We start from the raw sequence: 105,361 nt of genomic DNA on the forward strand, positions 1-105,361 counted from the left end.
TAGGGAAGGCATGAATACCGGGAGGTGAAAACACGGGCCGTGTTAGAAGTTGTCCAGCACACCCCAATACGAACCCCGTGCTCTCATCTCACAAAACTCACCCGTGTTTCCCAAGGGGGAAGAAAACTGCTTTATTACCCATGTCTTACATTTGCTCATTAATTCACTCATTCAAAAAATATTTTATTTCTGCTGTGAGCTAGTTTGTGTTGTAAGGGCTAAGGATAGAGCAGTGAGCCAAAGAGACAAAGCCCCTCCCTCGTGGAGCAGACATTCTAGTAGGGAGATAAACAAATGATAAACAACCACACACATAGCACACATTGTGCGACAGAGGGCGATGAGTTATAGCAGGCGAGGGGCATGATGGGTGTCAGTGGAGGTGAGGATGCAGGATCTTATGTAGGATGTCCTGAGAAGGTCTGTCTAAAAGCTCAGCTCTGAGCAGAGACATGAAGGATGTGAGGAAGCCAGCACGAGGCTATTTAAAAGAAGAGGGGTCCTGGGCTGAGGGGACGCCACGTGCAAAGGTAGCTGATGTGTTCAAGGGACACAAGAAGTTCTGTGTGATGGGAGCAGTGTGAGCAAAGGAGAAAACGCCTGGAGCTGAGGTCAGAAAGGAAACCAGGAGCCAGATCTTCTACAGCCTTGTAGGTCATGAAAAGGGCTTTGACTTCTATGCTAAGATGGGCACCACTGCAGAATTTCCCCCTTAAAATGAGCTACTTTACATCCAGGGGAAAAAGAAAAGAAAAAAAGCTCCTTTCTTTATAATTTCAAGATACCATTTTCAGTTCCCTCTTACAAAGAAGTATAATTTGCATTATAATATAGCTACACATCTGAAATATGTATACTTAATGGATCTCACATTTTCTAATTACTTACTTTAAAAGATAATATCTGAAAGCTTTGGGTGTTTGAGACGACTTTTATCTCCAGATAAGGAAAGAGAAATCAAACAAAACCATTTCTGGGAAACTGAGGTCCATTTCTTGCCTAAAGTCACACAACTTCAAAGAGTCTAGGCTAGAATCCAGCTCCAGGTAGACACCATTAATTTCATAAAGCCAGATGTCACCTGTCAGATCCCTGCCTGAGAGCCTAAAAGGGCGTGTTGTAAAGCAGGTGCCTAGGATCATAAAACGAGCTGATGTCTATGAATGGCCTAAATCCCAGTGAAGTAGTTACTAAAAAGCAGCCTGGTGACTGACTGGATACAATAAGGGCTAGAAGAAGTCTTGTTGATACTAGCACATTATCCAAACTTCCTGATGTCTGACCCAGGACTTTGGTAAAGGACATTTTCTCAACACTGCCTTCACTGCATACCCAGCCCCAGGTTTCTCATATGACTGTGTAACCTAGAAGTTACCTTCAGACACCTTGGAGGGTCTGTAGTCAGTAAACTTAGATAAGCAGATGAAAATTTACTTACTTGTATCAGGAAAGGAGAGGTCAGCACAGGGGCAGTTAGGAGAGGCTGGGTTAGGGAACAGATTATTTAACAAAGGGAAGCACATATAAGAGAAGGTAAAGAAATATTCCACTCGCAAATCGCAGTACCTGTGGATGAGAGACGTGGACAGGAGGGTGAGATGGCCTGGTTTGCCCTCTACCTCCTGAGCCTTCTCTGGGCTACGGCTGGGACTAGTACCCAGTCCCGGAGTTCATGCTGTGAGTATGTTTTTCCAAGGAGGTCAGGGAAGCAGTTGCCCTGGGGAGGGGCTGTGACCTCTGACACTGAGCTCTGCTGATGAGAAAGTGGTTGAAAATAGCAATCACTATAGGAATTCCAAAATGGGTAAGTCCGAGTGTGATTGTGTGCTGTTCATCTTTCCTGACTTAATAGCATAAATTATTTGAGAGGCAAGTCTATACGTTTTTGATTAAGAGAGATGGGGCCAGGTGCAGTGGCTCACACCTGTAATCCCAGCACTTTGGGAGACTGAGGCAGGAGGATTGCTTGAGCCCAAGAGTTCAAGACCAGCCTGGGCAACATGGTGAGACTCAATCTCTACAAAAAAAAAAAAAATCTTAAAAAAAATTAGCTGGGCATAGTGGCATGCACTTGTGGTCCCAGCTACTCAGAAAGCTGAGGTAGGAGAATCGCTTAAGCCAAGGAGATTGAGGCTGCAGTGAGCTATGATCACACCACTGCACTCCAGCCTAGATGACACAGCAACACCTTGTCTCAAAAAATAAATAAATAAAAATAACAGAGATGAAAGTACTACTGCAGGAATAACGGTTGATGGTACAAAGACAGACATTCAGTGGTTATTGTGACCAGACACCACTACATACTAGTAAGAGATTTTGGTACTCACTAAGGATAAATTATATCCCAAATCTTTAATATTCTTCATGAAAGAGTGAGGAAAAAAATGAATGCAAGGAAATCAGTGATTTCCAGGAAAGTGATAGAAACTATGAGAAATGTCATGAGCCATATTGCTTGAAGTTACTAAATTTAAAAATCACTTTCTTAAGGATATGGATTATCTGAGAAGATGTAGAAACTAATTGTCCTCAAAAGTAAAATCTCACCATTTTCTCCATTTCTCTTTAGTCACTTAGGATACCAGTGCTAACCAAGTGTTCTCCTAAAAGGCACCAAAGATGGCCAGGCAAGGTGGCTCACGCCTGTAATCCCAGCACTTTGGGAGGCCAAGAAGGGTGGATTACTTGAGGTCAGAAGTTCGAGACCATCCTGGTCAACATGGTGAAACCCTGTCTCTACTAAAAATACAAAAATTAGTCAGGCATGATGGTGCGCACCTGTAATCCCAGCTACTCGGGAAGCTGAGGCAGGAGAAACACTTGAATCTGGGAGGTGGAGGTTGCAGTGAGCTGAGATCATACCATTGCACTCTAGCCTGGGCGACAAGAGAGAAACTGTCTAAAAAAAAAAAAAGCATCAAAGACACAGGAATAACGCTTTCGGGAAGGAATGAGGGTTAGAAGGTAAGTAAATGGCTTTCCTCTTCTCAGCGGTTCCCTCAGCCCAGGAGCCCTTGGTCAATGGCATACAAGTACTTATGGAGAACTCGGTGAATTCATCAGCCTACCCAAACCCCAGCATCTTAATTGCCATGAATCTGGCTGGAGCCTACAATTTGAAGGCCCAGAAACTCCTGACTTACCAGCTCATGTCCAGCGACACCAACGGTGAGACATCCGAGCCGCTCGCACTCTCCCTGAATCTCACACATCACACACCACCTCCAGATCCCAACTCAGTGTCCTTCCCACCCCACTGCAGCCTCTGATTGTACATAAACCACCCAAACACCTTTCCCTACATACCTGGAAGGTACCTGGAAAGAAACACATGTGAAGTCAGAGCATTCATGGAGGAGGTCAGTAAAGCAGAGAGAGCTCTGGACTAGACGTCGAAAGAGCAGCCTTCCAGTTCCAGCTCTGCCACTTCATAACTCTGGGATCCGAGACAAGTCACTGGATATTGCTCAGCCTCACCTTCCAGATGATTCTAATAGCAATAACCCTACTACTGCTAATAGCAATGATAATAATGATAAAATCTCTGTTCTGCCTTTCTCCCAGGAGCTGTGTGGAGGCTCAAGGTAGATAAAGTTTAAATTATTTTGTAACTGCAAATTTCTGTGTATAAATCTAGATGAGTATTTTGCTGCTTTTCTAATCAAACACCAGGGATTCTCAAATAGCAAATACTAGAGTCATCAAGTTACACAGAGGCCACTATATTAAATATTCCCTTATGTATTCTTCCATATTTTTTTTTTGGAAAGACAGATCCAAAAACTGCTTGTATTATTAAAAAGTCAAAATGCTCTGGATAAAAAGTAGAGCCCTCATCCCTGGCTCCTGGAGAGCTGTCCCCTGAGGATGCCTCGGTATAACTGTTGTGTTCTCTTCTCTGCAGATCTAACCATTGGGCAGCTTGGCCTCACCATCATGGCCCTCACCTCCTCCTGCCGAGACCCTGGGGATAAAGTATCCATTCTACAAAGACAAATGGAGAATTGGGCACCTTCCAGTAAGACCTCACTGGAAGGGAGAAGAGAGTCAGGCATATGTTTTTTCCCAAGAATTTTAAACCCAGAAAGGAAAAGGGTGGGGGTGAAGAGAAAGGAAAGTTAGGGAAGAGACACAATGTATCCTTCACTCTGGTCCTTCTGATAATCACACAATAGAAAGATTCATTTCCAATCCAAAATGAACTAGAAAAGGTCATGATCCCAAGGACACAAGCTTGTCGAGTCATCACCTGTCTGAAGACAGAGTCATCCCTTTTATTCTTTGCAGATGCCTGATGACATTCTTTTGATAAACACTGTAGTTGCTCTTTGCCTATGCTGTGTCTCTCTTTAGGGGCAGGTTTTCTAGCAATTTGCTTTTCAAAGGCTTAGCTTTTCCCTCTTTGCAAATGTCCTCATCGTGTTGAGTGTGAGTCTGATGAAAGTTCTCTGTCCCCTTCGGAGGCCCCAGTGCTGAAGCATCAGCCTTCTATGGGCCCAGTCTAGCGATCTTGGCACTGTGCCAGAAGAACTCTGAGGCGACCTTGCTGATAGCCGTCCGCTTTGCCAAGACCCTGCTGGCCAACTCCTCTCCCTTCAGTGTAGGTGAGTAGGTCACCAGTACCCTGAGCTGGGAACATCAGAGGCATTGTGCACTGAATGATGGAGCTGGCACAGGGAAGTGGGAAAGGAGAGCATTCCATGGAGGAGGAGCTAAGGACGTGAATGTGCCTGTGGATGCGAGATACTTACCAGAAGTTTGTTGGGCAGGTGAATTGAGGAGTACATGAAGGAAGGCGAGGGAACATTATGTAGAAACAAGGACACTAGATAATACTTGATATGTCTGGCAGCTACAGAATCTCCGCTGGAAACAATAGTCATGTCATTCAAGTCAGAAGTTCTTCCCAAATTAAATACTAATGTCTTGCTTCACTTCTCCTCTGCATCCTCTCTTGAATCACTACTGATGCTCTCACACTCTATTCTTTTCGATGTTTCTCCTCATTACATCCAAATATCCTCTCTCCATTAAACAGCTACTCTCGGAACCCTAACTCATGATGTTTCCCTTCATGGAAACTCAGGGACCACCTTGCGTCTTTCTTCTGCAAGCATATGGCTGCTTGTGAGTGGACTCTTTTCCCTCTACGACATCATGTCCTCTTTCTGTCCCCTTCTATGGATAATGATCCTTTTCTGTGGGGGCCACTGTCACAGCCCACATTCATGGTACCTCTTCTCCTCTGCCAACTCTCTAAGCAATAGTATTGTCTCAGGTTTTCACTCCCTTACAAGCACCCCATCAGCAGCCTCTCTTGTTTCAGTTCCTGTCAGACAAACAGGTGAACCATTGCTCAAGGATCCTCCCTGGGGGTCAAGAACAGACTGGTCTCCCTTTCACATCCGGGACCTCACACATTTCTGGGGCATCTCTGCCTCCAAAAGTATGGACTTATTTCCTTCTGGTTGTCAATAACACTATCACCCTTAATGAAGTTACGCAACTTCCAAATGGAGATTAAGATGAGGAGGGGAAGATCAATGAAATAAAAGATGATATCTGGCAAGTCTTTTATTTCTTCCAGTCTTGCCATCCCAGAACTTGCTCATTTGTTCCACATGTTTATTGCATGCAAACAAGAAAAAGTCCCTTTGTGGGGTGCTTTGGTGGATGCAAAATTCCCACCATCTAAGAGTTCACAGAGCACAGTAACAAAAAATAAAAATAAAAGAGAGCATCAAGATTGTAAAACAGATACATAAACAACAAATGCTAAAGGAATTTAAAACAGAGACTGCATCTGTCTTTTCTGGCACAAGAGCTGTATGATTGAACGTACTGCCTGTCTATATTAATTATAAGCATGAGCTGTTGAGTTGTATGGATCTGGGTTAAGATCTTGGCCCTGCACTTACTGACTGTGTGGCCTTGGGCAATTAATTTTTCTGAGCCTCTATTTTTTGTCTCTTAAAGGGAGATGATTACAGGTACTATTTCACAGGTTGTTCTGAGGAGCAAATAAAATCATGGAGCCAGAACACAATAAGCACACAATAAATGCTAGCTGTTCATATTGCTGTGATGGTGACTATGGTGATCTTATCCCCTCTGTCATTCACAGACACAGGAGCAATGGCAACGTTGGCTCTGACCTGCATGTACAACAAGATCCCTGTAGGTTCAGAGGAAGGTTACAGAGCCCTGTTTGGTCAGGTACTAAAGGCTATTGTGGAGAATATCAGCATGAAGATCAAAGATAATGGCATCATTGGAGACCTCTACAGTACTGGCCTCGCCATGCAGGTAAACACATGCTGGATGTTCTTGGTTGGGTTCCTGCCAATAAGCCTGGATTGCAGAATCAAGAGGCCAGGCTTCTACCAACATCTCTGTGAAAATCCAGCTAGTATGACCTGAGATATATTATTTGTGGTGCCTGGGCCTCAGTTTCTCTACCGGTAAAATGCAGGTAAGCGTTAATGCCTCCCTACCTCTTATGTAAAGTGTGAAAACAAATCTATATGAACTCATTTCTCTTCCTTGGGAAAAAAAAATGAAACAAATAAATCAAGAACTATATTAATTTATTGTTAGTAATGATCAGTTTTTTGTAATAATTATAGACTATTGCAATTTTGATGTATAAATACTAAGAATATTAAAGCACGTCCTCTAAAAATATAGAATTTTCTGATGCAGTCTTACCAGCCAAGTGTTCTTTTTCCGTGTTTTTTTATTCTTTTTATTTTTATTTTCTTTTTATTTTATTTTATTTTTTTGAGAAGGAGTCTCGCACTGTCACCCAGGCTGGAGTACAGTGGCACGATCTCGGCTCATTGCAAGCTCTGCCTCCTGGGTTCATGCCATTCTCCTGCCTCAGCCTCCTGAGTAGCTGGGACTACAGGTGCGCGCCACCACGCCTGGCTAATTTTTTGTATTTTTAGTAGAGACAGGGTTTCACCGTGTTAACCAGGATGGTCTCGATCTCCTGACCTCATGATCCACCCGCCTCGGCCTCCCAAAGTGCTGGGATTACAGGTGTGAGCCACCGCACCTGGCCCAGTGTTTTACCTTGTTCTAAAAATAGCAAGTTTATACTCAAAATGATTAAGGAAAATAACCTAACATTGACCCAGCCTCACAAAAACCCATAGTAAATGGTAAAGCAGATCTATCTGGCAGCCAAGTCCATACTCAATTCTATGCTTTAACAGCATACATTCCCAGGCTTGGATTCTGTAAGATGTTCTTGGTGTTAATAGTTCCAAATCCAACAACCCACCCTACCCTAGTTGATTAGGGCAGCAGCCTCTACAGAAGACAGATGCACCAATAGTAGTGGGCAGAAGTAACCAACTAGAATCAAAAACTAGCAGCCATCTGTGGCTGAATCCTCTAATTCCAACCAAGAACTCTGAGCTCCAATGTCTCAAAATGTCCTGTGGGAATTAGTAGGACCAGGGACTCTTCACCTCAGAAAGCCCAGGAAAGGGAGAATCGTGGCATGATGATGCCAGCCCTAAACCTAACATAGTTGTGGACTATCAGAAAGAAATTGTCTCCTAGGGAAAACAACAGAGACTAGTATTGAGATTTCATACATTAAAAATTAGAAAAGGATATAAGCAGCCTAAGAATTGGTTCATGTTAAACGTAAGAGCAAAAACAAAATTTGCACTTCAGTGGACCACGTATAGAAGTGACTAATAAAAATAAAGCTCACTTATATGTCATGGTCAAGGAGACTTTGTCATAGAACAAAACCCTGTTTTCTCCATGGCTGAATTTTACAAGAGCATTTCCAGTGCTCTGGTCTAGAAGCTTTTTGGAAAGAAAAAGGCAGTCTGGAAGAGATATAAAAGATGGTTTGGGGATTTGTGTGTGTGTGTGTGTGTGTGTGTGTGTGTGTGTGTGTGACTCAGTAAAAATAACCTTGCTTCAATTTAGCACCATACGGGAAACTGTTTACTTTTGCTAACTTGGTTTGTGAATTCTGTTTGGATTTCATCACCTGCTAAGTACACTCTGATAAGCTGGACCTGGGAATTAAAGCTTTTCTTATCAAAAGGCAGGACTGTGTATATATCCAAATACCACAAGCCATGAGGATTTCTTGTCAGAATATATAATCTCTCCCTACCCTTTTTACTGTCTCTATCTGGAGTTTACTTAGGCATCCAGAAATCTGGAATCAATAGGTGTCTAATATATAACATTTTCCTAATCTAAAATTTTTTTTTTTTTTTTGAGACAGAGTCTCGCTCTGTCGCCCGGGCTGGAGTGCAGTGGCCGGATCTCAGCTCACTGCAAGCTCCGCCTCCCGGGTTTACGCCATTCTCCTGCCTCAGCCTCCCGAGTAGCTGGGACTACAGGCGCCCGCCACCTCGCCCGGCTAGTTCTTTGTATTTTTTAGTGGAGACGGGGTTTCACCGCATTAGCCGGGATGGTCTCGATCTCCTGACCTCGTGATCCGCCCGTCTCGGCCTCCCAAAGTGCTGGGATTACAGGCTTGAGCCACCGCGCCCGGCCTAAAATATTCTGATATAGAAAATCAAAGGCCTCTGGAGCTATCACAGTTTAGGTTTGACTCCCAGACCTGCCACCATCTCAGACAAATATTGAATTTCCCCAAACTTTATTTTCCCCATAATAACAAGGTTGTAATTAGGTTAAACAAAATGTGGTATGAAAAAAAATGCATGCATAATATCATGCTTAACAATTGTTCTAGATCTGTCTCAGCAGAGCAGTGATGCTAGTAAACTTCCTTTCAGCCTTTGTTCACCTTCTTCCTAGATGTCAGTACACTTCCAGTGGCCCAGGCCACGCTCATCCCTACCCAAAGATGCTCATGAGGCATTTCTTCTGTCCAGAGTTTCTCCTCTTTCTTCCATGAATATCCTATTGTTTTCAAGCTTCCTCTGATAGGCACTTATCTTGAAAAGGGATCTGATAGGACAGGTGTGATGGCTCACGCCTGTAATTCCAGCAATTTGGGAGGCCAAGGCAGGTGGATCACTTGGGGTTAGGAGTTCAAGACCAGCCTGGCCAATATGGTGAAACCCCATCTCTACTAAAAATACAAAAATTAGCCAGGTGTGGTGGCGGTCATCTATAATCCCAGCTGCTCAGGGGGCTGAGGAAGGAGAATCACTTGAACCCAGGAGACGGAGGTTGCAGTCAGCCAAGATTGCATCAATGCACTCCAGCCTGGGCGTTGCAGCGAGACTCCATCTCAAAAAAAAAAAAAAGAAGAAGAAAGAAAAGAGAACTGATAAACTTCTCAATGGAAAGTTATTAATGACGTCTAACCACTTAATGTGTTATCCTCTCTAGAGTATTGGCATTGGTGATGTGTAATCCCAATGAATATATCTTGCTTAGTGAAATTTGGGAGGTGCATATGACAAGTGGACGAGATATTGTTGCACCCACCTGATGGTCCTTAAACCAACTGCCTTGTAAAGTGGCCTCTGTCCAGAGCCATAGTTCATGGATGCTGAGGTACACAGTGATGGTCGTCCCTATCACAACTGCCCAGTTGTGCATGCTGACCCTAGCTGAGACAGCCACTCCTGTCTCTCTTCTCCCATTTCCTATTCCAAACTTCAGGTGAACCAGTCATCAACAATCTCAGCCTATTAACATGCTCTGGTGGCCATAATCAGCACTGTAAAGGAAGGGAGGTGGAAATTACAGCTTCCACATCACACATCATGAAATGCTTTTATACATTAGCCCCTTGGAACCTCAAATGACTCCCCCAACAATAGACAGAAGTTATTATTTCTATTTTATTCATGCGATAGATAATGCAGCAAAATAGGCAAATGGCTGAATGGCTTGGTGTATTACTCAAGACTCATTTTGCAAGTAGCAGAAATCCAAATCCTTTCAGCTCAAGAAAAAAAAAAAAGAGGATTTACTATTCACATATACTGGGAAGTCTAGGGTTGAATTAGGTGGTTTCAGGAATAACCAGAATAAAGGGCTGAAATCATGATATTAGGGGCCACTCTTTTTTCATCGTCCAGCCCTGATTTTCCTCATTCTTTCCTGCTTCAGGGCTTCTTCAAAGTGGCTGAGAAAGATGGTCACTAGCAGCTTACTGGTTACTTGCATGGTTCCAGTTGAATAATCTTAGCAGAGGGAAAAAAAAAATCATTCGGTCTCCCAATGTCTGTAGGTCAGGGAATGACTCTGATTAGTATGTGTGTCCACCAATCACTGTCATCAAGGGGATGGTGCACCACCATCAGCCCAGCCCTGGTCATGAGTCTGTCCTGGGCCAGGGTTGTGGAGCCTCTGACAGTCCTGACACAAGCACAAAGTGAGGGAAAAGTCCACCAAAGAGGGTGCATGACAACATAAAACAAGGGGTCTACTCCATTTATGTGGCTAGATTGTCCTAGACTAAAGCTCCCTCTGGAGCCCAGCTCTCACCCTCACTCTACGTTCAAGAATCGTTCATAAATATGACTGGCTAATAGTGTTCCCTGGATCTGATCATTGAACAGTTCTGTGTCTGCTGTCTGACAGACACTGTGCTAAGTGGTGGGGACATAGCATTGAAGACAAATGTGTTCCAAACCTTTCATGGCACCGCCTTTGCATTCCGGGTGACTACGTGATCACAATCATTCGTGATCAAGTTTATCTATTAAGACATGTAAGAGCCAACTCTCAGCTATGCCTAATTCCTCTCTCTCTTTCTCTCTTTCTCTCTTCCTTCCCAGGCTCTCTCTGTAACACCTCAGCCACCTGAAAAGGAATGGGACTGCAAGAAGACTATGGATATGATACTCGATGAGATTAAGCAGGGGAAATTCCACAACCCCATGTCCATTGCTCAAATCCTCCCTTCCCTGAAAGGAAAGACATACCTAGATGTGCCCCAGGTCACTTGTAGCCCTGGTAAGACATCCACCCCTTCTTATGTCATAAAGCAGCAACTTATGCCAGAAATTACATGTGGATCAATGTTAAGTGGCATATAGGCTTGTAACATCCATTATTCCCATGTGGACAGAGCACATCTGACTCCCAGTCCTTGAGAGTGTGTGCTAGCACACAGACATACCTTCTTGCACTCAGAACTCTGCCCCATATCTACTTCATTCGGCATATATTTATGCAGCTCCTACTACGTGCAAAGCATTTTGTGGGATACTAGAGGTAGGGGAAGCTCCATGGTCCCAAATATCAAATAACATAGAGCTTCATTTATTCCTTTGACACATGTACCATCAAATGCTATGCATATCTTATCATATCTGCCTTTCGCAAAGTCAGAAGACAGATGTGTAAACAAAAACTACAATATTTGGGACAACCAAGTAAGTATGAAATAGAAGTTAAAGCCCCATGCAGTGCAAATGCAAACAAGAAAAATCATGACCAGTTATTGATTTTGTTTGGGCGGCTTCGGAGAAGAACAGAATTCATATTTACATCGAGCCTTAAAGATCTAAATATGAAAGCTCAATGCAAGCAACACACCAATGAGATGGAGTGGAAACCTAGCATGCCACCTTTTAATTAAAAATATCTTTATTTTATCCAATTATGCATACAATTGAAAGACACTTAAAATTCAAACATTACAGAAATATACATTTAGAAAGTAGAGGTCTTGCATAAAAACTTACCACTCCAGAGATTACTAGTGTTTGGTGTGGATTCCTTGAACTCGTTTTTTTTTTTAATAAAATGCTAACATAAAGCATCATTCCTCTTGCATTACATGAACTTCCTAAGACAAGAAGAGATTAATAAATTTCTTGTCTATCTCAATGCAGAACGTGGAGACAAAATCAAGCAAACTGATTCCAATCCTACCAAACACTACCACACTCACTCAACCCCTTAGGCTGCTTCCCAGTGATGTCCCAGCCTTAGCAAGGTGGCCATGGAGTTTTTGCCGGAACTCTATGCTAGTGGTCCAACTACTTTGTTAAATGGTGTGAAACTCACCACTTTCTTGAAATGTCTTCTGGGATGAGTTGCCAATAACAGAGATTTTAAATCTATAATACAAACCCCATAACCTTTGACAAATGTGGCCTCTTTGCCCTTCACAGATCATGAGGTACAACCAACTCTACTCAGCCAACCTGGCCCTGGCCCCACCTCCGCATCTAACATCACTGTCATATACACCATAAATAACCAGCTGAGGGGGGTTGAGCTGCTCTTCAACAAGACCATCAACGTGAGTGTGAAAAGTGGGTCAGTGTTGCTTGTTGTCCTAGAAGAAGCACAGCGCAAAAATCCTATGTTCAAGTGAGTGTTACAAGTGTCATTCATCATTCTCTCCAGGCCTCATCTGAATTCCCATTTATTCTCCATCCTCTGTTTTCTTAATTTTTTTTCCTTTTGATAACAGATTTTTATTTAATAGCCCCTTGAGCAGCTTACAATCTAATAAATAGGTAAGGCTCTCATGAAAACTTAAATCATACAAGTCAATGTATGATGAAATTTTAAAAACAAAAATTCAGAGGAGATTTGAAAGTCCGTTGCAGAGTAGAACAGGCGAAAGAGACTTTGTAGCTTTGAACCACAAAGGATAGGTACTACTTAGGAAGATGTGGGAAGAGGTAAGTCTAGGAAAAGAAATGGCCAGAACAGGCCGGGCTCAGTGGCTCACGCCTGTAATCCCAGCACTTTGGGAGGCCAAGTTGTGAGAATCACCTTAGGTCGGGAGTTCAAGACCAGCCTGACCAACATGGTGAAACCCCATCTCCACTAAAAACACAAAATTAGCCGGGAGTGGTGGCGCATGCCTGTAATCCCGGCTACTCAGGAGGCTGAGGCAGGAGAATAACTTGAACCTGGGAGGCAGAGGTTGCGGTGAGCCAAGATCATGCCATTGCACTCCAGCCTGGGCAACAAGAGCGAAACTCTGTCACAAAAGAAAAAAAGAAAGGAAAGCAAGAGAAGGGGAGGGGAGGGGAGGGGAGGGGAGGCCAAACAAAGCATTTGTGATAAGACTGAGCAAGGAATTTGGGGCCAATCAATAGGCCAGGTGGACACACCAGGTTGGGTGACAGTGTAAAAGTCTTGAAATACCAGGTTCAGGAGATTGGACTTTGTTTAGCAAGTTTTTGAGTAAGAAAATCCACTTTGTAAAATGTTGCTTAGGTTGTGAGAATAGGAGACAAGGCTGAAACGTAGGACATGACTCCAATAAGGGAGCTGTGAAGTGATGATGACTTCCTCTAGGATACATAGACCCACACCAAGGCTCTGTGAGTGATGGGACATAGAGGTCAAGAGAAAGAAGCTTCAAAAGTATTGATTAAAGGGTCAAGAAGAAAGAGTATCTTTCAAAGAAAGGGATTAAATTTTTTAGATATGTTTAATGATGGGCATTTGAAATAGGAACATTAGAAGGCTTTTCGAGGTATAGTCCAGGCACAGTGGCTCACACCTGTAATTACAGCACTTTGAGAGGCTGAGGCAGGTGGATCACTTGAGGTTAGGAGTTCAAGACCAGCCTGGCCAACATGGTGAAGCTCTGTCTCTACTAAAAATACAAAAATTAGCCAGGCATGGTGGTGTGTGCCTGTGGTCCCAGCTACCCAGGAGGCTGAGATGGAAAAATTGCTTGAGACTGGTAGGTGGAGATTGCAGTGAGCCAAGATCGTGCCACTGCACTCCAGCCTGGGAGATAGAGTGAGACTCTGTCTCAAAAAAAAAAACAAAAAAAGAAAGGAAGGAAAGAAGGAAAGAAGGAAGGAAAGAAGGAAAGAAGGAAGGAAGGAAAGAACGAAGGAAGGAAGGAAGGAAGGGAGGAGGGAGGGAGGGTAGAAAAAGGAAGGAAGGAAGAAAGGAAGGAAGGAAGGAAAGAAGGAGAAAGAAAGGCTTTTGGAGGTATAGAGGAAGTACTAGGAAAAAACGTCAGGACGGGAAAAAAATTGGACAGGCATCTCTTAGAGGTGATGACCAAAGTCAAGAATCCATGTAGTGGGTAGCAGATACATGCACCCAGCAAAACCGTAAGACATATTTAGTTATTCTCATTTTACAGATAGAACCCTTAGGCCCAAAGAAGTTAGCAATATTCCTAAGATCACATAACACGTAACTAATAGAGTTGACAGCAGAACCCAGGTTGGACTGAATCTGATGCTCATGTTCTTTCCACGCCCCTGTCAGGGTAGGGGAAAATACAGAAATAAATCACAGAGGAGAAAATTAACTTTTAGGGAATATTTATAGTTTTCAAAAAGAGGAAGCAGTAAAGAAACATGGAAAAGTCTAAGCTATAGGAGAGGAGGAAAAATGCCAAGTCATGGAAAGGAAAAAAGCAGATATTTTCAAAGAAAAGATGATCCAAATTCTTCAGGAAGATATCAAGAAGGAATACTGACAAAGGCTAAGGAATTGACAACTGCGTGATACCACGTGGGGGTCTATTCCACCTGGCTCTGTTGAGCACATTGTGTCTGCTGCTTACTGCATGATTCCACAACTCCCCTAACTTCCAGTAGACAGGTCAAGATAAAAATTGCACTACAAAACTTTTTTTTTTTTTTTTTTGAGATGGAGTTTTGCTCTTGTCACCCAGGCTGGAGTGCAACGGCGCAATCTCGGCTCACTGCAACCTTCACCTCCTGGGTTCAAGTGATTCTCCTGCCTCAGCCTCCTGAGTAGCTGAGTAGCCACCACGCTCTGCTAATTTTTGTATTTTTAGTAGAGCTGGGGTTTCAGCATGTTGGCCAGGCTGGTCTTGAACTCCTGACCTCAGGTGATCCACCCACCTCAGCCTCCCAAAGTGCTGGGATTACTGGCATGAGCCACTGTGTCTGGCCCAAAAATATTTAATTTTAAAACCCTCTGAATATACTGTACTTTACTTCTCTGAGCTTAGCTTTAATTTTGCCTAATTTTTCTTTTTCTGATTATAAATGTAATAAATACACATAGCAGAAATTTTGAGGGAAAAAGCATAAAAAAGAAAAATCATCTACAGTCCACACACAATATCACAGCTGTTAATATTTTTTATAACTTTTATAGGTGTTTTTTTCCATGCATATTACAAATAGATGTGATCCATCATATACATGGGACAGAGAGATATTTCATGTAAAATTTGTATCTCATATTTTCACTTAACATTATTGCATAAGTAGTTTCCTGTGTTACTGAAAATTATTGACAAATATTTTCATGGCTTCCAAATATTTAATCTTGGATATTCATTCCATGACTAATATAATTATTTACTCATTTGGGGGAATTTACATTTTTTAAATTTGATCATTAATAGGTGTTTTCAAAATCCATTAATTTTCATTTCATTTTATTCTAAGTGAAGTAATTTCACATTCATTAGTCATTTGCATGTTTGCTTTTTTAAAATTTATTTATTTATTTTGAGATCAGGTTATGACACTGGCTAATTTTTGTATTTTTGTTAGAGATGGGGTTTCACCATATTGCCAAGGCTAGTCTCGAACTTCTGGGCTCAAGCAATCTGCCCTCCTCAGTCTCTCAAAGTGCTGGGATTACAGGCATGAGCCACCGCACGTGGCCCATTTTCTTTTGTTTTTACTTAACTTTTATTTTAAGTTTTGGTTACATTTGCAGGTTCGCTACATAGGTAAACTGTGTCATGGGGGTTTATTGTACAGATTATTTTACCACGCAGGTATTAATTCTACTACCCGTTAGTTATTTCTCCTGATCCTCTCCCTCCTCCCAACCTACACCCTCTGATAGGCCCCAGTATGTGTTGTTCACCTCTGTGTATTCATGTGTTCTCATCATTTTGCTCCCACTTATAAGTAAGAACATGCAGTATTTGGTTTTGTGTTCCTGTGTTAGTTTGCTAAGGATAAATGGCCTCCATCCATGTTCATTGCAGCACGATTCACAATAGCAAAGAAATGGAATCAACCTAAATGCCCATCAATAGTAAGCTGGTTAAAGCATTTTCTCATTTGATATAATCTGATCACTTTATCAGGTAAAATCATGCTCAAAAGAGAATATCATTTAATGTCATTTAATGTCTGAAGCATTTATCTGAAGCATTTACAGTGTCTCTATCCTGGCGGGAGGATTGCTTGAGCCCAGGATTTCGAGGCTGCCATGAGCTAGGATCTCACCACTAGCCTGGGTAACAAAGTGACACCTTGTCTCTAAAAACTTAATTAACTAATTAATTAACTGAATATCTCCATCCCTTCATCTTACCCCTTATTCCCTGACCTAAAGTGAGATGTTAATCATAGACAATTTTATTTTTAGATTTGAAACCACTATGACATCTTGGGGCCTTGTCATCTCTTCTATCAATAATATCGCTGAAAATGTGAATCACAAGACATACTGGCAGTTCCTTAGTGGCATAACACCTTTGAATGAAGGTGAGGGAAGAAAAGGCATAGATGTTATCTTCCATAGTTTGAAGGCTACATTCCTTCATTATTTTTCATTTAATTTATTCATTCATTCATTTTATCGATTGATAATTATGAGATCATATGTGTATACACAATAATTCTATAGACAGTGATTGCTTATATGTATACAAATATCTATTTTACATATATATAATCATTAGAGAAAGAGATTAATTCTGTAGGCAGTGGTAATACCTTTTACAGAGAAGGAAAGTAAGTCTTAAGAGACATTAAAGGGTCTTGTACAAGGCATGCATCTAGAACGTAAAAGTGGATAATCAAACCCGGGTTTCCAAACTCTTTGTAACTCTATTGTACAAATGTGCTTTGCACAATAGTTTCACTCAAAATTCATGCTTCACCTTCTTTTATACAAAAATCTCCAAAGAGAGGCATGCCTGCGTGTGGATGTTGGTGCATGTTTCCCCTGAAAAAATTAGGAGAAAGGGGGAAGAATAAAACTCAGACTTCAGCCAAACCTTAACATTGGTTAAAGCTTTTGCACACATATTGAAATATTCTCCAGTTTAAAGAGCACTGGTGTATGGTTTTTGTCTAAGTATGATGTTACCTAGTTAACCTGATGTTAACTGTCACTATGCAGAGTCATATAAAGCCAAACAAAGTTACAGTAGAGCCAAGGTCATAGGTTGGTAAAGATGCTTCATTATCCAATATTACAGTGGGGGAGGTGTTTTTCTTAGAGTCTATCGTGTATTTAACAAATCTTGCCAGTCAGAATTTGTGGAATTGCAGCAAAGCACATAATAAAGATCTCGGAGTCACAGAGGACTTGGTTAGAAGCTCCTTCTCTTATTTAATAGCTGCATTACATTAGTAGTAAATCTGCGAGCCAGTTTGCACAGCTTTAAAATGGAAATTGCACTAATCATTTATTGGGTTATTGTGAGGATTGGAAATAATATACTTAGAATGATTAAGTACAGTGTTTTACATGGCATGTATTCAAAAATGTTAATCATCATTATTATTAGTTTTCCCATCACCTTCATCTCAAGAAATGTCTGGATCAAAATATCCCATATACCCCATAAATGTACACACCTATTATGTACCCACAAAAATTAAAAAATTTGTAAATACCCAAAATTTTTTTTTTAAAAAAGAAAGTAATTGCCCTAGGAACTTAAATCAGGCATATTATCATGTCTACCAATTACTTTTCTTCCCTGGGAGAAAGAATGGTAAAGTCCTCTGAGAAACAGAAAGATGCGGGCCTGAAACTGTCATTCTTTCTGTTGCCCGGCTACCTGAAAGGTAACAGATATTGCCATCGTCTATCTTTCCTGTCCTGAAAGACAAATATTCTCAACCCACTGCTCTTTCTTATGTCTTACAAAAACTTTAAAAATGAACCTGAGGTTCTCCCTTGAATGCCCTAATTTTGGCCCAAATAAGCCATTTTAGCAATAACCACCATTTATTGCACAATTACTCTGTGTCAGGTACTGTTTTAGGCACCCAGCAGTCATTATTTCTAATTCTGAAAATAACTCTTCAGAGTAAATATTATTAACAAAATCTTGTACGTGAGGAAAAAGAGGCTCGTGCATCTTAAAGGGTATACCCAAAGACTTACTCCGTGAAATGGTGACCAGAGACTGGAAACAAGAACACCCTAAATCTCAATTTCATGTTCTCTCCATAATCAAACTGCCTATTTCTCTCTAGGATGATTTTACTCCTTTAAAAAATTTACTGGGTTCACTGCATCTAGCTCACTGCATCCCTTGGGGGATGGAGATGGTTACATGCACCACAGTCACCTCATATTATTCTATGCTTATTTCCAGGGGTTGCTGACTACATACCCTTCAACTATGAGCACATCACAGCCAATTTCACGCAGTACTAAGGAAGAGGTGGGTTCAGCTTCTATCAAACATCTTCAAAGGATGGGTGAAATTTTTTCCAGTTCATTTTAAATCTATGCAAAAAAGTGAATGCCTGTGATGCTACCATATTCCTGGAAAACCACAATGTAGAATAAAAATGCAAAGTTCACTAGAGTCTCAACATCTATGACTCATGAAAATAAAATTTTCAGCTTCTCAACACAATGCCTGCCAATCATCGTTTAAACCTAAGGTGATGGGAAAAGGGAGAGTTGCTGATATTTTTGGATATCATTCTGATTTCTAGATTAATTAAATAGCACACTCCCTATTTCTACAAATGGTATATTTCTTAATGTCATATTTTCATATTATACCAAGTACTCCTTTTCAAATTGCCTAACATAAACATGCCCACGTATGTACATACATGTGTACATGAAATGGCCAAACATTTCAACATATAAAACTCCATCAACATATAAAACTCCATCAACATATAAAACTCCCAGATGGCTCAAAAACTTGGTAATTGATTTTATGTCTTAACTCTTTCCTTCCATTTCCAATATTTTTGGTTAAATTCATATTTAAAATATATACTTAGATCATTTACATACATAATGTATAAATTAACTTATATTCAATATATTATACATAATTTAATATATTACATTTTATATGATTATATATAACTGAATATATTTTATGATTATATATAATTTATCATATTATATATTTTATATGATAAATAGATATAGATCTTTGAAAAAATTTAAGCGTTCAAAGATAAACATAACTCCAATCTCTGCCGGTAGGAGTCAACACTGGTACAAACTTTCTAGAGAATAATATAAAAATTTGTATCGGCCAGGCGCGGTGGCTCAAGCCTGTAATCCCAGCACTTTGGGAGGCCGAGACGGGCAGATCACGAGGTCAGGAGATCGAGACCATCCTGGCTAACACGGTGAAACCCCGTCTCTACTAAAAATACAAAAAACTAGCCAGGCGAGGTGGCGGGCACCTGTAGTCCCAGCTACTCTGGAGGCTGAGGCAGGAGAATGGCGTAAACCTGGGAGGCGGAGCTTGCAGTGAGCTGAGATCTGGCCACTGCTCTCCAGCCCGGGCGACAGAGCAAGACTCCGTCTCAAGACATTTCTCAAAAGAAGACATTCATACAGCCAACAGACACATGAAAAAATGCTCATCATCACTCGCCATCAGAGAGACGCAAATCAAAACCACAATGAGATACCATCTCACACCAGTTAGAATGGCAATCATTAAAAAGTCAGGAAACAACAGGTGCTGGAGAGGATGTGGAGAAACAGGGACACTTTTACACTGTTGGTGGGATTGTAAACTAGTTCAACCATTATGGAAAACAGTATGGCGATTCCTCAAGGATCTAGAACTAGATGTACCATATGACCCAGCCATCCCACTACTGGGTATATACCCAAAGGATTATAAATCATGCTGCTATAAAGACAGATGCACACGCATGTTTATTGCAGCACTATTCACAATAGCAAAGACTTGGAATCAACCCAAATGTCCATCTGTGACAGACTGGATTAACAAAATGTGGCACATATACACCATGGAATATTATGCAGCCATAAAAAAGGATGAGTTTGCGTCCTTTGTAGGGACATGGATGCAGCTGGAAACCATCATTCTTAGCAAACTATCACAAGAACAGAAAACCAAACACCGCATGTTCTCACTCATAGGTGGGAACTGAACAATGACATCACTTGGACTCGGGAAGGGGAACATCACACATTGGGGCCTATCATGGGGAGGGGGAGGGGGGAGGGATTGCATTGGGAGTTATACATGATATAAATGACGAATTGATGGGTGCTGACGAGTTGATGGGTGCAGCACACCAACATGGCACAAGTATACATATGTAACAAACCTGCACGTTATGCACATGTACCCTAGAACTTAAAGTATAATAAAAAAAAAAAAGTAAAAAAAAAAAAAATTTGTATCAAAAGACCTAAAATGACTGGGCATAGTGGCTCATGTCTGTAATCCCAGCACTTTGGGAGGCCAAGGAAGGTGGATCACCTGAGGTCAGGAGTTCGAGACCATCCTGGCCACGGCAAAACCCATCTCTACTAAAAATACAAAAATTAGCTCAGTGTGGTGGCACGTGCCTGTAATTCCACTTACTTGGGAGGCTGAGGGAGGAGAACCATTTGAACCCAGGAGGCAGAGGTTAAATGAACCGAGATCACACCATTGCACTCCAGCCTGGGGAACAAGAACAAAACTCCATCTCCAAAAAAAAAAACAAAAACAGGCCTAAAATATACTCACCTTCAGCCAAAAAAAAGCCCAATTCTGAAATTTATACACATATATATGTATATATATAGTATATATATGTGTGTGTGTATATATGTATATGTGTGTGTATATATAGAGATTCTTGTATATTTATGTGTCCTCATATATATATATGAGGACACATAAATATACAAGAATCAAAAGGTCAGCTGTAACTATTATAAACCAGAGCTTAGGTGTACAGCCACAATACACTTCCTAAAACTGAATCCCAGAATCAGATAGACTGAACTGCCCAGGCACAAGCCTCCTATCTGGGCATCTCAGAGCAAGTACCTGCTCTCTGGTAACAGTCTGGCTCCTAGGAGAAGAAGGTGTGGGCCACATAGGCCCAGATCCTAATTTCAAACTTATCTATTAGGTAAATCTCTCTATCCCAGAAAAAGGCCAAGACTGTCACTGTAATAGAAGGAAATCTCAGGGGTGGTGAGTAAAGTGCTCTCTCATAACATAACATAATGTTTATAATATGGAAAAAATAGAACAATCTAGATGTCCAACGATAGGACAATAGACAAACTCTGGTGCATCCATATGATGGGATACTTAAAAGTTACTAAAATTCATGTTGAAGATAAATTCTTGCCGACATGAAAAGACGTTCATGATGAACATGAATGAAGTGAGTGAATGAAGTGAAGGAAAACAACTCCAAGTGAATGAAGGCAAGTACACGACCACATTATAATATTATCCATGCTGGAGTGTTTCAGTGGTGATCTCTGTGTGGTAGAATTATTGGTGATTGGGTTTTTTTGTTTGCCTCTCTGTTTTCTAAGTTTTAGCCATTCAACAAACAATAATTGAGCAACTGGAAAATGGAAAAAAAAAACATTATTTTATACAAAGATTATTTTTGCTTGTTTAACAATAAATTGGGCAACCAAAGAGATTTCTCTGTGTCTGTGTGTGTGTGTGTGTGTGTGTGTGTGTGTGTGTGTGTGTGTAGAGTTTGCTCTAATAATAGAAATTGAAGAAACAAGGCTAGGAAGGAAACAGAGAGAAATCACAGATTTGTTTCATATAATGAAAACCTTGTTTTAGCTACCTATCTAGGACTTAATTGTGTGTGTGTTCATCTATATTGGCAGAGCTAGAGACAGGGAAATGGGTTCGAAAGTTGTAATTCTGTTTTGAACTAGTGCTTTATTTATTTGTTTGTTTATTTTTGAGATAGAGTCTTTTTTTTTTTTTTTTTTTTTTTTTTGAGACGGAGTCTTGCTCTGTCACCCACGCTGGAGTGCAGTGGCCGGGTATCAGCTCACTGCAACCTCCGCCTCCCAGGTTCACGCCATTCTCCTGCCTCAGCCTCCCGAGTAGCTGGGACTACAGGCGCCCGCCACCTCGCCTGGCTAATTTTTTGTATTTTTAGTAGAGACGGGGTTTCACCGTGTTAGCCAGGATGGTCTCGATCTCCTGACCTCGTGATCCGCCCGTCTCGGCCTCCCAAAGTGCTGGGATTACAGGCTTGAGCCACCGCGCCCGGCCGAGATAGAGTCTTGTTTCATCGCCCAAGCTGGAGTACAATGATGCGATCTTGGTTCACTGCAACCTCTGTCTTCCAGGTTCAAACAATTCTGCCTCAGCCTCTCAAGCAGCTGGGATTACAGGCGCCCACCACCACGCCAGGCTGATTTTTGTATTTTTAGTAGAGACGGGGTTTCACCATGTCAGCTAGGCTGGTCTTGAACTCCTGATCTCAGGTGATCCACCCACCTTGGCCTCCCAAAGTGCTGGGATTACAAGCATGAGCCACCACACCCAGCCAAGGAAATGCTTTAAAATGTACTTATATTGGCACACACTATAAAAATGAAGGTAGTTGTCATAAGTAATTTACTTAAAGTGAGAACATACAGCAAAAGAATATCATCTTAAGTACTTTGGGGCAGGAAGTTAAGAACCTTGGGGCAGGAAGTCACATAACTTCTGTTTATAAAACACACCTCCAACCTGGGCAACATAGGGAAACCCAATCTCTACAAAAAATAAAAATAAAAATAAATTAGCCAGTCATGCTGGAACATGCCATGGCACATGCCGGCTACTTGAGACGCTGAGGTGAGAGAATTGCTTGATACTTGAGCCCAGGAGGTCAAGGTTGCAGTGAGCCATGATCACGCCACTGCACTTCAGCCTGGGCTGCAGAGCCAGCTCCTGTCTAAAAATATGTATCTTTTAAAATATATAGTGTAAATGTATATGTATAAAATATACCATTATATATACTTATATATATATAACATATAATAATAGGTATATATACCTACTATTTAAAAATATATGATAGGTATTATATATAGGTTTATGTATAATAAATACACCTATTATATATAAATCTATATAAATATATAATATCTATATAATACACAATATTATAGTTATGTATTATATATTATATACTAATATATTTATGTGAGATATATGATATATAAATGTATCATACATACAATATATATTATGTATTTATATATCATATATGATATATATGCTTGTATATCATATATGTATCTTATACATATATGATAAGCTTATATATCATATATATGAGTGTACATATATAAAAATACCCATTTTCCAAGACTTATTTCCATTTCTTAATATGTTTCCAATACATTTTCCAGCTTGTTTCCATTTGTCATTATCTCACAAATTAAGGATTTCTACTCTTTCCTTGTTCATTTGGGGATGACTACACAGTTTAAGGATTTTTTTCCAAGCATTGCTTCTCTTGTTTCTCTTGCCCATAATTCCCATGTTATAGTCATTTAGCACCAGTAAATTATCTAAGAAGAAACAGTCAGTTGGGTGACTTATTAAGATACAGTACCTGATTTCTTTTAAAAAGGTGGTAACAATGAAACAGAATACCCCGAAACAAAGCCACAGCCTACAACCAACTGACCTTTGACAAAGTCAACAGAATAAACAATGGGGAAGGATATCCTACTCAATAAATATTACTGCCATACGCAGAAGAATAAAACGGGATCCCTACCTCTCACCATATACAAAAATTAACTCAAAATGGATTAAAGACTTAAATGTAAGACTTCAAACTGTAAGAATCCTAAAAGAAACTCAAGGAAATACCCTTCTAGACGTTGGCCTAGGCAAATAATTTATGACTAAGCCCTCAAAAGCAAATGCAACAAAAACAAAAACTGACAATTGAGACCTAATTAGACTAAAACTCTTCTGTTCAGCAAAACAAATTACCGTCTGGCCATAGTGGCTCATGCCAGTAATCCCAGCACTTTGGGAGGGTGAGGTGGGCAGATCACTTCAGGTCAGGAGTTCGAGACCAGCCTGGGCAACACGGTGAAACGCCATATCTACTAAAAATACAAATATTAGCCGGGCATGGTGGTGGGCACCTATAATCCCAGGTATTTGGGAGGCTGACGCAGGAGAATCGCTTGAACCTGGGAGGCAGAGGTTGCAGAGAGCCGAGATCGCGCCACTGCACTCCAGCCTGCACAACAAAAGGAGACTCTGTCTCAAAAAAAAAAATAAAAATAAAAATAAAAACAACCAAGAAAAAAAAAAAGAAGTTACCAACAGAGTAAACAGACAACCTGCAGAATGGGAGAAAATATTTGCAAACTGTGAATCCAGCAAAGAACTAACATCCAGAATCTATAAGGAACTTAAATAAACAAGAAAAAAAAATCCCATTAAAAAGTAGGCAAAGTACATGAACAGAGACTTCTCAAAAGAAAACATACAAGCAGCCAACGAACATATGAAAAAATATTCTACATCATTAATCATCAGAGAAATGCACATCAAAATCACAATGAGAGGCCATATCACGCAAGTCAGAATGGGTATTATTAAATGATCAATAAATAACAGATGTTGGCAAGGTTGAGGAGAAAAGGAGATGCTTATACGCTGCTGGTGGAAATGCAAATTAGTTCAGCTCCTATGAAAAGCAGTTTGGAGATTTCTCGAAGAACTAAAAATAGAATTACCATTCAACCCAGAAATCTCATTACTGCATATATACCCAAAGGAAAACAAATTCTCTGCCAAAAAGACACCTGCACTCATATGTTGATCACAACACTATTCACAATAGCAAAGACATGGAATCAACCCAGGTGCCCATAACAGTGGATTGGACAAAAAAAAGTTACATATAGGTCATGGAATACTACATAGCCATAAAAAAAAAAAAAAACGAAATCATGTCCTTTGTAGCAGCATGGATGCAGCTGGAGGCTGCAATCCTAAATGAATTAATGCAGAAACAGAAAACCAAATATTGAATGTTCTTGCTTATAAGTGGGAGCTAAGGCTGAGGGGAGTGGCTCACACCTGTAATCCCAGCATGTTGGGAGGCCAAGTTGGGAAGATTGCTTGAGCCCAAGAGTTTGTAGACCAGCTGGGGTAACATAACGAAATGCTGTCTCTATGAAAAATGTAAACATTAGCCGGGCATAGTAGCACATGTGTATAATGACAGCTACTTGGGAGGGTAAGGTGGGAGGATCACTTGGGCCAGAGAGGTTGAAGCTGCAGTGAGCAATGATCACACCACTGAACTCCAGTCTGGGTGACAGAGCAAGACCCCATCTCAAAAAACCATAAAGTAAGTGGAAGCGAAACGTTGAGTACACATGGACACAGAGATGGAAACAATAAACACTGGAGATGAGACGGGAAGGAGCAGGGCAAGGGTTGAAAAACGACCTATCAGGTACTATGTTCACTACTTGAGTGATAGGATCATTAGAAGCCCAAACCACAGCATCACACAATATACCTATGTAACAAACCTGCACGTGTAACCCCTGAATCTAAAATAAAAAAATAAATTAAAAAAAAAAAAAAACCACGATGGATGCGGCCGGGCGCGGTGGCTCACGCCTGTAATCCCAGCACTTTGGGAGGCCAAGGCGGGAAGATCACGAGGTCAGGAGATCAAGACCATCCTGGCTAACACGGTGAAACCCCGTCTCTACTAAAAATACAAAAAAATCAGCCGGGCGCGGGGACGGGCGCCTGTAGTCCCAGCTACTCGGGAGGCTGAGGCAGGAGAACGGCGTGAACACGGGAGGCGGAGCTTGCGGTGAGCAGAGATTGCGCCGCTGCACTCCAGCCTGGGCGGCAGAGCGAGACTCCGTCTCAAAAAAAAAAAGGATGGATGCACATAGATTTGGAAGACGAAGTAAATACATTTATTAAACACTGTAGTGTTTAATTTCACTTGGAAATGTAATGTTTACTTCAATTTTTATGAGGGGAGCTTTATGGAAAAATGCATTTGTGTTTATTATGCACTCTGTTTTATGTTGGGTAGTAGTAAACTCTCACAGGAATTAATGAGAAGAAATTTGTAATATGATAACTATTTTTCTTCATATTATTTCATATGATTATAATTAGAGGGAATTGTTACACTTTAATTCATTCTTCTCTATTACACTCAATACGTTAAGATAGCTTATTATAAGCAGTATGCATATCTCAGAGAATACAATTTATATTTTGAAGTTAGAATGCAAATTCTAACTTCAAAAAGTCAATTAAATTTTTAAAATAGAACGACACAAAATTATTGAAGATACCAAACACAGTACTGAATATGCATAGAAAGTACCTATCAGGAAGAAACCTAACATTACCTCTGAGGTTCTTCTGATCATTATTTTACTGCTTCTACTCACATTTTTCTCATAGTCTCATAAGCAAGGTTCATTTTTGCTTAACAATATATCTTCACCACCTAGCACAGCACCTGGAATAAAAATTTATATTGAATTAATTAATTATTTTAGTTCAGAAAAGATAAGTTACCTTTGGAAAACATAGTCTACAGATACAGTGTGAGAAGAAATCTGATCTTGGAATCAAAAGATTTTGAGTTATCACTCCTGTATTCGCTTGTAAACAAGCTGAGTGACCCGGACAAGTCTCTAATGAACTCAAAGATCAGTTTCTTTACCTATACAGAGATTTGGCATAGAATCATCTCTAAAATTCTCTTAATTTTTGGAAAAGTCTTAAGAATTGTATTCTCTGAGATATGTAACAAGCTCTCTATCCTAATGTATTGACTGTACTAGAGAAGAATGAATTAAAGTGTAACAATTCCCTCTAATTATAATCATTTATGTGTGCTCATTATTGCATAATGCGATTGCCAAAGCACACATTTGGTTGGGGTTTCAGTGGCTATAATAAGCACTTTGTGACCTCTACTGGACACACAGGGTAAAGTCTTGTATGAGTCCAGGAGTTCGTAGACCAGCTGGGGCAACATAATGAAACACTGTCTCTACGAAAAATGTAAATATTAGCCCGGCCTAGTAGCACAGGTCTATAATGACAGCTACTTGGGAGGGTAAAGTGGGGAAGGGTCGATTACGCATGACTATTTTGTGAAGATGCAAAAAAGAAAGAAGGGAAGATTGCTAGCAAATACGTTCCCTCCATTTAGGGATTGTATACAATTGTACTTGCCTTTAATTAGATGTGTGAATAACCTATAACAAGTATGTGGTTGAAGTACACTATTGAGGAACTGGAGCTAAATATCGGACACCTCCAGTCCCTTCAAACTGAGATCCTACAACTCTTTGAAATAGCAAAAGCCTCAACTTGGTCAGAAGTGCAAACGGTTCTGAGATTAAAACGAAAAAAAGAAAAGAGAGGAATGAGAATTCTAGCCAAGAAAATAAAAATAGAGAGTGTGGAACTTAACAAAATAGTTCTAAATTTTATCTTGAAGAACAAACATGTTAAACATAGCCAGTATGTTTTTTATAGATTGCAAAAACAAAGAACTTGATGGAACAGATATAAAAATGTGTAATAAAGTGACAATGACTAAAACAATGTAGGACCAGTCTCAGAACATGGGAATGGAAGAAAATGTCAAAAGGAACTCCCAAAAGCTGTAAGAATTTAGTACATTATAAAGTCACATATTAAGGCTGGATCCGGTGGCTCACGCCTGTAATCCTAGCACTTTGGGAGGTTGAGGCAGGTGAACTATTTGAGGTCAGAAGTTCAAGACCAGCCTGGCCAAGGTGGTGAAACCCCATCTCTACTAAAACTACAAAAATTAGCCAGGCGTGGTGGCACCCACCTATAATCCCAGCCACTTGGTAGGCTGAGGCAGGAGAATCGCTTGAACCCGGGAGGCAGAGGCTGCAGTGAGCAGAGATCACTGCACTCCAGTCTAGGGAAAAGAGCAAGATTCTGTCTCAAAAAAATAAAAAATAAAAATAAATAGGCCAAGAGCGGTGGCTCACGCCTGTAATCCCAGGACTTTGGGAGGCCGAGGCGGGCAGATCACGATGTCAGGAGATCGAGACCATCCTGGCTAACACGGTGAAACCCCATCTCTACTAAAAATACAAAAAATTACTGGGCATGGTGGCGGGCACCTGTAGTCTCAGTTACTCGGGAGGCTGAGGCAGGAGAATGGCGTGAACCTGGAAGACGGAGCTTGCAGTGAGCCGAGATCGCTCCACTGCACTCCAGCCTGGGTGACAGAACGAGACTCTGCCTCAATAAATAAATAAATAAATAATAAATAAATAAAGTCACATATTAAATGAGAATTTTCAGCTTTGAGAAAGAATTATGTTATATCCCTATCTCTGGCCTTTATAAGCAGTATTAATATATTTTGACTTATCAAAGTAAGTCAAATATATTCATATTTGACTTATTTCTTTTCTTTTTTTTTTTTTTTTGAGACGGGTCTTACTATGTTGCCCAAGCTGGAGTGCAGTGGCACAATCACAGCTCACTGCAGCCTCAGCCTCCTGGGCTCAAGCAGTCCTCTTACCTCAGCCTCTCAAGTAACAGGAGGACAGGCGTGAGCCACCACGTCTGGCCAATATTTTATTTGTGTAGAGATGGGTTCTTGCTGTTTTGCCCAAGTGAGTCTTGGACTCCTGGGCTAGGCAATATTCTCATCTCAGCCTCCCAAAGTGTTGGGATTACAGGCATGAGCCACTGCACCTGGCTGGAAGTCAAAATGCTTAAGACAGTTACTGACAGGTTTTTAGTGCATAAAAATTATAAATAGCCCTACTTCAAAAACAATCAAGATATACTGAAAACTGAAAAAAAAATTAAAACATACAACGAGGCCGGGCGCGTTGGCTCCAGCCTGTAATCCCAGCACTTTGGGAGGCTGAGACGGGCGGATCACGAGGTCAGGAGATCGAGACCATCCTGGCTAACACGGTGAAACCCCCGTCTCTACTAAAAAAAAAAAAAAAAAAACGAAAAACTAGCCAGGCGAGGTGGAGGGCGCCTGTAGTCCCAGCTACTCGGGAGGCTGAGGCAGGAGAACGGCGTAAACCCAGGAGGCGGAGCTTGCAGTGAGCCGAGATCCAGCCACAGAACTCTAGCCTGGGCGACAGAGTGAGACTCCGTCTCAAAAAAAAAAAAAAAAAAAACATACAACCAGCTGGGCACAGTGGCTCATGCCTGTAATCCCAACACTTTGGGAGGCCAAGGCCAGCGGATTACCTGAGGTCAGGGGTTCAAGACCAGCATGGCCTACATGGTGAAGACCCCTCTCTACTAAAAATACAAAAATTGGCCGGGCATGGTGGTGCGCACCTGTAATCCCAGCTACTCAGGAAGCTAAGGCAGAAGAATAGCTTGAACCGGGGAGACAGAGTTCGCAGTGAGCTGAAATCACCCCACTGCACTCCAGCCTGGATGACAAGAGTGAAACTCTGTCTCAAAAAATAAATAAATAAAAATAAAACATATACAACCTAATAGGAGGTACTATACTTAATACACAAGCAATTTTGAATTGATAAGAAAAAAAGCAAAAGAATTTTAAAAATAGACAAAGTATACAAGCAAATCACACATACAGAAAACAGATAGACAAAAATATGTGAAATCAAGGACATGAGAAAAAGTGTGACATCACTTATCATTAAGGAAATGCAAACTAACCTATAACCAGTATGTAGGTTATATTAAGTAAAACTCGGAGAACGCCATCAGAAATCAACTTTAGTTTACGACTGGTTATCCAAATCAACTCTGTGAGGCTGGGTTGGGTTTGATTTTGTGTGTGTGTGTTTTGTTTGTCTGGTTTTTGTATATTCTCATTACTCTCTAATTTAAAACATAAAAATTAAAAAGTTGTGTTGTCACTTCTAATCACAGAAAACATTCTCACTTCAGTACCTAAAATGTCTAATACTATGTAACAATCACAACTCTGAATTCCATTTAAAAGAAAAGTGACTCTCCTCCCCCAGCTCAGCCCTGCTTCAGATAGAGAGATAATAGCAAAAACAAAATGGGGAGCATGGGGTGAACCTGTTTCCTCATCTTGCACTTTTACTAATCAATAAGATCTTTCCTATCCCCAATCTGTCACTATTGATGATGTCTCTGAGATGGTGGCACCTGGGTGAGCTGAATAGGATCCCTCAAAAAGTATATCATCTTGAAGACCTAACCCCGAGCATTTCAGAATGTAACCTTATTTGGAGACAGTATCTTTACAGAGGTAATCAAGTTAACATGAGGTCATTAGGATGGACTCTAATCCAATTTGCTGAAATTTGCATTCACCCAGACGTATACAGAAGAAAGATGATGTGAGGAGATGTAGGATGAAGACAGTCATCTCCACGCTAAAGAGAGGCCTGGAAAAGATCCTTTCTCACAGCCCTTAGAAGCAACAAGCAACCCTGCAGACACCTTGATTTCAGACTTCCAGCCTCCAGAACAGTAAAGCAATAAGCTTCTGTTGTTTAAGCCACCCAGTGTGTGGCACTTTGTTTTGTGTTTGTTTGTGTGTTTGTTTGTTAGAGACAGGGTCTCACTATTTGCCCAGGCTGTTATTAAAGTCCTAGGCTCAAGCAATTCTCCCACCTCAGCCTTCCAAAGTGCTGGCTTACAGGTGTGAGCCACTATGTCCAGCCTGTGGTACTTTGTCATGGCAGCTCTAGGAAACTAGTACAGCACTCAACAGTACTTTCCTTCTTAAAGAAGAATTCATAAAGCACTCATGAGAGAAAGAGGGTGCTTTAATAGTGATATCCAGTATCTAAACAAACAAAATGCCACACACTGGGTGGCTTAAACAACAGAAGCTTATCGCCTCACTGTTCTGGAGGCTAGAAGTCTGAAGTCAAGGTGTCTGCAGGATTGCTTGTTGTTTCTTCTTTTTTGTTTGTTTGTTTGTTTGTTTGAGACGGAGTCTCGCTGTGTCGCCCAGGCTGGAGTTCAGTGGTGCGATCTCGGCTCACTGCAAGCTCCGCCTCCCAGGTTCACGCCATTCTCCTGCCTCAGCCTCCGAGTAGCTGGGACTACAGGCGCCCGCCACCACGCCCGGCTAATTTTTTTTGTATTTTTAGTAGAGACGGGGTTTCACCATGTTAGCCAGGATGATCTCGATCTCCTGACCTCGTGATCCACCTGCCTCAGCCTCCCAAAGTGCTGGGATTACAGGCTTGAGCCACCGCGCCCGGCCTGCTTGTTGTTTCTAAGGGCTGTGAGGAAGGATCTTTTCCAGGACCTCTCTTTGACATTTTGAAGTGCTAGGGGTCAGGACTTCAAGATATCAAATGTTTCACATGCACAAACACACACACATGCACATGCGCGCACGCACACACACACACACACACACCCCTGCTGAGGATCTCTCATCTGCCATTCCCTTGATGCAGGCAAATTCATCTCTGCTAAGTTGTTGGCTGGTTGCACATGATTCTTCCCTCAGGCCCAGGACATCCATCATCACACCTACTCCACCTTCTTTCTCCCTGTCTTTGATGCAGTTCTGTTGGACAGGATGTAAGAAACCCTACCTTGGCACTCTACACTGGAGTCCACACCTAGTCAACAGGACATGCACACCTTTGCCCCACCATCAATGGAAATGTGGCTACTTCCCAACTGCAACTCTCTACTTTTGATGCCACAGGCAGCTTCTACCAGCCTCCAAACATACCATTTTCTCAAGCCAGTGTCAAACCCCAATGCCCAGTGCCCCTCAAACTGCAGAAGAATTATATTAAACTCTCTGAATGATGTAGAAATGTCTTTCACTGGGCTTGACAGAGCACCCCTCAACCCTTGCCATTGAATAGAGGAAGGCATGAAAGTCACGGTACACCAACAACTCTATTGACGAAATCTTTATTATAATCTCCAGTCTCCACTTCCTGTCTTGGCTTTTCTAGTGTTTTTTACAGGCTGGCAGAGAATGGGCAGCTAAAAATAGCAAAGCCAGTTCCTACCACCTGCTGCATAAACTCTGCCTAAGAGGCCCAGCACCTCACTTTGAAATGTGGAGATTACCTTGTGGTCCCAAGCAAAACTGAGGCAGAAACAATCGCATTTTAACATCCTGTTATAAATGTAACATTGAGTGGTGTTTTTCACCTTTCATATTGACAAAGCTCTAGAAAAATTATAATATCCTTCTTTAGCAAGGGTGTTGATCAAGAAAGCACTCTGATAAGCTGTTCATGGAGGCCAATTTTGCACAACTATATAAAGTCAAAAGATTTAAAATGAACATTCCCTTTGATCCACAAATTTCTCTTTTTGAAAGTGCCCAAAAGAAATACAAAATAACAAAAATGTACAAGGCTGTTTACTGCAGCATGGCCTATAACAACAGATTTGTAAATAATTTAACTGAGCAACAATAATTATTCATTATGATGAACACATTCATAGAAATACTTTAATATAACCAGTGAATACTGAGACAGAAAACAAGAAGACTAATTGGCATTGTTCTTTCTTCTTAGTCAAACAATTAAGGAGTTGAGGCATTCTTTGCACCTGTTGATTTAATAGATGAGAACAGCTGAAATAGCTTTCTTGTAAAACTTCAGTAACTCTTCCAGTTGAGACTGAATTTATTTTACCTTGAAACCTCTGGAATAAGTGTAGACAAATTAATTTTGCTCATGGCACTATGGTAGATGCTCAAGAGATGTTTGTTGAATGAATAGTCACCTAGAAGCCTAGAAGCCCACTTTGACTTGTCCCACCTTTCTGAACCAAACCATTGTATTTCTTAAATGCATTTAATTGATGTCTCATGCCCCTCTAAAATGTATAAAGCCAAGCTACACCTCTACCACCTTGGGCACATGTTCTCAGGTCATGGTTGCTCATATTTGGCTCAGAATAAATCTCTTCCAATATCTTACAGTGTTTCACTCTTTTCATCGACAATATTGTTCATTCACTGAGATCTCTGGAATCCCAGACTGTGCTCAAATTCTGATGGTACTGTTTTCCTGTTGTATGACCCAGAACAAGTTAAATTATTTCACCTTCAGGATGGAATCTACAAAATAAGTATAATGACTTATCTCATAGATTCGTTGGCACGACTAACGAATGAGGTACTCAATGACACACTGCAATTGCCCTATAAATGTTAAACCAGTGCCAAATCTGGTATTCTCCTAATGTCTTTGAGGGGTCCCCTAGAAAAAGGTCTCAAAGGCTGTGAATCCTAAGGGACCACCTTGCTAAGCAACCGGCAGGCATTGACAGTTGTATTCCGCAGAAAAAATAAATAAATAAAACAAAAGACTCCCCGCTCCGCCGCCCTCTTCTGGGGAAAAACTGGGGATTGGAAGGAGAACCCTAGAGGGCCAACACGGTAGCTGGGCGTGGCTGGGCGGACAGCGCCTTTGACCGGCGGAACTCAACCTCCGGCGGAACTCAACCTCCGACGGAACTCAACCTCAGTCGCTCGAGTTTCTTCCGCTTCCGTCGGGACTCTGCGGAGTGGACCGGAGTGAACACAACTTCCGGCCACACTGAGCGGTGTCCTGAGCTGATTCCAGCTAGGCACTAGAGTGCCGCTGCCTACCAGGGTGGACGAGAGCGCTGTAGTCGCTGTGGGGACCTCCGCGCCGCCGGACGTCCGTGACTATGTGGAGGCTACTGGCTCGCGCTAGTGCGCCGCTCCTGCGGGTTCCCTTGTCAGGTCAGAAGTCCCTTTTGGTTCCTAAAGACTTTACCCCTCTTCCTCCCCCACCCTCCAGTGCTTTTTCTCCCTAACCCAAAAGGCGGCTCTGCATATGCTTGGTGAAGCACTGGTTAGGGACTACGCTGTCCCACCGCCGACCTCCACCGTAGGGGTTCGTGCAAGAGGGTCACAACTGCGTCTGGGAGTCGGCGCCCAGAGACCCCGGCTGGCCTTCTGCGGAGCCTGAGCCTCTGAGTACGTTTAGTGGAACCCGCATCCCAACCTCTAGACTGCCGGCGCAAGTACTTTTGGGCCGGCTTGGTGGCTCACGCCTTTAATCCCAGCACTTTGGGAGGCGAGGCGGGCGGATCACTTGCGGTCAGGAGTTTGAAACCAGCCAGGCCAACATGGTGAAACCCCGTCTCTACTAAAAATACAAAAAAATTAGCTGGGCGTGGTGGCAGGCGCCTGTAATCCCAGCTACTCCGGAGTCTGAGGCAGGAGAATCTCTTGAACCCGGGAGGCGGAGGTTGCAGTGAGCCGAGATCGCGCCACTGCACTGGGACCTGGGCGACAGAGCAAGACTCCGTCTCAAAAAAATAAAATAAATAAGAATAAGTAGTAGTACCTTTGGCCCAGGTTGTATCGGGGTCCTGGCCTTGTTACCTTCGTCGTTTAACTTGGTTTGTCTTTGTAGATTCTTGGGCACCCCTCCCCGCCAGTGCTGGCCTAAAGACACTGCTCCCAGTACCAAGTTTTGAAGGTGAGAGCTTGTCTTTCTGCTGTTTGTAAATCTTTTCTCTGATGGAAACCAGGAGAGGGTGGGAGATGACATAGGAGTGTTCTTGTGTTTCCTGTCCCCGTTCACTCTTTCAATAAATATGTTTTTAGAGCGTACTGTCTTGCCAACCAATATTCTGAGCACTAGAAATAAAGAACAAAGGAAACCAAAAAAGTTCCCTGCTCTGGCCGGGCGCGGTGGCTCAAGCCTGTAATCCCAGCACTTTGGGAGGCCGAGGCGGGCGGATCACGAGGTCAGGAGATCGAGACCATCCTGGCTAACACGGTGAAACCCCGTCTCTACTAAAAAATACAAAAAACTAGCCGGGCGAGGTGGTGGGCGCCTGTAGTCCCAGCTACTCGGGAGGCTGAGGCAGGAGAATGGCGTGAACCCAGGAGGCGGAGCTTGCAGTGAGCTGAGATCTGGCCAGTGCACTCCAGCTTGGGTGACAGAGCGAGACTCCGTCTCAAAAAAAAAAAAAAAAAAAGTTCCCTGCTCTTAGGGAGCAGCGTCTAATGAGATAGCTCCCCTAACCCCTGTCACTGGTGTGTGGCCCATGGTCCACTCAGCCAGTAGTCAATTGGCCTGAAATCTGGATTTTTGCATGGCACAGTGGTTCATGCCTGTAATCCCAGCACTTTAGGAGGCAGAGGCGGGTTGATCACTCCAGGCCAGGAGTTGGAGACCATTCTGCCAACCTGGCGAAACCCTGTCTCTACTAAAAATACCAAAAATTAGCTGGTAGTGCACACCTGTAATCCCAGCTTCTCAGGAGGCCAGTCCTCTCCAGTCTGGGCAACAGAGTGAGACTTTGTCTCAAAAGAAAAAAAAAAAATTCTGGACTTTTGATGTTCTCTCCAAATAAGGTTACATATATGCAGTCATCTAACGATATGTGAAAAAGCTCTGTTAAATTTAAGATAAGCCACAATATTGTAAAACTAGTTTACTTTTTTAAAAAGAAATATACTGGAACCCTCAAAAAAATGAATAGAGTCTGTACATCTGAGGATCTTCTGTACAAAACTGTTCAACCACTATATGTTTGGAAAGTACATTTGACTTGTAGGTGAAAGAAAGCATTACTAAGTTTCTCTGTAGCTGCATATAGAAGCTGAGGGGCAGCTTCTGAAACTCTGATAGTAATAATTTGATATTTCCTCAAACTCTTCTGTTTTGTATTTGTCTCCATTATAAAGCCATACTTGGTTCACTGTATACATTTTTTAAAATAATTTATTTGTTAATTTTTTTCCCCAAATAGTCAAGTAAGGATGATAAAGATGTCACATGTCTGGCCTGAAGTTTTGTCCACCCACCCAAACCAGGCACACTAACCTGTGCAGGTCTCAGCATGAAAAGTCCCTGCATATATGAGAGAAAGAGCATTGATCAAAGGATTCCTGGGTTGTAAGTTTCTCAACAAGAATATGGCAGAGCTAGAGAACGTAGATATTTTTATGTACAATATAGTATTCTTCCACTACTCCCATTAACATCCAGAGAGGCAGGGAAGTATGTGTATATATTTTTGTGACGTGCTGTGTAGCTTTGCTGTTGAACTGGATGGTATAAACCAAATTATAAAATGTTTCTAGCCCTTGGGTTCCTCTTCTATAAAATGGAGATTAAAAATACTACATGCCTAACGTCCTGTTTGTTTATCTGGGTAATAGTGATGTGTGTTCATGTGTTCACCTTCTGGTAATTCACTGAGCTGTATGTATATTTTCACTTTGGCCCTTTGATATATCTGTGTTAAACTTTGACAAGTTAAAAATTTTTTAAAAAGGGAGCCCTAAAAGAATATCAAGGCTATACAGTTGTCTTAAAGATTAAGTGAACTAGTGATTTCCAAAAAAATCCCTGTTACAGTGTTAAGCACAGAGTTGGTGATTAATAAATGCATTTGGATTCAGAGGACAAAACTTTGCTATCTTTAAAGTTTTAGAAACATTTGCATTAGCCACTGTCATAGCCAGAAGATTCCATTGTCACTAAAAGCATTTGCAAAAATGCAATATACCTTAACAATTAATGTTCAGTGGTAACTTTTAAGACTTTCAGGCTGGATACGGTGGCTCACACTTGTAATCCCAACACTTTGGGAGGTAAAGGCAGGAAAATCACTTGAGGCCAGGAGTTTGAAACCAACCTAGGCAACATAGTGAGACCCTGTCTCTACCAAAAAATGAAGAAGAAAGAAATTAAGACTTTCTCCTGTTACAAATCTTTCTAGGAAGAAAATAGATCTTTTGAGATGTGTAGTTTTACTTTATCCTGGTTGTCTGTGCTCCTTTTAGATGTTTCCATTCCTGAAAAACCCAAGCTTAGATTTATTGAAAGGGCACCACTTGTGCCAAAAGTAAGAAGAGAGCCTAAAAATTTGCGTGACATACGGGGACCTTCCACTGAAGCTACGGAGTTCACAGAAGGCAAATTTGCAATCTTGGTGAGTGAATTCAGCATCAAGCAGCAATGGGATGGAAGCTAGGGAATAACAAAATCTCATACTCCTTGGGATAATTTAGTCTCTTCCTTTACAGTTTGTATTAGAACTGCCACCTGTACCTCTTTAAACTGATACGTACAGAGGCTACTGAGTACCCAGTAAACATTTGGGTTATACATTTTTTTTTAAATGGAGACTGAAAATAATGTAAAAGCAGAAGGAAGAAGCTAGCTAATTTGCCCCATAATCAGATCATGAGATCTTTTCAAGCCCTGGTAAAATAAAACCATCCACAATTTAGGATGTGGAAAACAGCTGTTTCCTTACTTGTTGAGTAGCTTCCATGAAGACTGATGTCAGCAGCTACACAGATGGGTGTGCGCTAGGATTTATTTTCCACCAGGCAGCCAGAGTGATATTCTAAAGTCCCCTTCCTGCAGCCTAATCACCCCCACTGACCTCTCAGAACCTCATGCCCACTCTCCCCATTCCTCACCGTACTCCATCCACACTGGCTTCTGTTCCACTTGCCATGCCCTCTGCTGTGCCAGGGCGTTCATATAAGCCTTTCTTATGCCTGGCACACTCCTCTCTTTTCCCTTGGCTAGTTGTTCTTTTTATTCTGGCCTTAGCTTTAGATGTCACATCTTCAAAGAAGCCTTCCCTGGCTCTCCACTGAAATGGGTCCCCCTTCGCAGTCTTTATTACTGTGTACCCTAGGCTTTTCCTCCATGGGACTTACTAAAACTAAAGTTTTATTTTCAATTGTATCATTGAAGCCACAGTTACTAGAAGAGACAAAATAATAGAGCCCATAAGAGATATCAAAGTCCGCATGTGTTTCTAATTCTCCCATTCACTTTTAGGCATTGGGTGGTGGCTACCTGCATTGGGGCCACTTTGAAATGATGCGCCTGACAATCAACCGCGCTATGGACCCCAAGAACATGTTTGCCATATGGCGAGTACCAGCCCCTTTCAAGCCCATCACTCGCAAAGGTGTTGGGCACCGCATGGGGGGAGGCAAAGGTGCCATTGACCACTACGTGACACCTGTGAAGGCTGGCCGCCTTGTAGTAGAGATGGGTGGGCGCTGTGAATTCAAAGAAGTGCAAGGTTTCCTTGACCAGGTTGCCCACAAGTTGCCCTTCGCAGCAAAGGCTGTGAGCCGCGAGACTCTAGAGAAGATGCGAAAAGATCAAGAGGAAAGAGAACGTAACAACCAAAACCCCTGGACATTTGAGCGAATAGCCACTGCCAACATGCTGGGCATACGGAAAGTACTGAGCCCGTATGACTTGACCCACAAGGGGAAATACTGGGGCAAGTTCTTCATGCCCAAACGTGTGTAGTGACTGTAGGAGATAACTGTATGTAGGCTATTGAAAGAAGGATTCTGCATTTCTATTCCCCTCAGCCGACCCACTAAAGTCTTTGGGTAGCTCTTAAACCATAACTAAGGAGCAGCATGAGAGTAGATGATTTCTGAAAAACAATGTTATTTGTTGATTTAAAAAGAAAACTGTATTATATTTTTATTAAATAACATTTGAACATCACTTCAGGATATAAATTCTCATTGGTCATTCTTAATCCCTTAAAAGATTAAGAAATAGGCCTGAATGACTGTGAAGAGTTCTTGGTTCTCCTGGGGTGTAAGATGAACATGAAGGCTGAAAGAAATGTTTGCATTCCCCCATCTACGATGCAAGTCTCACTTAAATGTTTATACTGCCTTTTATATGTACACACTTCAGGAGCCAGTTTCTGTGATATTTTATTACTAGGTGTAAAACACATTTTTAGAGTAAGAAAAACAACAACACTTTGTAGATCAATTGATTCAGCGTTTATTGATGCCCAGTTACCCAGCTTCTCACAATCTTGGAAGGGGGATGTTGGACAATATGCAAGGAACATACCCTTTGCCTTTTAGCAAAAGGAACCAATAACAAAAGTTAGAACTGTGTGGCCTTTTCTAGGTCTGAAATTCTCCAAAGAGGGAGGGTGTTTGGCTCTATGTTTGTGCCCCTGCAGAGTCTAGTACAGTGCTATGTGCCATGCAACACGTAAATTCTTACAGCTAGTGAATGAGGGCCCCCTGGGACTCAGATCCTCACAGCTCCAGCTCCCTGTTTGCCCAGATTAACGTTTTCCAGACCTAACCAGCTGCAGTGTTCTATCCCCTATTCAAATTAAAGGAAGCACAAATTAATAGAAATATTAAACCATTGGCTTTTGAAGGTGGGTAGAAAACAGCACTGACCAAAATATTTTTTAATCCCACTTTCTTAAAAAATAAGGTATCAAATAATTTACTTTCAAAAGTACAAACTTAGCAGTTGTGTGCTCCTCACCGTTATATACTGTGATTTTTTAAATGAATTTTTGTTACATAATCACTAAGTTATCTGCACTAGAATTCATATTCACATAGCTGGTTTTAAAGCTGAACACAACTGAACCTTGAATGGAATTGGGGACAGTATTTAGAATAGTTTTTCTTTATTTTTTTTTTTGAGACGGAATTTCGCTCTTGTTGCCCAGGCTGGAGTGCAGTGGCGCTCGGCTCAGTGCAACCTCTGCCTCCTGCATTCATGTAGTTCTCATGCCTCAGCCTCCCAAGTAGCTGGGATTACAGGTGCAAGCCACCATGCCTGGCTAATTTTGTATTTTTAGTAGATATGTTGGTAAGGCTGGTCTCGAACTCCTGACCTCAGGTGAGCTACCTGCCTCGGCCTCCCAAAGTGCTGGGATTGCAGGCATGAGCCACCATGCCCGGCGTATAACAGTTTCTTACACATAAATTACTGGCCAGCAGTTTCAGCTAGCAACACAAATCAGGTGAGGTGAAGTGAGCGATAACCTCATTTCACCTTTCTCACCTACACCTTTATCTGTTATTCTTTGTTATGGTTCACAAAGTGTTATACTGATGTGTGAGTTCAGTCATACTATAAACCTGTTTCTTTTATTTTGTGGGCCTGTATTTCGTTACTGAACCACAGTCCTGGGGCCAGCCATCTTCTCCACAGATTAAGAGGCTGTTGCTAGAACCCCACCATGACCACCCACAGAAAAAGCACTTTAAAGTTTATGTTGTGGTAATGGGGAGAAAGGTTGGTCGCATTTTTGCATGAGTCGATCAGCCTATTCCCAAGCAGCTTTACACAGCCTCTGATAGTAACAAACCGTGTTCTCATTGGTACCTTAAAGAGTTTAGGAGTCAAACCCAAAGATTTGTCCCCGACTGAAATAAGAGCTTAATTATAAGTAATTAAGTCAGCAGATATTTGAGTACCTGTAAGCAGCAGGCACTGTCCTAAAAAGTGGGAACACAGCAGTGAGCAAGATAGGCATGTGCTTATCCTTAAACTTCACTTTTAAGACTACTACTAGAGCCTGAAAGAGGAAACAGATGTAGAGTGGTCAAAGGTGAGACCTAGAGGAGCTTGAAGAACAGAAGTGCCCAGACTTGACCAACTCACAGCAGTTCAAGTAAGATCCTGTTGAGTCAGGTGTGCTACGATAGCTGCCCCTTCACAGCCATACTGCACATGCAGACTGTAAGTTTCACTTCCTAAAGAGGCACCCACTCCGCTTTCTTCTCTACCCTGCAGTCCTCCTTTAAGCCATCTGCCTAATCAGCTATGTATCTGTACTCCCTGTCCCTGTCCTCCACCCAATTCTGTATAAGTTTGTTCTTCTTTGCATAATTCTTAATAAGTAGTTGATTGGTGCCCTGTTTCATAAGAAGTTTCATAATGGAAAGAGGAGAAGCTGATGAGGAGTCTGCGTGGAGAAGTGATGGTACCACAGAAGTGGAAGGAGGATTAGAAATGCCAGTCGATCAATCTGAGGGCTGTGGGAGATAATAGAAAAATGGAGGAAAAAAAAATCATAGATTATATAGCATGGTGTTCGTGGCTGGGATCACCAAATCCCTCTTACCCGGGGTAAGGGACTATATACACAAGGCTGTGTTAACTTTCACTAACCTTGAAAGGGAAGAAATTTAATTTGAATTACTGTGTCTTCCAAAAAGTTGAAGATACACCTAATTAAGAATGAATTCTTGTTCCTTTTGTCACTTCCAGATACCAAGGCTCAAACTGTTTAGCAGGAATCAATATCCTTGACCTGTACAAAGTATTCTGCCACACCAGGTTATAGGACAGATTGCTGCCTTCTGTCCCCCCATCTCCTCCCACAGACTACCTGCTAACAGCTCATTCTTCACTCACTTTTCTGTCTCTGAAACATCCCTTTCCTTAGTTTTCTCTAACCTTTATTAGCACCGAATCCCACCCAGATTAAGGCCCCCAGAGTGCCCCCAAGGCGCAAAGGTTTCAAGTAAGTGAAAAAAGGCCTGGCTGTCCCCACAGATGGCTCACCTTTTTCAGGCAAATATGCTCCCAATGGTGGAAGCTAAGATGATCGCAAGGATAATACAGCAGATCATGATCATGATCTTCTTCTGCTTATCCAAACAAGGAAAGAAAGAACACATGAGAAACATCACCGCAAAAAGTATTCTGCAGGGAGGCAAGTGCATGTGGACACGGAAGAGGGTACGAAGGAAGAGAGCAACAGAAGGAAAAAGGAGATGGATCTGGCTTCTAGGACCCAGAATGCCAACAGAAATGTTATTTTTGGGAAGACATTCAAAAGTTAGATCAAAAGGATTCCCAGAGGATGTCTGGTGTGGTCATTCCGCCTTCTAGATAACATGACAGATCTCCCCCATTTTCTCCTACAGCCAGACACTCCCAAGGACTGAACCAGATTCTTTTGGGGGGAACACCTCAAATCTGAAACACATAGTTACACTGCATTCTGTGAGAGTTAAACCATATTCAAAAATTGCGCTTTTGAATCATCTGATCCAGCACATGGCTTAAAAAGATGTGACCTGCATTCTAAAACCCGAATAAAAATCACCACATGGTGGCACCAGATCAGTGTTTCTGCATGGAGACAGAGCCAGAACTGTTTCACAATCAATACAAAGTCATTTTTATTTTTAAATTAGCAATAAAATAATCAAGTTTACATTTAAAAAATACAAATAACAACAAAAACCTTCACATGTCGTATTCCAAACTGTAAGCCCCAGGCCTCAATGTAAGAGGAGAGCAAAGGCCTTTAGTGATTTTGTCTCTTGTTGCTGGAGCCCATCCACTGTCTGACATCATAGCCATGGGCAAGAGGACATCCCCTTGGCTCTGTCTGAGTGCTGGCTTGTGACCAGCAGTAAGTAGCCTTTGTAAAGGAAGCTAACGGACAGTGCCTGGATTAAGGGTGCTCACCCTATCCTAGAAAGCATTAAAGTCAAAGCTGAAAATATACATGGTACCCAAAATCAAGAAGACTGCCAGAGAACAGGAGGGGATCTAAGGGATTTACCACTGGGTTAGCACAGACACTACACTAGAAGATTTCCTGGCAACTGCTGCTGTTGCTTCCATGATAAGAATTGAGTGAGATAAAGAACCTGCCAAACTCATTAACCCAGTAGCAGGAAGAGCTACTGTGTAGCCTGTGGTGTTCCCCAACTGACTCAGCCCTCCAGATGAGACATCCTGTAGGCCACATGAATATCAAATTACTGAGGGATGCTCTCAGGACAAGCCTAGCATAGGTAGCAGGTGGGGAAGGGTGTCAAAAAAAATTATACTTTCTGTCTGCTAAGCAGAAGAACTTAATTGGGATCAATTTAGCTCACTCCAGAGTTCTCATTTTTTTCTCCCAGTATTCATCCAGAAAACAAGTTTCTTGATGATAGGGGAAGATCACATTTCCATAGTGATTCATTTGCAGGTAAGCAAATGTCCTTTACCCAATTTTTATCCTGGCTCAAAGTTGGCTTTCTTTTTTTTTTTTGAGGTCATAATAGCTTCCATTTTTATTTCCTACTTCCTGACACACACATATGTGTACATACATCTCATACACAATTAGAATACATCTGGAACACATGAGTGAATACACCAGTGTCATGAAATATTTCCAGAGCTTAGGATTCTAGCACCTTGTCCCTTGCCCAATTTAAAATCCCTGATTATATGTGGCCCCAAGGCAATAGTTTCACAAAGCATTGCTTTCTAACAATGAACAGCCAGTTTCTAAGACTCAGACATGGAAACATATTCCATATCCTCAGCCTTTTGCAAAGCGTAACTTCAGATGACTGTATCATCCTGGTCCCTCCTTGAGTAAATATGAGAGATTACAACACAGAGAAAAATCAATGTTGCCCCCCAAGTTGAACAACTAAGAGCTTAATTTAAGGCTGAATTTCAAGCAAGTCAGCTCTTCAGACTAAAATGACATCTGCCAGTCCCCCATGTTTTCAGGACATAGGGACAACAAACAGGATTGGCATCCTGCCAGGTAGAAGACTCAGATCCAAGCCTTATTGTTGCCAAACTTAGAAGAATCCTTCTGCTTTGTTAAAGATACTCCCCTAAAAAAAAACATTGCAGTTTCTAGGAGAATACTCCACGAGGTAGAAAAATACAGCACCTTGGGAGGGTCTCACAAGAGCTTTCCCAGGTGCAAGGCATAATCTGACACACCACAGGGAGGAAGGAAGCTGGGTAGTTCACACAGTCCAGAAGAAAAGGTACTTGAGAGCTGGTGGGGCAGGAAGAGGCTCTGAGGAGAACTCAGGGTCGCATCAGGTAGATCACATTCCCCCAGGGCTAGATTGTTAGCTGAGTCAGGTCCAAGGGTGGTCGCAAGGAAACAAAGGAACGGGTTGCACTCGCTCTGCCATTCAGACTCCATTCTCATCTGAAGACAAGGGTGGCCACACCAGGCTGGAGTGAAATCAGTTTCTAGGAGGCAGGGAAAGGAGGAGCTGATCAATACACACAAAGAAGGCAAAGGGCAACAGAAGGAGTCAGCCACAAACCTAGAAGGTGGGGAGGAAAGACTAGCAATCACTATGAAATACACAAACCCAGGACAGAACCTGGAGTTAAATAGCCTACCGTACAAAGGACAAAAAGCCCTACTATGAGAGGGGAAAAAAAGAGAAAAGCCTCTAGGCCTTTTATAAGCCTTCTCACAGGCTGTCCACACCCATGAAGACGTGGTGGGAAGGGACAGTCCCTGGTGAAAACACCTGCTCTGCAGGTCCCACAGCAGCACCACCAGAAAGACAGGCTGCAGGAGCTGCTTTCGGGTTCTCGATCTTCATGAACTCCCTGCTGCCTTTCTTTTAGAAAGCAGAAGGGCACAATGAAAAGCACATGGATAAAGTTCAGGGGTCGTATTATGGTGGCTCCACCTTATGAGCTATGTAGCCTTGGGCAAGTTCCTTAACTTCATTGCTCTTTCCCCGTCTGTAAAATGAGGATACTATGAACTTAGAGCAAGCAGCTGGCGCATTACTAGGAAATATAAACACACCATCTACCCTCCTGTTCAGAGACCTCTCTCCCTTGGGTGACATGGAGGAAAAGGGGAGTCCAGACCTAGGCAACACATCCGTTTTGACTTTATTAGGGAACATGGAATAAACTACAAAAAAAAAGCGGCTTCACAACTGCTCAGCCATTTAGCAGGTTAAAGATATGTTAGTCAACCAAAAACAACATATTAATTAGTCTGCTCCTCTTTGAGGAGTTACGTCCTGAAAAATGGTTCATACACCTTCTGAAGTCCTGGAATTAGGAATAGAAAGGGGCACCACGAATTTGCATATCACCTTTCATCCAAGGATATGGAAAAACCACAACTATTCTATCTTTTTTAAAATTTCAACATCTATTTCAACCAGATTGTTCAGAGCCAAAACAAAATTTAAACTTCACATGCAAAAAAGTCAAGGGCTAGACTCCAGGTGCCAGAAAAAAGGGGGAAAAAAAAATCAACAAACCACCTGTCTATGAGAGGTTGTTCATCTCACTGTTGCTTATCTTTCGAGATGAAGTTGAATGCTCAATGCTATAATAAGCTGACTTTTAGATCCTCTGGTCACACGGAAGGAAGGAGGAATAAGAAGAGACACACTGAAACAAATATAAAAGGAAAGCACAGCTCTGGGCACTGGCAGGGTATTATGTGCCAAGTCTTCAAAATGTTTATACCTCTTATATCAGTAATCCAACTTATATGAGTTGATAATAAAGAGAACATTTAAACGAGAAAAATATTAAATAAGGTCACACTGTTAGCTATAGCAAAATAACATAAACCTCCAACATTGTGAAAATGTTCAATATTTGAGAGTATGACCACAATCTCATATTGGAAATTAGATTTACAAAGAGATTTTAATGCTGTGGAGTGATGCTTATAATTTTGCAACTGGGTAAAAAACTATGGATAATATAGTCTGAACTATGTAAAACTATGTCTCAGTGTGTGAACATGCTACAAGGTTATCAGCAATAATATTAAAAGTTCATTAGTGGGCCAGGCGCGGTGGCTCAAGCCTGTAATCCTAGCACTTTGGGAGGCCAAGACGGGTGGATCACAAGGTCAGGAGATCGAGACCATCCTGGCTAACACAGTGAAACCCCATCTCTACTAAAAAATACAAAAAACTAGCCAGGCGTGGTGCTGAGTCCCAGCTACTCGGGAGGCTGCGGCAGGAGAATGGCGTGAATCCGGGAGGCGGAGCTTGCAGTGAGCTGAGATCCGGCCACTGCACTCCAGCCTGGGGGACAGAGCGAGACTCCGTCTCAAAAAAAAAAAAAAAAAAAAAGTTCATTAGTTTTATATTTTCTGTATTGTATAGTTTTTTTTTTTTTTTTTAACAATACATGCTATATTATATTCAGAAAAATATTTTTTTTTTTTTTTTTTTTTTTTTTGAGACAGAGTCTGGCTCTGTCGCCCAGGCTGGAGTGCAGTGGCCGGATCTCAGCTCACTGCAAGCTCTGCCTCCCGGGTTTACGCCATTCTCCTGCCTCAGCCTCCCGAGTAGCTGGGACTACAGGCGCTCGCCACCTCGCCCGGCTAGTTTTTTGTATTTTTTTTAGTAGAGACGGGGTTTCACCATGTTAGCCAGGATGGCCTCGATCTCCTGACCTTGTGATCCGCCCGTCTCGGCCTCCCAAAGTGCTGGGATTACAGGCTTGAGCCACCGCGCCCGGCCCAGAAAAATATTTTAAAAGTCACTGGCTGGGTGCAGTGGCTCATGCCTGTAATCCCAGCACTTTGGGAGGCCAAGGCAGGTGGATCACTTGAGTCCAGGAGTTCAAGACCAGCCTGGGTGACATGACAAAACCCTGTCTCTACAAAAAATATAAAAGTTATCCTGGCGTGTTGGTGTACACCTATAGTCCCAGCTACACAGAAGGCTGATGCAGAAGGAACACTTGAGCCTGGGAGGCAGAGGTTGCAGTGAGCTGAGATCACGTCACTGTGCTCCAGCCTGGGCAACAGAGCAAGACAGCATCTCAAAAAAAAAAAAAAAAAAAAATTTTTGTTTTAAAGTCACAAAAGTCTTAATAGTCCTAATAACCAGATTGATATGCTCACTACTATTAAACGTGATGCAGGCCAGGCGTGGTGGCTCACGCCTGTAATCCCAGCACTTTGGGAGGCTGAGGCAGGTGAATCACCTGGGGTCAGGAGTTTGAGACCAGCACGGCCAACATGGTGAAACCTTGTCTCTACTAAAAATACAAAAATTAGCCGGGCATGGTGGCAGGCGCCTGTAATCCCAGCTACTTGGGACGCTGAGGCAGGAGAATCGCTTGAACCCAGGAGGCGGAGTTTGCAGAGCTGAGATTGCACCATTGCACTCCAGCCTGGGGCATAAGAATGAGACTTCGTCTCAAAAAACAAACAAAAAACAACAACAACCAAAAAAAGGTGATTCAGGCTGGACGCAGTGGCTCACGCCTGTAGTCCCAGCACTTCCCAAGGCTGAGGCGGGCGAATCACCTGAGGTCAGGAGTTCAAGGCCATTCTGGCCAACATGGCAAAACCCCACCTCTACTAATAATACAAAAATTAGCCGGGCACAGTGGCATGTGCCTGTAGTCCCAACTACTCAGGAGGCTGAGGCAGGAGAATCGCTTGAATCCAGGAGGCGGAGGCTGCAGTGAGCTGAGATCATGCCACTGCACTCCAGCCTGAGACAGAATGAGACTCTGTCTCAAAAAAACAGTGATTCAGTGGTAAGTCTATCATTTTTAACAAATTTTCAAGAAAATTAATAGTCTAAATTTTACCATCACTATCCTCTAAGGGTCTCTAGGCTTTACAGATAAGTGGCTACCTTATTTTACAAAGAGAAGCTAGGTCCACTATTAGCTGTGTGAACTTGGCCCTGTTATTCAACATTCTCTTTGACTGAGTTTCTTTCTCTGTAAAATGTGCATAATACTGTATCTGTCTCAAAAGATGTTGTAAGAATTCAATGATATATGTGTAAGGTGTTTAGTACATTGTCTGGGACAACGCAACACTCAAAAGTATGTTAACTGTCATCATTTAAGACCCAGTCAGCAACAGAGAAAACTCTGCAGATCCAAATCCCAATTCAGAGCCTCCTTTATATTGAAAAGGATACAGAAAGTAAAGCCCAACATCCATGAAAATCAGTAAGAATTCAGAAGACAGACTCCAGATCCAAGACAGAGATGTACCCAACTTAGAAGCGTGCTTCTTGAGTAAGGGGAGTCACATGGGGTGCTCAGGTATGCTAGGCGAAGTGGTGAGAAATATGACAAGACAGAGACTGGGGACAGAATCTACAGGATAAGAACAAACAGAGACCTCACCCATGTACTGCAGCCAGAAACCAACAGAACTGTAAGGAGATAAAGAATCCATAGGCTACTGAAAGTTTTAGAAAGCTCAGTGTCCAAGGACAATCAGGGGGAAAGAAGAGGAATTTGAAATTCCAAGCTAATTTCCTCTTGAGCAGCCAAATCCAGAGTCCCCAAGAACCATTCGTTTACTTACATTTCAGTGCAGCAGCCTCTTAGGCCACTCTTACTTCGACAGCCCAACGGCAAGTCCAATAATCAATGCTAAAATGCCCAGCAACACAACTACTAGCACAATGATAATTATCAATTTCTAGAGAGAGGAATAAGACAAAAACAAATCATTACTACAAACAACCAAAAAAATAACTACTCATCCAAAACCCAACCCCTATCACCTCTACATAGAAAATATCTTACCAATCTGAATAAGAGGCCTACATCTCTACATACAGACATCCTTCTAGGATCCTTTATTTATTTTTAAGACAGAGTTTTTCTCTATCACTCAGGCTAGAGTGCAGGGGCATGATCATGGCTCACCGCAGCCCCGACCTGCTGGGCTCAAGTGATCCTCCTGCCTCAGCCTCCTGAGTACCTAGGACTATAGGCATGCACCACCATGCTCAGCTCATTTTTTTTATTTTTGTAGAGACAGGGGCTTCCCGTGTTCCCCAGTCTGGTCTCAAATTCCTGGGCTCAAGCAATCCTCTCACCTCAGCCTCCCAAAGTTCTGGAATTATAGGCATGAATTGCCACACCCGGCCTAGGACACTGTACATTTCTTAAATTACTTCTAGGCTAGGAATGCCAGCAGAGGGAAATATGGGGCCTCTCTCAGCTCCCAGCTCACACTGCAGTTCTGTGTATGTGGAGAGATAGAATCAGAGCCACTATCATGGTGTCTCTAAGCAGCAGTTGGCCAAGATAAAAAGTGACTGATTTTTTCCGTTTTAAGAGGGAATGTAAAGGCATTTTTGATAGAGTTCTAATCTACTTTTGTCCGTTTGTCCCCTAAAGTACACTCCTACCTGTCAGGCCCAGTACACTGCCTGGATATCAGAAAATACCACCCAGCCTGGATTCACCATGTAAAATAACTATCCAGTCCCCTAAATCCCTGCATAAGCAATAGGTAAAGTTGGAAGAAAAACAAAGAACTAAAGAACAACAATATCAGAGCCCAAGAGAACCCGTCAAAAGAGAAAAGTCTAAAAAGCAGAAGCCACCAGAGCTGAATACCCACAGTCATGAGCACAGAAGCCTACAAGTCCTTAAGCAGCAGGGGCACCAGAGGGTGGGCAATTACTGTGGGGTGGAAGAAAGAGAATGATTGGGATCTGAACTTGAATCCCAGTGCCTCTACTTAGTAGGTGGCCTGAAGCCAGTTACTGAGTTGCTGACCCTCAACTGTCTCATTTATAAAGTAGAAATAACAGGTGCTCCATCAGATATGAGATAATGTATACATAGCAGTTAGCAGGTGCTAGGTACAAGGTAGAGAAAAAGAGAAGAGAGGCGGGGCTTGGGCGCCTGGAGTGGAAGACAATGAAGAGAAGGTTTCTGAACAGAGGAGTCAAGTGGAACATCTGAAAGGCTCATGAGCTAAGTCCAGGAGAAGATTAGCAGCAACACCTGGGCCGTGCATCCATCCTACAGAACTGCCTTTCAAGTGTGGGTTCTTGGGGAGATAGCTTGTGAGCCAGATCCATGCAAGGCACACCTGGGAAGGAAGGGCAAGCAGCTGGTCTCTAGGAAAGGCTGAGGGAGGGGTTGATGAGGCCACCACAGGGAGGGAGGCGTGGGCTCAAGGACACAGGTGGGCGTGGCCAGGGAGAGGAGATGCTAGTAAGACAGCTGAGGCTAAGGACAGCTGAGACGAAGGTGCTTACCCTCCGGGCTTCACTCTGATACTTGACAGCCTTTTTGGTATCTGCCACGGCCCGCTCCACGAAGCCCACTGACTGGTCCATGTTGTTCTCAATACGGTCAATCATGGATCCCTTTCCCCAGATGCAAGAGGTGGTGGCAGCAGAAACAGAGACAGGGAGAAGAAAGAGAAAGAGCAAGACACAGCAAACAAAATGGACTCTCTTCTCTGAAGGCCACAGGAGAGTCTCACCTTCCGGGCCTGACTCTGGTATTTCACAGCTTTTTTCGTTTCGTCTCGTGCCTTCTCCACGTGGTCCACTGTGTGCATGACATTCAACTCTATGTTATCTAACATCTCACCCTGCAAAGAACAGACTCTGGTCACACCCAGCAAACGTCTCAGGTCAGTCCTAGCCAATGTGGGGAAGGGATTCTCTTTCTTATAATCTTCGGTGGCAAGAGGAGCATCCAGAAACCTTGATGCATGGTCTTCCACAGGACACTCACTCACAGTCCTTGGTGGTGGGGTGGCGGTCACTTGTTCAAGAAGCATTCACTGAATTTTACTACTTCTCTGTGACCAGCACTCCACCGGGCATCCAGAACATACTGTCTAGATGCCTGGTAACTAGCTATAAATATACTCTGAGGTATCCCCAGACAACCTTTATTTTTTTTTACACTTAAGCACATGGAGAGGAACCAAAATAAGGATAAGTCATTGTTCTTAGGACATCACTAGGATGCTGGCCTCTTCCTGGTCATTCAGACCTGAATCAACATCATTCAGCCTGAATTGAGTACATTCACTAACTGCGGAAGAGTGCCTGGCACACAGTAGGTGCTCAATAACTATCTGGGGTGGGGAACATTTGCTTTCTCTAAGTTATTTCCAGGCCCTTTAACTGACAGACATTAGGTTTACCCAAGCTATTTGGTTATATTTTCCCTTCCAGACAGTGGTCTCTTGATAAGCTTCCCAACCATTTCCTAGCAATCACTTCCTGATAGCGAAGTTTGATCATTCCAATTAATCTTAGTCATCTTAGGAATTCTCAACTACCCAACCCAACTCTATCACTTTATGGCAGTCTGTAAACAGAACAAGGCACTTACCACCACTTGAATCTCAAGCCAGTTCCTCGGCAAGGCAGTATGGGGGAAAAGAAGAGGTGGAATGGAGGGACTTGAGAAATGGTCTCAGAGGCCAGCTGGGAATGGGGGGAAAGCACCCAGGCCCTCAGCAGGAAACCAATGTCAAAAACTAGTCAAGCCGTGCTCGGGCTTCAACTAGGTTTTGCAGGCTGCCTACTACGGAAGCAATTTTCTCTCCTATCCAGGTGTCAGAGCAGCTGGAAGTTCATGGCGCACAGCACCATGACCCTGTGGCACACTTAACTGTCCCATAAGAACTAGGAACCATCTGACTATGTGAAACTCGCACCCTATGCAGTCAATCCAGAATTCTATCCCGAGCAAGCATGCCTGGGACAAAGTGAGCTGTCAAACTAAGCACCAAAAGTGTTTCCAGTCTTTCTGTCAATGCTATTTTACTACTCCTTCATTCATGTTGTTGTCTGCTTTGTGCCTTAGCAAAAGGTGCCAAAATTAAAAAATAAAAAAATAAAAACAGGAAAAAAAAATAAAAATTTCTGTGAAACCTAAGTTTTCCCTGTGAACTAGAGAAAAGATCACATTTTCAATATCAGTGAACTAGTCCATATCAGGAGGCTATTTTAACACATCACCATTAGGAGCCCCCATTTCTGATTTTTAAAAAAGAAGAGAAAGAAAAAAAGACAAATCCTGGAAGGTCAGGCTGCAGTGAGCTGTGATCACACCACTGCACTCCAGCTTGTGCAACAGAGCAATACCCCATCTTAAAAAAAAAAAAAAAAAAAAAAAAATCAAAACTCCAGGGGAACTAGATAAGTCACAGAACACAAAACCCTGTATCAACTAGCAATGACTGCAAGGCCAAGGGGATGGGCAAGAATGGCAAGGCTAAGATCACCCAAAGTGTCAGCATTCAATTTGAATGCACATTTTCCCATGGGATTCTGTTTCTCCCTTATGCAAATTCCCAATGGTTCTCCCACCCTACCTCACTGGCTTCCAGTATTCCCTTCCTCCCTGTTCTCAGGCAAAAGGGAAAACCCTGAGTTTTCCTCTCCTCGCTGCCCACGCTGGGACTCAGTGCCACTTACCTGATTCTCCACCAGCATGGCAATGTCCATAAACATGTCATGAAGCTCCTTGATGCTGCTCTCCAGCCTCACAATGTCCTTGTGCCGTCCCTCAATCTCACTGAGGGCTTGCTTGGAAATCTGTGAGTCAATGATCTATAACAGGCCACACACAGACAGACTGTCAGCTACCCCTGCAAGAAAGCCTGCCCCTGCCACAGCCCTCATGCACACTCCTGGGGAGCTCCTTGCCTCCCTGAACTCCCTGCACCTGTGGCTCCCCCTCCACCTGCTGGACTGCATGAGCTCCACAGTGGTCTCCCTGCTCATGAGAGGGATGTGCTATCCAAGCACACAGGGCACTCACCCCAGAAGTGAAGATGGCCGGGTTGCCACTCTCCAACATCTCCTCCAGCTCCTCATCTGTTGTCTTTTTGCCAGCTTTGTAACAAAAGAAGTAGAGCGTCAAATATAAGATCATAGTGAAACACCATTTGATAAGGTCCCTGAAAATCAGGAACGTGACTTCCCTATAAAGACCATGGCCTTTACAACACTCCCCCAATTGCCTCCTGACTCATCTTATTTCTTCCCTAACCCAAGCAGTTAATGATAATCCTTAACATTATCAGCAGTTACCTTCCTAAAGCACATATCTCATTACAGTGCTTCGCAGCTCAGAACGTTTCCTTGCACCATTCACTACACTATGGCGTCCAAGACCCTCATAACATGCTAGTCCATGGGCAAGCCCTCCCTCAATCCATGCTAACCTTACGCTACTCCAGACACACCCTTTTTCCAGACCCTGGACAACCTGCCACTGCTAAACACACTTGCTCTTTCTTGATTACGTTCATACCATTCCTCTCACCCAAAGCACCTTCCACTCCACAGGGCCCTGCCTTCCACATTACTAAATTCCTAAAGGGTATGGCTTGATTTATTTCTCTAATCCTCCCAGCAACTTACACCACACTTTTTATTTCATAAATGTGCTTTGCTGTCAAACAGACAGCAAAATGATACAATGAGTCCACAGGAGAGCAACTGTTTGGCAAGCAGTCCCCCTCTATATAGGAGACAATGCTGGACTGCATACAATAAAATTACTTAGGCCTGATAAACACAGTGTCACCTTTCAGCCTCCAGCACGGCATTCAGGATGTGCCAGTGCTCTAGGAGCTGCCCTAGACTTAGGCACAAAATGTGCTTGCTGCTTGCTCTATCAGGGCCTCGAAATTTGGGATGGACAACCACGTGGCAGGAAAGGTGGAAGGCACACGCCAAACCTCAAGTACATACTAATTTCGAGCTGCCGCTGGATTCGCCCTTTGCTTCGTTCTCGAAAGTCCACCTGAGCTTCATTGTATTTGGTCATCACCTCCACAAACTTCCGAGAAAGGACAGAGTGCTGTGGGACGATGTAAAATGCAGTCAGCCCCCAGTGGTTCTGTAACTGTTATAGAACCCCTCCCCAACCCCACATAGCCATCTACAGTAGCACTGGACTTGGAAGTTTACTGAAACTGGTTTACTGCTGACCTCACGTGGTAACTGTGAGGCCAGAGGTCATGTCTAAATCTCTGAGCCCTACATCCACATGGACTAGTAGCATTTTTCTGGCACAACACCTGGCCTGCATTCTAAAACTGTCAGATTCCCTTCCCACATGTCATACTTACCAAAGATCCTTCAGTTCTTACCCTAAACTCATCTCCCCAACTTTTCTTGCTTATAAGTAGATGCATTATCTCAACAGCCCTGGATGCCTAAGCTAAAATCTTCCTAATAATTTTTATTCCTTGCTCACCTCTCAGCATCAAGCCCTACTTACTGGCTTCTCCTTTGGAAAATCGCCAATACGTATACTTTTTCCAAACCCGCTACCACCATTTGCAAATTGAGACCAAAACCCTGGCAAAAACCGAACTAGGGACCTTCCAGTCTCCAGCTTCTTTCCCACTTGTAAACAGCTTTCAAATGGCTACCATAATAATCCTCCTAATACACTGCTGCCTGAAGAAAATGCCTGTAAGTTACAACATCAGATCCAAATTCCCTAGCCTGGTCCTCAAAGACCTCTAGAATGTGACACTACGTTATTATGTGTCCACTATCCCACAGCAAACTTTTTTCTCCAGAAAGCCTATTGTCTTCACATCTGCCCCTTACGTCTACCCCTTACCACTACCAACCGCTGCTGCCAATGCACACACACGTGCACACCCCACTCCTGCCCCTGTGTCTCTAAGAGAGGGGAAACTGCTTCCCGAGCCTGTTCACGTTGGCACTCCGGCCCAGCCTCCTCTGGCTACCCCCAATTCTTCCTGAGATCTTTTGATGCTGAGAGCACCATGCATGTGTCTTCTTATCCCGTCCTCCTGCTGGGTCTTAGGTAATAGCTTTCCATGCCACTTCAATGGCATGCCAGTTCTTTAAGGACAAGGATCACATCTTTGATGACCCCTAAAGTGCCTGGCTCCAAACTGGACAACCAATGACTAACAATTGTTTAGAAGACATTAATTTCCTCTCCCGCAAAACAAGGAGGCGCACTAAATCCTAAGCTGTGCTCTAGGAAGCCTGAAGCAGCTCTTCAGGGGCCTCCTTAGAGAAGGAGAGTACAAGAGAGGGGCCAAAAGCCCTGGACTCTGGCCCTGACCCCTATTTCAACCTGGAGAGTTCTCCTTTATCAGCTCTTCAAATTCAGTTTCAGATAAGGATTGTATTTAAAAAGAAATCCCTCCACAGCTAAGGAAAGATAATAAGAAATTGGTCTAGATCATCATGAGACCAGGAAAAGTCTTACCTGGGATTTCCGAATCCGAAGGTCTGCCGATGACCTGACCTCATCTTCTTCAATATGCTTCTCCATGCCTAAAGAGAAGAGGAAGGTTATACTTGCAACCTATCTCCTCCTCCAAGAAACATGCTGTTCCGTGAAACGTCCTCACTCATTCCCACACACCCAGCCCATGGAGATGTAACAACAGGTAGGTGGCACCTCAAAAGGTCAGCTCCCAGGTGAGCCACAGGACATGCATTCCACAGCCTTTACAGTGACCAGGTTTTGGCATAACAGTTAACAGCATGGGTTTTGGTCACCGTGAAACTTAGGCTTGAATCTTTGCCCTGGCACTTACTGAATGTGACTTTGAAAAAGCCACTTAACCTCTCTTAAATGTACCTGTTCTCTCATCTGTAAAACAGAATAACTAACAGTCCATCCCTCACAATACTAATATGAAGATTAAATGAGAAGAGACATAAAGTGCCTAGCACAATGGCAGGTGCACTATCACTGTTATTACTGGAATTTGCTACTAATGACCCCTCCAGTTAAAATAGTTATTGCAATATACTTGGGGGGAAGAAATGGTAAATTAGGCTGAGCAATAATGCTTTCTCTTCTGATCAATAGCATGCATGCACCAAATACACTGGGCAAGAATGCAGGCTCTAGCAAGAGAACTAAGTAAACCTTCTAGGCTCTGGAAGAATTGAATCTATGGCAGTAGCTTCAATGAACTATACTCTCCCAAATGGGGGGAGTAGGGGTATAGGAAGGTGGTATGCCTAGCCCACCAAGAAATATCTGTAGACTGAATGGTATCTCTTGCATCTACATATCTCTAAAACCACTATTCAAATGCATTGTGGCTCACACTTGGAATCCCAGCAATTTGGGAGGCCGAGGCAGGAGGATCCCTTGAGGCCAGAAGTCCGAGACCAGCCTGGGCAACATGGCAAAATGTCGTCTCTACTAAAAATACAAAAATTAGCTGGGTGAGGTGGTGCATGCCTGTAATCCCAGTCACTTGGGAGGCTGAGGGATGAGAATCACTTGAACCCAATAGGCAGAGATTGCAGTGAGCCGAAACTGAGCCACTGCCTTCTGGCCTGGGCAACAGAGGAAGACTCCATCTTAAAAAAAAAAAAAAAAAAAAAAGTATGTAGTTGCCAGGGAAATAAGACTAAGAAGAGAAAAGTTGATGGGCCAAGTGTGTCCCAGTTACTCAGGAGGCTGAGGCAGGAGAATCACTTGAACCCAGGAGGTGGAGGTTGCAAAGAGCCAAGATCATGCCACTGCACTCCAGCCTGGGGGACAGAGTGATACTGTCTCACACACACACAAAAAAAGAGAAAAGTTGAAAGACTAAGTTAAAGGACCAAGTCACACAACTACTCAGCAGCTGAAAGCACATTTTAACTCTCATCTCCTGGCTTCCATTCTGGACTCTTTCCAGTACAGTCAGGATTTAAGAAACGGTAAATTTCTGAGGCTACAATGGATCATGGCAGGGACAGAGCCCGAACCACAAACAAAGATGGACCAAGTGGTGTCACTTCCACCGAGAAGAGTTTCAGTTCGGAAAGCTGGACCCTGGGGGAGCTGAGACAGACGGGGGTGGGGACTGGCTTGTTTCCTTCGTTCCCTTCTTACTCTTCAGTTTGTTCCGGACGTTGTTGGCCCTTTTCTTAATCTCAGTCGTGAGTTGCTCTAGGTCATCCTTGGTTTCTGGGTAAACAAAGGCAGGCCGAATCCGTTAGAAAGGAGAGGACTGGTTCCTCTGTGAGCTACAGCAATCATCCTCAGAGGACAGGAGCTTTCTCAGGCACCCGCTCCCCAGAATGGTATTTATCCCAGCGCACTCCCCAGAATCTGTCATTAGAATCACAGAGTGCTTATTTTATTAAAGGCATTTTCCAGGCACCCCATCCCAGTCTACAGAATAAAAACACCCAGGGTTGGAAGCGCAAAATCAGCCCTTTCAACCCTCCCAAGTCATCCTGCAGCACATAAAATTATGAGAACTCTGCTTTCAGAGGAAAGAGCCTACCATGGGGGCTTCGGTTGAGAAGGTTCTAGGGAGCTGATGGGGAAAAGAGATTTCAACCAAGGCTAATCAACTTAAAACGAGGCAAATATTTATGACATACCTACTACACACATCTTAGGTTGTATGCAGCAAACTAAGTATTAGCGATAACCATTCATTCAAAAGCCATCCTTCAGCCCCCTACTACAACTTTGGAACAGAGCTAAAAACCATGGAATCAGAAAGAAGATCTAGGTTTTTCCTGCAAGGTGTTTAAAGTCTAGTGGGAGACAAGAGAGACAGAAATCAGCAGCTCTAATATGCAGCGTGGAGTAAGGTGTGAGGTCTGGTCGAGGTGTGCACAGCCAGGAGGGATCTGGAAAAGCTTCTAAAGACGGAGATGAGCAGGACTGAGTCTCAAGGACTGTGAGTTGGCCAGGTAGAGAAAGAGACTAAGAGCAGGAATCCCACGAGAAGAAACAGTAAGTAAAGGGTATGAGTGAACAGGAAATATCTGGGGAACCACCAGAATTGGCCTGGCTGAAGCGTGGGGAGCAGGAGGAGGATGCCAGGAGGCAGGCTGGCTGGGAAGGCAGGAATGTGATAAAGACGATGTCCATATGCTCTGCTAAAGTGTTCCCACTTCAGTCTTTAGGTAATAGGGCCCATGGGAAAAATCAAAGAGTGGAATGACAGTGTCAAGCTTGCTCCCTGTTCTTAAGGAACTGAAAATACAGCCCTAAACCACCCGTGTCCAAACCGTGGAATGCACAGATTTCTTTGCTTCTCTGTGGTGGCAGATATCAGGAAAATTATGTGCAAACCTTTCTTTTAACTCATCAGCTATCATTAGTGTTAGTGTATTTTATGTATGGCCCCAAGACAATTCTTCTTCCAATGTGGCCCAGGGAAGCCAAAAGGTTGGACACCTGTGCAAACAATTAGGGGAGAAAAAAAGTTTGCCTAGGTGATGGTAACAAACAGGAGTTTGGGGATAGAAGGAATTTCTGTGAACTTGAACCATTTTGGAACACCTCGGAAAGAGGGCTAGGAAGAGCATTTTCGAAAAGAGGGCTGGGGAAATAGTACAAGCAGAGGCTCAGAGGAGGGACCAGGCCCAGGGTATGTAAGCAGCAGTGGGAATCGTCGCTCATCAGGAAGAGGGACTAGCTGGGAAACAGGAAAGTCTGGCTAAATGGTTGGAGTGGGACCATGAAGAGAAAACTTTGACTGTGGCCAGGCAGTAGGAGTACAGGTAAGGTAAAGGAGAGGGAAATGAGATAATATGTACACTAGTGCCCTGTAACTTGTACACTTCCCTGCTGCTCACGAAGGGCAAGAAAACAAGACTGGCTCAGCCCCAAGGAAAGGGTGATTGTTGGGTGACTCAGTTCTAAGTAAACACTCACTTGGCTCTGGAATCGGTGCAGAGAGAATGATACTGTAGAGTTTCTTAGCCTCCTCCACATGTTCTGAGATCTTGTCAATGTTAAGCCGAGTTTCCTCAATCTATAATCAGAAAAACAATAACCTCCATCATCAAAGAGGAAGTACAGGTCCATGGCTGAGATAAACGCTTGGCAGAGCTGCTGGTGAAAGCTGCCCATCTTCTGGGTTTGTGGAAGAAGATAATGACTAAAGTCCTCAGCTGCCCAGTTAGTACCCTTTCCATGGTTAGATAAAGTCATCTCAACAGAACAGTTGTTAAAAATCCATACTTGTTGCTCCCTGAGAGTAACACATTCATCTACTTTGGATGGAAGGATTCAGGCCAAAGTCAAGAAGAGCTGGGAAAAACCATGAAGAATGATCAGAGGGGGAGAATCAGCAGACCTTAGCAGGCAGAGCCTTAAAGCCCGAAAAGTGAGAACAGAAAAGAGTGAGGATGAAGGAGAGGGGGGAAAAGGAAGGAAGGAAAGAAAGAAGTGAAACAAAAAGAACAAACCTAGACAGTGAAAAACACAGAATGAGAGGAAGAGAAAGACAGAAACAGGCTGGGCGCGGTGGCTCACGCCTGTAATCCCAGCACTTTGGGAGGCCGAGGTGGCAGATCACGAGGTCAGGAGATCGAGACCATCCTGGCTCACACGGTGAAACCCCGTCTCTACTAAAAATACAAAAAATTAGCCGGGCATGGTGGCGGGCACCTGTAGTTCCAGCTATTCAGGAGGCTGAGGCAGGAGAATGGCGTGAACTCAGGAGGTGGAGCTTGCAGTGAGCCAGCCGAGTTTGTGCCACTGCACTTCAGCCTGGGCGACACAGCAAGACTCCGTCTCAAAAAAAAAAAAAAAAGAAAAGAAAAAAGAAAGAAACAGACAAAGAAGACAAGGAGACAAAAAAAAAGAGAGAGATAATAGGCAATGAATGAGACAGCTCGAGCTTCTCTAGGATACATGTTCTTGTGCTAACTGATTTCCTCAGACAATCAGGACCCAGTAGCTCAAGCCACAGCCCATTTCTGCATATTTCTAAGGCTCCTGATTGTACAAGGCTGTGGGTATCATAAAATATTTCCAGCAGCACTTCATTCCCAGGTAGAATGCCACTGCCAGACATTCCTGCGTGAGCTTTGACTGCAGTCTCAGCTCCCCCTTCATAGGTGCCCATGCCGCTGGTACCATAGCCCTGCTGCAGTGGAAGCCTATGTACAGGGAGCAGGACAGGAAGGAGAAACCTCAACACCTGCAGGGTCTATCCGCTTCACTCTCAAAGTGAAGAGCACATCAACATTGCAACAATTAACAAAAAATCTTGTAAAATGTCATACATAGGATCCTAACATCTGAGATGCAACAAAAATAAAACTCAATGCATATGCAGCTTCCAGCATCCCTCTTTTCCCATGGATATTTCACCTTTTTCAAAGCCTGATTATAGCTCTTTATATTCAATAGAAAATAGGAGAGGCCAGGCACAACGGCTCACACCTGTAATCCCAGCACTTTGAGAGGCCAAGGCAGGCAGATTACTTGAACCCAGGAGTTCGAGATCAGACTGGGTAACATGGCAAAACCCTGTCGCTACAAAAAATACAAAAATCAGTCACGCATTGTGGCATGCCCCTGTAGTCCCAGCTACTCAGGGGGCTAAAATGGAGGATCCCTTGAGCCTGGGAGGTTGAGGCCACAGTGAGCCATGATCATGCCACTGCATTTCCCGCCTGAGCAACAGAGTGAGACTCTGTCTCAAAAGAATAAAAAATAAAAAATAAGAGAAAAGAAAAAAGAGAGAAAGAAAATAGGAGAAAAAAACACTTGAGCTCTCCAGCCCTCAAATCAGTACTTTTGCCACTGGAGTACAGGCTTTTCCCCTCCATAAATGTATTGGCTTAGATGTGCCACAGTTTGAGAGCAGAGTTGCTTGCTGAAAGATGTAGAATAAAATTACAATGTAATAATATCATGGGAGTGTAAATATACACACAGGTAACTACCCAAATACTTGTGAAGCATTTTAACAGTTTGCAAAACAACCTGTAAGACTGGATCGGTACCATTATTCAAATGAGGAAACAAGTGTAAAGAAATCATAGGTCACATAGCTTGTGGTAGGGACAGCATGCAAATAGTGCCTGCCACACTCCAACTGGGATGCTTTTTTCCATTAAATCAAAGAGTTAATTTTTTTTTAACTATCTGTACTGTTTAGAAGCATTCCAGCACTACCCAGCTATAAAAAGGGCCACTGTTACAACCTCTGAATACTCATTGATACGGTTTGGCTCTGTTTCCCGACCCAAATCTCATCTTGTAGCTCCCATAACTCCCATGTCTTATGGGAGGGACCCACTGGGAGACAACTGAATCATGGGAGTGGGTCTTCCCCGTGCTGTTCTCGTGATGTGAATAAGTCTCAGAAGATCTGATGGTTTTAAAAACAGGAGTTCCCCTGCACAAGCTCTCTTTTTGCCTGCTGCCATCCATGTAAGATGTGACTTGCTCCTCCTTGACCTCCGCCGTGACTGTGAGGCTTTCCCAGCCACGTGGGACTCAAAGTTCATCAAATCTCTTTCATTTGTAAATTGCGCAGTCTCAGGTATGTGTTTATTAGCAGCGTGAAAATGGACTAATACACTCACAGACTCTAGGGGTGTGACCACCTCAGAATCTACCGGCCCCTCTTAGAACTCATGTCATTGCATCACACTATGTTTCCAGTTCCACCACATGACTGCCTTGCCAAAGCAATTACACTGTTTTACAGGATTGAGGGGGGAAAAGGCTTTCTAGAAGAAAACACACTAAACATTTTTAAATGAGTTGATCAAATTTTAACAAGCCATGAAGGACTTAGATTTTGCATGTTCAACAGATTTGTTGTCATAGAAATTCTCTCATCTGGAAAATTATTTTATAAACTGAAGGGTATCCTGACCCAAAGTTTAGTCAACAGTAGAAACACAGGAAGAGATAGGAAGTTTCTAGGATGAGACTGGTAGGCCTCAGGCTCAGTGTCACTACAGGTATTTGGAGACTGGATGGCTGATGCTCACCCTGCCCTATGCACAGAAGAAATGGTCCTGGCGGCTCTATCTGCAACCTGCCTATGAGACTTCCCAGGCCCAGGGAGCACTCCATTCCATCCCGCCCATCCTCTACCCACTGTAGCTGGTCTCTTTCCTCGGACCGCATCAACCTCTCTATCTGGAGGCATTTCAAGGAATCTGATTTCACAGCAATATAGTCAGTTCACCAAATAATCACGGGACCTTTTTGGGACTTCAGGACGGGCAACTGGCCAACCATAGAGCATTCTTTTTTTGAACTTTGTGGCTTTGCTTTTTCTTAGAAGTATTAGTTTTCCTCAAAGGTGACTTTCCGAGTATTTAATGGTGTGAAATGGCAGCTACATGTGGTTTCCTTTTGTGCATTTGCCAGATAATCAAAAAATCATGAGGCAATTGCAGGGAAAGGGTTTAAGAAACTGACAAGTGCCCAGTCTAAAAGTTGAAGGGCTATTGCATGTGCTTGTCTGGGGTTAAGTGTACTGACATCTAAAATTACTCTGCATATTCATATATTTAAAAACTAAAATTGCCTAAATATATTCTTGAATCAGAAATGATGCTACGCCCTTCACAATACTTCTATGAGGCTATCATCATTATCTCCTTTTTATACATATGAGAATACCAAGTCTCAAAGAAGTAGAGAAATTACTCCAGGTTATACTGCAGAAGGAGGCAAAACCGAGGTTTGAACTCAGGACTACTAAATCCTATCTCCTGAACCAGGTAAACACCTAAGGAAGGCTCCTATACCTTCTCTCCCTAGTTCATGCATATTCAGCCCACATCAGGTTAATGTGCATGTTTAATCCACTGTTTTGGGAAAATGGATCAGTTGCCTTTCACAGAGATCATGTTCCTTATTTCTCTGTCTTCTCACCACAGCTCCCTATAGAAAGCTTTTTACACAATGAGCCCTCAGGAAGTATTGTTGACCAACGAAACCAATCTAAAAGTGTTTTTTCTAAATCACCATATAAAATTTACAGCTAATATACTCCCAGTGTCTTCTCACTGTACATTGTTTATTAAAAATTTTTTTTTGTTTATTTTGTTTTGTTTTGTTTTTTTGAGAGAAAGCCTTGCTCTGTTGCCCAGCCTGGAGTGCAGTGGCATGATCTTGGCTCACTGCAACCTCCACCTCCCGAGTTCAAGCGATTCTCCTGCCTCAGCCTCCCAAATAGCTGGGATTACAGGCACCCGCCACCACACCAAGCTTTTTTCTTTCTTTTCTTTTTCTTTTTTTCTTTGTATTTTTAGTAGAGACAAGGTTTCACCATGTTGGCCAGGCTAGTCTCAAACTCCTGATCTCAAATGATCCACCCACCTCAGCCTCCCAAAGTGCTAGGATGACAGGTATGAGCCACCATGCCCAGCCTAAAATGTACTTTTCAATGCTTTGTTAGTAATATGGGAATCCAGATAATATAGGATTTAAGGAATTAAGATCACAGATCATGGGTTCAAGTTTCTGCTCCATCTCTCTTAGCAGTTGTATGACCTTGAACACATACCATAAGCATCCCTAAGCACCAGTTCTCTCATCTGTGAAATGAGAATTATCACAATTCCCACTTTAGAGTTTCTGTGAAGATTAAATTAGACAATACATGCCAAATGTTAACATAAAGTACATACTCAGTCAATGTTAGGTGATGACAATGATCAACACAAAAATGCCAGCAATTACTGCACATTTATCATATGCCAGGTACTATGCTGTGCCTTTACAGGCATGTCTCATTTAATCCTTACAGCAATCCTGTAAAAAAGTCTTAACAAAACAATCTGACCTCATCAGTAGCCACCCAAGAAAATCTAAGGTCAACACCCAAGTCAACCACTCTTCATGCTGGGCGTGGCCAAATATAATTACCATATTATACTAACAACCATAATCTAACTAAAAGGAAGGGGTTATTTTCGAGATATGGATGGCCTCTTCCCTCTGGACCTAATTAGCCCGTGGAATCTAATTAAACAAGGAAAAGCAGAGAAAGTACTACTTTGTGGAAGTGGCAGCTTACATGGGGTAAAATGGAAGGCTAAGCAAACAAGCTTTGTTTATTCTCCCTAAGAATTAAGTCTCTGCCTCTCCTAAACTCCCAGGTACCTTGTACCTCTAGTTGAGCATTAATTGCTGCATGTTAGAAAGTGTTACTGTGAAAAATTAAATGCTAGGATAGCCAAATTAAGCTGGTTTATTACAGGACTTCTTAGAGCTTTCCGTAAGTTAATGTGCATTTTAAGTTTCCAAGAGAAGAAAGGAGTAGGAAGCATTTCTCAAACGTGTTTATATTTGATCACAGAAGGCTTTTTGCATCTGACATTCCTATCCATGACAATGCATTTTGACTGACCCAACAAACACCCATTCCCTAGCCCCTTCCCTTTCTTTTCTTTTTAACAGAAGTCTAACTTTGTTTCGGTAGTGGCATTGCCAGCCCCATTGCCAGACACCTCATGATGTGTTTGATGGCGATCCTGGCAATCCTGTCCCTTTGCTGAGTACTCACTTTCCTGGTGTCCCTTCCAGCTAAGGAGGCCCACACCATGTGAGCCAGTGCTATCTAGGAGGCCACAAGGGAAGTTAGATTGGAGGATCTGGGCAGTTTTCCTCCCGATGAAAGGATCTTTGGACTTTTCTAGCTGCACCCTTTCTTAATGCTTGCAATGCTGTCACAGGGTGATGCCAAATAGAGTTGTGACTCTGGTGGTTTCAAAACACAGGCAGGTGGGACCTATGTACTGCTCTCTTAATCTGGCAGGCTTGTGACTGCTTCAATAATAGAGCCAAGCAGAAGTGAGGAGCTATGTAACTTCTGTAGCTGGAACACTTGCCTTGCAACCCTGAGCTTCTATTTAACAAGTTCAATAAGCCCTAAATGGGCCAGCTACGAGAAACCCAAGCCACAGAAAGAAGGCAAGTGTAGGTGCTCTGATTGACAGTCTCTGCTGAGCTTTTCCCTTAAGCCACCCTAGTAAAGGCACCAGACAGTAAAATTTAAAAAGCCTCTACAAGATTCTAGCCTGCAGTTGTTCAAGTCTTCCCAATAAAGGCCCCAGAAATTGTAGAGCAGAGATAATCCAGACCCACTTTGCCCTGTTTGAATTCCTAATCCACAGAATCTGTCAGCAAAACAAAGCAGTTGTTTTATACCACTAAATATTGGGGCTATGTCGTGATAAACAATAGATAATCAGAACAGACTCTCTCTCTCTCACAATCCTACGAGAAAAGCCAAGAGGATCACAGCGATGCTGACCTAGAACCCCAAGCCGACCTCTAAACAGCACCATCCCTAACTCCAAACTTCTTCATATGCAAAATAATTACGTATCTTTATTGCTTACGCCACCGTTAGTCAAAAGCATCCCAAATGATAGGCTACACTGCTGCTCAGGATCACAGATTCAGGTCAAAGCTCTCATCCTTTTTCCCCTCGGCTCCATCAGCCGACTTGCCTGTCCTTCCACTTCAGGTCTTTCTCACCCTCCACAAACTGCCATCAGAGTGAATTTTCTAAAACACACTCTGAGCCCATCACTTCCTTGTTCAAATCCTCAGAGGTTCCCCATCACTTTGCAATGGGGCATAGCTGCAGTAGGCGACAGAATTATCTGGAAGAACTTCCTAAAAATCCGAAAGTCTGAGCCATTCCAGTCCCTAAGAATCAGGTATGTGTATGTGCAAAAAACTCCCCAGGTGATTCTGATGACAAGTCTAGTTAAGAACCAGGGAAATCTTCCCTCCCCTTCCTCTCTCCAGGCAGAAATTAACGCTTCCTCTTCTGTGCTCCCATGGTAACTTACTGACGCTTTTTTTTACCATATAACAATGTTTTAAAAATTTCTATCACCCTTACCAGATAAGGAAACACCAGAGGGTGAGAATCCTGTCACACAGAACATTGGATCCCCAGCACCTAACATGCTGTCTTGAAGACTGTAAGCGCTCAAATATTTTGATGAATAAACGAATATACAACAATAAACCCCTAATGTTTCTGCCTCCAAAGGCAGGTCTGTTTCCTGTGAACATTACTCTCTGCCAACCGAGCAAACAGACCAAGAAAAATATAGACAACTGCAAATTAGACAAAAATGTGGGATTTATCATTTACCAGGCTCTGGCTTGATCAGTCAAAGTGGCCTGAAAACCCAAGAGTCAATCTTTTTCTCCAACGATCAAGAAGCTAGAGAAGATACAATGGAACCTGACCGAGAAAACCACATTCTGAAAACCCTGGTCCTGTGACTTCATGTGCACCTTGCAAATGACTCTATGACCAAGCTGTGATTCATGCTCTCAGCAAATAACCAAGGGTGACCTGCTGGAACCAGTCCAAAAAGCAAGTTTTATCAAGAGTGCTCTCCCAAGAAAGCGACTTAACTATATAACCTGCAGGGTGTAGTGGGCACGCTCACCAGTCACATAGAGGCAGACAATCTCTCATTTCCCCAAATCTCTATTCTCTGAAATATAATTTATCCCATTTTCAAGAGTATGTCTACACCACATTCTATAAACTAAACTTCGTGGTCTGCTTATTCACAAGTACGTTGGGGGACAGAAGGATGATGAGAACTAAAATTTACTGAACATATCTACTAGATGTCAGGCACTGTGCTAGGTGCACCCATACCCTTTCTCATTCTATATCCATAAAAACCAACAGGTAATATTCTCTTTTTAGAGAAAACTGGGCTTTAGAGTAATTAACTTTTCCAAAATTATACCACTGGTAATGGGCAGAGCTGAGATTCAGACCACGTTAGGTGGGGCCAGAGCCTATTTAATCCACTCCCTCTTACTTCTCCCCCAGGGGCTTATCCTCTCCGCTCTATCAGATCCAAGAAAAGGGGAAAGTAACGCTGCTGAACCCCATGCTAAGTACTTTGTGAGCATTAGCTCCTTTAATCTCCACCAAATCTATGACATGAGTACTTTTCTCCCCATTTTACAGATAAACCCACTGATACTTGGAACAGTTAAGGAATGTGACCAAGATCACACAGTTAGCGGCACATATGGAATTTAATTCAAAGATCATGTTCTTTCCACCTCCCCATGCTGTCCCTCTTCTCCACCCTAAATAAGTTTCATGAGATTTTCCCCTAAATGACAGACACACATATAACAAAGAGAAAGCAATAAGCAATGAAGCAGCCCTGAAGGTCTTGTTAAATCTTCAAAGGCCTCTTCAGAAGTAGCTATCATCCATCCAGTGCTTTTCTGTCTGACGATCCTTCCTAGACATGCAATCTCATATGATCCTCATGGCATCCTGGAAAGGTAAGTACCAACACTCCCAATTTTCAAAGCAGGACATTAAAGCTCAGAGAAGTTAAGCCACCTGTCATGGCATCCTGGAAAGGTAAGTACCAACACTCCCAATTTCCAGAGCAGGACATTAAAAGCTCAGAGAGGTTAAGCAACCTGACCGAGGTTACACTGCTATGAAATGCTTGAAAAGTGGACTCAAACCATATTTAAAGGCCAAAGCCCACCATCTTCCCACCTAACAAAGAAGATCCTCTCGGGGACCCTCTGGCTCTGAAGAAAAAGGAGAACACAGTTATTGGAAAAGATTCCTTATCTTACGAAAGAAGTTCTTTAATGTATCTGGTTCTCCAAGGTAGACTGAGACAAGTTAGAAAGACTTCAAACATTTCCTTAAGTCCACCCCAACCACGGAGTGAAAGGATATTGTTCTTCCACGATCCACAACTGGACCACATTGAAACACACTGAAACAACACAAAGCCTAAGTGTTGTTTGATCTCACTACGACTCTGATGAACCCGCCTGTGAGGAGGGTGGAGATCTGTGGAGGGTTTACAGCCAACTTCCCAATCAGGCCAGCACACACTCAAGTTTGTTCTTAATTCCTGTTTATTCCTCTGACACATAAAAGGGCACGAACCGTCAAGCCCCACTCCATTCCTTTCAGAAAAAAACTGGAGGGTCACTTTTCCACATCCACAGTCTAGAGGATGGGAGGCATCACATTCTCTCTGCAAAAAGAGCATGATACCTCTTGTTTTCTTTCCAGGGAAATTAAACACCTAAGAAACCATAGTGTGGTGGCAGAAACTTCAACAATAGTGAGCTTTTCGTTTTTGTTTTTTGAAGTATCATTCATTAAGCACATATATGCCAGATGCCATGCTGTGTTACAAGCATTATTCCTCTTGGTTTTTTTGTTGTTGTTGTTTGTTTGCTTTTGAGACAGTCTAGCTCTGTCACCCAGGCTGGAGTGCAGCGGTGCAATTGCAGCTCACTACAACCTCCGCCTCCTAGGTTCAAGCGATTCCCCTGACTCAGCCTCCTGAGCAGGTGGGGTTACAGGCGCCCGCCACCACACCCAGCTGATATTTGTATTTTTAGAAGAGACGGGGTTTCACTGTGTTGGCCAGGCTGGTCTCAAACTCTTGATCTCGTGATCTGCCCGCCTCAGCCTCCCAAAGTGCTGGGATTACAAGTGTGAGCCACCACACCTGGCCTGTGCCTCTTAATCCTTATAAAACTCTATGGAGATTTTTGTTGTTTATTGTTTTTTTCTTTTCTTACCTAAACACGAATTTTTTTTTGAGACGGAGTCTCGCTCTGTCACCCAGGCTGGAAGGCAGTGGCCGGATCTCAGCTCACTGCAAGCTCCGCCTCCTGGGTTTACGCCATTCTCCTGCCTCAGCCTCCCAAGTAGTTGGGACTACAGGCACCTGCCACCTCGCCCGGCTAGTTTTTTGTATTTTTTAGTAGAGACGAGGTTTCACCGCGTTAGCCAGGATGGTCTCGATCTCGTGACCTCGTGATCCACCCATCTCGGCCTCTCAGAGTGCAGGGATTACAGGCTTGAGCCACCGCGCCCGGCCTTTTTTTTTTTTTTTTAAGGGGACAAGGTCTCACTCTGTCACCCAGGCTAGAGTGCAGTGGCATGATCATAGCTCATTGCAGCCCCGAACTCCTGGGCTCAGGTGATCCTACCTAGAGGAAATCACATTATCAATGCTAATTACAGGTAAGGAAGCCCAGACACAGATTGTTAAGGAATGTTCATGAAATCAACAGCTTCTCAGAAGCAGGGCTGAGATCTGGGCCCAAGTTCACCCAGCTCCAAAGCCAGTGTTTTCATCCACTTGCCTATACAAGCTTTCCTCCACCACCTACCTATCATAGCACCGTCCCATCAAGGACCTTTAAGATCAGAATACGTGGATCTGCAGACATGAACCCATCTTTGCCCCTGTTGAACTTTTACAAAACTGGTAGTTTTGGTTTCTCAGTTACCACTAGAATTAAGTCAGAGGGACCACAATTTTTTGTTTTTAGATGGAGTCTCACTCTGTCGCCCAGGCTGGAGTGCAGTGATGCGATCTTGGCTCATTGCAAACTGCCTCCTGGGTTCAAGTGATTCTCTTGCCTCAGCCTCCCAAGTAGCTGGGATTACAAGTGCACCTGGCTAATCTTTGTATTTTTAGAAGAGGCAGGGTTTCGCCATGTTGGCCAGGTTGGTCTCAAACTCCTGACCTCAAGTGATCCACCTGCCTTGGCCTCCCAAAGTGCTGGGTGTAGGCGTGAGTCACCATGCCCGGCCCAAAAATTTTCAAAACTACACATCTGATGTATCTGAATCACAAGCCTAAAGATGCAATGTTTTATACTCATGGTTGTGATCCTATGGTTGATTCTGTAATTGTTATGTACTTAAAGCAAGAAAGGATATCATTAAAATGTTGTCACACGGCATAAGACTTTAAAAGCATCTCTTCAATTACATATAATTGACCCTCTGCTGACTTTCTTAACAAGATTTTTTAAAACCCAGATTCAAGTAAATATTGAAAAGAATGTCATTTTAATTTCTTTGTCTGGCCATCCCACCCTAAAAAAAGACTGTGACCTTCCTCTACTACCCTGAAAAATCTAAGGTTTTTTATTCTTACTAAGGAAGTAGTGTTTCCTTATGTTAGGAAAAAATACAGGAAGATTACCTACCTCAGAAAAGAACTCGTCCATAAAAGCCGTGTTGTCGATAGCAATCTCGACCTCATCAGTATCATCATCCTGTGTCAATTGCTTCTGCAAAAGGCAAAACAGAGCAGAGTGAGACTAAAAACACAATAAATGGCTAACATTATTGAATGCTCATGAAGCACCAGGAGCTATATTAACCATCTTACACGTAATTTCCTTTAAAACTCATAACAGCTCTATGATGTATCAAACTCTGGTGTCTCAACATCTGAAATTAAATCCTAGCTCTACCAATTGCTGTTTTGTTTTTGTTTTTGTTTTTTCAGGGGGTGAGGGGGAGAAAGGGAGGAACTGGCAAGTTACCTATCTTGCTTGTGCCTACGTTTCCTTATCCGTTAAATGCTGATAACAACACTACCTGCTTCATAGGATTGTGTAAGGAATAAAACAGATAATGAATATAGGATGCTTTTGCATGGTGCCTGGTACACTGTAAGTTCAACACATGTTAGGTCTTGTTGCTGTTGGTGGTGGTGGTAGTTACTGTAACTCACTACAGTTGAGGAACCTAAAACTTAGGAAGGTTAGGTAACTTGGCAAAAACCACACAGCTAAAACATGGCAACAGGTAGGATCGAACTCATCTTTTGGATCTGAACCCCAGGGTTGCTAAACTCTTCTCCATACTGTTCGAACAGGTTCCAGACACAATTCCTACAAAGCACAAGCTTTCAATCTTCACGTTAGGAGTAAAGATTTTCCTGTTTTCAGAAACCACCTATCACAAAGGAAACAATGCTATGTCACTCCCTGTCAGAAACTCCTGTTTATAAGAAAGAGGAAGCTCTCCCCCGGCCCCCAGCCACCTCTGGGGACCTAAGCTTTCTCAATCTCATTCAACTTCCTTTGTAAAAATTCACAACACGGCCATCTAAAGGAAGTGATTCCATTCCCACCCAGCATAAGGGCCTGAGCTGTTTCTACATTCCTCTCCAGTGTTCTTCCCAGACAGCTGCTGCACAGCACATCGCTGATTTCTAAGCACAGAGAACGGACTGCTGTGAAAGGTGGAGGTGAGGCAGGAGATAAATCCCCCATACCTGCTTCTTCACAACCTCCAGCAGCCTCTGACCCTCTAAGTCCAAGATATATCACTCTCAAGTGATCAGAACTCCATGGGCAATGAATGCTACCTAAAGCCTCTTTCCTTCACCCATCACCATCCCCCTGAATCCACGGCAGAAGTTGTTACTGGAAAATCCTATGGTTATTTGGGATTCTCCAGCCATGTGGAGAGTCTCTTGATCGGCTCCCCTAGCATCTCATTCTCTGGCTGGTCTGCAACAATCAGCATTCCCAGCTTAATAGCCACATTCAAGGGAGTTGAATTTGAGGGCACTGCTACCACCTCCCCGATCATCTTCCCGAAATTCAGAACTGACCATGTGCCTCTGCTAGGTAACATCATCCAATGACAGCTCAACTCCTAGAATTTGAAGTCCCAGTGCCTAACAGAGCACATGGGGCACTTTAAGATCCAGCTCCACTCATACTTCTCCTTCTATGATTAACACTCTAGACCAAGCAAGCACTTGGACACACCATTTCCTGGACACACCATTCTTTTAGATCACTCTATCACACGAGGTGTCCTCCTGAAAGGCATTGGTCCAACTGACCAAAATTTCCCTAGCCCTTAAAATTCAGCTCAGACAACCTCTCTATGCCTGACCTGCACATGGCTCCCGCATGCAAAAGTTAAAACCTCCCTCCCTAAGCTACCACGGCAGTTTGCACAAACTTTCGACACCAACCATCACAGCCCTTTACTCACCCCTTTACTCACCTGTCTTTCCACACCAACTACAAACTCCTGGAGATTCTGTTACAGTAGATACTTTGGGGTGTTCCGTGTGGGCGGGGGAGGGGCAAGTTTACGGAGGAGGACTCACTCTGTTGCCCAGGCTGGAATGCAGTGGCGCAATTACAGCTCACCCCACCTTCAACCTCCTGGGCCCAAGTGATCCTCCTGCCTCAGCCTCCCAAATAGCTAGGACTGCAGGCATGCATCACCAGGCCCGGCTAAATTTTTTTATTTTTTTGTAGGGACGGGGGTCTCACTAAGTTCCCCAAGCTGGTCTCAAAATCCTGGTCTCAAGTAATCCACCCGCCTCAGCTTCCCAAAGTGCTGGGATTCTAGCTGTGAGCCACTGCACCCAGCCAGAGTGGATACTTATATGTGTGTCTGTGTCTGCTCAAAACACCTTCCTCTGTGGAGCAGCCCCTCACGCCCTCCACATGATTTGGGGGAGGCGATCCACCACGACCCAAGCTCCCTGAGGAATGTGAATTGTGACAGGAGTCTGAAGTGAATGGGCCCGAGTCGGTCGATGGCTGCCCCCAGAGATGTCAGTGGAATTCCCAGAGCTGCCCTTGTTCCCACGCTTCCCACAACATCCCTTGGCTTTGGGCAGGTTCTACAGATCTTCCCTAGTCTTCTTTCAGTGAGTTCAACAGCATCCTCCTAATATGTCTTTTTAAGTTCATTTAGCCACACTTGGGTTTTGTCACTTGCAATTAAAACTGAGCACTGTACTTGTCATTAATTCATTTATTTCACATTTCCTGAGTGCTCACCCTGTACCAGGCATATAATAGAAATTTAACCAATTTTAGCTGAATAAATAACTAGCTTCCACAGAGACTGGCAGCCATGATTCACCATCAGCTTCTAAAGTTTGAGACAAAATGTTCCCTTCATCAAGTATCGCCAACTCTCAGGCCCCTCAGCAACCTCTAGAGAGTTCCAGCTGCCAAGAAGTTCAATGTAACCCAGTCTCCTCTAGAAGAGTGAGTTAATAAGCTTTTTGGGGAGTATCCTTTCTTCAGAGTCATCTAGAGAATGACTGAGGGGACAGACCTCAAGTATACTCACCCACCCACACTCCACATACACACACACCCTATACATACACACACTCCATGCATACACCCGCCCACCCACACTCCACAAACACACACCCTACACATAAACACACACCCTACACACATACACTCCACACATATACTCACCCACATACACTCCACATACACACACCCTATACACGTACATTCCACACATACACCCATACCCCTTCATATACCCTTCATACACACACAGTACACACACACCCCTTACACACATACCCTATACTCACACGCTACACACATACACACACTCCACACATACACCCACACTCATTCCATACACACACACCCTACACATACTCCACACATACACCCACACCCATTCCACATACACACCCTACACACACTCCACACACACACTCATTCCACATACACACACCCTATACACACACACTCCACACACACCCACACCCATTCCACATACACACACTCCACACATACACCCACACCCATTCCACATACACACTCTACACATACACACTCCACACACACACACTCATTCCACATACACACACACCCTATACACACACACTCCACACACACACCCACACCCATTCCACATACACACACTCCACACATACACCCACACCCATTCCACATACACACCCTACACACACTCCACACACACACACCCATTCCACATACACACTCTCCACACATACACCCACACCCATTCCACATACACACCCTACACACACTTCACACACACACTCATTCCACATACACACACACCCTATACACACACACTCCACACACACACCCACACCCATTCCACATACACACACTCCACACATACACCCACACCCATTCCACATACACACCCTACACACACACTCCACACACCACCCACACCCATTCCACATACACACACTCCACACATACACCCACACCCATTCCACATACACACCCTACACACACACTCCACACACACACACCCATTCCACATACACACCCTACACACACACACTCCACACACACACACCCATTCCACATACACGCACACCCTACACACACACACCCACACCCATTCCACATACACACACTCCACACATACACCCACACCCACACACACACACACACTCATAACCCTCCCACACACATCTACAAGCTCCCACACACACACCCACACCCACAACCCACACCCCACTACACACATACACCCACACTCCAACACAACCCCTCCACACGTACACCCACACACCCTCCCCCTACACACACAAACACACACACACATACACATGTATACCCTACAAGACATCAATTCAGTCTTCAAACATGTGTTAAGGAAATGGGAAGAGGCTACCATCATGGGATGGATTAAAGGAAGTTTCCAGAAGCTGGGAACAACTGTGACCTGGAGCACGAGAGGTAGACACCAATCACTCCATCATGACGTAAGTTCTCGAGACCCCCAGTATCCGTACAGGGATTCCCCACATCCACAATGGCTACCTCTTGGCTTTGAGCAGATCTAGCCAGGCAGCCTGGTGGCCTCCAGTAAGAATCTGTGAAATGGGCAAAGGGAAACCTAGGTTCAAAACCTGCTGTTACCAATTACTGGCTGGGATGCCTCAGTCAAGTCCCGAACCTCTCGGAGTTTCTAACCTGTAAGTAGTAATACCCCCACAGACCTTATGACCTTTATGAGACCGAAAGAGATCACACATGGAAAGCACAATACCAGGCATATATCAGCGCCTAACCCCACTGCCCTGCTGAAAAGATGTGGGTGTACATAAGCAGAATCCCCTGTAAGTCATCACTGTCCGCATCCATCCTCATCCTCCTCTTCCTCCTCCTCCACAGGAAGTTCTCCAACTAAAGGCTAAGTCAGTAAGACCGGCTCCATGGCAATATAATGGCCAGGGCTCTATACCACGGTCCATCGCATGCTACTTACTGAACATTAAACAGATGGTTTAACCCCTCTGAACCTCAAAAATATGGAATCAACCTAAGTATCCGTCAATGGATGATTGGATAAAGAAATGTGATAGATAAATAAATAGATAGATAGATGGATAGACAGATAGATAGAGGTAGACAGACAGACATGGCAGGGGAATAGATGACAAGAAATTACTTAATGGATACAATGTATAATATTTGGATGATGGATACACTAAAAGCTCAGATCTCACTACTATGCAATATAGCCATGTAACAAAACCACACTGCTACCTCCCCTTAAAGTTACATACATGTAACATACCTCTGAGCCTCAATCTCCTCATCTATATAATAGGAATAATAGAGTATTTTTGGACCTTGCTTGAGTAGCAGACCCTATAGCACTGCAACAGCCTCCTGCCCATCCCCACCACCGTTATCTCTCTGGTCCAATCCCATTACATCCCTGTTTCCCAATACATGATGGTTCCCTATTAATTACTGTGTAAAAGTCCTCAGCCTGTCTGTCACAACCCTCTGGAAGTGGACCGTATTTATGCATTTAGCTATATTCCCACCCTTCTCCCCCAGGCACCTTCTGTTCATCAATTTGATCTCCTCACTGTCTTCTGCACACATCCCATTGCTTCCTGCTCCTGGGCTTTCTTAATACCATGCCCTCTCATTCTTAACCACCACCAATAGTCATATTAGCACTATGTCCCCCCCTTATTCCGAACCACAACCAATATTCATATACTCCTCTGCTATCCAAATCCAACTCTCAAGGCACAGCTCAGGTTCCATTTCTCCCACCAAACTTGCCCCACTTCATGTTTAACAAACAGTTTTATGAGTTGCCATCTCAACTTCAAGCTCAGCTTTAACCAACTTGAGGTCAGGGATATTATCTCCTAAGTGTTACTAGTAGCTCCTGCACACCTCACACAGGGCTGGGCACATAGAAAGCTGAAGTTGATATCAACTGACTGAATCTGCCTGTCACATGCAATGTGACTGCATGCCTACCAGCACTGCCAAAACGTACTCTTTGGTTTTACTGCAACAGAGAGAATCCCCGCAAAATCCACCCCTCTTCCCTGCCTCCTTCTTCTATAAAAAAATATATGCTACCTACCAGGCATGCTGTGAGAATTCAATATAATATTTTAAAGTTCCCTATGGAATGTAGAGCACACAGTAAGAACTCAACAAAGCAACCATATATAAGATGTAGTCAAGTCAACTTCTGTATAGCTTTGACCTGGATATGAGTATCTTTAGATATAGGACTTTCAGAGCTGAATGCAATGTTAAAGATTTTACCATCAAATCCCCTCACTTAGAAAAGGAGAAACGTTGAGGTTGCATTCTGGGCCCCTAAACTCTTTTTACTTTCTGTTCAGAGAGGAGGTCTGGACAGAAACCAGGGGGAAACCAAGGCCCAAGACGAAATAATGAGTTACTGACACAGAAAGGAATAGAACCCAGGTTTCTGGATTTCCATTTTCCCATGCAGAGTTTTTCCCACTGTAGCACGCCACTTCCAAAAATACAAAATAACAATAACAAAGTTTGGTCCAGATCAGAAAATTCAAGGAAGAGGCCATCGTCGCATGTTATCTGGAGTCACATGAAACTGCAGCTGCCAACAGACTTCCCTACAGAGCAAGCTCAACCAATCCCAGGGCAAGGGCTCCTGCCCCTCTGACACACATGTGCTCTCTTGCAGATCTAGAGGCATCAGAATCCAAGGGCAAGGAAAGCACACAATGCCCTTATCTTCAGCCCACATGACTGAGCTTAGCCAAGAAGAGAACTTCAGCATCTTTATCAAAGAATCAACGTATGTGGTCATAGGAACATTACAGGAGCTGCAATATCAGCCACAATAAAAAACCTACAAGTAAACCACAAGCCCAGCCATCTACTTCCTCCCCTCCCCAACCTCCAGATGCCTCTCGCCCCAGGAGATGAGAGATATCACCAATGACTTGGGCAACACAACTCCAACCTGGGATCTATTTCCCCCGACCCTACCCCTCAAGTGTGCCCACAAATCCAGAAAGGACAGCCAGGGCTATGACCTCCTCTCTGGACAGAAAGTAGAAAGGGTTCAGGGGCCCAAAATGCAACCTCAAGCAACTGAACTGCAATTCCTGTCTCTCAAGGCTGTGTCTTTGTCTCAACTGCCTCCTCCATCATTGTTAGTCTATCTGACCACAGGTTCCTCTCTTCGTTAGCTCATATAATTTATAAAAATATCTGCAACCCATAGAGCCCCTAGAAGGTGCTAGGTGGCCACAAGACACTAACTGCTTTGTGTACACCATGTCAATGAATCCCATCTGCAGTATGTAGTTGAGAACGTGCAGGTCAGAGAAGGTATAAGTTATTCAAGGTCTCCCAGCTACTGATTTGCCGAAACAGGGCTCAAGCTTAAGTCATCTGACCTAAGCCCTTCTTATCGCACTGCACGCTGCTCAGGGCAGCCTGTCACCGAGAGCAGCTGGGGCCCAGAAGCTAAGCAGCCCAACCCTGCAGAAAGCATCCTGGGCTGAGAGAGAGGAGCTGTGGCCCTTTGGGGACAACTACTGTTTCCATTAGGCCTTTCTCATCAATTAAGGAGGGGCTTGGCTTTCCAGTGCAGATTTGTGGAAACCCAGGATACTTGACATGTGCCTCAGAAACCCCACTCAGGGTACTCAGGGAGTGGGGAGCCAATGGGGGGACATAGCCGTCCTGAGCCTCACCGCCTCTTCAGTCTGCAGAGCTTTACTTTTATCTGCTTTATACACTGGGATTGAATAAAGATTTCATTTTAAGAAAGAGTCCTCCTGTCACAAAAGAAAGAAAAAAGGTTGGAAAAATCACAGAAATAGATGAACAAGTGCTTTCTAAAAAGAAAGAGTCTGTCCCTCCTTTCCAAGTTAAAACACATCTGCAACATAAGTTTAAATCATCAGTATCTCCTTCAGAATTTTTACAAATCAAGAGTCGCAAGGCAGAATGAGACAAAGAAAAAGGAAGTCATCCCAGATGAAGAGCACACTGTTCACCAGCTCTGATTCTCTTCCTGCCACAGGTGCCAGACCCCAGGGAGACAAAAGGGTCCCAGGACAAGGCAGAAAGCCTAAGAGCCCCCAGGAAAGTTTCTGGGTCAAAGAAATAACAGAGGGGAAAGTGTATATATGGTCCTTAACTTCCCACAGTGGGGCATTAAAGGTTTGTGGGCCGGTGGGGCAGCACCCCTCCTGGCACAACCAAGCGAGTACAAATTCTTGCACCTTCTCTTCCCCAAATTTAAACAATTATTTGCCCTGGAGACACAGATGCTTCTTTATAAATCCAGATTATCTCCCAATAAATTTAACTCAAAGAGACAATGACACACCTGGATTTTGTTGTTGTTGTTGTTGTTTTTGTTTGTTTGTTTGAGACAGAGCCTTGCTCTATATCTCAAGCTGGAGTACAGTGGTGCAATCTCGGTTCACTGCAGCCTCTGCCTCCTGTGTTCAAGTGATTCTCCTGCCTCAGCCTCCCAAATAGCTGGGACTACAGGCGCCCACCACCACGCCCAACTAATTTTTCTATTTTTAGTAGAGACAGGGTTTCACCATGTTGCCCAGGTTGGTCTTGGACTCCTGACCTCAGGTGATCCATCCGCCTCGGTCTCCCAAAGTGCTGGGATTACAGGCGTGAGCCACCACACCCAGCCTGACACCTGGTTTATCTTGTCCTTGCTACCCACTTCTCCCAACTGCCTCCTTTCAGATAAGGGTCTGGGGACTCCTAAAGACAAACACCACCACTTACAAAGGTTACACAGACACACACACACACACACATGCACACACTGCCCAACATCTGGTTTTTCCAGTCCCTCTTCTTTCAAGAGCCAGAAATTCTGAGTGTAGGTTCTCAACAGGCACCCCATGCTCTCTGTTTCCTATGCAAAGAGTCAAATGACTCTTCTCCAGTGCCCAGTTCTCTCACTAAGCTGTGCTTTCTCTTCCAGTGAAACCCTCTCAGAGGGCACACTTCCCCTTTTCACTTAATTCCATCTTCCCCAACACACTCATCAGACGAAATCAAGAGGAAATCGACAGATAATGATATCCTAAGTGAGCCTCACACTTTTACTTTGAAGAAAGCTCTGGCTGAACAACTTGAGGAAAGAATTAGCCCTATTTGAAAGATGAAGACATTGCAGAATAAATCCTATCAGTGAGCCCAAGGCCAGTGAGCCAGCTCTTGACAAGAGCCAAGGTCCCTGAGGACCCCACTCCACTCAGTGTGCCCTAACAATAATAATAATAATAATAGATAATGTGTGTGTTGTTGCAGGCACTTTCGTGGTTTCAAACATATTAATTCTCCCATTAACCCTATGAGAGACAAATATTACTTTCCCCATTTTTAGATGAGAAAACTGCTTAACTAAATAATTCATCCAAAATGATTCAGCTAATAAATGACCTCATTAGGACTCACAGGCAAGTCTGTGGGAGCCCAGGGCTCCTGCTGTTCCCCACTACATGCACTTGAAGGCGCCCTCTCCACTCAGGCTCAGTGAACACACTCTTGCTCATTTCAGGCGATGCCACAATATCCATAAAACGAAGTTGGATTAACCTACATGCATGAGTGAAAAAGATACCAGTGTATATAATCCAACTCAGGCAGTCAGATGTATCTCTGTACCTCTACAGAGATATAAAGCTGAAAACCTGGCTCTACCATTTAAGAGCTATATGGTCTTAAACAGGTTACTTAACTTCTCTGTGCCTCAGTTTCTTCATTTGTGACATGACAAGAATAATCTGCTCATAGAATTGTTGCAAGGATTAAATCAGTACTACACGTGACATGTTTAGAGCAATGCTAGGCACGTATTAAACGCCCAAGATCGTGCCATCTAAAACAGAAAACTGGGCCTTGTTTTTGCAAAGAGTTTCTGTCAAAGATGCAATTCTAATGCCAATTCTTAGACAGTGACACTAGATGTCTCAGGAGGAGAGAATTTCATGTATTCACTGGCATTTACCTCATGTGCTTTAAATCTGTCATTTTTCTACTATATGCTTTTAAAGAAACAGAGCTCCCTCTCAATTCTTCTTCCACTACTTCTCCCAAATTTTGATACTTACCACTCTTGTGATCATTCATTTCTTTTTCTTTTTTTCTTTTTTTTTTTGAGACGGAGTTTCACTCTTGTTGCCCAGGCTAGAGTGCAATGGCTCGATCTTGGCTCACCACAACCTCCACCTCCCAGGTTCAAGTGATTCTCCTGCCTCAGCCTCCAGAGTAGCTGGGATTACAGGCATGTGCCACCATGCCCGGCTAATTTTGTATTTTAGTAGAGACGGGGTTTCCGCCACGTTGGCCAAGATGGTCTCGAACTCCCAACCTCAGGTGATCCACCTCGGCCTCCCAAAGTGCTGGGATTACAGGCATGAGCCACCGCAGTGGCCGATCATTTATTTCTAAATAGTTTGTCATTTCTACTTTGATTTATCTTTAGCCCAAGAGTTATTTAGTAAGGCATTCTTACATTTCCAAAATGGGTTCGCCTGGGGAGAACAATTATTGTATTAATTTCTAATTCTATGACTGTTAGGAAACGGCCTGTATGACTTTTAGTCTGTGAGATTTGGCATTTTCTTTGTGTCTTAATACATGGTATTTCTTAACCTCCTACATGTGTTTCAAAAGAACTTGCATTCTGTTTGTCGGATACAAAAATCATTGAAATCCAATCCTCACATGCTATCCTACTTTTGCTTCTCCAGACCTGAGGTGGGTCTAGAGAAGAAGGATAAAAAGTCCCAAGAAAGGAAGAAGAGGGGGAAAAGGCCCTCTAGGTAGACGTTATGTATACTAACAAGGAATCTGTGGCTAGGAAGGCTAATTCATCCAGAATCACATAGTTAATAAGGAACACAGCCAAGATTGGAAACCTGCGTGGTCTAATCCAATGTTCATTCCTTCATTAACTCAGAGAGGCATCTCAGGGTCTCATCACCCATCAGCACAGCCACAATGTTCCATGCAAAGTAACAGATTCCTTTGTTCATTCATTCAGCCAGCAGTATTATTGTACACCTAACATCTGCCAAGCAACAGTCCATGAGAGACAACACCACATGACACGTGAGGACAGTGCTTAGCCCAAGGAATTATACACCCAAGAGAAGACGTAGTGCCCAACCTTGCCTGAATCCAAGGTCGAGCCTGGGGAAGATGGAAGCTTATTAGAGAATGTTGGCAGAAGTGACTCCTTGGATAAATTTTGAGCAATGAGTGGATTTACCCCAAGGAAACCTACAAGAAGGCCACTCAGGGTGAGAAGATCAGACCTTCTTCCTGCTTTCTCTCTCATCCCAGGAACCATTCAAGGAGATTCAAAGAAAGCCTTCTTCTTCCTCCTGGAGATCTCAGGTGACCTTTAGATACTTCCTCCTCTACCCCACACTTCTTCCCTCTCTGACTTCCTCTCCCTTCCTTCCTCTCCTGTCCTGGCCTCTGGACACCACCATGTTCTCAAGGACACAAGAGGAAGAAAGGAACTAATACTGTCTTACTCCACCCTCAGCCTTCTCCCCAACCCCTCCTTCCAGCCTCTGTCCCACAAGCTTCCTCCCCCTCATGGTCGTTCTAGAATACTTAAATAACAGTGACAATGCATAACCTTCACTGAACACTCAACATGAGCTGAGTGAGGATCCTTCTAAGATGTGTACTTTCTATTGCCCATGATAGTGAACCCCTAGGCCAGTCTTCTGGGGATATTCCCCATCTTACAGCTGAGAAAACTAACACGTAAAGACACCAAGTGACCTGCCCAAGATCCTGTGGACAGTGGGCACCTGAGCTAGGAGGGGCGCCTGGGCAGCTGGCTGCCAGGCCTTTGTCCTCAGCCATCTGGAGTGTTGCCTCTTAACAGCTGCTCCACTACCACCCCAGCTGTAGCAAGTAGCACCGGCCACAGGAAATGTGCTTCCAGAGTACTAGAAAACAGATGCTGGAGCCCTGCCGACAAGGTCTCAAAAAAACAAGGAGAGACTAAGCAATTGTCAGACGGGCCAGAGGAAGCTAAGGAGACGTGACAACCGAACGCAATGTGGTGTCCTGGATCGCATCCTAGAACAGAAAGAGGACATCAGTGGAACAACTAGTGAAATCCAAATGAAGTCTGGAGTTGGGTGAATAGTAATGTACCAATATAAGTCTCTTAGTTTTGCTAAATGTACACTGTAGTATAAAATGTGACCAAGTGAGGGAACCAGGAGAGGACTAGACAGGAACCCTCTGTACTATCTTTGCAACTTTTCTGTAAATCTAAAAGTGGGCTAAAATTTAAAAATTTATTTAAAAAAAAAAATCCTGATGCCATACTGAGCTGTCCTAACCCAGACAGCTGAACACACCCAGACAGTATTTGCTCCACTAATCTCTTTAGGTGGGGGTTGAATTTCACAGTTTCCAGGTGGAGACTGGGGAAAGTTGCCATGGAAATGGTCCAATGCCAAAAAGCAGGCTGCCCTGCGAGAGGAGATGGGGTTGGGGTAGTTGCAGAGGGGCCTAACATAAAGGTGGCTGGAGGTAAGGCCCCTCAAGGACTACAGAATCTGCGGGCAAATACATTTACAGAATATCCCCATTCATCGGCGGGACAGTTTGGTTTACAGCTTTACAGGCTTTGGGCTGGGAAGGTACAAGAGAGAATGAGACACACGTGATCTGTGCTCTCCCAGAGCACAAGAACTAACAGAGTCAATGGTATCTGCAATTGCAATACCATCTGGCTATTTGTATATAGCACCAAAAATAAAGTTGGTGGGGTCCAAGTAAAGGTGTGGTCAATGCTGTCAGCCTGGGAAGCCGGATGACACTGGAACTGAGACTTTGGAGATAGGTAGGATTTTGCCAGGAGAAGAATGGAGTAGCTAAGTTTTCACCATGGTAGCCACATCTTTGCCTTCATTGTCTTTCTAAGTAGGGGCAACCTTCCATCTCATCTTGGGCTAGGTGTTTTAGGAGCCTTGGAACTCCGTCCTTAAGGATGGACCTGTAAGGTCTGGCTTCATTAGCAAACATATGGGTTCCCTCAGTAAATGTTCCACTTCAGGTAAGTAAAAGTTCACCAGCCCACAGGGAATGGAGCAAGAAAAATAAGTCATAATAATGAGTAAAGGATGTTTAAGGGTCAAGCTGTTGTTGATCAACTAAGAGACAAATGTTTAATACATGCCTACCATGAAGAGTGCTAGGCACCGGGGCTCCAGAGGACTATGATAAGTGAACTACTGTTGCATCAGGGGCATATAGTGCAGTTAGGGAGACAATCAAATACAGCGTAAGGTGATATGAAGAAGCAAGACACACATGTTCAACTCTTGAGCCCACCACTTCCCAGATGGGGATCTCAGTGAAATCTGAGCCTCAATTCCTTCACTTGTAAAGTGAGAATAATATCCCAATTCCCTTGCTTGTAAAATGAGAAAAATACAAAAACCCACTTTGCCTTGCAGGGTTGAGAGAATTAGAGACAAGGTATGTAAGGTACATAGCACAAGTCTGTCCAATAGTAGCTGCTCAATAAATGATCATTGTCATTGTAATTGATAGGGTGAGAAGAAGTACTAGAAACACTGACCTTAAAGACAAAAGAACCTAGCAGATAAAGGGTCCAATTTATAAAAAGCAGTGGACAGTGGTTTCAAACCCACTCCATGGTAACAAAAAAAAAACAGAGACAAAACAAAAGAAAAACACAACCCGCTTCAAAGCAACATGTACCCCATGAGAGCTGCAAGAATGGAGAAGAGTATTCTAGGCTGCAGTTAGAGAACACTACTACCTATAAAGAATGAGTTTTGGAAGATGGGTAGAAATTTTGACAAAAGGCAGGGAGGAAGCTTTGGAGGAGACAGAGGACAGCATGAACAAGTGTCCCTCCCTTAGCTCCTGCAAATTCCCCCTACTTCCCCCACACTCACAGGAATAAAAATAAAATTAATCTCCTTCTCTCATCCACGCATTTTCTGGCCTCTGGCTGATGGGGCTGTAATCCCCACTCAATCCCCATCACTCTCCGCTCTGCTTCCCGTCTGCTCACAGAAAAACAGCTCTTCCAGAGAACGAATCCTCCCAAGTACAGAGAAGAGGGGAGGCAGGAATCCTGACTTCTATGAAATTTTATGACTAGAGAAGGACAGAATCTCAGTGAAGTGCAGATTGGCATGTTCAGGTTCAGTTATGATCCAAAGCACCTGGCACATAAAAGCGGCTCAATAAATATTTATTAACAAATTAAGCTTTACAGGGGAAGTACACAGCTCCATGTTTCTGATGGGGTTATAATGTTATCCTAAGGAACTACGATTCCACAAAGATCCTGGAGCTTCCAGTGGGGAAGGAGGCCAACAACAGCCATTTAGGAAGCAGAAAGACAGAGAGAGTAAACAGTCAGTCTGGCCTTTAGAGCCCCAGGTGGTTGATTTCATTAGTGTGTCCTATTAGTGCTGGTCTTTGAAGGGCCATTCCATCCACGTCATTTCTAGTCTTCTATATATAGATCAGTCTCTAAGGGGGCCCAAAGGCTTCTTCAGCCTCTATTCCATACATCACTGGCTTCTCCATGACCATCATCTCCCTTTGATTACTGTTGGTTGTCTTGTCACGTACTAAATGTCTTTGTTTTCCCTATGTGATCATTTACCCTTTGACACTAGGACTTTGTCAATCCTGCCTAAACCTGATGCCCAGCAGGATGCTAGGCACACAGAGGTCACAAAGCTCTGATCATGGTGGTCAGCAGGTACTATACACATGCAACTCTGCGGATGCTCCCTTGAGTTTTTTATGTGCTTGATGGTTTATACGCCAATGGGAGAGTGATTAAGACAATCGAAGATCCTTGCCTTTCTTGTTAAACCTCAATTTACTCACTTGTAGAATGAAACTAATAGAAAAACCCACTCTGCATTGCAGGGTTGAGAGAATTAGATACAAGGTACCTTTACGTATCTGGTACGTAAAGTACCTCACATATCTCCAACCACCTTTACATATCTGAAAACGTCAGATTGGGCTGGAAGAAGCAGCTGAGCTCAACCATTACTTCGTCTTGAGAACCCACCCAAAGCCTCATGCCCGTCTCTCATCTTCCAAAGATTGGCCAACAGGGTCTGCCTGTGGTTGCTTCTATCACAAGGATGATATCCTCATGTCTATTTCTTCTGCTTCTTCCTACTTGACCACGAACTTTCTAAGGGCCAGGAACATGAGTTTATCACCACTACACTCCAGCATCTAGTGCAAGGACTGGCACACAGTAGGTACTCAGTACTCAGCAAATGTTGACTGAATGAAAACAGGGCCATGCAAAAGATCACTAGAGCAGGGACTGTCTGGACTCAGCAGATTCAAAGTTCAGCTGCTGAGAAGTCAGAAAAAACCATGTCCTGGGATAAGCTAGGTAGAGGCACTGCACATTCCTGGCAAGCCTGTCCTCTGTCACTGAAGAAGCAGGCTGTTGAGGGAACCCGCCAGGAAGAGCAGTGCAAGAGATGAGACAAGATGAGACCAGGTGAGTCAGGTCTTGTGACCATGGCCTCAGGAAAGGATGCCCTTCTGTGTGGACACTGCTACCAGCAGGCCAAGACAGAAGAACTCACAATACCAGTGGTGGGTGATTGTCATGGATTATCTCATTTTACCCTCACAATGATCCTATGGGAAAAGGGTGATGATCCACTTTACAGGGGCAACTCTGAGGCCTCAGTCCCTGTAGACTTCAAAGCCTTAGGACAGGCTCACAGACAATGAAGCATTTTATAAAACCACACATTCTTAAGGTTGGTGAAGGCCTTATATCTCCTAGTTCACCTCCCCTCCAAGAGATGCTCAAATTCCTACAACATTCAACCTCCCAACAAGCTTCTTGCCTCCTTCCCATGCTGGAGGGTACACCATCTACTCCATCCTTGGGCAGCTCTGTCTACTAAAAATGCTTTCTTACAGATTCCTCATTTCTACCCATCAATCCCATATGTTCTCCTTGTATCTACCCAGAGCAAAGCCAATCTCAGCCACGAAAGCCCTCCAGCTATCGGGAGGCAGTTACCACCTCCCCTCCCCAGGACTTAGAAAGAACACCACAGAAAAAGATTGCATAGGCTGCTCAATGTGCAATTTGTTTCATGAAGGTTGACAAATGCTTCTAATTGATAACGGAAATCAGAGGGAGAAGATGCATATCTTGTTTCAGTGAGGGTGATCCCTGGGAGTCTGGCTGGCGAGAGGGGATAAGAGGAGGTGAAATGACATCAAAATCCACATCAACCTTAACAGTCTTCACAGAAAAACCTATAATAACACCAGAAGGGACTTCTGAGATCAACTAAATTCCTTCTTGTACAAAGGAGAAATTGAGAAGCAGAGAAGTTAAGCGACCCAAAGAAACACAGTGATCAGAGTCTTGGAAGCTGCCACCTATGTCCCTTTGTCCCGCGCTGCCATGCCTCTGCTCCAAAACGCTACGGAAGCCACCCCGTGATTTCAGAACAATCCTCCCATAATAACACCATCATCTCCAGTCTCACTTTCACCACATCCCCAAGAGGGAAGGGCAGGAAACCTATCATTAATTCCACTTTACAGAGGGTAACCATGAAGCACCGAGAAGAAGCAAAGAGACTTGCTCAGGGTTCCCAAGCAAATTAAATTTATTCTTGGAACTGAAAGCTCAGTTAAGACTCTTTGCCCATCGTTGACAATGAGCTACTGAAAGGGGCCATGGAGTATCTTCCTCTGGAAATGGATTTCCTAACAAATAGAAGAGGCTGCTGTTCAGTTTTGTACTTTTTTATGGTTGCTGAAAGTGCCGACACAGAAGAGATCTTCAAAATTGTACTCTTCTTTTCCTTCTGCCTCCCCAGCCAGCGAGCTTCAAGGGAAGGAGCACCGTGGAGAGTGTCAGGAGCCTGGGTTCCTCTCCTGGTGGTGCCTTGCCTGGTTCTGTGTCCTGGGGCATCCCTCCTACCCCGTGAGTACCAGTTTCCCCATCTATAAAACAGGGGCAATAAACTCTGCCCCATCCGTAACCTGGACGCTGTGAGGCTCAGATGACTAAGCACAAGACTGAGGCAGGGAGGCCACTCCCACAATAGGCACCTGTCCCTTTGCTTCTCTCACTTCCCCAGCTCCCGGCCTCCTCTGCAGCCCTGCTACCCAGAACAGGTGAAACAGACATGAAGGTCTCATCCAAGCAAGGGAGGAAAAGGATAAACTCTTGTAACATCATCCCAACAGTCCCTGACATCTGCATTTTCCATAGAGCACTCACAGTTATTAGCATATTTCACCATTTATTAAGTCCCCCGTGCCGTGTACCATAAAAGTGTTCTTATGCATGTTCTGCTGCTTTTCTACCTCACAACTACCCATTTTACAAATGACAAAACTTAGGCTGGGAGTTTAAGGGACTACCAGTAAGCAGTGGAGCCAGGAGGCAACCCCAGTTCTAATCCAGTCCAGTGCTTCCCAAACTGTAACGTGCCCGTGAATCACCTGGGGAAATGGATGAATAATTAGATTCTGATTCTGCGGGGCTAGACTGAGGCCTAAGCTGCTATACTTGTAACACGCTCCAAAGTAGATGGACTAAATAAACTGCTGAGTATCAAGCGCGAGATTTTAATTCTATTAAGGTAGAACCTGTGCCATTGAATCTGCAAGGCTTAGCACTGGACCTCCTCCATAGAATACACTCGATAATTATGTACTGTATGAGTCAATGAGTATCTGGCTTAAAAACCCATACGTTAACCCTTCTCTGTATCAAGTTGCATTGTATCATCAGATCCTCCCAACAAATTCCTTGGGTATGATCACTCCCATTTGACAGATAAGGAAACAGAGACTCAGAGTAAGTAGCCTAAGGCTTTACAGCTTTTGCGCAGCCAAGGCTGCAGGCAGTCTATCTTCAGATCCTTGGACCTAACCACAGCTGTTCCAAAAGATACGGCGGCGGAGAGGGAACAATGACACGTGGGGATAACAATTACAGACCACCGGTTGGAGAGGAGCTGACCCATCCCAGCACGTGACCGGCTCACAGCTCCAGAGGTCACCAGGGAGCTCTGAGCTGCTCCCTAGAGGAAGGGGCAGCCAGGCCTGGAGCCCCTCAGGAGGGAAACAGGAAAGGGAGAAGGAGGCTGGTCCTGGGCACAGTGCCAGGCAGCAGTGGGCAGGTGGTGAGGGGACCCCTGACCTCACGGTGAGCCCTCCCAGGCCCCAAGTACCCTCTTTGGGAACCAGCTCTGGACAGACACTGTCCAGCTTGCGGGGTGGGAGGGTTAGAGGCGTTCAGGAAAATCATTGCCTAGCGATGAATCACCCGGCACATGACCCCGCAGGGGAGGGTAGGGGAGGGTGCGGAACCGGCGCGGGAAGCGGTGGGGGATTGGGGAGGGCAAACCTCGGGCTCTGGCCCCCTCCAGCCTCGACTTGGGGAGCAAAGAGAAGCCCCTCTCCCACGCAGCACCCCTCCTGGCAGCCCCCCGCCTGCAGCGAAACTCACGGCCTTCAGCTGCTCCAGCCGGTCCTTCATCCTGGAGCCCAGGCGCCCGGAGGCAGGTAGCGCGTCCCAGATGAGCGCGTCCCAGGTGAGCTGCCGGAAGCGGCGGCCGGGCCCGCCGGGACGAAGGAGCTGGAGGCGCAGGAGGCGGCGGGCGGTGGCCGCTATCTAGGAGGAGCGTCGGAGGCCACGGGAGGCTCCGCCGTACCGCCCACTCCGCCCCCACCGGCGCCGCGCGCTCCAAATCCGGCTCCCGGGCCGCGCCGGCGCAGCGCTGATCCGCCCGGGACCCGCCCCTACCTGGCCGCGCCCAGCGCTCCTTCTTAAAGGACCCGTGTCCCGCCACCGCCCGGCAGCCCGGAGCGTCTCCAAACACCCCTTCCCTAACCCGAGAGCCCTCCAGACACGCGTGGAGTCCGGAGAGAGGCCCCTGAACCGGCAGATCCTGCCGCAGGGCCGAAGAAAAGCAAGAGTGACTGTCCCGCTGCGGTCATTCGCTGTCTGTGCCGGGCTCCTCGCTAGGATCCAGTTCTTAGCCGACTCGTTGCTAGGCGGGGACAAGCTCCCGAAAACAAATAAGAGTGTGATGTGGGCTACGTTGGGTGGCAGTCGAGTGTTCTAAAAATATCCTGCCAGGGGGAAGGCATTCCGAGTAGCGGGATCCCGCGCAGCCTCAGGGCTGCTGGCACTGAAAGTGGGGGGATGGGGCAGGTGTCCAGAGGAAAGACCTGGAGATCTGGAGATACAGGACGGTCAGGGTGGTCCGAGAATTTGGATCTTTTGCTTGTTGGAAATCGGGACCGCTCCGAGAAACCTAAGCAGCTCGATGTTGTTAGTGCCAGTGAAGACACTTGGCACTCACAATTTGCATACGTTTGGGAAAGCATCGTTTCTCAAGAGGACCGCGTTCCCATGTCTGTAAATCAGAGATGATACCCACTTCGTAGTTTGCTGTGAAGCCTGTGAGCGAGGAGGGGCTTTAAAATATAGAGCTTTGCACTGGAACGCTCCCCCTCCTCGCTGCCTGCGCGGTGTGCAGGTAGTTCCCAGGCGGCTTCTGCTTCCGAAAAGTAGATCGTCCCTTTAGCTCGTCTTCTCCCCGCCTCTCCCTCTTCTCCTTACCCAATTTGTTTTCTTGGGAACAAATGACACATTTATCAGTGGAGCTCCACAAACGGGACTGGCGAGCCCAAGATTTAATTCTGAAGAACAGAATCTGCTCTGTGCTTTCAGGTTAAAAGACTGTAAATAGCTTTGTAATTCTAGCAGTACTTTGCCCTCTTATGCCATCTGAATGCGTGCTCCCTGCTGACCTCATCGGCTGCCATAAAGATACGGTGCGTATGGCAGAGGTCGGGCTTTGAGCCGGCCCCGCGGGTCTGGGCCCTAGTCCTTTCTCGCGTCCCACACACTTCCTTCTGCGGGCTGTGATCGCTGGGCGGGGTGGCCCCGCCTTAGTACCGGGAGGGCTTCCGCGCCCCCTGGTGGTCATACTAGGAAAGGCGAGTAGATAAGAAATACTGTTCAACCTCCTTTCCCTAACACATTTTTGGGGAATTTAGGGGGGGTTGTTGTTTTTTAGACAGAGTCTCGTTCTGTTGCCCAAGTTGAGTGCAGTGGCGCGATCACGGCTCTCTGCAGTCTCGATCCCCTGGGCCCAAGCCATCCTCCCATCTCAGCCTCCCAAGTAGCTGGGATTACAGGCATGCGCCACTACACCTGGCTAATTTTTGTGTTTTTTTTGTAGAGATGGGGTTTCGCCATGTTGCCCAGGCTGGTCTGGAACTCCTGTACTCAAGCGATCCGCCCGCCTCGGCCTCTCGAAGTGCTGGGATTACAGGCGTGCGTCACTGCACCCTGCCCCTTAACACATTTTTGTTAGTGGGGATAGGTAGGTCCCCGCGCTTCAGGAAAATAGAGTCTTCTGAGAGAGGCTGAGATATGAACAACCCTTCACGTTGGGAATCTGAAAAGGACCATTGGGGTCTGCAGTAAGAAATTTTTCTTTCTACAGCAGGAATCAAGGGTGGCCTGTCAGCCTCTGCTCAGAGGTTTCCTGTTACAGGATACTTGTTTTGAAAAGAGTAAAATCATGACTCCCCTACAAATACAAAATGTACACACATCAAAGACTTTAATGAATTAAAGGAGGAGACCAGTAAAGGGCTAGCCCTGTCCAGAGGAAAACACAAACAGTACACACATATATAGGCAATCAGGAATGCTGAAACGAACATGTTAATAAATGCACAACTGGCCGGGTGCGGTGGCTCACGCCTGTAATCCCAGCACTGTGGGAGGCTGAGGCAGGCCGATCACTTGAAGTTAGGAGTTCGAGACCAGCCTGGCCAACATCGCAAAACCTCATCTCTACTAAAAATACAAAAAATTAGCCGGGTGTGATAGCTCGTGCCTATAAATCCCAGCTACTCGGGAGGCTGATGCAGAAGAATCTCTGGAACCTGGGAAGTGAAGGTTGCAGTGAACTGAGATCGCGCCAGTGTGCTCCAGCCTGGAAAACAGAGCAAAATTCTGTCTTGAAAAAAAATTTTTAATAAAAATAAATAAATAAATAATGCAGAACTGGCCTCCGAGTTTTGGGAAAGCAATTTCACTTCTACCAGGCAAAATTCATTTGCATCTCTATGGACAAGCATCATTCCTATGAATTTTCTGCAACTTACCAAATTGGAAAATAGCTGCAAGATTTTATAAGACACAAATCATTTAAAAATCAGGTAATCCAGAAAGGTGCTTTAGATCAGGCCTAGTATGCCATAGGACACCCAATAATTTTTGGAGTTTTTGCCATTTTCACTTTTTTAGTTTTTCCAGACATTCCCAAGGTGGCACCTTCCATAGTTATACAGTTTCAACTGTGTTAAAAGTTCTTTGTCAGCTTGAGCAACATAGTGAGACCCCATTTCTACATAACATACACAAATTGAGCCGAGCACAGTGACTCATGCCTGTAGTCCTAGCACTTTGGAAGGCCGAGGCGGGTGGATCACCCGAGGTCAGGAGTTCAAAACCAGCCTGGCCAACATGGCAAAACCCAGTCTCTACTAAAAATACAAAAATTAGCCAGGCCTGGTGGCGGGTGCCTGTAATTCTAGCTACTAGGGAGGCGGAGGCAGGAGAATTGCTTCAATCCGGTGGAGGGTAGGGGACCACCACTTCACTCCAGCCTGGGTGAAAGGGCAAGACTCTATCTCAAACAAACAAACAAAAATTGGCTGGGTCCAGTGGCTCACACCTGCACTTTGGGAGGCCAAGAAGGGTAGATCACTTGAGCCCAGGAGTCAAGACCAGCCTGGTCAAAATAGTGAGACCCCCATCTCTATAAAAGAAAAATTTTTTAATTAGCCAGGTAGGCCGGGCACCGCGGCTCACACCTGTAATCCCAGCACTTTCGGAGGCCGAGGCAGGTGGATCATGAGGTCAGGAGATCAAGACCATCCTGGCCAACATGGTGAAACCCTGTCTCTACTAAAAATACAAAACTTAGCTGGGTGTGGTGATGTGTGCTTGTGGTGGTGTGTGCTTGTAATCCCAGCTACTTGGGAGGCTGAGGCAGGAGAATTGCTTGAACCCAGGAGGCAGAGGTTGCAATGAAGTGAGATCGCGCCCCTGCACTGCAGCCTGGCGACAGAGCAAGACTCCGTCTCAAAAAATAATAATAAATAATGCAGAACTGGCCTCCGAGTTTTGGGAAAGCAATTTCACTTCTACCAGGCAAAATTCATTTGCATCTCTATGGACAAGCATCATTCCTATGAATTTTCTGCAACTTACCAAATTGGAAAATAGCTGCAAGATTTTATAAGACACAAATCATTTAAAAATCAGGTAATCCAGAAAGGTGCTTTAGATCAGGCCTAGTATGCCATAGGACACCCAATAATTTTTGGAGTTTTTGCCATTTTCACTTTTTTAGTTTTTCCAGACATTCCCAAGGTGGCACCTTCCATAGTTATACAGTTTCAACTGTGTTAAAAGTTCTTTGTCAGCTTGAGCAACATAGTGAGACCCCATTTCTACATAACATACACAAATTGAGCCGAGCACAGTGACTCATGCCTGTAGTCCTAGCACTTTGGAAGGCCGAGGCGGGTGGATCACCCGAGGTCAGGAGTTCAAAACCAGCCTGGCCAACATGGCAAAACCCAGTCTCTACTAAAAATACAAAAATTAGCCAGGCCTGGTGGCGGGTGCCTGTAATTCTAGCTACTAGGGAGGCGGAGGCAGGAGAATTGCTTCAATCCGGTGGAGGGTAGGGGACCACCACTTCACTCCAGCCTGGGTGAAAGGGCAAGACTCTATCTCAAACAAACAAACAAAAATTGGCTGGGTCCAGTGGCTCACACCTGCACTTTGGGAGGCCAAGAAGGGTAGATCACTCGAGCCCAGGAGTCAAGACCAGCCTGGTCAAAATAGTGAGACCCCCATCTCTATAAAAGAAAAATTTTTTAATTAGCCAGGTAGGCCGGGCACCGCGGCTCACACCTGTAATCCCAGCACTTTCGGAGGCCGAGGCAGGTGGATCATGAGGTCAGGAGATCAAGACCATCCTGGCCAACATGGTGAAACCCTGTCTCTACTAAAAATACAAAACTTAGCTGGGTGTGGTGATGTGTGCTTGTGGTGGTGTGTGCTTGTAATCCCAGCTACTTGGGAGGCTGAGGCAGGAGAATTGCTTGAACCCAGGAGGCAGAGGTTGCAATGAAGTGAGATCGCGCCCCTGCACTGCAGCCTGGCGACAGAGCAAGACTCCGTCTCAAAAAAATAATAAATAAATAAAATAATATAATATAATTAGCCAGGTATAGTGGTGCGCACATGTAGTCCCCAGCTACTCCACAGGCTGAGGTGCAGGATTGCTTGAGCCCAGAATTTTGAGGCGGCAGCGAGCTATGATCACGCCACTGCACTCCAGGCTGGGTGACAAAGGGAGACCTGTCTCAAAAAAAAAAAATTAAAAGTATATATATTCCTTCAAAAAGAGTAACAGGGTATTCATAATGAAGCACAGGTAAAGGGCAATTGGATAATTGTGGCTTTAAACTCCTGTAATTAAACAAATAAGCCATCTAATGTGAGTATTTCCTCGTTTGAATGTTTGAATAGCCATACTGAATTTTACTGCACTTTTATAACTTTGTTTTGTTCTTATATCTCATGATCACTCAGGGAGGGAGTCAGGGTAGATATTACTATCTCCATTTTATTATAAATTAAATTAAGTGCAGAGAAATAAGATGATTTCCCCAAGCTCATATAGCATGCTGATAGACACGCTGCAAAAGGCAGTGGTTGCCTGCCCAGGCTGTGGAGCCAAACTGCCCAGGTCAATTCTCAGTTCTATCACTAATGGTTGTGTGACCTTCGGCAATTGATTTAAGGCCCCTGTGCCTCAATGTCCTTATCCGTAAGCAAAGATAATAATAATGCCGGGCGTGGTGGCTCACACCTGTAATCCCAGCACTTTGGGAGGCCGAGGCAGGTGGATCACTTGAGGCCGGGAGCTCAAGACCAGCCTGTCCAACATGGTGAAACCCTGTCTCTACTAAAAATACAAAAATTAGCCAAGCATGGTGGTTCATGCCTGTAATCCCAGCTACTTGGGCAGCCGAGGCATGAGAATTGCTTGAATCTGGGAAGAGGAGGTTGCAGTGAGCCAAGATTGCACCACTACACTATAGCCTGGGTGACAGAGCGATACTCTCTCTCAAAAAACTAATAATAATAAATAATAACAATAATAGTACCCATCTCATGGATTTTTGTGAAGATAAGTGAGTTATGTATATGAGAATTGTTAATTCCCTAATTCAATCACTTTAAAAAGTCTGCTAACCAATTCTAACTGCACTGCTTTCTCAGAGAGCATGGGGAACTGAGAAATGCCTGGAATATTTTTTATTCACAGATCAAATAATAACCATTGGTATTCAGAGTCAGCATTCTCCAACATAAGTTCAGCATTCTCCAACATAATGCAGCATTTATCAACGTAAGTTCAACAGCACAACCCATTTCAAGACATCCTCCAAGGAAAAAAGAGTTTGGAAAACATGGCAAAATACATCCCTCCGCTTAGGGAATCATGACTGCACATTTGCATCTTACAGGCTCTAAGTAAACCTATGGTAAAATACTAACTTTACTTTGATCAGCACAGTATTCATCACACTTATTTGGCCATATAACGTTTATTTCATGGAAACCCCTGTGATCTAAGGAGCTAGAGTCCTACAGATAATACTGACCCAGTAGAATATTGCCATAGAAGATAGGAAGGGTAGCAAATATCTACGAATAAACCAAAAAAAGATTCTTCTGGTTATTTTCTTTTAAAGAGGGCAAAATTCCAATTCTATAGAATATGGATTATGTTTTTTTGTCTTTTGGGCTTGTGACACTCTTTCGGAAAAACAAAACTTATAGCACACTTTTCATACTTTTCCAGATAAGGAAACAGAGACCAAGGGAGATGATTTCCTGTTCTTGCATCTTCCAGTTTCCTCCTTCAGAAATGCCCTTCCTGCTCCTCTTTGCACAGCTCGAGAGCTGGAAACCCGTCAGGGTGCAGCTCAAATACCACCTTCCCCCCTCAGACTCGCCTTGATTCCCTTCACTGTCCTTTCTCTGAAATTTCATAGTCTTATATCACGTGGAGCTTGGTGTGACTGTGGTGTGAGTTCTTGAATCTTACTAAACCTTTAACTTCCTTCAAGGCAGGTGCTGCTTCTTACTTTTCTGCTTCCTGATCCAATCACAAGTGGAAACATAGTACATATGTATTACATATTAACATAGAGTTAAATAAAGAGTTGTTTACTGTCTTTTGGGTATTGTTGAATAAATAAATCACTAAATAGTCAATGGGTAAAAGAATAAATGAGCTTCCCAAACTCTACAAAAAACATAAGCCACGGGTACACTGATAACCATTTGCTGGCGACAACTGACAGTCACAAAAATGACCATCATTCTACTCAGACTGCTCAGTCATGGTAATGAGTCCTTTCCACTCCCACTATCCAGTCAGTGTTTATCTTCACTTAATTAGCTTTGCTCTACTTTAATCCAGATTTGAACCATCACACGCCATCTCATACCCAAAGAGGCTCAAACAATCAAGCAGTTTTTACATATTATGCATACTTAGCCTGGTATAGACAGAAAAGGAGAGCATGAGATATGTGTAAGAGAGACAAAGAGAAGGAAAGAGAAATGAGAAGGAGAAGGAGGAAAAGTAGAGAGGAGGAGGAAGAGGAGGGGGAGAAAGGAAGGGAGAAAGGGGAGGGGAATAAAAAGTCATAGGGAGAACATTTCAGAGACAGACTGATACAGAGTCAGAGATTTATATGGAGACCAATAAGCTCTGGTATAAAGGTAAGAAAAGAGGTCGGGTGCGGTGGCTCACACCTGTAATCCCAGCACTTTGGGAGGTCAAGGTGGGCAGATAAACTGAGGTCAGGAGTTCAAGATCAGCCTGGCCAACATGGTGAAACCCCATCTCTACTAAAAATACAAAAATTAGCCAGGTGTGGTGGTATGGCACCTGTAGTCCCAGCTACTTGGGAGGCTGAGGTGGGAGAATGCTTGAACCTGGGGGACGGAGGTTGCAGTGAGCCAAGATTGCACCACTGCACTCCAGCCTGGGCAACACAGTAAGACTCTTATCTCAAAAAAAAAAAAAGAAAAGAGAAGCTACCCAAACCCCCAAACTCCAGTATTTTCCCCATCACCTTTCCCTGGAATAGAAATTAGGATGAAAGATTATTAATTTAAAAAAAAAAAAAAAGCACAAACTCAGTGGTCTCAGTTTCATTTGAATCCTATTCCTGGCTTAGCCCCTGCCCACATGTGCACTGTTTGGACCTGCTGAGAACCTGAGAACAACATCTGGAGATAAATCCAAGGTAAGGCAGATTTTATATGATGGTAAAGATGGCAATAACCACATTTTCTGCCACATCTCCCTTTTTATTTATTTATTTTTTTTAGATGGAGTCTCGCTCTTGTTGTCCAGGCTGGAGTGCAGTGGCGCAATCTTGGCTCACTGCAACCTCTGCCTCCCCTGGGTTCAAGTGATTCTCCTGCCTTATCCTCCCAAGTAGCTGAGATTACAGGCACCCACCACCACGCCAGGCTAATTTTTGTATTTTTAGTAGAAACGGGGTTTCACCAGGTTGGCCAGGCTGGTTTTGAACTCCTGACCTCAGGTGATCCACCCACCTTGGCCTCCTAAAGTGCTGGGATTACAGGCGTGAGCCACTGCGCCCCGCCCATATCTCCCTTTAACAGTCACAAGGTATTTTCACTGAATATATATCTATTTATCCTCAGAAGTAACCCCAGAATTTAGATCCCACAGCTATTTTAATCTCTATTTTGGAGGTGAAGAACCTGAGGCTGGGAAATGGAAAATGATTTTTTAAAAATATAACTAAGAAGTAACAGTATAAAACACAATCAACTGTTGTCCCTTATCTGTCTGGCAGTATGCCACGTGTCTCTGCCCAGCGGTATTGAAGAGTGGCATGTGTTTAGAGCAGCAGGACCCTTGTCATTGCTCTCTTCAAAGCATCCTTAAGTTCTCTGTTCCTCATGCTGTAGATCACGGGCTTAAGCACAGGGGTAATGAAGGTGTAAACCACAAATACCACCTGGCCCCTCTCAGGATAGTAGCTAGAGCTGGGACACAAGAAGATGAGGCTTGTACATCCATCCTGGAGGAGAACCACAGTCAGGCGGGAGGAAAGGTGGAGAAGGCCTTGTGCCTCCCCTCTGCAGAGTGGATCTTCAGCATGGCAGCCATGATGAAGACATAGCAGAGAGTGATGAGCAGGAAGGGGACGGTGAGAACGGTCATGCTGACCACACACAGAGTGGCTTATGGACCCAGGTGTCTGCACAGGCCAGTCTCATGACAGGGAGGACATCACAGTAGAATTTTCTTTGCTGCTGCATAAAGGGAGTTGGAAGATAAGCATGGTCAGCTGCATGGCTAAAAAGAACCTCAGCAGCAGAGACCCCAGGGCCAGCCGGACACACAATCTCCAGCTCATGATAAGGCCGTAAGGGAGAGGATGACAGATGGCCACAAACCAGTCAAAGGCCATGACAGCCAGCAGGATACAGTCAGCACTTCCCAGGAAGATGAAGAAGAACATCTGGGCTCCACAGCTGGACAGGGAGATGAAGTTTCTCCCCATGGACAGGACGTTGGCCAGAGTCAAAGGGGCAATGGTGAAAAAGTAGATCTCCAGAGCTGCAAAGTTTGCCAGGAAGAAGTACATGGAGGCTGGGCATGGTAGCTCATGCCTGTAATCCCAGCATTTTGGGAGGCAGAGGCGGGTGGATCACCTGAGGTCAGGAGTTCAAGACCAGCCCGGTCAACATGGTGAAACCCCATCTCTACTAAAAATACAAAAATTAGCCGGGTGTGGTGGGATGCCCCTGTAATCCCAGCTTCTAGGAAGGCTGAGGCAGGAGAATTGCTTGAACCCAGCAGATGGAGTTGCAGTGAGTCGAGATCAAGCCACTGCACTCCAGCCTGGGTGACAAAGTGAGACCCTGCCTTTAAAAAAACAAAACAAAACAAACAAACAAACAAACAAAAAACACTGCATTATTTTAATGGCTGAATAATATTCCATTGTATGTATATGCTACCTTTTGTTTACCCATTCTTCTGCTCACGGACACTAAACTATTTCCACTTTTTGGCTACTTTGAATAATGCTCCTAGGAACGAACATGGTGCACAAATACCTCTTTGAGTCAGCACTGAAATTTCAAAAACACTATACCATTCCCAGACCACAAAGCCCTCTACTTGGATCTCTTGCCTGGTTGTCAAGAGTACAGCCTCTAGTCTAGGTTCTAATTCCTGATCTGATTGACCAAGGGTATGACCTTGGACACCTTGTTGAAGCTTTCTGCTGCAACTTCTTTATCTATAAATATAACGGTAGAACACAGCTCAAAAAAATTGTTGTGAGAATAAGTGTATCTGGCTCCCAGTAAGTTCTTCATAAATGTTAGCAATAATCATTAATACTATGAAGTGAACTTCCTAGGAAATGTCTCAGGATGTGCTAGGGAGGCTGAATATTGCCTCCCTGGTTCCCTTTTCCCACCTCATGGGAAACAGGGGATGTAGGGAGAAACTCCACAGCTAGACCACCTGGGTCCCATATTTTGGGGTTTTTACCAAAGCGTTTTTGTCTGTGGATAATTGCTAGCTGACCTTTCTGTGGGGGGAGTGAGGCCTGAGACCCCCTACTTCACCATTTATTGATGTCACTCATAATGTCTGTTTTGAAGACTTACTGGTTGTTAGTATCATTGGCATATAATGCCACTTCATTAGCTCCAGGAGGTTAAGCTACTGTGAATGTTTCAATTCATTTGTAACTCCACACCAGGAAGTCCCTCACAGGGTTAGGAAATCCCAAAGTCCATAGGGTTCACTGGTCCATTCCCCAGGTTTTAGACCACATAGCAGCCTAATCAGCCCGATCTTCCCTTTACCCTTCCTTGTCTTCTGCCCAGAGAGGCTGATGATCACATCCTTACCTGGAGCTGAGTAGAGCCTGAGGTAGAATCCTCTTCTTACTATCTTGGGAACTGTGGAGTCGAATCTTGGATAAACCACCTTTCACCAAGGGAAGCACACATTTAGATTCTGTTAGTCCTTTCCTGTTGCTGCTTCAAAAGAGAAGGTGGTGGGGCTTTCATTGTAGGTTCACTCTCAATTCTGTCTCCTTCTCATACCATTTCTGGAGAATTCCCTGCCTACTTTGGTTCAGTAAAGCCCCAAGAGGATAACTTAGCTTTCAACTTGACCATCCCCAGTAGGGTTAATGTTTGAACACAAATAGGAATTGTTTAAAGACAAGATAGTCTAAACTGGTTTAATTGCTACTAGACATATATACATATTTGAGACAGAGTCTTGCTCTGTTGCCCAGGCTGGAGTGCAGTGGTGCGATCCCAGCTCACTGCAACTTCCACCTACCGGGTTCAAGCAATTCTCCTGTCTCAGCCTCCCAAGTAGCTGGGACTACAGGTGCACACCATCATGCCCAGCTAACTTTTGTATTTTTAATAGAGATGGGCTTTCACCATATTGGTCAGGCTGGTCTCGAACTCCTTACCTCAGGTGATCCACCCACCTCAGCCTCCCAAAGTGCTGGGATTAAAGGCGTGAGCCACCGTGCCCAGGCTAGACTTACCTAGCTATATTTTAATCATTGCTTAAGTTTTTATTCTCCACATTTAAGATAGTTTGGCAAGATAGCCAGTTTTAACTCATCAAAGCAGAGGCCAATTTTGTGCACCTAGACAAATCTCAGAATCGTTAAATTGCAGCCAAGTGTTTCCTGTTAAATGAAGCTTAATTCTGATACACACACTTTCCCCCACCCTCCTCCAAGAAGGAAAAATTATTCCATGCTTCATGCTCTGCGCTGGCTTTGTGCCTGCCCCAATTACAGCAGTTATCACTCTGTGATATTATGGGACTTGTTGCTCCACCTCTACCAGGATAGGTCCTCAATGAGAGTAACTAATTCAACTACGTCTTGCATTGCATTTTCTCGTGTGGTGCTAAGCATATAGCACACATTTTACATTCACTGATTGCAGAACATTATATCACTGGACATTCCTTCATTCATTCATCTAATGTTGTTCAAGACCATACATACTTTCTATAAATGAAGTGTTTTATGCAAACTGCTGATATTGATACCTGGTCAAGATTGTATAAAATATACAAAATAGGTCAGGGGTGGTGGCTCATACATGCAGTGTCAGCAATCTCGGAGGCTGGGGCAGAAAGATCACTTGAGCCCAGGAGTTTGAGACCAGCCTGGGCAACATAGCAAGACCTTATCTCTACAAAAAAAAAAAAAAAAAAATTCTTTTAAATTAGCCCGATCTGGTGGTGCACACCTGTAGTCCCAGCTACATGGAAGACTGAGACGAGAGGATCCTCTGAGCCCAGGAGTTTGATGCTGCAGTGAGCTATGATGACATCACTGCACTCCAGCATGGGTGACAGAGTGAGACCCTATCTCTTAATTAATAAATAAATAAATAAATAAAATTTCCAAACTTGCATTATTCATGAACAACCTTCATGATTTATGTTTTATCTCAGTTATTGATATTATTAACAACATTTTTCTTAAATTCAACTCACTCACTTTTTGTTACATAACATTGTGTATTGTACTGTTTATATATATTTTATCCCTCACTTTTAAATAAATACAAAAGATGTTTAAATCCTTATTCATGTAGAACCTAAAACTTTCACTTCTAATACCAATAGCTCTGAAAACTCTGGAATCATTGTTGAAGAGAAGGACCTGTAAGTCCTTACACCTGTAAGGGTGTGTGTGTGTGTGTGTGTGTGTGTGTGTGTGTGTGAGAGAGAGAGAGAGAGAGAGAGAGAGAGAGAGAGGAAGAAGTTTGGCAGGAGTTTTTCAAAGCAGTCTTGAAAAAAAAATACAAAACCTTTCCTTTTCTTCTAGAATCAGACTCCAGGGAGTTTGGAAGAGAAAGTGATGGGATCCCAGGTGACTATGAGGCTATTACTATGATCAATGCATCATTTTCTCCCACATTCCCCATTGATTTGCTGAGAGCCTCTAGCTGACCCCATCACTTCAACCTGAGTCTCCCAAATGCAACCACGAACCCTAGTGGACACAGTTGGCAAGTATGGGCTGTGTCTCTATGGCTTGAAGGGGGGCCCAGCCAAGCTTGCTATTGATAAATGAGGCCTCAGCAAACACCTACATCTCCCCTCTCTAAGAAGAGTAAATATTTACACTCCAGTAAATGTTCTATGCCCCCAAAGATCTTTTTATTTATTTTTATTTCTATTTATTTATCCATGTATCTACTTATTTTAGAGATGGGGTCTCACTATGTTGCCCAGGCTGGTCTTGAATTCCTGGGCTCAAGCAATCTTCTTGCCTCTGAGTCCTGGATTGCTTCAAATTACAGGTATGAGCCACTGCTAAAAACTAAGAGTGAGGAGTGAATTTCACTTCAAAAAATTATTAAATCATTGGATTTTTACTGTTTTTTTCTTGAAATTTTTTGGTTTCTAGGTCAAACTTACCTGGGTAACAATCAAATCTTAAAATATATCTAAAGGAATTGTGTTCAGTGATGCAAAGATGGACATGAGTCTAACAGTTTGCATTTTCAGTTTGCTCACGGGCCAGGTGCCCAAAACTTTGGGAGGAGAGATGGGAGGATTGCTTGCATCCAGGAGACTAGCCTGGGTCACATAGTGAGACCCCATCTCTTAAAAAAAAAAAAAAAAAATTAATCAAGTCTGGTGACATGCACCTGTAGTCCCAGCTACTCAGGGGGCTGAAATGGAAGGATCCTTTGAGCTCAGGAGTTAAAGACTGTAGTGAGCTGTGATCATGCCACTGCACTCCAGTCTGAGTGACAGGGCAAGATCCTCAAAAAACCAACCAACCAACCAAACAAACAAACAAAAAACAATTTACTTATGAGTTGACTTCTACAGCCTGGATTCTGTTACAGTCGACTTATTTCATTCAGAGCTAAAGGACCATTCCACCTATTCCCATTTCCTTAAGTCTTTGCTGTTGGTTATTTACATAACCATTTCTCTGAAAGTATTCCCAGAAGAACGTCTTCATTGGGCTAAATTCATAGGTGGTTAAAGAAAGAGTTCTCGGCCGGGCGCGGTGGCTCAAGCCTGTAATCCCAGCACTTTGGGAGGCCGAGACGGGCGGATCACGAGGTCAGGAGATCGAGACCATCCTGGCTAACACGGTGAAACCCCGTCTCTACTAAAAAAAATACAAAAACACTAGCAGGGCGAGGTGGCGGCGCCTGTAGTCCCAGCTACTCAGGAGGCTGAGGCAGGAGAATGGCGGAGCTCGGGAGGCGGAGCTTGCAGTGAGCGGAGATCCGGCCACTGCACTCCAGCCTGGGCGACAGAGCGAGACTCCGTCTCAAAAAAAAAAAAAAGAAAGAGTTCTCATGATCAAATGTTTTAGGAAGCTTTAACCCTACAAAGATTGTTCCATTCTGGGACGTCCCAAATGAAGTGCATGCGAGTTTTCAAGAGGAAAACAGTGTTAGTATGCACTCTTCTTCCTCTTAGCCATGGAACTCTTTTTTACCAGTCACTTGAGGAAAGTAGGCACCTGAAAGTAAGCCAGCATTTTAAGAAATGCTGGTTTATTCTGTTCTAGAAGAGAAGATGATACAAACTCTTACGGTAACTCCTTTTCAGCAGCATTTGAGAATTCTGATATCTCGTGGCTACTGGAACTTGACACACTTGCCTTCTTAGCTAATAGTCACCTAAATAATGTAAATGCATTTCAGAAAAAAAAGAGAAATGGATTTTGTTTGTAGGAAGCAACAGAATCAAGACCCAAGTCATCTGAGATCAGACTTAGCAATTTACATAGGACTATTAGGTCCACAGTCTCACTTGATGGTACTTTTTTTTTTCTTTTTTCTTTTTTTGGACAGGGTCTGGCTCTGTCGCCCAGGCTGAAGTGCAGTGGAGCAATCTCAGCTCACTGCAAGCTCCGCCTCCCAGGTTCAAGCTATTCTCCTGCCTCAGCCTCCTGAGTAGCTGGGACTACAGGCGCCCGCCACCACACCCGGCTAATTTTTTGTATTTTTAGTGGAGGAAGGGTTTCACCGTGTTAGCCAGGATGGTCTCCATCTCCTGACCTCATGATCTGCCCGCCTCTGCCTCTGCCTCCCAAAGTGCTGGGATTACAGGCGTGAGCAACCGCGCCGGCCTTGATGGTACTTTCAATCAAGGCCTCACAAGCAGGCTGATTTTAGAGATGAAAAAAGACATTGTGTCTTCACAGCCAGAAAATGGATGCACAGCAACAAAAGGAGAGTTAATAGAATTTACAACAATTCCTGACACTTACATGTCTTTTTTCCCTTAACTTCTGTATGATTCTGTATGACTCATTCAATTTTCTTTTCCAGGTAGAAATAGCTTCTTGATCAACAATATCCAGAAAGAGTCAATATGTTCTGAGCAGCAAGAACCTTGCAATTTCTTCTTTTTTAAAAAAAGCATGCTTGAGTTCCTTCTTCCTCATGCTGCAGACCAAGGGGTTTAGCACAGGAGTGATGCATGTGTAAATCGTAGACACTACCTTGGCCCCTCTCACAAGAGAAGATGGAGCTGGGGCACAAATAGGTGAGGCTTGTTCATTGTGCTGGAGGAGAATTAAACCAGGTGGAAGGAGCAGGTGGGGAAAGCCTTGTACCTTCCCTCTGCAGAGCGGATATCAGGATGGCAGCCACAATGAAGACGTAGGAGAGTGTGATGAGGAGTTAGGAACAATTAGGACATCGACACTGACCATGTGATTTGTGTTATAATCTAACATTTACAAAGTTTCATTTATATTTTATTTCAATCCTATAAAGATACTACTTAGTATCTTGGGCAATAGTTAACATTCAGCTTTGCAGATGGCAAAACCACAATGCACAGAGGTGAAATGATTTTTCCAAGTTTGCACAGTTCATCAGTGTCTGATCTGGGATTTTAACCGAGACTTTTGACTTTATATTTAATCTTCCTCCACTAATATGGGTAATCTGCAAAAAGAGACTGTGAGTGTCAGAGGGGGCCCTCCTAAAACCGAGTTATGGCCGGCCAGACATTTTTAGTTTAAAAAAAGAAAGTTGGCTGGGCACGGTGGCTCATGCCTGTAATCCTAGCACTTTGGGAGGCCAAGGTGGGAGGACTGCTTGAGGCTAGGAGTTCAAGACCAACCTGGCCAACAAAGTGAGACCCCATCTCTAAAAGAAAAAAAAAAAGGAAAGTTTTTTTTTGTTGTTTGTTTGTTTAATTACTACCTCTATAAACTAGTTAGCCATTCAGACTATTTCCTTCACATAGTTAATGCCACTAGGATTCACTCCAGTGGCTCAGACCAATGAGTAAATAAAGTTAAATTAGAAAATGGGGACTGGGTGCGGTGGCTTACACCTGTAATCCAACACTTTGGGAGGCCGAGGGGGGCAGATCGCCTGAGGTCAGGAGTAGGAGATCCGCCTGGCCAACATGGTGAAACCCCATCTCTACTAAAAATACAAAAATTAGTCAGGCATGATGGCGGGCACCTGTGGTCCCAGCTACTCAGGAGGCTGAGGCAGGAGAATTGCTTGAACCTGGGAGATGGAGGTTGCAGTGAGCTGAGATCATGCCACTGCACTCCAGCCTGGGCAACAGAGCAGAGTTGCCCAGGACTCCATCTCAAAAAAAAAAAAAAAAAAAAAAAAGAATACTCCTGCTTGCTTTTGGTGTCTATTTCCATGGAATATCTTTTTCCATCCCTTTACCTTAAATTTATGTGTGTCCTTATGTGTTAGGTGAGTCTCTTCAAGACTGCAGAAATTTGGTTGGTGAATTCTCATCCATTCTGCCATTCTGTATCTTCAAAATGGAGCACTGAGGCCATTTACATTCAATGTTAGTATTGAGATATCAGGTACTACTCTATTCATCATGCTATTTCTTGCCTGAATACCTTGTGTTTTTTCATTGTGTTATTGTTATACAGGTCCTGTGAGATTCATGCTTTAAGGAGATTCCATTTTGGTGTATTCTGAGGATTTGTTCCAAGATTTACAGCTCCTTTTAGCAGTTCTTGTAGTGCTGGCTTGGTAGTGGTGAATTCTTTCAGCATTTGTTTGTCTGGAAAATACTTCCTCTTTCCTTCATTTATGAACCTTACTTTCTCCAGATACAGACTTCTTGGCTGATAATTTTTTTTTTTTTTTGAGACAGAGTCTCACTCTGTCGCCCAGGCTGGAGTGCAGTGGCCGGATCTCAGCTCACTGCAAGCTCTGCCTCCCAGGTTTATGCCATTCTCCTGCTTCAGCCTCCCGAGTAGCTGGGACTACAGGTGCCCGCCACCTCGCCCAGCTAGTTTTGTATTTTTTAGTAGAGACGGGGTTTCACCGTGTTAGCCAGGATGGTCTCAATCTCCTGACCTCGTGATCCGCCCGTCTCGGCCTCCCAAAGTGCTGGGATTACAGGCTTGAGCCACCGCGCCGGGCCGATAATTGTTTTTTTAAGGAGGCTAAAAGTAAGACCCCCAATCCCTTCTAGCTTCTAGAGTTTCTGCTGAGAAATCTGCTGTATCTGATAGGTTTTCCTTTTTAGGTTACCTGATGCTTTTGCCTCACAGCTTTTAAGATTCTTTCCTTCGTCTTGACTTTAGATAAACTGATGACCACGTGCCTAGGCTATGATCTTTTTGTGATGAATTTCCCAGGTGTTCTGTGAGCTTCTTGCATTTGGATGTGTAGACCTCTAGCAAGGCTGGGGAAGGTTTCCTTAATTATTCCCTCAAATATGTTTTCCAAACTTTTAGATTTCTTTTATTTCTCAGTAAAACCAATTATTCTTAGGTTTGGATGTTTAACATAGTCCCAAACTTGTCGGAGACCTTGTTCATTTTTCATTTTTTAAAATTCTTTTTTCTTTGTCTTTGATAGATTGGGTTAATTCAAAAGCCTTGTCTTCTAGCTCTAAAGTTCTCTATTTCTTTCTTTTTTTTTTTTTTTAGATGGAGTCTTGCTCTGTCAGCCAGCCTGGAGTGCAGTGGTGTGATCTTGGCTCAGCTCACTGCAACCCCCCGCCTCCCGGGTTTAAGCGATTCTCCTGCCTCAGCCCCCCAAGTAGCTGGGATTACAGGCATGCGCCACCACACCCAGCTAATTTTCGTGTTTTTAGTAAAGACGGGGTTTCACCATGTTGGCCAGGCTGGTCTCGAACTCCTGACCTCAGGTGATCTGCCCATCTCAGCCTCCCAAAGTGCTGGGATTACAGGTGTGAGCCACTGCACCAGCCTAAAGTTATTTCCTCTGCTTGTTCTATTGCTGAAACTTTCCAATACTTTTGCATTTATCTGTGTCCTTGATTTTCAG

General features: G+C 43.8%; 4 protein-coding genes across 8 annotated transcripts; 2 read left to right on the forward strand and 2 right to left on the reverse strand.

Moving 5' to 3' along the window:
* Positions 1-1,525: 1,525 nt before the first annotated feature.
* On the forward strand, positions 1,526-18,497 carry CBLIF (cobalamin binding intrinsic factor). The gene is made up of 9 exons (XM_033207015.1): positions 1,526-1,677; positions 2,995-3,171; positions 3,908-4,021; positions 4,467-4,607; positions 6,128-6,309; positions 10,743-10,920; positions 12,087-12,288; positions 16,267-16,385; positions 18,236-18,497. Exons 1-9 carry the CDS (start codon positions 1,599-1,601, stop codon positions 18,295-18,297), a joined length of 1,254 nt encoding a protein of 417 aa, XP_033062906.1. The 5' UTR covers positions 1,526-1,598; the 3' UTR covers positions 18,298-18,497.
* Positions 18,498-33,338: 14,841 nt separating this feature from the next.
* MRPL16 (mitochondrial ribosomal protein L16) lies at positions 33,339-38,396 on the forward strand. Its single transcript, XM_033207022.1, has 4 exons — positions 33,339-33,608; positions 34,288-34,353; positions 36,675-36,823; positions 37,690-38,396. Exons 1-4 carry the CDS (start codon positions 33,554-33,556, stop codon positions 38,173-38,175), a joined length of 756 nt encoding a protein of 251 aa, XP_033062913.1. The 5' UTR covers positions 33,339-33,553; the 3' UTR covers positions 38,176-38,396.
* A 257-nt stretch (positions 38,397-38,653) lies between these two features.
* Positions 38,654-87,974, reverse strand: STX3 (syntaxin 3). Of its 5 annotated transcripts, none has more exons than XM_033207019.1 (11): positions 87,368-87,974; positions 68,944-69,027; positions 57,847-57,946; positions 56,062-56,136; positions 54,427-54,494; positions 52,920-53,028; positions 51,982-52,055; positions 51,636-51,770; positions 49,679-49,789; positions 41,218-41,300; positions 38,654-40,685 (listed from the first exon to the last, which is right to left on the reverse strand). In XM_033207019.1, exons 1-10 carry the CDS (start codon positions 87,395-87,397, stop codon positions 41,223-41,225), a joined length of 864 nt encoding a protein of 287 aa, XP_033062910.1. In that variant the 5' UTR covers positions 87,398-87,974; the 3' UTR covers positions 38,654-40,685; positions 41,218-41,222. The 5 variants fall into 5 exon arrangements, with proteins under 5 accessions (XP_033062910.1, XP_033062909.1, XP_033062907.1 ...); XM_033207016.1 differs by lacking the exons at positions 38,654-40,685; positions 41,218-41,300 and adding exons at positions 41,816-43,662; positions 47,753-47,869; XM_033207017.1 differs by lacking the exons at positions 38,654-40,685; positions 41,218-41,300 and adding exons at positions 43,615-43,739; positions 47,753-47,869.
* Positions 87,975-95,919: 7,945 nt separating this feature from the next.
* Positions 95,920-96,672, reverse strand: LOC117081533 (olfactory receptor 10V1). The gene is given in 4 exon segments (XM_033207621.1): positions 95,920-96,134; positions 96,137-96,268; positions 96,271-96,327; positions 96,330-96,672. Coding segments are annotated over 4 exon segments (747 nt in total).
* Positions 96,673-105,361: the final 8,689 nt, after the last annotated feature.

The sequence above is a fragment of the Trachypithecus francoisi genome, unplaced genomic scaffold, assembly GCF_009764315.1.
Source record: "Trachypithecus francoisi isolate TF-2019V2 unplaced genomic scaffold, Tfra_2.0 Lachesis_group8, whole genome shotgun sequence".
Classification (NCBI taxonomy): domain Eukaryota; kingdom Metazoa; phylum Chordata; class Mammalia; order Primates; family Cercopithecidae; genus Trachypithecus; species Trachypithecus francoisi.

Bases quoted from the DNA above. Each gene is read 5' to 3' on its own strand.
- STX3 (XM_033207016.1), bottom strand. From the start codon at position 87,397: ATGAAGGACCGGCTGGAGCAGCTGAAGGCC. The intron at 51,771-51,981 runs GTGAGTGCCCTG...GGCCTGTTATAG, and splicing joins CGGCCATCTTCACTTCTGGG to ATCATTGACTCACAGATTTC. The intron at 47,870-49,678 runs GTGAGACTCTCC...TCCTCTCTCTAG, and splicing joins ACCAGAGTCAGGCCCGGAAG to AAATTGATAATTATCATTGT.
- MRPL16 (XM_033207022.1), top strand. From the start codon at position 33,554: ATGTGGAGGCTACTGGCTCGCGCTAGTGCGCCGCTCCTGCGGGTTCCC. The intron at 33,609-34,287 runs GTCAGAAGTCCC...TTGTCTTTGTAG, and splicing joins CCTGCGGGTTCCCTTGTCAG to ATTCTTGGGCACCCCTCCCC. The intron at 36,824-37,689 runs GTGAGTGAATTC...ATTCACTTTTAG, and splicing joins AAGGCAAATTTGCAATCTTG to GCATTGGGTGGTGGCTACCT.
- CBLIF (XM_033207015.1), top strand. From the start codon at position 1,599: ATGGCCTGGTTTGCCCTCTACCTCCTGAGCCTTCTCTGGGCTACGGCT. The intron at 3,172-3,907 runs GTGAGACATCCG...TCTTCTCTGCAG, and splicing joins CATGTCCAGCGACACCAACG to ATCTAACCATTGGGCAGCTT. The intron at 16,386-18,235 runs GTGAGGGAAGAA...GCTTATTTCCAG, and splicing joins CATAACACCTTTGAATGAAG to GGGTTGCTGACTACATACCC.